The 144,179-nt window shown below is 35.5% G+C and overlaps 1 protein-coding gene across 1 annotated transcript; it reads left to right on the plus strand.

The window, feature by feature from the left end:
- The first annotated feature begins 46,910 nt into the window (after positions 1–46,910).
- GABRA1 (gamma-aminobutyric acid type A receptor subunit alpha1) lies at positions 46,911–100,083 on the plus strand. The gene is made up of 10 exons (XM_019740787.3): positions 46,911–47,658; positions 49,955–50,043; positions 53,431–53,543; positions 65,539–65,606; positions 71,878–72,098; positions 74,352–74,434; positions 80,816–80,959; positions 90,279–90,431; positions 95,044–95,246; positions 97,740–100,083. The coding sequence occupies exons 2-10, from the start codon at positions 49,970–49,972 to the stop codon at positions 98,049–98,051; spliced, it is 1,371 nt and encodes a 456-aa protein (XP_019596346.1). The 5' UTR covers positions 46,911–47,658; positions 49,955–49,969; the 3' UTR covers positions 98,052–100,083.
- The last annotated feature ends 44,096 nt before the right edge of the window (positions 100,084–144,179 follow it).

Below are 144,179 nucleotides of genomic sequence, written 5' to 3' on the forward strand. Positions count from 1 at the left end.
ATCCAAACTTAACACTGTACTTCTGTCCATAAAATAAGAAATGGTCTGCTGAAATTGATAATCCATTTCCAAACATCATGAATTATGTAAGATGTGCCTGAAATTTCTACTTCAGGGTTTCCGAAAGACACCAGTATAGCACACAGATCTTCTAAGATGCTTTAAAAATATATATATATATATATGCTTACACAAATTTGGGTAAGGTGGTGTACTATATCCTGTCCCACCCCTTTGGACACGGGGATAGTAAAAGCTCTGTGAATTCTTACAAGGAAGAAACCTGTTTAATGTTGCTTTTGCTAGTTATTCTGACATTTATTTGACCCTTGATGGCAGTACTGAAGTCACACTATGAACGTTGCTGGGCAATATTTTAGGAAATGACATTTTCTTAGATGCAGAAACATTAGGACCAGAAGCGTAGCTAGTCAGTTAAAGAAATAAAGCCTAATGCTCATCTTATGTCATTTCATACCTTGTTCTTGTGCTTGCATTTTCAGACAAAGGCAAAGAAATCTGTAGACACTTTATCGAGAGCTCTCACAACTGGTTCTAAGGCGCTAATATTTTCAAGAAAATCTGATTAGGGAAGACATTTTTAACTTTCCATTATTCGTGCTGCTTGACCTACTTCATAGCTAAATGGATAGAGTCGATCAATTAAATGATCAATCAGCACACATTTTCCTTGTTTACAATGCATTCTGTAGGATTATCATTCAATCTGCCTTGAGGAGCTTGCAATTTAATTGAGGTGGCTGGGCACAGATACACTGATAAATTACGTAACTGTGTGATGTTAAATATACATCATCAAGATGTCACAAGGCAGGCAGAATTAACTGCTGAGTGAAGCCACAGGTAGTCCCTGCATGCTGTGCATTCAGAAGCAGTGAGGTCACAGCTGGTGATGGGGACTTAAGGTGGTGGCGGTGGTCCTGGGATTCACATATGCTGAAGCGTATACTTACAGCTGAGTCCAAGCACAGTTCGAAAAATGGCAAAACGCTTAAAAGCAAGCAAGCACAATAACACAATTTGCATTTTTGAATTAGGAAATAAAATCCTAGCTGGCAAGAAAGGGATAAAGAAAAAGTTAGAAAATTGGCCACTCTGAAGAGCTTTAAAAGGAAGACTTTGGAGGAAAACAGTCAAACCAATGAAATGAGGGACTAACACATATGTATTAATGAATTGAGCACATCACTTAAACACTGTTCATTATCTTTGCTCACTTCTAAGGAAAGAGACACACAAACAGGTTTTCATGTAGATGGGGCTGAAGGTTGGAGTAAGGACTAGAAAGTACCCAGTGAGACAATTCTAAGTTTTTGGCTTAGGGATTCCAAGTGAAATTAGACATTGGAGGGCAAAGGGAGTCAGATATATAGTGATAGAAGGAGATGATTCCAGGTGGTGAGCACACAACGTGATATATAGATGATGTATTATAGAATTGTACACTTGAAACCTATGTAATTTTACTCACCACTGTCACCCCAAGAAATTTAATTAAAAAAAGAAATTAATAAAGAAATATTTCTCTGATTCTATAAATCAGAAATTAATTTAGTTAACAAAATAGGTGTAAGAGAAATAAACTATATAGCTAGCAGAATAAATCGAATTTCTGAGATTTTTGAAGTCATTTTCTAAGCAGTGCAGGATCTGCTGTGTTGTTTATATCTGGAAATTGGTATACATTTAAAATCTTGTATATGTAGATGTTGTTTCATATACTTTTATGTAGATGTGTACTTTTCACAAATATGAGGATAGGTTACACAGATTATTTTCCAAATTTTAAAGCTTAATGAAAAAAAAAAAAAAAAATATATATATATATATATATATATATATATATATATCACACTAAGTTAAATATCTTCATTCTCAGTTAACATATAAGGGCATTAGGCAGCAATAAATTCACAAGGTCCCCTAATTCTGCCTCATGCATTATTTTGGCAATACCACACTCCCAAAATGATAGGCGTGAAGCCCCAGAATGGTACATTTGAACATATAACCTTATATAAGACACAGGAAATATCTATTTTTTTATCTGTATCTATATCTGTTCTTATATACACACATATAAGTTTGCTCTAAGAAGCATGCTGAAATGTAGGTTATTACTAGGAAACTTAATCTGAATTAACTAAAAACTGAACTTAACCATCCTCAACCCATGACCATATCACAGTTCAAAACGTTTCTATAGAGCAGTACAAATAGCTAATCCAATATTCATTTGCCAAGCCTAAACACTGTGTGAACAGTTTCAAAATTGATTCTGAGCCCAAACTATCCACTGTGAGCCAGCAGCTCGAATTCTCTTGCGGAGCTCGGATCACTCTGAACCATGTTATTTCCAGTCATGAGAATGAGCCACACTCAGCAAAGAACCATCGCAGCACTGGAATGAGAGGATTTAAATTAGACCAGTAGATGATCTGCTTTTTGTTTCTCTTAAGAAGTTTAATGAGATACCCAATGTATTCACTTGTTCGTTTAAAAAAAATAATTGAATGAATACCTACTATGTGCTCAGCACTGAACAGGACCCTGGGAGGTACAGGGGGAGACTGACAATGGTTTTTGCCCTTGTGAAATTTACTAGAGTAGTAGAAAATAGGCACTAAGAAAATAATTTCCCCAAAATGTGTGCAATGGATTGTGACATGTGCACAGAAGCAAAAGCACTTATAAGAGTAGATGATACAGGGCTCTCTCCTAAGCAACTGTTGCAGTCAGAAATTGGAGGCTGAATCAAAATGCTCTCTTCTGTTAAACTAAATTTGGCTGGTGAGTGAAAATTTTCTGGATGTGTAAGTGATGCAAATTTATGCAGATACTTTATATCCTGACTCTTCACACCGCTTTTTGTATAATTTCCTTATTGGGCTTATTGCAGTTAAAATAACGTTTGTACTATAAAGTCTTAAGATTGCATGAACTTTGAAACGATGAGAAAGTTCAGAGCCAGGTTTTTGTCTTTGCAACTTTATAAATCTGTCATTTTTTTCACATTATTTTAGAAAGGTGGATATGCTTATTTTAGTAAATCTATTATTTTACAGAATCTTTGGTTATACTTAAGTTGTCTGATTTAAATAATTTCTCAGTCTTTAGTTGATGTCTAGTTTATTTTATTTCTTAATTTGACTGATAGAGATGGAAGTATGTATTACAAAAAACAGATATATTATCATGTCTGGAGAAAAAAACACAAGGGAAACAATAAGAAAAACATAAACCTGAGTGTCAATCTATTTTGGAAAATACAGTAAATTTCAAATCATCTGCTACTCCCGAGATACTAATTTGAAGATTTAAAATAATGTAAAATTTAATATCTTTAAAATATGCGATTATAAGAGTGCATTTTACTGATTTATTCTGCATTTGTTTATGTTTCCATTTTTCAAAGCACTTTTTCCTTTGTATTAGTTCTTGAATTGCAGGCTGTTTTTCATTACACCTTGCTTTGTAAGATTTATAAAAAAAACTCCCATACAACACAAATATAAAGAGGAATGTAATTTGTGAGGTTATAAATGGCATCTTTTTACTGTAATAAAGTAAGCAAAGAATAAATAAAACTGAATTAAACTGAAGCCCATTAGTGAGATATGAAACAATACGAAGGATTTAATAGCAAATCTTCAAAGAGTGTTCCTTTGTGTAATAAATGTCTGACTAAGGTGGGGCGCCTCCTCAGCGTGCCGGCACCTACAGCTTGCCAGGTTTTCTACTGTCTCTGTAGCAAATGGAGGAGAGTGATGTTTTCCATATATCTCTATGTGAACTTAGAAAAGAGATAAAAATTGGGAGGTATTGAAATAAAGCCTAAATAATGTATTTTTAATCCTGTCAATGGCTTCCATGATTTAGACACTGGCTTCTCTTTGTTCTGCAAATCCCAAAACCTGGGTTCTGCTGTCTGATGAGGAAGGGGGAGGCAGAAAAATGAGGGAAGGAGGAAGGATAGTAAGAACAGGGAAGCTGAAGTCAGGTGGTCAGGACCTAAATCATCTCTCCATCACTTACATACTGCATCACGTTAGACAAGTCACTCAACTTCCCAAATCTGTTTCCATATCCATGAATAGGTATAACAATAGTCCCTACTGCATAAGGTTGTTATGAAGATTTATTGAAATATAGCATGGAATGTGCTCCATACAGTGCAACATACAAGCTCTCTATTATGAGGGCACTTAAAACAGAAGAAAGTGTAGGCTAAACATCAAATAAGTAATAGACACAGATCCAAGAATTAAAAGAGGCCTAGAGAAGGAAGAACTGCAAATATAGTAGCATTCGTTGTATGACAGGGGTTTCTACACATAAATGAAGGAGACATAACAGTTCTATGAAATCACAGCCAGATTTTTCAGAAGCCATGTAATCCAGAATCTGCCTCCCCAACCTTCCTGAATTTGACATTATGGTCACAATTGAAGAACTTGCTTTGCACTCAGCTAAAGAGTTTTTTATTGGTTAAAAAACTCACAGGATGTCACTAGGTGCTGGATTCCACCAGGTGCTGGAAATACTCAAGAAGGCTTGAGAGCATCCAACTGGAGATTGAGACTGTAAGAGTTTCTTAGTAACTGTTGTCATGCATAATAGCTTCCGATGCAACTTAATATTTTGATACTAGAGGAAGATACAGACACTCTGTTGCTTAAATTTCTCTGTTTATGGAATTCTTCTGTTAAATGTAATGTAATGCATTTGAACAATTCCCATGAGCTAACTCAGTGCTCTCAGTGAGTTAGGTAAACCGGTAGTGAGCAACTGCAAGAGAAGGTACAAGTAAATTGTTCTGCTCACCCTGAGCATAAATGCAGCTGACTCTCCTTGGTGACAGAGTATAAATAGATCATGTTATATAAGGCACATTGTTTTTCTGTGTGTTTTTTTTAACCTTTCAAAAGAATTAGCATTGCACATAGGATTACTATTTAAGAATTTCCTCCCAACAGAACATGGTAGTATCTAAAACTCTACCCCCACTGACACTCATCAAAATCAAGAGAGCCAACAAGGACTGAGAATTTGTATTTTGAGGAGTGTTGATAGATGAACACAGATCCATACAGGCATCAACAGGAGTGCTTAAACCATGCTAACAATGGGCATCTGGTTAAATGAAATTTCCATTTAACAGAGAGTCTAGCACAAAGCTAAGTGCACTGTCACAAAAGCCAGATGGCTATTTATACAAGCTTAGACAAAGCAGTAGGACACAGAGTGGTCCTTAAATTCCATAACTACTTCGTGAGTCCTGACTGCACTGCCATTTGCTTCTAGTAGAGAAGTGGTGACAGCCAAGATACATCAATCTGGGTAATCTACATCGGGAAGACCTCAGCTATACTGTCTCAGTTTGCTGAGGATGAAATGCTTTAGATATTGATTCACACTGATACCAGTGGTTCTGTTATTGGCTCCAATGAGTAGTCATATAAGTATCTCAAAAATCAACTGGGCATACCGAGAAGAAAGTCATCTTTCTTCAACCCAGGCCAGTCAACTTGATAATGACACGTCCATGCTTACTGACAGGATATTTGCACTTACCTTGCAGTATCGTTGGCAGCTGTGCAGCATACTGGACACTGGAGGACCTGGGCAATTTCATGTGGGGGTCATCTCTCCCCTGTGTTCTATGTGAACCAGGTTACAATAGCACCTGCATGAACGGACATCAGATTATTGCCCTATGTCTATAGCATCATCTCATCAATCACTCTCACTACTGCATATGACAGTTGTCTATTATCTGGGGATTTTGTTGGAGTCCAGATATTATATTATACCCCTATCATCTCACTGGCCTGGCAACTTCGCGACTGTCTGGTTGGTGCAAAAGTAATTGCGGTTTAAAAGGTCAAAAACAATTGCAAAAACCGCAATTACTTTTGCACCAACCTAACAGACAAGACAAGCGTTAACTGTGAACAAAGAAACACTGTAAACTGAAATAGTTATATTTTCTCATGGGAAGTGCACTTTAATACTACTTGCAAAGATCTAGACATATTTTAACTCCATAATTTTTCTGCCAGAAAATAAACTGAGTGAAGCTTTAGAAAACATAAGGCCAAAAGGAGGTAGGAAGAACCAGAGTACAGAGTGAGTCTCATTATCAAATCTGGGCTGACTGGCCATATAATTAGCTAACTAATTAGGAAAAAATAATTAGCATCTTAAGACTTTCACTTCATCATCTGTTCATAGGAGACTTTATTTCCCTAGAACTATTAAGAATTTCTGTTGCCTAAGAAAATGTATATTAAACCACATTCAATGATTATAAAATATCTTATAAAAATTATTAGCACTATTTTTTAAAGTCAAAATAAACAGCCAACAAAGAAGTTAATTGTGCTATAGTAAGAAATTATTTGGATGATTAATAAAATACAAATTTATTTGCATAAGAATAAACTACATTTGTCCTAAGCCAAGAGCATGATAAGAAAGTCACTGAATAACTTTTAATGCTAAAAAGTTAATTTTGAATTTTGTTATTCCCAAGACCTACTTTCTTTTAGTCAACACCTGAACTAAAAGAGGAAAAAAACACACAAAAGAAAAACAAAAAGAAAAATTGGGTTAATGTTTAATAATAAAGTGAACATATGTTGATTTGATGAAAGAAAATATTATTATTGAGATGAAATTACAAAACTACAGAACAACAGAATAATTAACTAATAGATAAAACCTCCCAGTTCCTTTTGTAGTCTTTATTTTAATGGCCACTGTAAAACATTAACCTGAGAACAAATGAATTAATGCAATAAATGGTGTTTCTATGGGCTTTTCCTCATCATCCCTCAGCTACCACAAAATATAGCAATTCTGGAATCACTGAAAATAAACACTGCCAATTCACCTGATCCTTTTCTTTGCCTTTAGCTACTGTTCAATCTAAACTATTTCATTTGTTGATATAAGAAACAAAACAATCAGAGAAGGGTGGAAAATCTTTAAAATAGATGTCTGGGTTTCTTCTCACTATACAGATGGGGGAAACCAGGCCCAGAATGATTCTATGCTGTACCTGAGGCCAGATAACTAAATGAGTGTCAGAAACAGGACAGAAACCCATCTCCTGACACTGGCTCTTATCTTCTGAACCATAAACCATGCTGCCAACATTTAAAACTTGAAATATTTGTCAATGATCTCTCTGGTGGATTCATCAGTGATTTTACTGGAAATCAGAAGATGGTCCTGTGGTTTCTTTAGGGACCAATGAATGAGTATAGTACAGAAAATATTTTTTTACTTCATATTTCTATTTTATTTTATATTTTAAGCACAATATCATTAAATATCTATTATGTATCCATAAAGAAGTATATAGAAGAAAAGGTGGAGGGCTCCTTTCTTTTCTCCCAAATCTGCTCTTTTTATTTTACACTGATGTGTTCTTCCAACCTTTTTTCAATGTATTGATGTGCTCACACACATACACTAACATGCAAAATCTTAGATTTTGGATGCAACAAGCTAAATATAGTAGTCCTCCCTTAGCTGTGTGGGATACATTCCATGACCCCCACTGGATAGTACCAAACCCTATAAAAATAATTTTTTGTCCTGTAAAGACATAGGTTTTCACTTAATGGAACCACTTCATAGCTTCTCTATGGCGTATTTGAATTGCCAGCATCACACCTGTGCTTTGGGCCATGATCAAGTAAAACAAGGGTGACTTGAACACAAGCAGTGTCAGACCATGACAGCCAATCTGATATCCAAGATGGCTACCAAGTGACTCACAGATGGGAAGAGTAAACAGCATGAATACACTGAACAAAGGGATGGATGATTCACGTTCCAGGCAGGAGAGACATGGACTGCACAAGATTTCATCACTCTACTCAGAACAACACACAATTTAAAGCTTATAAATTGTTTATTTCTGGAATTTTCTATTCAATATTTTAAACCCAAGGTTGACTACAGGTAACTGAAACCACAGAAAGGTAACTGCAGATAAGAAAGGACTATTGTATTCAAAAGAAGGTAACTTAAGCACTAAGGGCATTGATCAACTTACCTCACTGAAAGTTCAGATAAATGGAGGCTTTGAGGCTGATCTAATTCAGACCCTCTGGCTACGTTTCCTGTGATTCCTTGTTGAATTCTGCCTCCTCTGTGCATTAAGCTTTAAATAAGATGGCTTCAGCAGTTCTGGGTCTTACATCCACATATAGAAACATCTGAAGAAAGACTGAGCTGCTTCTAGAAACTATACCAGAAGAGAAAGAACAACTTTCTGAGAACGTCCCCAGCAAACTTCTTCTCACAGCAAATAGGGCCATACTGGGTCACATTCCTGAACCAATCACTGACAAGAAAGGAGGGTTTGGAGAGTCTTACATGGGCACCATCCATGTAGACACATGGGATTCATGGAAGAAGTGTGAATTCCTTAAGATTCCTGTGGATTCTGGTAAGAAGGAGAAAGGAAGGTACTGATGCTACGTAGACAATTTACAGACGTACAAAATAAATAGTTCTGTAGATCTCGATCAATATAAATCTAGACATAGACACAGATAAATATACCTAGAATATCTTTCAAGCCGCCATACAGCTTTCCTGTTCTTTTTCAGTTGCTTCATAATAGGTCATAGTATAAATGTACCATAGTATGTAACCAGTGCCTTAGTGGTATGAATCACTTTTTAAATTTACTGTGCCTCCTACATTTGGATGAGACCTGAATGAAAACTTTTTAAATAAAGCTAAAAACAACGAAACCAAAAACACAATCCTAGACTATCTACATTTTAAAACATTCACGTGAAGCTACCGTAGGGAACAGCACTATACGCCTGGCCCTGTGAGCTTCGCATGTAGCATCAAAACAGTGGTGAATGAAGTTTCACGCACCATGTGTCTCTCACTCTCATGAATAGCAAACTGGAAACTCTTCAGCAGCGACAAAGACGAAAACAAGAGTGGCAAAATACTTTATTCAAAAGTCATAAAGATGCAATTGAGACCAAAATCTATTCCCAGTAATTCATTTTAGATTTAAAAAAAAAAATGAATTGGTTTTGAGACATTGAAAGAACATCTAATTTTCCAATTAACTAAATGAGTGATATTAAGTCTTTATGCACTGTGACCGTAGAATGTACTTCCCTGCCATGGACTGCAAATGCCACAGACCAGAAACAATGTTTGTTTTATTGATCACTGTACCCCCCAGAGCCCAGCACAGTGCTGAAAAAGTGGGCGCTGGGCAAGTATATGATGACTGAATAAACAAATGAAGAAAATAAAAAGCAGTAAAGAATGGCATGGACCTTGCCCCCTGCTGGGGATGACAATAAGGAAACTGCTGTATTCTAGAGTCAAACACCCTAATTGTAAGAAGGAAGAGCTTAAGTTCTATGTGACAAATGAAGTTAACAGCAATGGCTCAAGTCCACACAAGCAAGGAATCATTCTATCTTTTAACAACCAGTAGTCCTTTATCTTGCCTATATGAACTGGCAAAGCCTCGTTTTATTTAGGATTACTTTGCTTACAAGGAACAGTGAATACAAGTTACCTCAAGGAAGAAGGGAGAAGGAATGCATTACAATGAGACATGTATTTCATGAGGATTGAGGGACCAGAGATCACAATACAGCAGGGAATCAGAGAAACAGAAAAAACATCAGAAAGACCCAGCTCTCTCTGTCTTTCTCAGGAGATGAATGATGGGTCGTTCAGTCGTGTTAGTCTTGCAATCAAGTTCCCTCTCAATGTCAAATCATTGCTTCTTCCTCTTTGTGCTCTTAATTCGAGTATATCAGAGCTCTAGTTTCCTTCCACCGCCTTGGGTTCCACTGCCTCTTTCTTTATTACCGTGTTTTCCCCAAAATAAGACCTAGCTGGACAATTAGCTCTAATGTATCTTTTGGAACAAAAATTAATATAAGACCCAGTATTATATTAATTATATATTATATTATACTATACTATACTATACTATACTATACTATACTATATTATATATTATAAGACCCCACCTTATATTATAGTAAAATAAGACCGGGTCTTATATTAATTTTTGCTCCAAAAGACGCATTAGAGCTGATGGTCCAGCTAGGTCTTATTTTCGGGGAAACACGGTATAACACTTGTACTTTGGTTCCAAATGCTGATTAATACCTTTGTTCACCTATTTTTAAAATGCCGAGTGAAATGTCTCATCTGCCAAGCTCCTGTTTTCTGGTCAGGCAATAAGTAACTAGCCACCCAATGCATACGCTAAATCTAGGACAAATTGTGGCTCAGGGTCATGTAACATGCTTACCTTTCAGAAGGGGGTTATAGATTTCTGAGAAGAAATTATGGGGAAGTAGGCAGGCACAGAACAGATCTGGTGCCAACACTTATCTATTGGCTAGTTTTTCATATTATACAATCAATATGTGGTTGAAGATAACTCATGATTATCTTTATAACATGGAATCATTATATAAATATATGTATATATATATATACACACATATATATGTATATATATACATATATACATCTGTGTGTGCATATATATATTCTGGTATATCTTCCTCCAATCTATTTTCCATGCATATATTTCAAATACTCTATACTATATACATTTCTTAAAAAACAGACATGGGATCTCACTCTGTATTTTTTAAAGATCTTACAATTCTGGTTGCTTATTTATATTACTTACCCCACTCCCCTTAAAAACGTTAATTTAAATGACTGTACAATATTCTCTCTTAGCAATTCACTGTCTTTATTTACTTGCCCCCCAAGTCTCGGCCATCAGACTTGCAGACACAATACCATTGTGGCAAATACCTTTTTACCTAAACATCTCTCTATGTACTCTGATTGAGTCCTTAGGAAAGATTACTAGATATTACTGGATTGATTGGCATGAACATTTTAAAGGCTGTTGAAATATACTGCCAAATTGCGTTTACAAGAGTCTGTGTTTACTTGTACTCTCAGCAACTGGGGAAAAAAACCAATAAAACAATGAGAACTATCATTTCCTTCTCATCAATTATCCCTAGCTTAGGGCTAATGACCTTATCTAGTAGACTGTTCCTATAAAGTTCTAAGACAGGATTTGTAAATAACAGAGGAGTGGTTTATTAATGCTTGAAGTATTGAAATCTAGAATTAATTCAGAATATATTCCTTATTTTGGAGTTGCTTTCAAATTTGTAATAGTCTAGGCCAATTACAGAATCAGAATTCTCTTGAAATTTTAATAGCACAGAATATTAGATCACAGACCATCAATATAAATCCCGACATTTTTAATTAGGTTATGTATTTGTTTATCTATATTTTTCATTCTCAATCAATATTAGACATCTATTGTAAACCTAGGCTGTGTTAGGTCCTAAGGACACAAACATGAATAAAATGTTTTTTGCGCACCCCCAAATCACAAGGTGATAGACAGACATGGAAACAACCTATGATAACGCAATGTTATAAGTGCTCTGAAAGAAGAATGCACAAAGAGCTACGGGTGCCAAGAGGAAGAACAGCTAACTCTGCCACAAAAGTCAAGCAATGAGGCCTTCACAGGGAAAAGTACATTATCTGATATTGATACTAATACGCTTATTACAAAGCAAACACAAACTGGTTCAGCTTGTAGCTAGAGAAGAGAAAGAAGAGATACATTTCACCAGATGGTGAAGTGTCTCTGCTATTTCAAATAGTTTGGGTTTTATCTTGAAAGCAAGAACAAGCCACTGAAAGCTAGGGCAAATTAGAGGTTGTTGGAATGATCCAGGAAAGATGAAGAGATGCTGATAATGCTGAGAATCTGGAGAGCACTGAAGAGATTTGGTGATATTTAGGAGATAAAATCAGTGATGTTTACTGGCCCATTAGATGTGGATTTTGAGAAACAGAAACTGAGTTATTTTTTTTCTTTGTTTGTTTTTTTGTGTGTGTTTTATTTTTAGTGGGTTTATTAGTAGATGGTGGATCTGAAGAATCAGTGAGGGTCAATTTGGGCTTGAGTAAGTTTGAGGTGATTGAAGAATATGAATCCATGTGTATGAACACAGAATTCTGTAGAGAAGTGGAAACCGATGATAAAATGTTGAGAGTCAGAAGCATATAAATAGATCATAAATCATACTTGAAAATATAAGCTGGAGCGAGTACAAAGGGTAAGAAGAACACAGGGTATAAAATGGAACCCCCCAGAACAGTGACTGTTTTAAGAATTGTACAGGAGAAAGGCGTTACCAAAGGAGACTGAAAATCAGTGTTTCTGAGGACTCAGTGCCACTGAAAAAGAGAATAAATGTTTCAGAAGCTCAAAAGAGAGGCAGTAGCCAACTCTGGCAAGTGCAACAGGGATATCAAGTAAAGTAAGGGTTAAAATTGCCCAGTATACCTTCTAATTGGGGGTCACTGTTGACCTGAGCCATTTCAAGTGCTTTTGTAAATGTATATGGCAGATCGTGGTGCACTAGCTAAAGAATGGTAGGTGAGAATTACACATTGGAAATATAGACTACTGTCTCAAGAATGTGACAGTGACATCAACACTATATAGTAGGTAGTTAAGAGAGATTTCATAGTGAAATGAAGTTACAGGTTAGCAAAGTCTCTGAGGAGGGAGAGTTTACAGATAAAGGCAGTAAGTGGTTATTTAGTGATGAGAAATAGACTAGAGTCTGGAGACTGAATGCTTGGATCTGAAAATGACAAAAGTGAAAGTACATTTTGATTCAGTAACGTAGCTACATATTTTTAAAATTTCATATTGTTGAAATCAAGTACTCTTTTATAGTATATTTAGTTTATATGATGAGTTTTCCTAATTCAAGCACACACGTCCTGGATTTCAACTTGCACCACAGTCAATACGCCCAATCTAAAGCATCTGATGGATCCCAACATGTGCCCTTTTAAAAAGATCAAATGCCATGGTTGTGACCCAGAAAACCATGTAGAAGGGCATTTCGATAAAAAAAAAAAAATGTAGAAAGACATAATAGTCAGATGAAACTGTCTGAAACCCACTGGACGACAGAATTTGAGTGGGGAAACCCGGTCTGTCTTCCATCACTGTCACCAGGACCTAGAGCCATGTCTGGTAGATGCTGGATACAATAAAGTGCATCTGAGTGGGTGGATTTGGGGATCACCAGACTGGGGAGGTTATTAGAACCATGGAAACTGGTTTATTTTGTCCTCCATTTGTGTCATTTAGCAGAGAACAGGGAAATAAATTTAAAGGTCTTGACCACATGGTTGGTTTGTAAAAGCAGATTGATGCGGGAGAAAGCTAACAATGCCTTTGTATTTGTCCTCATTCACCTGTTTCCTCTGTTTTTCCATATGTGCTTCCTACATTTTCTATAATTACAAACCTATTACCCCCTCATATTCTCTCCCTACTTTTTTTTTAAACTTGTTTCCTTGCTAATGAACTTTCAGCATTTATTATTTTGGTTATTTTTACCGGAAGAAAAGTGACAGCCTCCTAGCTGGTACCCTTCTCTTGTATTATCTAAAGAACAACCAGAGTCTTCTTTCCAAATTATAACTGATGTTCTGTTCCAAAATTTTAATGGTTCCTCACTGCTCTCAGGAGAAAGCCCAAAATGCTCACAGTTTTGAAACTGTGCTTAATCTGGCCTTACCTAACCCTTGCCGTTATTATGTCATGTGCCTTGCCTTCTCCCTCATGGTGTTTTCCTATTGTTGTTACACTTCTTCCCAACTAGCATTTTTCTACCAATGGTACCTGAAATGCTTCACTTTCTGTCTCCTTGCAACTAGCTGTTGTTGGCTACCAAGGCTACACGTTCATGACAGGCTGTGTTCTTTGTAATAAATATTGTGTAGTTGTTAATAAACTATTTTCCCTTGTGTAATATTCTTCTTCCTCTATAGAATACAAAGTCCACAAGGTCAGGGATTTATCTGTTTGTTGATTTCTGTGCTCTCACTGTCTAATACAGTGCCTAAATGTAATAGGCACTCAATAAATATTTGCTGGAAAAGTAAATAAATGAAATGATGGATACTGAGAAAAAAAACATACAAGAGCCACTAATAATTAGTATAACTTTAAGTTGTTTTCAAGGAAAAGTCTCTGGTATCACAGTGCAGAAAAGAAAATCCAATTATTTCTCACCTTCCCGCACATGTAAGTTTGGTGGTCAATACTGAGTTACGAAAGGTAAGAAAGTGAGATGTCCATGAACTGAATCCTAACTACCTAAAGTTTTCCATGTTCCCAAGTTAGTGATCTTTTAATGTTCAATGTTAATAGAGAACTAATTTTAACTTAAAAAAATTACTGGCAACTATCTTTACTAAATGCAACACAATTACAAGTTCTGTTCATGTAGCAGTATATAATCTAGTATAAATCCCAGAATTAAGCATTTTACAACTTCCCCATTTTAATATTGGATAATGATTACTTCCTGATTAAAAGTTTTAATCAGCCTCTGGACCCTCAATTTGGACGCAAGAAGTTGCAAACAACGCTATGCTAAATAAGACAGGAAAATTAACTAACTGAATGTCACTTTCAACAATCAGAGCGGGAACATCAAAGGGTGTTTCGTAGTAAACTTCAATAAATCAGAAATTCACTTTTTCTGAAGATCCTATTTCACAATATTTTGCTGTGGTAGTGGTGAAATATTCATAACATAAAATTTACCATTTTATCCCCAAATTTTAAGATTAAGTAAGGAAGTAATGTACATGGTAGTGACTACTTAGCTGTTTTCCAAATCTGTTTCTTGTATTTCCTGTACTTACAGTTATACTTTATTTCCCAAGTGTTCCATTAGCTCTGTGTGGCCATACGGCTGGGTTGTAGCTCATCGAATGTAGGGTGTGAGTAGAAACTAATATGCTCCCCTCCCGCACTGCTCCATAGAATACTTCCATCAAGAGGTCCTCCATGCTTTTTTTTCATCTAGTGGTTGAATGAGAGGACTTAACAGCCACAGAGGGCAGTCGATTCACAAGATGGAAGGATGCTGGAGTTCTGAATGACCTCTTGGAAGGTGACACAGCGGAGCACTTAAGATCACTTAATGTGGAGTGGACTGGGAATGTTGATGCTTCACAGTGATAGAACCTGGCGTTATCACCAGTATAATGTGCTCTCCAAAGCAGATAAAAACATTGACTGATAGCTTTTCCCAGGTATCGAACTCATGAAACATATATGATGGGTGCTTTTTCTTTTGTTTGTCTTCCTCTTAATCGACCATCATTTGGAAGTTGATAGTACCAGTTGAAGAGACAAATAAAATGTCCCTAAATTACCAGTAGCAGGAAGACCGGCTAGGATGAGCTGCACACCTTTTTGGGGATGGCACAAATCTCCTTGGAACGCCTGAGACAGACCTGAATTCATACCAGAATGTCATGATGGTTGCCATGACAATGGGGCGGTGGCATTTATTTCTGCTGCAAATGTCTGAAGCACGTGCTGCACCTTTTCCAAATTGAATGCTCTACTTAGAAGTAATTTGCAGATTTCCTATCTGACACTGCTACAATTCCCTGCTGTGTTCCACTCCTTATGATAAAGGGCAAAGTGCCTCAACATGGCCTTGCTATGTCACTGCCGGCTCCCTTTTCAGCTCATCAGGAGGAGGAGAGGGGGATACAGACGGATTTCTGTGACTGGGAAGAACTTGAGCCATGAAGGTGATAGAGAAAGGGAGAGAAAGGGAGGAGGCAACTGACTCAGTTCTTTATCCATTCATCTATAGTTGGTCACTTAGGCTGTTTACATATTTGGGTTGTTGCAAATAATTCTGCAATGAACATGGGAGGGCAGATATCTCCTTGAGGCACTGATTTCATTTCCTTTGGATATATATCCAGAAGTAAGATTGCTGGATCATATAGCAATTTCATTTTTAATTTATAAGAAACTCCCATACTGTTTTCCATAGTGGATGGACTGATTTACATTCCTACCAGAAGTCTATGCCCTTTCTCCACACCCTCACCAACACTTAGTATTTTTTAAAATTTTTTGATAATAGTCATTCTACTGGGTATGAGGTGATATCTCATTATGGCTTGGATTTCTATTTCCCTAATGATTAGTGATGTTGAGCATCTTTTTATATACCTATTGGCCATCGATATGTCTTCTTTGAAAAATGTCTACTTGGGTCCTCTGCCCATTTTTAGTATGATTATTTGTTTTTACTATGGAGTTGTGTGAGTTCCTTATATATTTTGATTATTAACCAGTTGTCAGATAGACAGTTTTCAAATATCTTCTCTTGTGCTGTAAGTTGCTTTTTCATTGTGTTGATTTGTTTCGTTTGCTGTGCTGTAGTCCCATTCCTGATTTTTACTGTTGTTGCTTGTGCTTTTTGTGTCATATCCAGAAAGTCATTGCCAAGACCAATGTCAAGGAGCTTTTTTTTGTTTTGTTTTCTTCTAGGTGTTTTACAATTTCAGGTCTTATTTTTAAGTCTTTAATGCATTTCAAGTTAATTATTTCTGAGTGATGTAGCACAGGAGTCTAAAGTTCATTCTTTTGCATGTGGTCATCCAGTTTTCCCACCAGCACTTATAAAAGAGACTGTCTTTTCACCATTAAGTAGTTTTGGCTCTCTTGTCAAATGTTAGTTGACTCTACTGCAAGGATTCATTTCTGGCCTATTTTGCTTCATTGGTCTATGTGTGCATTTTCATGCCAGTACCATGTTGTTTTGATTACTATAGGTTTGTAATAAAGTTTGAAATGAAAAAGTGTAATGCCTCCAGCTTTGTTCTTTTTTCACAGGATTGCTTAGGCTATTAGGGGATTTCAGTTGTTCTATATGAATTTTAAAATTATGTTTTTCTATTTCTATGAAAAATGCCACTGGAATTTTGAAAGGGTTGTATTGAATCTATAGATGGCTTTGGATATTCTGGACATTTTTACAATATTAATATTTCTAATTCATAATCATGAGATATGTTTCCATTTATTTGTGTCTTCAATTTCCTTCATCAAAGTCCGATAGTTTTCAGTGAACAACCGTGTTTCCCCGAAAATAAGATCTAGCCAGACCATCATCTGTAACACATCTTTTGGAGCAATAATTAATATAAGACCCGGTCTTATATTATATTATGTAAGACATGGTCTTATATTATATTAAAATAAGACCGGGTCTTATATTAATTTTTGCTCCAAAAGATGCATTAGAGCTGACGGTCTGGCTAGGTGTTATTTTTGGGGACACACGGAAATCTTTCCTCTCTTTAGTTAAATTTATTCCTAAGTATTTTATTTTATTTTTGATGCTACTGTAAATGGGATTATTCTTATTATTTCTTTTTCAGATATTTCATTGTCATTACTCAACAGTGTTTAAATTAAATCATTCGTGTGCCCAAATGGTTTTATTTCTGAGAGCCTCTATTTGTAAACCTTGGACCTGGTACAGAGGCAAGTCCTTGAGATTGTGTAGCTTGGAAGAATATCAGTGGTAGTCAGATAAAAGTATATGCGTGTTCCACTATGGGATAAGCAAACATTAAAACAAAAAACAAAAAGAACCCAACAAATCATGTCTGTGCTGCTCTTGTTTCTGTCCACTACCTTTGCCAATGAGTGCTTTTTAACTTCCCAGCGATGACAACTGGAGATGACGGTGAGGAATGAGAAATCAACACTTTGATTTTCAATTGATGGCATTTTGGGTAAGTCTTCTGTAGGCTGTTCTTTCCCTGATTGGGGAAAAAAATATTACTGTGTGAAGGTGTGAGGATGCAAAGAGACAGGTAAGGTAAAAAAGCATAGGGAGTAGAAAAGCGCTAATAATTTATCAATCAATTAATCAATAATGTATGATAATTAGTTGAGCATCAACTGTGCACTTTTCAGAATTACCCAGAAGTAGATATTAGTTTCTGTTTTAAGATGTTTATAATTTATATTTTGCAGTCAAGATATCCAAGTTAAATAACTTGTTAAAAATTATTCAAATTAATAAAGCTACATTAATAAAATAATAGATGAGATTCACGTGACCATAAATGTTTCCCCTCCTATAAACTCCCAATATTTGAAAGAGACTTGATTTTTCATATACCAGCCTTCATATTACTTTTAAGGTCATTTTTACTTTCGCATCTCCCCTTTAAGCTCTTTTGTCATTGAGGTAGATAGTCTTAATCATGGTAAAACTACTTAAGTCAAGAGGTACCTGTATTTATAATTAAACAATTTTTCAAAGATATGTGGAAAGGGTAGATGAAGCATTTTACTTAAAGCATTAGTGATCAAACCTAATTCTGAGGTAAAATATATTGGTGGTGATAGCTTTGGTACAGAGCAGATATAATTTATGACACTAAATAAGAATAAATAATTTAAATAAAGGATGTTTAGAGGTGTGATAGCTTTGGAGTCTAAATGTCATGCTATGTCATCCCTATTAATACAGATCTGACTCCTGGGAAAAAACAAGGTGCTTTGTCCCAATATTTTTATCTTCCCTCCAAAAAATTTTCTGAATCACATTTTACCTTCCTCAAGAAAACTCTGATATCTCTGATATATAGTGCAAGACTCTGGTACCCCTGTGTTTTTGAGACGCTGTCTCTGATGTACTTGGATTTCATTAGTCCTGTGTTGATTGCAGGCATACTAAATCTGGGCAGGATACCAAAGGGACAAAAGCACATTCCTGGGCCTTCAACAGAAAGCACTCCATTTGTGCAGACCTGGCAGCAGAGGATGAAATATCAATTATTACAAACATATGCTGGGCATTTAGAAGCATTACTCATTCTTCGATGTGGAATGGGAATCTGTGTTTTCAGGAGATGAGAGGGAGTTGGCAGGTGCAACAAGAAGCGCTATAGTAAAAATGTCCCTTACATAGAGAGATGTTGTGTGTAGGCAGTGTGTGCAAAACTCCCTGCATTGCTTAATCCATTTTCCTTGCAGTGGAGAAGCCGGTTTACAGTTTCCAGTGAACCATATCCATTGATGATTGCTGTGATTCCATTGTACAGGAGGTTTAACAAAAAGCCAATGGATTTATGTTTTAGTGGAAAGCACAGCATACCCTTCAGCAGAAAACTTCCTTCAGAAAGAAACTGTGTGTGCTTCGACTGCCAAGTGCATTTAAATGTTGCCTAAGACAACAGGACATCTGTGTGCCATGTTCACCAGGCTTAGTGTCCTCTAAATTACCCACTTGGGGACAAGTTCACAGACAGTAGCGCACACATTTTTCTTGACCTTAGCAACTGTGCACCTCTCTAGATAGTGCCACAGAAGAAGGAGAGAAACTATTTGATAGTAAGATTATGTTTCCCCTTCGAGAGATTTATGCCTTTAAAAAAATGTTCCTATTTAACACACACATTTTGTTCTCTGTTGAGGGCAAAAGCAAATCAATAACATGGATGACATATCATTTAAAAGGATCATGTTCCAAAATTGTGAAATTTAAATTGTAAACAATATAATTTTAACTGCTTCACTGAGGTGCGATTAACATACAAAGAGCTGTAAATATTTAATTTATACAACCTGATCAGTTTGGAGATCAGTATACATCCAAGAAACCACCATCACTATCAATGCCATAAACTTATCCATGACTTCCAAAAGTTTCCTCTTGCCCCCTTCGGTTTTTCTTTGTTTCCTTTGGTGGTAAGAAGACACCATAAGGTTTACCCTCTTAGGAAAATTTTAGTATACAATATTGTTAATCAGAGGTCCTTTGTTGTACAATAGATCTCTGGAACTTAATCATTTTGCATAACTTAAACTTTGTACCCTTTGACCAATATCACCTCTTTCTCTCTTCCCCCAGTCCCTGGCACCCACAATTCTATTCTCTGCTTCTATATGTTTGATTATTTCAGATTCCATGTGTAAGTGATATCATGCAGTATTTCTCTTTCTTTGTCTGGCTTATTTTATTTAGTATAATGTCTTCCAGGTCCATCCATGTTGTGTCAGATGACAGGACTGCCTTCATTTTTTAAGGTAGAATAATGTCCATACAAATGGTAAGGATACACCACATTTTCCTTATCCATTCATCCACTGATGGACATTTAGGTTGTTTCCATCTCTCATTATTGTGAATAATGCTGCAATGGACATGGGGGTACAGGTATCTCTTCAAGATCCTGATTTCGATTTCTTTGGATAAATATCAGAAGTGGGACTGCAGGATTAAAAAGTCCTCAATTAATTTTTGAGAAACCTCCATATTGCCTTTCATAATGCACCAATTTACATTCCTACCGAAAGTGTATGGCAGTTCTCTTTCCTCCGTATCATCACCAACACTTGTCTTTTTTTTTTTCTTTGATAACTGCCATCCTAACCTGTATGAAGATTTGCATGTCCCTGATGGTTAGTGATGTTGAGCATCTTTTCGTATGTCTTTGGGTATCTGGATGTCTTCTTTGGAGAAATGGCTCTCGAGGCCCTCTGCCTACTTTTTAATTAGATTGTTATTTTCATGTTTAGTTCTATGAGTTCTTTATATATTTTGGATATTAACCCCTTATCAGATACATCATTTGGAAATATCTAATTTTAAATGTTTTAATGCTATCATATCACATGGTGGATTCAAATATATATCTAATATATATTACATATAATACAAATGTAATACATATATAATACATATGTATCATGTATAACACTTATAATATATATATACACACACACACACACACACACACACACACACACACACACACACACACATATATAGTGTCTATGTCTTTCATAGGAGATGCTGGCATCCTCTGCTCCCTTGTTTAAGTGTCTGTGATATAAGACATATGAAAGAGCATGGGATTGGGTTTAATAACTGTTGTTTCTTTTATCCAGGGACCTGGCTTGTTTTAGACAGAAAATAACAAACAGGTGGGGAAATCAGCCTGCTTCACAGCTGACTAGAAACTAGCTTCTACCCTGCAAACTTCTTCCCAAACTGTTCTCTAGTAACCAAGGAATTTTGGATCTAACCATGAGCCTTTGACCTTTTGTTAAATTGTATATTCTTAGGAAAGAAGCTATTTGAAGCTCTTCTTCATCATTTCATTCTGAATAAACTTTCAGACAACAGGCTTGGATGTCCTTCCTGAGAGATCACAACTGGAAGGAAATAAAGAACAAGTGAGAGGGGTGTGCATTCCAGAGTTAGCAAGAAAGGACGTTCCACTGAGGGGTCCCCCGAGAGGCTTGAACTCTAGTCTTAATAGAACAGGTGATCTGGTGATCTCTCCAGGTATTTTTGATAACTTGAATTACACATAAGTAGTTCATTGTTATAGTGTTATTATAAGGAGAAGAGGAAGACAGACGACATGGAGATCTAGCTTTGTTCAATTTTATAGTGAGCAAAACAAAAACACAAAAAAACGCTGAGACAATGAACTGGCTAAGTTATCTGGGCAACTCAGACTAATGGGTTTTCTGCTTGCTTGTGTTGTATGGATAGCATCATAATGGTCTGCTTTATTTTTCATGTGGGGATACTATCTTTGGAGCAGTGTCAAGAAAAAATATAGAATCAAATAGGATTTCTGTGGCTAGTGTCTATGTAGGTTTGTACAGAGACACATTATTATATGCAGTATGAGGGGAGGGAGAGAAAAGCTGGAGGAAGAAAACAAACAAACAAAAAAACCTCGTTGGTCCTTGATCTCATTTAAAGTCTTTGTCTTTGTCTTGAATATAGGTTCCGCAGGCTTAATCCGAGCTCTGCTTCTTAATTAGTGGTTATAATTAGAAAGCAACTGATCTCTGTTCCTGTGGTATTCTGATTTAAAAGTTGGGGATAGACAGATGCTTTATTCATTTTAGATTTATGCAATGTGTGAGAATTTTCCGAGAAAGACTTTTTTCTTATTTGTAAATACTCTTTAAAATGATTTTTCCAGCCACTTATTCCTCACCAGCCCGCCTGGCATCTTTCACACACGAGGCGTGGTGTGTCCGAACTCCGCCTCGTGTTCCTTCCGTGGAGCACATCCTCCACCACCACAGGACTTTTTCCCTCACTTTCTCACGATGGTGCTCAGGCAGCACCTGCTCAGTGAGGTCTTCTACGGTCCCTCTATTTAAAATGGCACCTCCATGTGTACACTTCCTAGCCCCCTTCCTCGCTTTATTTTTATCTCTAGCACTTAACACCTTCTAACAAATTATGTAATTTTTCATATTGTTTATTTGCTCTCCTACTGGGATGAAGTCTCCATGTTGGCAGAGATTTTCAGCTGCTTTTTTACTGATAATAACCAGCACTTAAAACACTGACTTACACATATTAGGAATCTATACAAATATGAAGAGTGAATGCTTTTAATGCAAGACATTTTAAACAACAGATAAATATAACTATACACAACTTAGATTTATATTAGTAAACTACAAATACTAAGGCCTCAATAGCAACAATAACCAAAGATACGTGTCTAAATTCATACAATATTATAATTCCACATTTAGACAATTATTTAAAAATTAAGTAGGCTGCAGTAACTTTAAACTGAACAATTTATCATTGATTTGGCAGCAGTTTCTGAAATTTTTCAAAATTTCATGTTTTCAAGGTATATTTTAACTTAGAATATTTTCCCATTAACAAAACATTTTCCCATTAACAAAAGAGGAAATTTTCCTCATGTTTCAAAAGGATACAAAAGAAATTATAATAGAGTTTACTCAATTTCAGTCATTAACTGAAAACATCTAAAACAGGAAAGAGGACAAAAACTAGGAATTTCTTTAAATCCTTTAAGTCTACTGTGACAAAATAGTTAGAAATATTTTTCTCAGGTGAGCATATATTAGAAAGTATATGGCCTCAATGGAAGTTCCACTTCTGATATCACCCGTACTTTCTTCCCCGCAGGGGTGGCTCTATTGGGGGAAAAATCACTTTATATAAATACTATTTACTTAAAATAGAAAAAAAACAACCTCATAAAATTAAATCATTTTCTAAATTTTAAATTCAGTCATTTACACCATCTTTTCAAAGAAAATGAAGAAAAAAGGTCCAAATTCTGAAGCATTCAAATAAACAGCCACTGATTCTTGAATTTATATCTGCCCACGTTGGAGGAGCTTAATGCTCATGCTCCACAGGCACAAGGATTCTAGGGTAAAATTTCACCAGCTCAATTTTACCCAATTTTCACCAGCTCAAATAATACCCATTCCTACTGTCAGTTTTTCTTTCTAGTCATTATGTCAATTACAAACCTGCCTCATTAATTCATCCAACGAGTGTTTCTGAGCACCTGCACTGCAGACTAGGCACAGAATGTGCAACAGGGCACATGCGGGGTTCTCTTTACCGCATGCACCTGCCATCTTCCTTCACTGTCCTCCGCTGCTCTCTAAATGCCGCTTCAGCTTGTTTCTTAATAGTCACCCCTATCCATATTGCAAAGATATTTTTGTTGTCTCTCATTTTTTTATCCACACAGTGATACAGTGTGGAGAACAGAGCCACAAGAATGGAAATCACGTGAATAACGTTTCTCCCTTAGAGATTATCACTGACTCCAAGCAAATATATTCTCCTTTCTGATCTCTGAAACAGAGAGTATGTACTACTGCAGATGAAGGGGGCAACCGGGCTTGTATTTTTCAGGAACAAGAGTTGAGAACAGTGTTTATATTATGAAAAAAAACATAAAGTAGCACCATTCAAAATTTTAGTCATCCATACATTTTGAACTCACAAAGCCTAATAAACTGAATAGATGGGAAGACATAGTAAAGATCCCGGTTGAAGAAAAAGAGAAATACTACATAACATTCTCTTTACTCAAGGAAAGAATTAACGGAGACCCGAAAGGTCTCCCCGAAAATAAGACCTAGCCGGACAATCAGCTCTAATGTGTCTTTTGGAGCAAAAATTAATATAAGACCTTATATTATATTATATTATATTATATTATATTATATTATATTATATTATATTATACCTGGTCTTATAGTAAAATAAAACGGGGTCTTATATTAATTTTTGCTCCAAAAGATGCATTAGAGCTGCTTGTCCAGCTAGGTCTTATTTTCAGGGAAACAAGGGACATAGCTCATGGTGGTCCTCTGGAGAGATAGTCAGTCTGGCTGAGATTCAGCTCTGCAGAAGATCAGTACCACGTGTCCAACATTCAGCAATTAGCCACATGAATTCTGCGAGGAATTAGTCTGAGATTCATGGAGCATAGCATCAAATACATGAGCAGCTTCACAGCACAGGAGCACATACTCAAGTTCCCTAGTTTACAAGCTTGGTTCGGCCACATGATAGCTATGTGACCTTGGGCAACCTGATTTTCCTATCTGTGCCTCAGTCTTCTTAGCTGTTAAATGGAAACATTACCTCATAGTATCTTAGTCCATAGTACCACAGTAAATGGTACTTATCTCATGGTGCTGACATGAAAATTAAACGAGTTAATAGTTATGAAGTTCTCAGAACATTGCCTATATATAGTAATTGCTACACCAAATATGTTAAATAAAATACATGTGAGAAATGCTTATACGATAGCTCCCTCATTAGTGCCATAATTCCTGAGTACAGTAATAGCTCCAACAACACAATAGCTGTGTGTGTGGTGATGAACACCACCAAAACATCGATAGCTTATAAGAACAAACGTTATTTTTTCACTCATATTAAATGTAGACAAATTGTAGATATCATTTCTTACACTCACCAGTGATGTGACTTTCGTCAGGTGACTTGTCTGTACATCAGATCCCTCATCTGTAAAAGGGGAATAATAATATCACACATGTACCAGGAGGTGAAGAATATGTATTGGCACGTGGAACATGCTTAACGCAGTGATATGACATTGTCAGCACATTAAATGCAACTTCATGATTAAAATTCTATTGTCATCTTATAGGTGAGAAATGGAAATCTCAAAAAGATGAGGCAATTTAAACAAAGGTCACATAGCTAGCAAATGATGGATCACAGACTCACACTACAATTGGTTTGAATTAAGTCCCCTTCCCCTTTTTACATGACATTTACTGGGGAATTCTAACTGTAGAACTACCAACCAAGATGCTATTAGAATGTGGTCAAACATTTGAAAAGAAACACCTTTTTTCCTTAGTATATTTCAGCAAGACTTGCAACTTGCCATGTGTAGATGCACACAGAGTGTGCGAGAGTATGAGTTTGCAAGAAATAACAGTGCTGGCCAACATCAGTACTATTTTATCTCTTTCCCAGGCCTCCTTCCTCTCAGGGAGTATGACGGGAGATGGGAGCAGCAGGAAAGGAATATTCATTTACTGAATAATGATTAGGTTTCACGGACTATGCTGCATACCTTTCCCTTCACTTAATTCCCAGAACAGCACCTCTGTAAAATGGTCGCAGTGTCTATCTTCTGTCATTAATTTCACTTTACACAAAAACGTAAAAAACAAAACAAAACAAAACAAAAAACACACGCCATTTCCTACAAAAGATTTCTTAATCAAACTGGAAAAGAGGCTCCACCCAAGCCATATCACTTATCACTCCCTGACACTCTAACATATATTTATAATTTGTATCTCCCATTATCAGTCAAAGTTTCACAGATGCAGAGGTGTTGTCCTGGTCACTGCTTAATCCTCAGTGTCCAGAACAGTGCCTGGATGAGTGAATGAATCTGTGAATGCACAATCGAGTGGATGAGGCTAAGAGATTTTTAAGGAACTTATCCAAACACACACAGCTTGTAAGTTTTACAATTGAAATTTTAACTACAGATTTGAGTCCAAACCCTGTGGGCATCCCATTGTGCCAACTGTTTCTATCTTGCTTCCCACAGTTAATGTCACCATGGTCATGGAAAGCAGCATGATATAATATCACTTTGTACCGTATGGAATTGCCTTTCTGAGCCTAGTGGCATTTAATCTATAATATGAAGTATATAAAGGAGTCACTCTGCTAATAGAAAGGACATTTTGTACAAAAGAATCAGTGAGTTTAAAGGCCCATATGTCAGGAAAGAGCACGGATTATTCTAGAAACTGAACAAAACCAACCTGGTTGGAAATTAGAGAGTGACAATGAGTGTTTGAAATGAGACTGGAAAAGTTAGCAAGCTCTAGATTCTACAGGGTCCTGTTGGTTATGGAAAGGAATTCAGATTTTATTCTAAGTGTAGTAGGAAGCCACTGAAGGTGTTAAGTTAGAGGAGAGACACGATCTGATCTGAATTTCTGAACAGACTGGACAATGAACCAGGAATGGGCAAAGTGCACACACACCTGCATACTCCCCACATGTTGCAGCCTTGGGAGGGATGTGCAGGATGGGGGAAGAAAGTATTTTGTGTGATGCTAGGAACATGGTGACAGTGAAGCTGATGATAGAATCCCGAGTCTCTGAATGCCAGATGATATGTCTCCCTCTCTCTCTGTCCAGTCACCTGCCCTCTCCAGCAGCATGAGCGACCACTGTCACAAAATGGGGTGTACCCCACAGAGGGCAACCTGGTATGAATGGAACACGTGACTAGACATAATTTCATAAGCAAAATATTCAGTGTACACAATACTTTATATATTTTAATTGTTAAGATGCATTTTATTTTGGAACACTATTCAATTGCTAACTATGGTTTTATTTAATATTTTTCCATGACCATATGATTCGCCATCTAACTTTTTTTACCAGCTCCCCATTTTCCTTTACTTTGTAGGAAAAAATTCAAGCATTTAAAGTTCCTTGTGATCTGTACCCCACATCCCTTCCCATTTTCACCTTTATAAGCAACCCCCACACATCCATAACACACATACAAATGTGCGCGCATGTACACAACACACACACACACTTTGTGCTGAGGCAGTAATAAATATATTCATCGCATTCTGTGATTTTTTTTCTCTGTTTTTACACCGTTCGGAACTTTCACTTTTTGGTCTGATAAACTCCTATTCAATCTTAAAAACCTCAGTGGTTGTCATCTTCTCTTGAAAGCCATCCCTTGTACTTCCTTAATTGGAGGCAGTCATATTTTTCTCTAAACTTTCTCTACCACTTATTTATGAATACATTAATGAATTTTTAATTGAATTTCTATTTATTTGTTACCAAAATGGGTCTCCTGTTGAGGGTTTACTTTTCATTTGTTTTATGTTTCATGCATGTAGTAGCACTGGGTTTGAGACAGTTTAGTCATTCAATGATTACATTCTAAGTTGAATTTTACTTTCCAAATATGCAGATATTCTGAATAACTACTATACATGTGGAAATAAAATAAATTCCGATTATGCAGTAAGAGTGAAATCAGGACAATTATTATTATTATTTTGTCAAATACCAGTTGCAAAAAGTATCACAACCTGAAAAACAAAAGGAAGCAAACCATTGATCCTTAGTGAGATTGCAAACATTGTTAAGAACATTAATATTTTTTCTTTGTGGTTTTGGAAATCTATTATTTATGGCAGATATAGTATAGAATAAAGGACAAATTAGAGCCAATAAAAAGCATTATTGTTTAAAAAATTGAACTTGAGAGAAATGTCTCAATATACCATGGTTACCACCTTCTTTATTGTTTCAATTTAAGCACTTTAAAAATAACGTTCCAACTGAGGGCCTCCACAACAATTTATAAGGGTTTTTTGGTCTTTATTCTTTTATTAAGAATGGTACTGACCTTTGAAATTCAAAGAACTGGGTGCTGGAAGGAAAATAATACAGTATTTATAACGTGTGGAGGCCGTGCATTACCAGACTACTGTCAGCTCTGACACACTAGATCGTATTTGTCAGCGTACTTGGAAAAGCTTACAAAAAAACAACTCTATTTATCAACTTGGTAATAATCATGGAATACAACATACCTTCTAGACTCAAGATCCTAGAAATTAGGAAACAGTACGTTTGCCATAGAGAAGCTTCAGTGGGTATATTTATTATTCTGTTGAATGTTATCATTTCCTCTGCAGATTCCCTCCTCTCTTTCACAAGGCCACTGGAATATCTAAAAATAACATACATCAAAAAAGTTGAAATAAATTCATTACTTCAGAAAAACAATCACAGATCTGATGTGATTATGTGATTCCACTAGTATCTAGATATTTGTGGGCAGGATCTTTGTTTTTTTGGTCCCACCTATAAATCCTGCACCTAAAACAGTGGGATAAATGTAGTAGGACCTCAGTATTTGATGGACTAATGAATGATATATTGAATACGAACTGAAATTTAAACGGACATAATGTTTGCAGCAGTTTCTTGGTATCCTATGGTCATAGCTAGTGAAAAAGAGGGATGTTTCTCCTCTTGAAGCCACACTGATAGGTCTACCTGCCCGCTCCGTTGCTCAGGACTGGGTCACACACTCATGCCCGATCAGTGACTGCCAAGGGGTATGACACTCATCATAGTTTGCCCCCTCTATATGCTTTTGAGTCATGTGAAGGGAAACACCCAAACAAATGGAGATTCTGCAGCAAAGAATTAGGCAGATGGGGCAACCAACTGAGACGGCCAGGTTCCTAGCTTCTAGGACCATTTCTACTCTGCTCTAAAAATTTTAAACATTTCTTGTGAAGCACGGAGGTGGAAAATTTTTCTCTCCTGCATGGAATAATGGAATGTGAGCAACTGTGCAGTCTTTACATTTGGAGAAAACCAGATTGTGGAGCTAAGTGGGACACAGAGCTTCATCCTATTGTCAGAGACAACTGTGATTTTTACTCAATTTACAAAGTTGCGATTTGGAGGTTTCCCTCCCTTTACCTTGAAGATTAGAGACGGTGAATATCAGCATTACTATCCCTTTAAGAAATCCTTCTCATGCTTCCATTCTTCTTATTTATAACTCGAAAAAAATTTGAGTAAAACTGCTCTTAAAAATTGAATTTCCTTATATACTCTTGAAAGCTTATCATTACCTTCATCAAGAAGTTATCTCTTGAATTACCAGAGAACCAATTAGCATGATTCTGAGAGCAATTTATATCTGAATGGTCTCTAAATACATAGCTTATGGAAAGAGAGTGAAAAATATCTATTTGATTAATTTAATTACTAAAGGTGAAACTCCAAAAAGGAGACTACTTCCCCTTCACTACATTGACTCTTCTTTTTCCCTAAAGCTCAACGTTCACATCTAAGAGCTCTCCAACATGAACCCTGCTGTAACATAATGGGATCCGATGAAACTGGGTTACTAAGCACTTCTAGAAACCTAAGGAAGAGTCTTTAATCTTTTAAGTGGTGGGGCCTCAACTAAATATAATAAAGGCCTTTTTGTATTATTTGAAAATAGTGTGTTCTCATGTCGGCCTTCCTTAAAAGAATTACATGAAGTGTTCTGTCTAGTTTTTAAAATCTGATTTAAATTATGTCATATTTAATTTCTGAACAGATGAACTTTCAGTCTTTGATCTCTGACACTGGTTCAAATGTCATTTCTTTGGCTGTTTCCTTTTTTTTAAGATTTTTTTTTTTTTTTTTTTTTTTTTTTTACAATCAGTAATGTACCTTCTATCAAAACTTCAGAAAGTAAATGTGCCCTAGTTCACAAACATACCTGTCCACTTTGTGGAAGGGAGAGTACTACCCAGGGTTTTCCCCTAGAATTATCTGCCTGACAGCACGTCAATCATTTTGAAGTAGGGTTCAGAAGGCCTGTTAGCCTCTGTTACTCTGTGACATTGGAAAAGTTGCTTAACTATTCTGAGATTTTTGTTTCCTAACTGTGAACTCCAGGCAATGGATTAAATGCTCTCTAAGAATCATCATTCCATAAACTCATCCATCTCCATATTTTGTGATTTTCCTGATTCTTACCAATTTTATAGGGTTGTAACCAGGATGTTTTCTAGACATGAGGAAATGCCTATAATCTTTGGAAAGTTTTGTTTCATAAATGTTTTAAAGGTTAAGTTCCATGATTTTTATCTCAATGGTTTCATTTCCATTTGTGAAAAACAAAGACTAAGCTTCATGGCTCTTTCTCTTCCTAACTCCCAAACTATTACTGTCTTTTTGTCTCATTGAACCTATTGCTCTTATGGAAATTTTTTTTAAAGGGATTTAATTGGAGTAAAAGAAAAAGTTCTATCCTATGCAATAATGTCCTATTCTTTTGATTTTGTGCCCTAGGACGTAAGTAAAACTTTTAGCAGGACAACGATACTAAAGCAGAGGTAGTAGACAGCGCCAGCCACTCAAAATTCTCTTTGGGAACTAGGTGGAATCCAAATATAAATAAACAAAATATACTTTTCTATAAGTAGGCTACTTTCATGTAATATATTTCTAAGCTACTTAATTATATTCGAATTAAAATATTTATTAAGCCCATGTGTATGCAACACCATCAATTTTTCCCTCAACTTGTACACTCAGCCTCAGCCATAAAGCATAAAGTGGTGCTTTCTGCCAAAAATTCTCCTGAGTAGTGGTTTTTGGATACATTCTCTTGTATGAGGTGATGCGTTTCATACATTTGAAATAAAAAAGATTCCTAAAGGAATAAAGTCAAGAGAAGCGTCCTCGTAAAGTAATATAGATGGTGGGCAAATACATCATGGAGAACGTGAGTTCTAATTCTTCACGCACAGATGCATTTCTCCCAGAAATATAGTTGGGAGGGTGGAGTTAATGAGAGTTGTGGACTGAATACAAATGACAGCAAAACCCACCATTATAATAAAGTAGATAATTCACTGTCCCAAGAGGAAGACCCTGATAAAAATGTAGCTCCTCAGCTAGAAATCTCATTCAGAAACGTTTACAGCTCTTCCAAAAAGGCTGCAAAGTAAACACTATACTTCAGAGGTGGGATTGTTCAAAAGCTCAGAATATCCTCAGGATTTGGTGGATAGGAGGCTGGTACAAGAACTTATGAAGATGGATATGTACCTTTGTTTGAATTTTAGAGATAAGCAATCCTAACGGAGTCATTATTTTTATGCTCCCATGGAAATGATGGTTTCTTCTGAAACAGAGACTACACAGGCTTTCATTGATGCTGTGGTCATTGGTTCTTTAGCGTAAACAGTACTACTTCAGAGAAAATGGCCCTGGATTCAGTTACAGTGCTCTCCGTGTGCAGAGTGCTAAATGCCACAGCATCTCCTCAATCCCAGGAATGGTGAGCCCTAGGAGAATGGAAGCCTCCTTGACTATAGACATGAAGAAATGAGTAGGCTCTGTGCTCTCGTCCTGGGACAGTGACAGGTCTGCAAAGTGGCAGAGAAATCATAACCATCTTTAGCATGGAGCAAGCTGAAGACGGTTGTGATTTTTTTTTTAAAAAAAGGAGAATGGGAAGTTTGGGGTTTTGTTTGTTTTTTAAATTTTAATTCATGGAATCAGTTGCCTCAAACATGGGCTTTCTCTTGTGTAAGAGTCAGCATTCCTTTATCTCCTATGACTGTTGGTCACTGGCATTGTTCCATGAATAAGTACTCGTGGTCTTTTACTAGTCAGTCAAAAAAGTTACCACTGCAACTAGTTACTAGTGGTTTGTGCCTCTTGCTATCTGTTCTGGACCATTCTAGAAGACTCCAATTTGGCTTTCTTGTATCTGGTTTCACGTCCCACATCCATACTCAGCCTCCTTTATACATTCTCCACGTTGATGCCAGACAAGTCATTCAATAACACATTGGCTCTTGTTTCTCCGCACCTGAAATCACTTAATAGTGCCATACTGCCTAGAGTATAATGCCTCAGTTCCTTAGACTGGCATAAAACACCTTTCATAATTTGGCCTTTGTCTGCCTGTTCAAATGTGTAATTCCACCAAGGCCCATTTATTTACCAAAAAGAGCGACTCATTTTTATTCTCCAGTTGTATCAAAGATACTGAAGCTCTTGGGAGACATCACATTGCTATTTCTTTTCATTTATTACATTTCTACCTGTCTTGTGTTTCCATCTCTTCTCTATTTAGAAAACTCCTATTCATCCTTTAAAACTTAACTGAGCACCTTTTGGAAAGACTTCCATGCGAGTCGATTGTTCTTTTATTTTCCCACATCCTCAGCATTTTGTACAGTGTCTGGCACATGGTAATTCCTTAACAGTTGTTTTACTTAGGTATCTATTATTTATAACAGTTTCAGGATCTTTAATTTCAGGAAATGCTCCTGCAAACCTTTAAGAGAAATGTGGGACATAAAGGTATATTGGGAATTGCATCTAATTGCTAGTAAGTAACACAGATCTGGTTACAGTGGATTAAACACAGTAGATTTTTATATGCTCACCAAAATCAAGGTAAGATGTGGGTACACCAGGGCTGAGGTGGTAATGCCACAAAGAAAACTGAAGTTTCATCGACAGGTGTTTGCAGTGTAAGTGTTGACACTTGACTTTTCCTGTCATGATGTATGTGCCTGACTTAAGCAGTCACTTCAGAGAGCCACCCACTTTAAAGATGGCTGTCGGGAATGCATATGAGGCCAGTCACTTGACTAGAGAAAGAGCCAGACTGTGGAAGCCTCCACACAACCCTTCTTTTGTTTTAAAGATGTTGGTTGACTTCAATAACTGACCATTTGGACCACTTATTTTTGTTTTCCTTTAAATTCCTACTCCTAGGTTTTAAATTCACCTATAAAGGGTGAGTGTTTGAAACCATCAGTCCCCACCCCGCACCCCAATAAAAGCAGAACCTCAGGCCCATGTGCACACTCGCTTTCTCCCCTCAGCCTTCCTGTGTGGCCCCGGGGTGGCATGTGGTTTCCAGGACTTGTAAGGAATAAACCTTTTTTTCTTTTTTAGTTTCCTGACCATTATTGCTGAGGGCATCTTGAAATCATAATAAAAACGGTAAGGGCAGGTCCAGCCACAACACCGGTTACTGACAGGCTGAGACTGAAACAAAACAGCTTGGTTATGCTAACTTTGTGAGTTTTACCCTAAAAAAAAAAAAAAAAAAAAATCCAATGTCTCAACATTGTGAAATACTAGAACTCCAGCCATCCACATTTAACTACCAAACAGAAAAGTCCAACAGGGAAGTGACAAAATGGGTCCCCTCCAAACTTACTTAGAATCCTCTCTAAAGAACTCTTCTCATAGCACAATCCAAAATTTGCCTTGCATGTCGTTGACTTCTTCAATGAAATGCAGGCTGGGAAATATATACATTTATTTATATATTCCTGGTTTTAATACACATATTAACATGGTTATACTCTTTCCCAAAATAAAACTATACAGGGTTCTGTTACTAAGAAATACATGATATGGGTAAATAAATTCTGCTAGAGTTTTTCAAACTATGAAATATTAACTTCAAAAAACATTAGTATTTCTAGAAACATGCATTATTTGTAACACAGTTGGGGGAACACCAATCTAGACAATCTCTTTTAGATGTTTTTTTCCCCAGTGTAACATGTCATTAGTTACTAACTACCCAAGGGCTGAATTTCAGATTCCCTCGGTTTTGATACTCTATTATTATATTAGATTAAAACCTATTTTTTTAGTTCAGATAATTTTTTTATGTTCCCTTTGACTTGGTGCATTTATGAAGTATTTTCTTCAGGATGATAACAAGCATTTCTCTTTACAGATATTTCCCAGAAACTCGTAATTTTTCTTCCAAAGGACCAACTCCTAGAAGCACCTGGAATAAAGCATGGGTCAGCTATATTCTCATGCTAGATGATTGAGTTAGGCACTTCTGCCCATCTTATTGTATAGACGTTGTACATCTGTTGTCTGCTATGGCAACCACTGGACGAAAAAAGAATGTTACATGTTGTATTTCAGTGGCTGTATAGAGCCAGGCTTTGCAAACAATTGCAAATAAAAACCACTGATCATTCTGTCCCATGACTGAACCTAACAATCTCTGTTAGGATACTTCAATTCTCTATCAACTGAAGACAAAGCTGCCTGCTTTAAAAGGAAAGAAACATCTGCAGGGTAAAGATGATGCACTACAAGACAGCCTGCACACTCTGCAAAGATCCTGACTCTGGAGCCAGACAGTTGCAGGGATCAAATCCAAGGTCAGGCACAAGCTAGATGGAGAATCTCAGGTAGAGAACTTGACCTCTCTGCGCCTGGCTTTCCATCTCTGAAAGGAGCATCAAAGCATTTTGCGGAGTAATGTTGAAGCTTAAAAAAGGTATGTACAGCAATGAACATAGTTCTTGGCACATGAGTCTCTCCAAAATGTGTTGTTTTTCTTCTTGTCTTCTTTTTCCTCCTCCCTGTCTTCATCCATATATTATTTTCAGTAGTAGTATTAGTGTTTTAGTAGTAAAAGTAGTACTTAATTGCACATATACTTATTAATAGTTCTGTTCTCCAAAAGTTTCTAGGTAAAGGCAGGTTTTTCTCATTCTTTTCTAGAAAGCCATTCCACAGTGCAAATGTATTCCTTATTTTCAGAATATGCATGGCACCAATAAACTTTGTGTCTTTTTTAAAATGAAGAAAGTGAGCCAATTTCACTTCTATCCCATGTGATTGCCTACTGTAGCCTATAATTTCCAGCATGATCTGGCTCCTGCACATATTGCTAAATTTATCCAGTATCACTTTTCCTCTCACTCATTATGTTCCAGCAACACTGCTTTTATTTCTTGTTCAAGCCTCAGTGTCTCTTCTCATTCTCTCTCTCAATCTCTCTCTCTCTCTCTCTTCCTTTCCTTTTTCCTTCCCTTCCTCCCTTCCTTTCCCTTTCTCTCTCCTTTTCCCTCCTTCCCTTTCACTCTCTTCCTCTCCTTCTCCTTTTCTCTGTTCTCCTGAAATGTTCTTTCCCCAAACTTCTACATGGCAGACCTCGCACCATATGTTATCATTTTAGGAATGTCTTCCCTGACCACTTTAATTAAAGAAGCTGTTTCTATTTACATTACCCTTTTCATTTAATTGTATAATATTCATAACCATCTAAGACTTAAAACCGTATTTGTTCACCTATTTATATTTGTCTCTGCTCATGAGCAGCTGTGAGGCAAGAAGGAGGGGGATTGTCGGTCATCGTACTGTATTCCTGATACTTGGAACACCTACCACCTGGAAGTTGCTCAATCCATGAATTCCTGCTAAGTAAACCTTTCTTAAACAGGAAGGAAGGGACTCACAGGCTATTGTTTACCGTTTGACCCCTCTAGAGTTCTTTTACATGCTGTATCTTTATTCCTCTATGTTCTGTCAAAAACTACGAAGCGTCTAATACTTTCCCCTGCTTACAAGCTAATGCTTTACTCTGCGGCAGCTTCATGGGTGCTGGCAGACATGACTCCTGGATCAAAGACAGAGGACTTGATTACCCAAGTCCTAACAATGAGTATCGTGTTTGCATCAGAGCCTCATACCCGGATTTCCATAGGGCAACATCCAGAGTGCCAGATGACATCTACAGACGGAGTGTGGTGCATCACAGGCCGGGAAGTCTGAACTTGGGGAACCCATGTCTCTTACTAGGAGAAGCATGCACACCCTTTGCCCCAGAGAGAAATGCTATTTCTGTATCCCAAGGCAGTAAGAAGTCCTGTTCTTTCTCTGAAGATCTCTATCTGCTAAGATTGTTTCCTACAGAAACATCCTTGACAAAAAAATCGGGAATAAAGCAACCATTGTCTCTGCTCATAAAATGGGCAGAGATGCTAGATTATAACAGCAAATTATCTCCCAATAAGTCCTTCTTTTACTCACATTTCACCCCAATGTCTATTTTGCTCTTCTAAATTCTACCTTATAGAAGACTTGTTCAATTCATTTCCTTGCTCCGAGTACTGCTGGCTCTCAGGGAGCTTACAGTCTAACAAGATACGGAAACCTGGGTTTCCCAGCTCCACAACCAGTATTCTCTACTCCACCCACTCCCCTGAGGGCAGCCTCCTACAGAGCCGCATTGCTGCTGTTACTGCTCGGGGCTATCTTCCTAAGGACAGCAGAGAGGAGGTTGTCAAGTGCTCTCCAGTGAGACTGGAGGGCTGGCTATCCTTGGAAGCACTTAGAAATATTAAGCCCAGCAGGGTAAGTTAAAGCATAATTGCACTGAGGAGAATTCCCTCTGTGAATCATTATTATTGGTATTGGTAATAATCAGAATATCCCTAATCAGCATGACTCCAGTACTTGGGAGTTGGAAGTGTGCCTGTTATCCTATGGAATGCGATGTCTACATCTGTAGGGGCAGGATTAGGGGAGGGCTGTTTTCAGTCCAGTAGAAGCCTAGGCACTAATACCTGAGCTGTCAAGTTTTTCAAACTTCAGTAAGGTCTTCAGCCTTATGCATATGCACATATGGGATGATACATGAAGAAATAATTTTCTTGCTTAATTACTGTAATAAGAGACATAGCCTTTAGTATTCGAAAAGACATAGAGAAGGGGACGGGGACACAACTAATTTGCAAAATGCAACAATAACATATTTTTACCTATGCATGAGTCATGGCGCCAAGGGGAGAAGTAATTGTGCATTCTGACTGACCTAACATTTGTGTTCCCATGACTTGGGGGACTATAGAGTGGCCTCTTTGAGATAGGGTTATCTAAAGCCTATGACTGCTCATGCGTGGACATCTCTTCTCCTAGGAATCTGGAACCCATCCATTAAATGCTAAATTGTATAGAGAGACACGTGTTCCTTGATGTGTGGCTTTTTTGGAACAAGTTATAGTAACATAGTGCTATTCGTTAAATAAAAATGGTTTAATATCAGTGTCTTCTTCAGTAATGGTATCTACAGTGAAATTTCTTGTGGATTACTGATTTCTAACCTCACTGGGAGGAAGAAATATTATTTATTATAATAATGATAATATTAATAAGAATAGAAATAATATCACTACCATTTTTAAAATGTGAATTATGCATTTATCATGTACTAGGTACTGTGTGAAGCACTTTATTTATCTAATTTAGGCTCCATAAGAAAAAAAAATGAAGTGGCTCTTATTCCTAATTTTCAGGTGAATAATTAGAGATCTAGAAAGGTCAAATAACTTGTCTCAGCTCAGTAATTAGCCAAGCTAGGACATGACCCATGTTTCCCTGAAATTGCTCTGCTATACCCCAATTTGGACATTTATTTTGTTGAGTTTGTTTTGAATAAAACCTCTCTGTCGTCTTCATGCCCATCCTGGATGGGACATTTGGCCCTACCTCCAAACTCTACTCTCATTTGATCTCAAGAGCAGAAGGGAAGTACTCCTCTTTAAAACCAGAGTCTGGAGCCTGACACATGCCATATTTTACTGTACCACATTTAACCTTCACTTCCCTACTTTTCTGAAATGCAAACCTATTTACATTAGGTGAGAAATAAAATGCTAACCTCATCTACCAGGACTCAACACTATAATGCAATAATCACAGTTTTAAACTTAGAAGTGTTTCCATAAATTTCTGCACATATATTTATCAGAGATTGAGCTTAATCTTTTTATCCTTTGGACAGAAACCTGTGCTTTCAACCCATAGAAAATAGATGCCCCAAATGCAATGTATATTCATATATTATGAAAGAAGTGCTGTCTTTATTCTTACAAAGACGCAAATTATACTTTTCTCTTGACCTGGAGGTTCACTCCCCCCCACCCCCATTAGGGGTGAAAACAAATAAACTTGAAACATTTAAATTTACTCGCTATTTTAAAACTTATTCTCCAATCTGAGGCTATGTAGGGGGTAAAATATACCAAAAAAACACAAGCTTCCAAATGAGAGAAAAGATCACACCTGATAGGGATTTGTGGCGGTTTATTTATATAACTCTCATGGCAAACCACAGAGCAAAACTTAAACATCCTTCAACACAAGGGATAAGAGGGGATTCACTTAGCAATAGGGCTCTAAGAATTATGTTCAAGTTCCCACATCTATAGACAGAGAACCAGGCAAACAACTCTGGATTCCATCAATGTGACACTAACATACTTAAACAGATGCTCCGTAGGGTATTACAATGAATTCTGCCTGAAACAAACAAACAAAAGTGGATGTAAGTCTCTACACTGATAATACTAAAAACATGCTCTGGCGTTTATAACAGGCACCAGAGAGTCTTTCATACTCAACCATGTCTTTTCAGTTGACTGACAGCCTGTACTGTTCAATCACTTGCTATTGAGTTTACAGTAAACCTATAAGCACATTAGTTGGAGCAATGCCTAAGATTCTAAACTAGGTGTCTTATTTCTGAAAATAAGTATTACTCCTGGAGGACTACGTAATTAGGACGACGGAGAAAGTGAGTATGAGCTTCTAGCACTCTGCTGCCACTTCCGCCTCAACTTCTAAGAGAAGTGAATGAGATCTCAGTAATTTTGAGAATTCAACTCTTCCTGGGTGATAATTATAATAACAAATCTGTCTCTGTAAACCTAGAGCCAGACTTCTGGGTTTTATGTGAACTCTAGTGTCACTCATTCATTTCTTTTGTATCTCGGGGTCTCACATATTCATGGATCTGTTTGGGGGCTCTTCATTGTTTTTATATCTATACAAGTCTTTCTGGGCCAGAATTATTGAGTTTATTTATTATAGTCTCTTCATGTATATTTTCACATCTGGTAGAACAATCACTATGCCTAGATTTTTTCTCAAAAGTTTTTATTTTTTTGTTCACAATTACTCTTTCAGAGGAATATTTGAATTGAGCTAACTGGGTCTAAAAGTAATTTGAGTAAATTATTTATTACATTTGTAAAGATTTTTTATGACATTAATTTTGGAAATTCCAAGGCAGGAATACATAGAGATATGAATTATGCAAATGACCATTATAAAGTGCAAATAGAGGCGTGAGCAGGTGTGTCCTCTAACAGAGGATGCTGTCAAATGAGGAAATCTCAGATTTGGATTTGGAAACTAGACAGAAATAATGATCTGAACAAAGGATGGGTACTGAGGCCTCTTTAAATAAAAATGGCACGACCAAAGATCTACTTGAAATTGTTCTAAAGCCATTTTTTAAAATTTTATACAAATATTTATTTTTCCATGATATTTGATGTGCAGAGCTCTGAAGACTATACTTTTATGTCTTACTCAATGTGCTTCAAAACATAAGGAACGTTAGCAACTTTAGAATAAGAATGGTATTTCAAAAAGAAGAATAAGAAAATCTGGGACTAAAATTTCAAACCTTACACTTTCTCCTACCTGCACTCATGCATTATAGTAGAGAAGCTACTGTAAGGTTTAAACAAATTTAGTTCTAAAGTGTTTCTCTTTTTTCTTCTCAACATTTTCCCAGTGCCTCGCAAGATCTTATCAAGGAAGGTATTAGCCCATTGAACTTTCGATTTTATTATTTTATTTTTTGTTCTCATACATTGTTCAAAGCCAAATTACACATTGATTTTAGGAACTGTAATGAGAGGAAGCCACATTTTGTAATGGACTTTTTTTTCCATAATTTATGGGGCCTTCCATGAGCATATAAGGGGAGCCAGAAGCTGCTCTGGCTGAGAACAGGACTTGTGTTTGTGCCTCCCTAAGCCTTTGACGAAGCTTTCTGAACCTTGACTGACCTTCCCCAACCATGTTCTTCCAAAGCCACAGGGCAGTTCTCCTGAGTTCACTGACTTGCTTGGGAGCCTGACAAAAATTTCTCCAGGCACTAAAATCATGATTTAAACATATGGCTGTCAGAGTAACTTAGGACAGTTCAATTCCTGAAATAGCTAGTTTTCCTAGAGGTATGGAGTCTCTCAAGGTCACCCAAAGAGTAACTATAATATTTTAACATGGTTCGCAGAGCTAACAATGAAGGATGAAAACAGAACATCAGACTACTTAACCTGCTTTTCAGACTCTGCTTCTAAATTCTGGTTTTATTCTAAGTTGATAGTTTAAAAGATGTACAAACACCCTCTTTAACTCAAATCGGTTTATTAAGGGATTGTAAAACAAAAGTTTTGTATGGCTTTCAATTTAATAATGACATTTGTGTTTAATTTGAATTTCAGAACATCGGTATGATTCACTTGGTTCATCATGGGATGAGCTTCCCTGCTAAAATATTTCCACACAAATAGATAAAAGATAAAGAAAGCATGGTAAAAAAGTGGATATCCACAAGAGTTATTCCTGACCCTTTCTTTGTTGAGTAAAGGTGATTTCAATTTCAGAATTTTCTGAAACCGTAAGAAATGCCTTGTCTTTCAATGCACCCTTCTTGTGTTTCTGAACTGTTTCCTTCTTCTGCACTCTCTACTCCAATTGTCAGAAAAAAGGGAGATAAAGCAAAAGTAGGTAACTCTCCTTAAACTCTTATGTATTCCTTCATTTTCATCCCATTTATTTTGTATTCCTTTTTATCTGATTTCAATATTAAGCCATCCTATATTTTTACTAAGGATATATTTTCTTAATAGCAAAATAGTTGAGAAGACGTTGCATGGAGACAGAATTTTTCACCTCCTGTTTGGGGTTATGGTTGAGTCTTGACATTGCTTCTGCTGTAAGCATTTTATGTCTCATGCCCTACCACCTACTGAGTTGAATTTCTCTGAAATAATGGATTCACTTTCCTTGCAAAGGCCACTACTTTCTTGCTTCAGGCTATAACTATATGAAAAAAAAACAAAAAAAAAAACACCAAAGGGTCAATCAGATATTTGATAAATTTTGGCTGAGTGAGTTGCTTCAACTGCAAATCCTCACCTTAATTAGATGCCACGTACAAAAACTTTATTTCAAAATTTGAAGGGCTAAGAAATGTTCTAGGAAAAGTTATATATTTTCACAGACTGTTACTTTGAAAAGATTGTATTAATAATAACCACCATTGTCAGTTGATAAAAATGTTTTAGTGTATTCACTACTTTGCAAGCATTCTCATGAATAGTCTACATAAGATGAAATTATTAATTCTCTACTACAAATAATGAAACTGACGTTTAGAGAAGTTAGGTGGCCAGACAGTAAATACTTGCCAGAAAAAGACAATGTCTGACTCCAGATATGTTACTCTGCTTCCTTATACTAAGCATTTAAAAATTTTTCATTCATAAGAACCACATTTTAGTGTGCAAGTTTTATGATGAGAAATATTTTCATCCTGCTCTCATGACAGTTCTTTTCCCAGGCTACGTGGAAGGGATTTACCTTCACTCCCTTACAACCATAAGTTTTCTGAAGCCTCAAAATTTATGCCGGGGTTGAAATCCAGACTCTGATTTATAAACCCTATCTCTTTGAGAAAACGTCTTCTTCTTTTTGAACCTAGGTTCTCTATCTGCAAACAGCATTACTGTGACAATGCAACTGCAAAGGTTATGTGAGGAAAATATCAGTGTCTGGTAGATTACAGCTACTCAATAGGAGATAATCTCTTTTTTGTGGGGGGAGGAAGTGGTATTTTGGAGTTCATTCTCTCATCTCCTTAAAAGAAATTTAAAAAATGGTCTACTTTATGTTGAAATTCTAACACTGAATGTGAGTAGTGGCAAACAGTAAGCCTATTCAATTGTTTTCAAAATCACACCTTACATCTTTCAAAGGCAATTATGAGCTGTCATCTTTATAAGCAGTTGAAGTGTAGGACAAGTAAATATACCGTTGCTTGTCATCCTGAGTCTTTATGTTAAGTTGGACTATACGGCTGCTGATGTTGTTATCTTTTTACTCAACTAGAGCAAAGCTTTCTGGGCCAAATCTCGAGTTCTAATGGGGGGAAAGTCCACATTTCAAAGATTCACATTGGCTTATATTTCCATAAATACAATTACTCAAAAGTGATCAACACTCATCTTGAAAACTTTTCAGTTCCTCCCTACCCGTGCCCAAGCTCGTATATGTAATTAAAATGGAGGTTGTGATATTTTCTCTAATATGAATCTAAGTGAATGTTATTATAATCAAAATTGGAAATGGGATAGGTTGAGAGAGATTCTTTAGTTGTAAATTACAGCAAAAAAATCTAATTAGTCCTATTTTCTGCATTTAACATAAGGACGTTAGTTACATTTGAATATATTTATCAACAACTATAATAAAAAACACATTCACATCCACAAACTTGTTTTCCTTTCATTCCACAGAACACAATTATTGTGAACATCAAGAATTGGGAGCTAGTGAACAGATGGGGCATTAGTGTCTTAATTCTTGATCTTTGTTCTAGTAAATCCTTCCGTTTCATATCTATTCCACAAATACTACAGCCATTCAGGACAGGATGAATGGTTTTTTAAATGCTGCTTTAATGTTTCTGTTACTTTTTGTGTTTTACAATTTCAAACAAATATGTAAAATGCAGCTGGTCAACAGGATAACGAGGCCACTTCAAAATCCTCAAATATTCCAAAAGAGGCATATCCTAACCATTCCAGAAAGTTCTACATAAACTAAATGCAGTTTCTTGGTACCAATATGCTTATTATTTTATTATTATTATTATTATTTCTGATAAGTAATCTCTCTAAATAGATTCTCTAACTCAGATCTTTATTTTTTCATTCTGCGTGCTGAGCACTTAACAAATGATATTGAGTGAATGTATATTCATTATGTCCACCTTAACAAACAACAAAAAAAAACAGAGACAAATAAGGATTCTAATGTTTTAAAGAAGTTTACACAGAGACTATGTGTATACACACACACACACTCTTAAAGTTTGCTGAAGGAAACACATATACATGAATGCCTTAACATAGCCATAAAAAGGAGAATGCTTCTTCAGTCAATTCATATAGGATATAACATTTTAAAATATCTAATCTATAGTTGTGACATTTTAATAAACAATGTTTGTTTTCTTACTTCCCTCCTGCCTTACATTACAATCTTCAAGTTGCCAGCGGTATCTACAGAGTCCAAAACCCATCTTCAAAGTTTTGGAGATTACTGATATTTTATTTGATATTGGAAAATAAATAATTTCTTTTGACTACCAACATATTATCTCCCCTATTAAGTCTGAATAAGTCTGCATTTTCCTGCTTGGATTGATGGGTTTAACAAATGTGAAACGAAAACACTTGGAAAGAAAATGGGTGAACTTACACATGAATTGCTGATAACTGAAAATTGACACAGAAGAAACTTGGATATTGTCCTACTTACATGACTATTAAATAGAATCTGTCTCACTAATATATATCATTATTATTGCCGATGGTTACTGGTTGGGGTCTTCTTAAACCGTATAGAAAAAGTGATGTAAAATGTACCTTTGGGGAATTCTATTGCTGACTCTAGTAGCTATGGTTTGAACATGTGCTGTGGTTGGGTTCATCTTGGAGCTTACTTTCTCAAATCATTCTGGTTTGAAGTATATGTAAAATATTCTATGTTTAAGGCAGATGTAGTGAAAAGCATTACTGTTCTCAGAACCCCTTAGAAATAAAAACATGGGCCTAGGATTTAAGGCAGAGTGGGAGCTAGCTTGTCATGGTATGTTGTCTGATAACTAAGAATTTTATGTTTCCGTTAAATCTTATGTAAAATGTGGATAATATAATCAGCATATGAGTTACATGAACACACTCTAGCGAATAATAAAATGCTCAAAAAATAATGAATTTGTGTTGAGATAAAAGAGAAAGGAAACTGGCATTCACTGGATCCCTATTGGATGTTATACAAGAGGACCATGTGATTCACACGTTTTCCCATATTAGGCCACAACCAACTAATGGGGTAACATTACTTCATTTTAAAACTTCAGAAAATAGGCTCATAAAATTTTAGTAATCACACAGCTATTAGGTGTCAGTGACTTCAGACACATATATCCACATATGAGCATTCACTGTGCCATGCTAACCCTGGTTCCACTTCTGTAAAGATCACAAAAAAATTACATAATTTTTGTGATCTGTCAAAATGGTTGGGGCAAACAACTTCTAAGTTTCTTTGAAGTGACAACCATTTATGACTCAAATATTTTTTGAAAAAATTTGATTTTTGTTTTACTATACTTGCCATGTCTCTCACTACACTGAGATGTCAAACTAGCCTTCTAGCCTGGGAAAAATCATTTCTCTGGGTAGCCCAGATGACAAAATTGATGAGGTTAAGGTACGAAAATTACACCATTACATACATTGCAGTTCTTTTACTGTCCCAACTAAGCTATTATTTCAATACCAGTTATAAAAGAAGGGCTAGCCCTCTGGATGTGCTCATATAGGTCACTGACAAAATGGTCTATATTTTATATGAGAAAATTAGGAAAGGGGGCTAGTTTAGTGAGTGCAAATACTCCACATGGATATCCAAATATATATACACAAATGTAGGTGAAATCATGCTTAACTGCAACTTGGACATTTATTGTTGCAAACTGATAGCCATGTTTCACAGTACGTTCACATTAAAATATACTTTCAGTGTATATATCTGAGCCATGCAAACACATTTAGAAAGACCACTTTATTCTAGATTGCAGCTGAAGCGTATTTGATATTTTATCATTTTTCCTAGTCTCTTCTTCTCCCTCACCCAAATTTATTTCGTACATGATAGAACGCCACACTGAATTAATGAGAACACTCACTATTTTTTCTCATTTGGCTCACATGTAGTTGGAGAAAGTAAAAACATTTCTGTTGAAAAGAATCAGTACCACTTCTTCAATTAGGTCAGGGCTTCCTGCCATTTAAAATTGACAGAAAAAGCAAAATGTACCAGACTGCAACACTAGAAATAGAGCTATTAGGCCTCCCCAGGAAACATGGTCCTAGGTTTGACCTCAAATCCCTTCTGCCCAGAAATGGTGACCGGAGGGCCTCCGAGAATGGCCTCATAAGACAGAAGGAAAACAGCAGAAATCTCTGAAGTACTCAGCCCAACACTACGTTGCAGCTAAATGTACTAGATCATTAAAATAAAGAATCCCGTCCTGAATAAATACATATTTTTTAAATAGTCAGAGGAAGGTTTTGTGTGACTGCCATGCAGATAGTAAGGAAATAAAATAATGTAGAAATGTGGATAAGAGAATAAACCTTGAAGTCAGAAGATCTGGGTTTGTATTCCATCATGACAACCGACTTAGCTGTATGACCTTGGGTAAGTCTCTTGCTCTCTATAAACCGTTAATTGATTGAATGATTTGTGAAACAGGAATATTAAGGCTATCTCTCACAGACATGTGTTGAGAATTAAATTGCATGATTTATACAAATTGGTGTGCACATTACTTGGCACCAAGTAAATTTTAAGAATATTAAACATCATGGTTATTATTATTTCAAAACTTACTTCAATCAGATGCATACACACTTTGAAGAGATTTAGTCCTCTGGGGGGTGGGGGGGGAAAGAACATCAATAATGTAACACAATAATATAAATTATTTCCTTGCAATTAATTTCTTGTATTTTATTCCCTGGTGCTACGTTATGTTATTTTCAATTTGCAGAACTGAGTAAAAAGAGCTGTGGCAATTTAATTTCGGGAAAAAACAATTAAAATATCACATGTTTTTAGGACTATCAGTCTTTGTTGAATCAAAACAAAATAATGGAACTGCATTATATGTTGTCAGGTAAGAAAATGTGTTTTCTAATTGTCAACTGAGGGTTTCAGAACCATACTAAAGTGAGTTTTATTCTTATAACTGAAAAATAAATCAGTGAGTTAATGGATACACAAATACATAAAAATCGGGTCGTGTCACATAAGGAAGCTATGATGTTCCTTCAATGAATATCTTTAAAAATACATTAACATTTGTTGAGTTTGAACAGAGTACGCAACTACCACCCAGAAACAGGGGTATTACAAGATGGTCTTCAAATCTCCCTTCCTTGTAAGATTTATTTCTAAAATAGTTTCCCAATGGCACCACTTCCCTTTCCAAACTCAACAGAAAACCAAGCCCAATTCTGAGCGTGGCCTTTCATTTTATACTGCTGCCATTTCACTCACCTGTCTTAAGTTTCAATCCTGTAAGCTGGCTGCACTGCACACAAGGTGAAGGGACACTTGTAGAATCAAAGACCCATGAGGGGTATGGACGGGCCATTTAAGTTTTTCCTTCCCTTAGCCAAGCTCCGCCCCATTAGAAATGTCTCCTCTGCTACAGGTCCTCTTGGGGAAAATGGTGAGGGAGCTCACCGAAGTTCAGACCTTACTCACCAGAAGCCTGACTTGGAGGCACCTCAGCTTTTCAGCTCCTCCTACCTAGTCAGAGCGAAAGTGCTGAAGGGACAGCTCCCAATGCTTTAGGGCATTTGAGTGCGCTATCCCAGGAAGAAAGCACCTAAGGTATCTCCTCTCTCTTACAAACACCCATTCACAAAATCCGAGAAAACAACTACAGTCATCCCTGATTCCTTGCAAATTTAGTTAGACTGATATTAAAACACACCCTCCTTCCTTAAGTGTATAATTATTCGTGGGTGGAGAGCCACCAGGGAGGGTAACAGAAGAGGGAAGAGGAAAAAAAAAAAAAAGTAGAAGACAATTTGATCCTGACTTCTAAAAATCTTTGTTCATTTTTTTCTCCTCCCTCTCTCCCATTTTCCAAATCTTGAGAATGATGGAGTTCGAGGGAAGGGAATGATTTCGGAAATGGAGATATGACTCTCAAACCTAGAAATGATCTGGATGATTTATTTCAAGTTAAATACTCCTGGTCCTAGGAACCCAGCAGAATTCCTATTTAAAAAGCCTGTGTTTTCTCCATCGTGACATAAACAGACAAATACTTGCCTCTAAAGGTTAAAAACTCGATTCCATTCGGAGTCCATTCTCACTGTCCTCTAAGCTACAGGCTAAGGCTGGGTGGAAAGCGCTCACAACCTGTGTGTGAAAAGTGCTAACGACTCTCTAAAACCCGGTGGCCACTTCCTTACTGGCCAGAACTCTCCCGTCATTCCTGATCATTCGTGACTCTGCAAGACGCAGGGACTCAGACATGTGTGTGGGAGTGCATGTGAGAGAGGCAGGAGGGAGGAGAGAGAGCACGCTCTCCACATGTGCAGCCCTGCATCTCCTCCTTTCAGAGCTTTCATTTATTCATATGCATGCAGTGGCTAAATATTTGATCAAAGGTGGAGCCATTATTCTGGTCAGTCTTGTTTTTAATGGGCACACCTTAAAACAGCGTGCTCATAAATTGAAAGTGTGAAAAAATTCTGAGCGTAGGTTCTAGGTCTCTAACCTTTTCTACCGTTCCCTCCCCCACTAGTACTACCCTCCAAAAAGGAAAGCTTGCAGCAGATTGTACAAGGATTTGAGTCTGCAGCTAGAGAGAAGGGGATTAGGGCCAGAGCGGTGCAAGTTAAATTGTGCTGCATATAAAAAATGGGCGGATTGGTCTCCAGATCCAGAGGCTGGTACCACCTTCCTTTCTAAAATAAAATCTCTCTGGCATGAAGTCACCGCCTATTTCACATCCGGTTTGCCCTGGGACGTATTACTACTGTCTTGGTAAAGAGAAATCTTTTGTTGTATAGCTGCAGATTGGATATTGGGAAGCAAATTTGGGTGTGAAATCTTCAGCAAAGGAGCACGCAGAGTCCATGATGGCTCAGACCCAGTGAGTGAGAGGCAGAGCGAGGACGCCCCTCCGCTCCTGGCGCGCCTGGACTCGCGGACTCGCGCTGGCTCCAGTCTCGCTACGATTTTCTCTCGCAGACTTTTCCCGGGTCTTGAGCGATCCTGTGCCCAGAGGGGGCCCAAGGTAAGCGCGGCTTCTGACCGCAACACAAAGCCTTGAACGTGGCTTTTCATAGCTGGAGAGACAGGAATGCTATAGAAATGGGAAAGAGGGAACAGGACAAGAGCCTGATCCCACAGCAGGTAGAAACAACGAATGCTTTTCTTTCAGGCTGAAAACCGCAGCGATTTAGGAGCATTTTCCCCCTGCCTCTCTTTTCTTTCCCCCTTTCTTAGGCAGCTTTGAATTTATTCCGCGGGGTGGGTGGTGACCTGTTGTTTTGATCTCCCCCCCCCCCCCAAGAAGGAGCTGGGATGAGGTTGGGAGGGGCGATGGTGGGCATCGTCTAAAGTTAAGAACGCTGGGACAGAAAACCTGTCTCAATGTTCCATTCTAAGGAAGGCACTCTCATGCTGGCTGCAAAAATGCCTTTTTTCTTCTTTCCAGTGGACAATGCTGAAATGCCCTCTGGTGTAGGGGTCTCTCCTATGCTAAACATGAAAAACTCCACTTACAATTTGATATGGGTTACATGGGACATGGGTATTTACAGTGTGTGCATTTGGTGGGGGGAGGTTGAAGGTGGAAAGGGCTAAGTAGGCACCTTAGCGTTTCTTTTAAACTATTATGTTTGTATTTGCAAGAAACTTTCTTACTCAACAACTCAAGTGTCATGAGAGGTTTGTTTTTCTCTTTTTTAAATGTCAGAAGACAGAAAGCTGTGGTACCTTGCCTTGGGGTTTTGTTTTGCTTTTTTTTACCCCTTCAGGAATTACCTTTTTCAAATACATTTCAAAATAGATATATAACCAGGGTAAGAGAAGTTGTTTTTCCTTCATAGCAGACATCAAAGATTAATAATAAAAGGTTGAATTATAATTGTGCAGTTTAGAGGCAGTATTTTAATATAACATTTATCTAATATTTCTTGTCATATGCAACTTATCTGTCAGAACCAGACATTAAATTAAGTAAAAACTATGAAGCTCACAGTTCTTATCTCTAGATCTAGACCATTTCATTCTAAACACATTAATTATGTTTCATTGCCTACATGCCCATTTGTAATGGTTTTTTACTGATATAAATGATCCCAGAGAGTGTGGAAAGCATTTGTGTAAATGTATTTAAAGGCATAGCACATTAAACTATAGAGTGCTTAATGAAAATATGCTATAAAAGACTTGCTATCCATGAATCACTGAGCCTCCTGAGAAGTACAGATTCAGGAAAGTGCTAAGAAATACCTTGAACATTTCTCATATTATGACTGGAATGAATTTTAGCACATTAAAAAAGTGTTACCATGTCTGTTGTTTAACCAAGTGGTGCACTGGATTTTGAAAACTGACTTCACAAATAAGATTATAATTTTTAAAATTTCCCTAAGCTTTCCACACTCCTCCATTTCCCTAGCATCCCGGTACCAAGTCTAAATTCAGCAATCAGATGGTGATTGATTATACTTTACCAAAGAGGGGGGGGAAAAGAGTCCCTTATGCATGCAAAGCAAGGCACTCTAGCTTCTATCTGTTTGGAATGAAACATTTTGTAGCAGCAACCTGGCAGAATTCAAGAGAGCTTAAAAGATATGTGTGGGCATGTCTGTGCGTGTTGATGTGAGTGTTGGTATGTGTGTGTGAGAGAGATGAGCACATGGCTTGACTATAAAGTGTGTCCTTTAGCCTCACAGAAACATTAGTGAGCATATTTAACAAGGCAATCACAGGCAGCAAATACAAGCACGACTTCGACATTCAACAGTGTGTTTCCTTTTTTAAAAAAAAAAAATAAGTACACTTGCTTCTGAAATCAAGGTACATCCAGAATGCAAAGATGAATTCAGTCATCAAGGCTATTAACCTACCCAACTCCAGCCCCTAAACAGGCTGGCTCTGTTACAGACACCGGCTTAGAAATTTTAATGCACAGTTCAGTTGAGGAAACTCAAATCAGAAAGGTCAAATTTTTCAGACAATAAAAAAAACAAGAGAGGAATGCAAACTATATTGGAAGTATAAAGCCTAGAGAAAAAAACAACTCGGTTTTCATGTTGAGCAATACTGTCACTTGAAAGCATTGCAACTTGTATTCTTTTACAGGAGAAATTAAGACACTGGTATATTTCTGAATGGAAAAATGGAAGGGAAAGTGGAGAATCGATGGTCCAGGTTTCCATTGCTTCCAATGAGGTGTCATATCCCAGTGAGGTCATTTCCTGACTTCAAAGCATTCATCTGAACTGCCTCAGTCAGCCCTAGTGGTTAGAACCTGATGTTTCCTACACGAGGCATTGATCTCCACTTGTTCTACTTTTCAGCTGCACAAGCCCGCGATGAAGAGAAGCCTGGGTCTCTCTGACTATCTTTGGGCCTGGACCCTCCTTCTGAGCACACTGACTGGAAGAAGGTGGGAAACTTTCTTTTAAATCTGCATGAGAATTTCTGTAACTTTTCATTTATTCTTTTAGGGGGAAGAAAATTGCCGTTGGATGAATTCATGACTAAGGGAATTCAAAAAACTTAACTGCAATAAAATTCCAGCTAAGAGTAACGAAGAGCAGTATGAAAAAATCATCATTTTATTTGTGTTAGTTAGAATACACTTAGCACGCTTTTGTTGAGGGATATATTAATGTTTAATGTATCAACATTTAAGTCTTAAACTGAACTTTTCACTGTTCAGTTGTAACTGAACAAAACCTGCGGTTTCCTAATTCATAGAAAAGTTACCCAATTTGTGTCTGCATACTATGTGAGTCGCTTTTTCAACAAGAACAATTTTAGCCAATTGTAAAAATCACAGAGTAACTTGTGACTATAAGGAAGTTAAAAGTTTAAAATAATATTTGTAATTGGAAAGTTATTAAGTCTCTAAAATGCCTGTACATATTATGTTTTGAAAACATTATTTATATAACCAGTAGAGGAAAAAATAGGCCAGAGAAATATTTAAGAATATTATGTAAAATTGAACTTCTATATTTAAGTATAACAACTATGGAAACAAGTTATAAGAGGAATTTAATAGTATACTTAACTGTATTCAAAATATTTGCTAATGATCCAATCAAGCATATAAACATATTAGAGTAGCAACAATATAAATGACCAAATATTTCAGATTCTTCTTTATCTGTCTGTATATTTCTTGTGTAGCCTGCTCCTGTGGCCCATAAGAAAGTCTTACACATAATGTAAAAACCTAAGATTCATCAAAATATAATGGAAAGCGAACCCTTATGAGTTAAGGCAGAGAGATGGAATAGTCTGGGAAGATACAAATTTAAGAGGATTTTTTTTAATTGAAAAGTTGTCTGTTTTTATTTTTTGCTATTGTGTGTGGTAAATAATGACTGTCAGATGAACAGGAAATGCTTTATTGCCAGATACTTTTAATCTGAGGAGTTAAATGTTTTTTACTGTTTTAGAAAAATTATATGAAGTGTTACTATTGTAATGACCTGTAGATGGAGTTAGTGCACAGTGTTTTATTATATACTGGTTCATATGGAATCAAAATCAGGTACTGTAACTGACATTTCTCTTCAAATTATATATTTAATTTAGGAAACATTACATTGGCATGGGTGTTTAACAGCAAATAAAAAAATTTTATCCTAGGGCTATTCTCTGACAATTATAATTGGGCATAGTAAATTAGAAGTAAAGATGAAGAATAACCTAATTAGAAAATCACATTAAAAAAATTACCATTACAATTGGGATAGCAGAGTGGTTTTCTGGGAGAGGGGAAATATCTCTTGGAACTTGTATTCTAATGCAAACAATTGGTGAAAACAAAATTTATAAGATAAAACCAGGGGGAAAAAAAGCATTTCCTGAATTTGACATAAGCTGTAAAAACAAAGGGAATGCAGGCAAGTATAACAGGTAACTGTATATTCTAAGAATCATATTAACAATCTAATTGTGCTCTGTCATGTCACCCCATCTCATCCTCTCCCCCTTTTTATTATATTGCTTTCTTCCTTAAACTACTCCATCAGGCCTTCCTCATAACTTAAGGTGTGCTAACATTTCTTTTTCCGTCTTTATCAAGATGACCTTCCGATATCCTTGAAAGATGCATGTATGGCAGTTGGTTTTGTGACAGACTTTTTATAAATAACTGCATTCATAAAACTGTTTTTTCTTTACTGCTGTCAACTACTAACGAGACATCCTAGAAGACACAAAGCTCATTGAAAATTTGATTTCAAAAACTACTAAGATGTTTCATTTTGCCGAAGGAAAGTAAACCCTCAATCTGCATGATATTGATGTTTAATTTAGGAGAACGAAAAATTGTTTCATATAGTTACAGTTCATATATTTAATATCATGAATAGTTTTTAGTTATAATAATTTTATTAACTAAAAATTTATCAGGAAAAAAATGACCATTACATGTTGCTGATATAAAATAAGTTACCTAAACAGAAGTATTTGTTTTTTAAATGATATTTGGGTTATATTTCTTGCTCCTGTCAAATTAGTGAAGCTTGGTTTCAAATGTTACTCTTTTTCTAGATTGATCAGTAATATAAACATGCAAGAGTGAAGCCAAAGCATATAAAATAGAAAGTATAAAGTGGTATTTGGTGCAGTTTCTTAGTTTACACTCTACATTCATTATTTTTACTCAAGGTCAGAGCTATCATTGAAATAAATCAGTGAGTGTGATCCATCCTAAAATAGAAAACTCTTCTCTCACGGGATTTTGGAGGTGTCATCCTAATCATTATATAAAATATGATTCAAGGAGCATAGATAATAATGCGATTGATGTAAGAAATACACACTATTTGAAGTGTAGTCACTGTGTGGTTGAAACTCAAAGACTAGTAATGGTAAGGAGTGAAAACTGTACCTTTAACTAGAAAGATAAGTAGAAATAAACTAGATAACTAGAAATAAAGTTTTAGACTAAAATGTGAAGAAAACTGGGTTCTAATTCAAGCTCTGCTCACAAATAGATGCATTTTCATAAAGAAAACACTAATCCTGTACTACAGTTTAATAAACCATAAGTTAAGGACATTGAATCATATCTTTTTCAAGGTATGTTTTACTTCGAAGACCAGAAATGACAAAAATTGCATTAATTAGAGGTTTGAATAGACAAATTATAAAAATAGATTCATAAACCTTAAGGTGAATGGAAATTGCACACTGATGTAAAAATATAACTATCCTAAAAATCAAGTTTTATCTACTTTTTTCATCTTAATATCTTGAAAGAACATCAAAAAAGCAAAACACAGATTTATATGCATATGAAATGGTAAAGGAAGGGATGTTGGTAGATGAAATCTTAGGCTTCTGCTACATGTTAAATTAAATGAAAATAAAACTATTAATTACTTTGGTAGCACCAAAGTATATATATATTTTTTTTTTTGTAGAAGTTTCCCGGATTCTTTTTTTTTTTTTTACAGTATGCATTACTGTTCTTGCTTTCCCCCCAAATAAAAAGCAAAACAGAAAACATGCATTATAGCATTGTGTACATGCTGAGAATTACAAATGTAAAGAGACAAACCTCATTTCCTGTAATTTTCCTTCCATAGTTAGAAATATTAGAATAAAGAGCTTATCACGTGTGAGAACAAATATGAGAAAATGTTCAGAATTAAAATACGACTTTTTTTGTTTTTTACTTAACCAGAAGGAATTTTCAAATTAAGATTTAAAGAAAGGAAGGAGGGGGAATCTGGGGAAGGCTTTATTTGGGAAAAAAAGGTTTTAGTAGAAATGTGTAATACAGTTTTCGCCTCCCTTTATGCTTTTTCAGCGATGGACAACCCTCATTACAAGACGAACTTAAAGACAATACAACTGTCTTCACCAGGATTTTGGACCGACTCCTGGACGGTTATGACAATCGCCTAAGACCGGGATTGGGAGGTCAGTCACATTATTATTTTTATTTTAGAGAACAATATTAAACCCTTATTATGAAAGCCTGGCTTTCCTTCTGAATAAATGGTAAAGTAATAAGAAGAGCAGCATTTATTTTAATGACTAATCCTATTTTTAATAGATTCCTCAATGCTAATTCTATTTACCATGGTAGTTACGTGAACATACCCATATGTAGTAAAAGATGGATACCAACTTCTCATAATGACATGAAAGATATGTTACTTTAACTTGACAGAGAAAACATGGGGTGATATCCTTCTTTCCAGAGCAAAGACTGCATCTACTTCATTCTGCAATACTATGTCAGCCTTAAATTCAAGTAGACTATCCCTGAATCTATTGCTCTAAACATTTATTTCAAAATACTACTTACTGATCCACTATGATGCATTAGATTACCACCACCTCTAAGATAAATGGTAAATGAGTTAGATTTTTTTAAACCATGCATTTGTACTTAAACCCTTATTTTCTGCAGTAAAAATGTATTTTTTCTTTGTATTGGTATAGTTAATTGGTTATACTAATAAATTTTAATGATAGCCAATTAAAATAAAGGGCTTATACTAATAAATTTTTACTTAAGAAGAAGATAGCACTTAATACAATATTTATAACGATAAGAGTAAATAGTGTTAGACATTACATACTTACTTGAATAACTCTTGAATAAGATAATCAACCTAACTTATTTAGTTAAACAAAGACTAATGAGGCCAAAACAAAATACTGTCCTCAGAGTAAATCAAGTGAATGAAGGAAATAAATTATCGTTCAAAGTCACACAGGAAACCAAGGTCAGAATCTAGGATTCCCAACTGTAGCTTACGCTGCACCTTCTCCAAAGCATTTGTAGAAACTATTTAATAATAATATTTAAACTACAATTAAATGGCAGTATTAAGTTATCTCTTCTTCATTTAGACAGCAAAGATACGCAAATAATAAGAAGTTTAAGAATTCAAATTTTGCTTTGAAAACTGAATGGTAGCATAGGTTTAGAGTTAATTTATTATCATTATTTTTTAAATACATAGGGTAGCGTAATCACGTGATGGGGACCATAGATCTCTTTTGAGGCTGCTAAACGCCATTAGTGTCTCAGAGGTTTAAGGGGAACTGCTTTGTCCAAGACACGACACAAATACCTGTCAAAGATCTTGCCAGGTGCCCTTTCTTATCAATTATAAATATTCATTCTAGGACATGCTATATAAATTCCTTCAGGTTTTTATTCCACCTAGTTTTTCCTTTACTACCTTCTTAGGAAAAGACTTTAGGAACAAAACGTATTGGTCACAAAATGGAATGCATAATTGAGTATGTGATGTATTAATTTTATGTCAGTGTGTATCTAAAAATCTGAATTGGCTTCAGAAAAACTGTTCTTGAGTCATAAAATCTGAAATAAATGCGAAAGACTGCAAGTATGGGAGGAGTGCAGGAAAAGAAGACCCAGTCAGGACACTGATATCACTTCTAAAAAGCAAGACTTTCTAAAGTACTAAGGGGCATGCATCTGATTTCTTATTCTCCTTCCTACTCTACATCAATCCTTACAAAATCAGCAGAATTTTACAACACACCTAGAAAAACTTGTCCTTATTCTAGTTTAAGAATTCCCATGTAATGGTTAACATGTGAATATGAGTGTCTGCGGTAAGCTCTGTGCATAGTTATCAGTTTTTTAAAGAATTTTACACACACACACACACACACCTTTAATGATCAGTGGTGTGGCTGTTCTTTGGAGTACTGGTAAACAAGGTCATGGCTGCTCACTTACACCTAATTATATATAATAACTCTTTAATAAATATATATAAATCAAATTTAGTGTAAGCAGGAAGCATTTTACCTACCTCTCATCTATACACCTAGGTCTTGGGAGAGCCACAGATATTAAGGATGTATATATATATAGACTAAGAATGGATTGAAAAGCTGATTTTCAAGACTTGAGGTAATGGTAGATTTATTAACAGAAATAACTATATTAATTCATAATGTAACATTGCTATTTTAGTAGAATTTACTTTTATTATCTATTGAATCCCCCCAAATAATAACAGGCATGTATTTGAAGAACAGAGATAGTCGGCTAAATACAGTCAAGGTATATTCTTTTTAATTGAAATGGATAAAATATGCTATAGTAATGGAAATTCAAGGATCGGGGAAAATTGAAAATAATGAATGTGCTTTAATCTTTGCTAAAGATGATTTTTCTGATATTTATGATTCCTGGAAACAGTGATTTTGAGGATATAATAGACATTAAAACAACTTAAAAAGTAGCTCAAACATTTTCCTCTCTTTCTATTGTATGTATCCTGTGAATTACTGTAATTCAATCTGATGAATATGACATTTACAAAAAGCTTCAATACTAACTAACTTAATTTTTACTATTTTTTTGGAATGCATTTTTTAGCCTTAAGGGATATAATGGTATTCACTTATTACATATATCTCCAGTCATTAACATTTTAAGTACATTTTGAGAATATCTATCTTTTGACAACTACATCTTAAAATATTAAACATAGTTTTTAGATTTCTAAAAAACATAACTAGCTACAGAATTAGAGAAAAACGTTAACACCATTATTTCTGGGTTCTATAAATTGAAATGAACTAATATGTATTTCTCTGTAGAATTATTTAATTTCATTTCTTTACCACAGATTTCTCATAAGTATGACATGCATTCCAGTAGATCCCCATTGCAAAAATGTACCCTTTATTTATTTTTTTAACATGATTCACTTGCTTTCAGATGAAAAGAGCATGTAGAAGAAATACTTGAAAGATTATCATTAGTTTATCAGGAGTAAAAGTTTCCTCTTAGTAGGCTTATGATCACAGCTGGGATAACCTACTCTTGCAAGAGACAGGGACCCACTCTCTTCTTTATTATGACAAAAGTCTGCTTTTTTAAAAATAACAACATTGTGCAGAAGGCAGGGATATTTTGTTCCAAATGTCCTCAGAAAATACAAAAATGTGATAAGCTGAGACTTGAGACTAATGTAAGAAATTCTTGTATGTGCAAATTCATCATGACCTCTTTTTCAGAAACACATACTGCATCAGAAGGTTTAGCATTAATCTCTGGAGACATACACCTTGGGTCCAATAACTAGGAAACAAAATATATAACTTGGTTCATACAGATGATAGAAATCAGTTTGCAGATTATAACACTATTTAAAAGGCTACCTTTTCACAGCCAAGAGCAATCCTGAGAAAATGAAAATAAAAGGATAATATTTTTAAAAAAAAGATATCCTGGATTTTTTCTTTCTTTTCTTTTTTCATTTTATTTATTTATTCATTGAGATACAGAAGATCAAAAGGAATAGAACGTGTGGAATTCTAATGATTTAATATACTCTATTCAGGAATGCAAAGAGAAAAATAAGTTGACTGTATTCATATTTTAAAGTACAAAGTTAATGAAGAAATCTTTAAATAGAATTGAATTGATATAATCAGTAGCCAGAAAATCAAAATCAAAATTCTCAGTAGTTGTAGAATTCATTCTCATTTAAAATCTCTTTCTTTGAGGGCTAGGTGGAGAGGGCTACTTCTTTCTTGTAGCCAGGGGCTGAAGAATGTTTTTGAAAGGCTCTTCTTGTAAAGCACATATAGAAGTATAGAAGAAGAAAATGATTGGGGAAAGGAAGAAGGTAAAAGCCAGAAAGAATGACAAGAAAGAAAACGTCAGAGCAACTGGTAAAGGAGAGGGATCCGTGTTACGAGGATGGTAGGCTCAGGTGCTCAATGAATCAAGATTCCTCTTTTCATTTACAATCAGGAACAAACCAAAAACTTTCTGAGAAAATTCATTTCCCAAGGTTTCTCCTTATTGACTTTGAATATAATAAAATAAAGAAACATGAATTTTCTCCATCTTCCTGAAAAATGAAATGATACTCCCTTGCAAAGGCACCCATCTGGTTGTAGTTCAGCCACCATCACAGGGGCTTGCCCTGCACTCTGGGAGAGGGAGAAAAACAACTCAAACAGATCCAACATTTTATTCTGAAGGAAGATGTCGGGTTTTTAATGACAAGTAATGCCCTTCCAGTGACATTGTTCCCTTCCTGTTTGCCCCATCACACATGCAGCCTACTCTTTATTGATGATATGACAAAATCCCAGGGTGAGCCAGGGTGATGTCAGACAGTTCATCGTCTGAGACATGCCACCTAGCTGAGAGTTTACCATCTTCACAGGTTCATTCTCACGCGTCTAGCTGATAAAAGACCTTTTCTTCTAGAAACAATTTTATTTCACTCCTTGAAAAACACATTAGGGTGAAACCATTTTGAAATGGAGCTCAACCAGGATAGTGCCAAAGGTGTGAGATTTTGGTTAAGCCACATTAAACAAAATACAGAACTTGGCACCCTCTCTCTCCCTGCTAATGGTATTTCCTGAAATTGTTAAAATTTCTAAATAATGTCTTAAGTTTAATGTCAATAAATAATATGTAGGATGATGAATACCTCTCAAAGATTTTATCATCAAACCATATAGATAAAGAAAGCAAAGGAAAATAGATTAATGTGTATTTATCATGTGACAAACCCAGATGGGTGGGAGGAAAAGTAGATAAGCAAATAGGTAGGTAGGAATGAATACAGGTAAAAGAATGGCCTTGATTCATCCCTACTAGACCCTTAACAGATATTTAGTTAATATTTTCTTCTTTTTCCTGTAAGTATTATAGATTTGGGGGCTTTTGTTTGTTTTTAGATTTTACTTAATTGACGGTATCAGTTAGATAAGTATCTGTAACTGGAATGTAACCAGGGTTTCTCTCCAAGTATTTTACCAGTAGTATATTTAACACACAATCTATGCTTCAAAGCCGATTTTGCCCTTATTTTCATAATTTTCCAAATTTTGGATTTTTTATGCCTTTTAGATTTTCTTTAGCCCAATTATTGCAAAAGATATCAGCTTTAAGATATACACATCTCTAACTAAGTAAGGTAACGGGGTTGCATATGTACGCATCTGGCAAGGTGGTGTGGGCTCCCTGGGAATTAGCTTAGGATCTTGGTTTTTGTTTCTTTACATCAACATAATAAATGAAGGTGGAAAACTAAGTGCTGGGGGGGATGGAGGGGGGAATGGGGGGAGTGAACTAAATGTTGTGAAATTCTGTGCAACTTTTAAAGTTTAAGTAACTAGGGGATAGGCAAAGCAGTACAGTTTAATCTTTTTTAAAAATTCAGTTTGGTCTAGCTCAAGATTCTAAGAAATATGGTACTCATGTGAACTTTTATTATTATTCTTTGTATGTTGTGTGACACTGAGATTAGAGGCAACTGTTTTATTCATGTTCAACTAAAGTTAAAACACACATTTTACACTAAAAAGCTAGAATTTCAAAAATTTAGAGGATAAGCTATTTCTGTCACAATGCAATAGCTTTCAACAAAATAAAAGTGTCTAACTTACTGACAATATCCAGAATGTTAAAAAGGTTAGATTTATCCAATATTTGTTGTTGTTGTTAACATATTTACTTTTCCAGATAATGGCTTTTATTATTATCTTTTGAAATCCTACTGTGGAAACCTTCGTTTTGAATTGGCTGTAGTTTTTATCTGGCATTTTTAATGCAAGGTGTGTAGCAGATGCTCAGACTTAGGCATAATGCAATCCATTTCCACAGAAATACTATATCTAGACATTCTATAATTCAGTTGAATTTCAGTGAAAAAGCAGTTACCAAAAACCCAAGAGGAATTGTTAAAATGAACAGACAGTACCTTTTAACCTTTACTGGCTGAGATCGCCAGTCAGCTCATGAAGCCAGCTCATCTAATGAATCCAACCAAACGCCCAAAGGAATGTTCCAGCATGTTTAGAAACTTTCTACTCTTATCTATTCCTGGTGTATATAAATCATCTATCTATTCAATGACAAGAATTTCCTAAGATAAAATATAGCCACTGAGATGATGCTCATGTTATAAAGGACAAATGTGTAGTAAACAGCTCCAGATGACTTTTTAGTGCAGCTACTTTTAACCTTTCATTAGTTCCCACTTCTCATCTTGATTCTGGAACCAATGTTGAATTATTTTTTAAGTGTTTTCTATACATGATTCCTTTGTTCATGTAAAATCTGAAGTCTTTATTTGAAAAATAATGTAGTGCTTTTGAGATGAAAATCTCATTGTTAATAATCATGGACTCTGCCATTTTGGAAAATTTAAGAGGACACAAAGTGGATGCCACATCCCTCTAAGACTGTCCTATTATTATTCTCACATAACTAAAATGTTATAATGGGAACAAGAAGTATCTTGCCTCGAAGCTACGGCAGGTTATAGAATTTTGATCCAGACTTGACCTAGATCAAAAGAAACCCATTCCTCCAACACAGCAATCACACCATTCTCTAAAGGTTAGCCCTCTGTCAATAGAAACTACCCATAAGTAAGGAGGGAAGGAGGGAAATTCTCAGTGGAGATGAGATAAATGTCTGCCACAATAAAATTTACCTGTTTTTCCTGGGAGATGTTTTTATCATCTGAGTTCTTGGAATCCGAAAAAACAAAGGCTCAGGGACTACTTAGGCACCTTGACATATGAGTCTCTATCCTCCATCCATCTTTAGTAGCTGAGCACATACAGAATTAAGTAGCTCAACATACCAACTAGGGAAAGTTGCCGACTTTTCTAAAGTATTAAGGGATGGAAATGAAGGACGGAACAAAAACAGTGTTCCAGGCAGACTGGCATGGAGCTGAGCCATCCTTCAATCCAGGAGCCTACGTTGATATTGATGTACAGAGCCCAGGATATTTTCAATTTCCAAAGACAATCATTTCAAAGTGGAATTTAAAGACATAGGTTATTATGATGACTAATGTGCCTCCATTTAGTCTCCATACAGTGACTGTCTCTGTGCACTAATAGACACAAAGTAGCTTAAAGTAGGTAGTGAGTGAGTAACCTCCTTCATAAGTTACAAGTCCATGGAACCGGGCGTAGTGAATATTACCCTGAGTTCCTCAGTAGAGAGCATTTCCAGTGAAAATATGGCCAATGCCACATTAAATAAATTGTCATGATAGGCATTCCTAATAAAAGACCACTTATAATTCTTCACTGTTGATTCCCTCTTCACTTTTTCTTGTACACTTTTACAATTTATTGTTCACACAGTACCAACTATCTTCTTAAACTACAAGTGACATAATTTCACTTCATTACCCAAAGGATTCTTTTTGCATTAGAATAAAGGTCAACTGCTTAGTGAAATGCACGAAGCTCTTTAGGGGGTGGCCCTACTTGCCTCTAGAGTGATCATGAGCAACACCAGGCTGCAGACATATTAAACTTTCTGTTTCTTAAACATAACACACTTACCTTTGATCTTGTTCTTTCTGCTCCTTGATATGTCCTCCCCGGGATCGCCTCATCCCTGAAGTTTTCTCATCTTTTAGGTCTCATTCAAAGTCCTCTCTTCAAAAGACATTCTTTCAGGGCATTCATAGTGATCTGAAATTCATTAGTATAATTTGTATGTATGTGTTTGGACATAACTATATACCCGATATCTATCTATCTATCTATCTATCTATCTATCTATCTATCTATCTATCTATCTATCATCCATCTATCTATCTATCTATCTATCTATCATCCATCTATCTATCTATCTATCTATCTATCTATCTATCTATCTATCTATCTATCTATCTATCTATCTATCTATCTATCCTATCTAATCTATCTATCTATCTATCATCTATCTATCTATCTATCTATCTATCTATCTATCTATCTATCTATCTAATCTATCTCCCCTCTCTCTCTCTCTCTCTACCTACCTACCTACCTACCTAATCTGTTTCTAATCTATCTATAACATATTTTTCTGAAGACTATGAGATATGCTATAGAAGAGCAGGAATATTTGCACTTTTGTTCACCAATGTATTACCTAGAACAGTACCTGTCCTGCACATAGAAAATGCTCAATAAACATCTGTTGACTAAATCAATGCATCCAACAAATACATCTCAAAGTGTTTTTGACATCACAATCTTATTTGACCCTCACTTCAATGCAGTGTAATTGACTGTGCAGGTATTATTTCTTTGTTGAAAAAGTGAGAAAAAAGACTTAGAGAGATAAAAGGATAGTATCTAAATCACACAGCATGTTCTCCAGGAAAATCACAGTTAAAATTTGAGTGTTGGACTCTTAATCCAATGTGCTTACTACTTACTATACAACACTGCTTTCTTATTTCTACTTCAAGCACTAATCATATTTTTCAAATTATCACTTCAAAACATCTGTTATTTCAATACTTATCAGCAGGTTATCAACATTGTAAGAAATCCCCAGTAAGAACAGATATACTACTGCCTAGTAGTTATGAAATACGTAATACAGTGTGCAATTCATATATGTAATGTATTTTTGAAGGATGTGCTTGTTTAAAGACTGATTTTAATTGATTTATTTGTCATAAAAAACTTCATTTACATTGATGTACTATTTTAAGATATTCCCAAATCATCATCATCATGATCCCATTTTACATAACTCTATTCCATGTTTATCCCTTGAAACTTGAACATGTATATACATTTACACTAATTTTAAAGAATATGTTGATTTTTTTTCTTTTTACATTGGACAGGAAAAAGATTATAAAGGATATATTTGATTGAAAAAATGTGCTGATTAATTTGTTCTTTGCACATGTCTTCCATCAAATTATTTTAAATGATTTTCATTTTCAGACAATTTCCTATCTATATTACAGGTTCATTCATGTTTAACTTTGGCTAGGTGTAAAATCATTCTAGTTGAATTTTATTAGAAGTTCCTGACTCATGTTGTATGCTCTTAAACAGAATATTTTGAAGCATAAAATTATCTTGACATTTCCTCATGTGATCCATAGAAAGTCACTGAGTCCTTTCTAGGCATTCCTAATAATACTTTAGAGTTCAGTGCTAAATTGGTAAAATCTGGTATTAGAGCACAGGATTATATTCCAATGTTCTAGTGTTCCTTAAAGAATAAATAATTTACATACATATATTACCTCCTCCCACCCCATGGGGATTTCAAATTGAAGGGGAGAGTAAAGGTATGACTAAATTTTCCCAGAATTGGGAAAGAGAATGTTCTTTAACAATTCCCTTGGATCACAGCACAAAACACATGCATATAAGCACATCTTCCATTTAAGCCTGATCCTAGACCTGAAGAGGTCTTGATTTCAAACTACCATTTCTTTACCAAAAAAGCAAGTTAACCACTATTTACAATTTTCCTAAGTTCATTTACAATAATCCTCTGCCTATTTTGAACTTTGCACTCCAGATTATAAACCATCTATCTTAAAGAATAAGTTCACGTGCCACTCAATTCCTGGTGAGCTGTAGTGAAAGACATACTTTAAAAGGTCAAAGGAGTCTATTCCTTGTCACTGACATTGTACTTAACTGAGTGAGGATGTAGTTTGAGAATAATCATTAAGTGTATATTTGAATAGAAAAAAAGATGTTAATAGAATATATCAATATAATAATAGTGGATTTATGTGAATGGTGGTATTCATGGAGTGTTGAATGTTTTTTTCATATTTTTCTGAAATTTCAAAATTTATACTATGAAGACACATTTTTTTGATTTTTTTTTTTTTTTTTTTAAGAAACAACATAACGTGTTCTATTGGCCTCATTCTTACCCTAAGCATTTGCAATTTTTTTACAGTAGCATTACCAAATAAGCTTGGAAAACACTGAGGCAAATAAGGTATTTAAAACATAATGTAATTACATAACATGTGTTTAAAACATAATTTCTTAGAGACTAATGTTCATGAGGAATCTTCCAGAGGCATATAAAATAAGCAGAGTTTTCCAGCAATGGAAACTGTTTTGTTCCACTGGGCACTCATTAACAGCTAATGACAAATCGAAGAAAATTAGGTCTGTAGCAAGGGAAATATATTAGAAGGGAAGGTATAGAAAATGATTGTTATCTAATTATCTTATCCCTCGTTCTAAGTGTTATCCCTGATTTCATTGCACTTTCTTCTGATGCCATCACTCACCTCCTCCATTTAGTAGTTGAGAGGTCACTACAATCACCCACAGACAAACTTCAGTTTGGGGACTTGGAAATTTTGGTAACTTCAACTCAGGGTTTGTGACTATGTTTGGAGGAGAAAGAGGATAAACAAAGCAAAAATGAGAATCTCTTCAAGGATATCTGCATGAGTATAGTGCCTGGAGAGACGGTCATTTGAGAGGCTCATGAAGTGAGCGCTCTTGGTCTGGGTACATGCCTTGGTATATTGTCATGGTGAGTTTTAGAAAATCTCAGAGGGAGGTGGCTAGTAGAAAATAATGAAGCACAGAAAGATGATGAACTGGTATAGTAAATGTCAGTCCTGACATTCTAATAAAATGTGAGCTTTTGATGGAGTCTTAAGAAATAACAGATGATTAAACTAAGAAAAAGACTCAGTCTAAAATATATATATTTTAGAAAGAAAGTGTGCAATGTATAAATGAAATGATGGCTGGAAGGGGTGAGCACAGGGACCCAAATAAGAAGTGGATGGTTAGTTAATACAGCTGAGACTTATTGCTGACAACTCTTTATCTCAAGATACACAGTTGCTACAGAATGTTAAAACTGAGGTTGGAAGTTAATTCCAAAAATACAATTCTATTTTCTTTGTCTCCAAAATTATATCCTCCATTTTGAAGTTTTTAAAGGTAAACACCAGATAATTCTTCTCTCAAGGGGCTCATTGAAGCATTTTGGAACCAAGAAAATTGTTTGCAAAAGCAAACAAACAAAAACAAGCCAAAAAATTTTGGATTGGTTGTTAGAGGGATCATCCCTATCTCCAAATTATTTTATATTTTGAGGTACGCATTATGTATACTGTATACCATGACCTCCCTGAGATAAATTTTTTCTGAGAGTATTAACTGTTTACAAATGAATGGCTGAGGGATAAAATGGATTTTCAAAAGAATTCATTATTGCATATATTGGATCACCTTTTTAATGTCCTATGCCAGAGATACAATGTCCCAACAAAGAAAATGAATTGCTTAATACACTGGACTGTTATTTGTCAGAGCTAAAATTGAAAATTACAGTCATCTTTTCTCATCTCACCTCTCAACAAATTGTTTCCTTTTAAGAAGAAACATTTTTTTCTATATATTTTTTTGGTGAGTGAATGTATTTTCTTGAAAATGTCTGTGTTTCATTGTCACCAAACTACAATAAATATGTTTTAGTGGTTGATATATATGTCTCAGAGACCAATAAAATAAAATCACATTGAACTTGAAATGGAATCTATTAAATGAACTTTTCTGTGCCATAATATGTTGTTCTTATCCTAAAATTGAAGATACTTGTATGGGTTGCCAGATTTTTCCAGGGAGTAATTTGGATGATTCGGTTATGATTTAGTGCCAGAAAGCAATCATTTATAAATATACCCTTGAGTCCTTAAACAGTTAATAAAGCTTGTTTTAGCACAGTGTAGACTTCCCAAGAGTGGCCTAAATACCTGGAAGATCTGGCGAGCAGTGTAAGAAGACCGAAGCTTAAACCACACCCATTTGTAACGTTTTTACTACAATGTGAAATGGCTTGCTATCACTTAGGAAAGTGTGTCCATTCTTGGAGAATCCATTAAGCAGTAGCTAACTTCTCCATAAAATCTCTGCCTCCCAAAGCAGCATATTTAGGCTCCGTTCTCCATTGAAAAAAATATTAACTGTGAAATTTCACGTGTAAGCAGTAAATTATCAGGACTACACAGTAGACCAATTTTAGAAATAGCTAATCAAAGCCAATAAATTTCTCATTTGGGTGTAAGTATGTGGTGGTGAGATCTAATAAGGGCGGGTGATAGACATTCACTGTCCCAATTTCCTGCTTCATCAGAGCGTGTCACTGAAGTGAAGACTGACATCTTCGTCACCAGTTTCGGACCCGTTTCAGACCATGATATGGTAAGTGACACTGCATTTTCCATTTTCTTAGGGTATTTTCTAAATTTACTTTTTAAAGAAAAATATAAGCTTACATTTAGGGAGCAACTGGAAATTGCCTGGCTATATCTTTATGTCTCTCTGTGTGCATAGTATATAATATGTAATATTTAAATACTATATATAGGATAGAAAATACCCATTTACTTCCCACACCATCAACCTTTATGGCCATCAACCTCTGCGGTCTTTTTTTCTATCCCTGAAATGATTGCTTTGCCTTGGCTTATGGTCTGCCAGCCAAACAGTGTGAGTTACCTACCACTTTAGGTAGCAGGAGATGTGGCCTCAAGGATGCTAGGTTTCTGGGTAGTGAACACTGTTACAGAATCGCCATAAACATCATGTTTTCTGAATTATTTTTGGCTTAAAAGGGGAAATGAGTATAAAATCCAAGGGAATACTTAACCAGAATTAGACAAATAGTTAAAATACCCCAATGGGAAACGTTAAGCTTCATTTCAAAAGGCACTCATTAAATTATTACAAAGAGTGTGAATAAAATGAGTATATGCCTGTTCTTTCTTTTCCCAACCCAAATAAATTAACATGAATTTATCTATCTTCTATCTGATGGGAATTGGTACATCAGTAGAGCTCTGCAGATATTACATAATATTTTCGAAGTCATAGCAGCCACGATCCTATACAAACTCCTATAAAAAAGCATAAAGAGGCCAGGAAGATACATCATTATGAATGTTTCAAAGATATATTAATTGAATACTATTTTTGAAATGGCATTTTGTTGATAATATCTTAACATGAAAGTTTTCTGATTTCATAGTAGCTCAGATGATTCAGAATAAAAGTTATAGAAAGTGTCAACTTAGACCAGCATTTCCCAAAGTACGGAAATTCACAGTGCATCAAGGGTAAAAGCTCTGGTAAGTCCTGAGATAAGGAAATCAGTTTAACTACACGGGATCTAGTGGTTTCCAATCATATTTGTCCAAACCCTTTTTCTTCATGCAATACCTGTTGACATTATGTAGAACTAGTAACCTGTGAGTCAAACATTGGGAAATGCTGTCTTGGGATAATTAGATATTTTAGATCTTAAGACAGGTTATAAAATATACCAACTATGCAAATTAGGGTCAGCAAAGAATAGGAGAGACAGCACAGTGTTGGGTAAACAATACAGATTTTTGAATCAGAATGTTTGGGTTTATAATCCCAGCTCCTCCACTTATTAGGGTGTATATATATATATATATATCCTTGGGGAAGTTACTTAATATTTTTCTGCCTCAGTTTCTTTATGTCTTAGATGGAAGTAATAATAATATCTCATGGAGTTATCACAAGTATTAAGTAAATTAATACATGAAGAGCCCTTAAAAATTCTTGGCACATAGTAAGCATGGCAACAAATGTAAGCCATGATCACACTGCAAGAAATAAAAATTTAAAAGTTAGCCATAATCGTGGATTTATTCCTCTTTGGCAACTCATTTTGTCACTGTGGTCAGTCTGTAGACCATTTTACTGAAATACTGTGTGATATAATATCTGGTGCTATCTCGATTGTTCTTTGAGAACCTATCGTGATTCTCCCACGTTGGAACTCAGCCTTCTCACAACACCGTTCTCTCATGCTACTTTTCTAATTAAGAACATTTCCTAGACACCAGTCGTGTTCAAAGTCAAATGTAAACTCCTCTGCCTGTATTCCATATAATCCATAAATGATTTTATCACTTGTGCTCACTTATTCCCAATATTGACTCTTTACTTCAGTCATTTGTGTAAGTACTATTTTCTGTGAGGCTCTAGGATTCAGGCCAGCTGAAAGCAAATCTCCCCACTAGCAGCGGCATGACCTTGGGCATATCACTTAAGTTTGTAATGGCTATATTATTATAATTACAGGTAAATATGTAAATGAAGACTATCAATCATGCTCCAGAAATAAGTTATTATTTTTGCCTCTGAACCCCACATCATACCATGCACCCTTCATGAAAATTTCTTCTATTTTCTAGCCACCTAAATCCTGTATTTCCACAAAGGCCCAAACCAAGACCCAAAGGCCTGATGAAAACATTTTTTTAATTAATCCAATAACAAATCAACTTACCCTTTCAGCATTCTAATCACTTTTATTGATTCTAAAATACAATTTAGTTTTTGGCCTCACATATAACACTATTTTGTAATGTTATTTCTCTTATATAAATGTCTTGTTCTTCCAAATTGATGCCAAAAAACATTAAAGACACACTCGTTTCACATCCCTCAGAGTATCAATACAGTGCTGGCTTACAGTAAGTATTGAACTGCTACTTAATTGAAGATAGGTTTTAAAGTCTCTGCTATCTTTAAAAATGATGGTCTTACAGGACTCAATAAATAACACCCTTTTTTCCTGAGTTCTGAATCTTTTGATAAATAAGACAATAGAGAAAGGGATATGGACTGTGACAGTATCATCTTTAGGACTAATAAGGATGATATTGCATGTAGCTTATATCTGCAGACAAGTAGGTCTTCAGAGAGGAATATCAAGGTCAGCTAGCTAACCCATCCAGTCATAGGTGGCCACCCGTGGCTAGGGTGCACACTGCCCATGTAGAACTTCTAGCACAGAGAAACACTGCAAACTTTGTGAGTCTTATGGACAGCAGGCATCCAAAATTGAAAAGACAGAGGAAGAGGCTGAAATAGGCAAGGTCGTTTATTCCTTCCAAATTCAACCATCAAATTAAACAGCTCCTTCCTCCTCCCCTCCCCAAAGAGAAGAGTATAAGGGGATAGACAACATTCACAAGTTTTATACCATGAAGCGCTCTTCTAATCAATGGGAACATCGAGAGAGGGGAGGAAGCACTACAGACATCACACATTGATAATTATATTATTATTACTACTACTACTAATAATAATAATAATAAATGGCTACTCTCTCTCTGGCACCTAGCATGATGCCTCACAAAGAATAGGTGCTCGATATGAGTTGTAAAGGGACAGTGCCCAAATACAGCGATAGGCAATCAAAAACTTTTCTCTTGAAAACTATTTGGCATGCCTTTGAGTTATTGCTTCAGACTGTGATTTAAGGCACCAATGATGTCCTCTTTTATCTTAGACTACAGATGCACACTAGGATTTCTGATATACCGCTAATCCTATGATTATCATGAATTACTTTCCATACATGGCCTTAAGTCAAATATCAGATAGAAAGAAGAGGCAGACTGTCTAAGTGTCCCTATTCCTTAAAACTTCTGAACCAGACAATATTTGAATTATTCTGTCAAATTAGCCATAGGTCTACAACTGATTTGCTAAGTGGCTAGTGGAAACTGTACCTGAGGGGTGCCCGGTTAGCTCAGTTGGTTAGAACGTGGTGCTGATAACACCAAGCTTGCGGGTTCAATCCCCACATGGGCCACTGTGAGCTGCGCCCTCCTTAAAACAAACAAACAAACAAACAAACAAACAAACAAACAGCTGTACCTGACCACTTTGAGAAGAATAATCATTTAAATCACATTACAGTAGAATTATGCGTAAGAAAGCAGTATGATTTAGAGGCTATCAAAATTAGAAGGCAGAATGACAAAGCTATTTTTCAAGACAGGAAAGGCTTTGTAGTTTTTTAAGTGAGAACACAATATCTAATTTATAATAATAACCATAACAATATTCAACATTATTGAATGCTTACAATATGTTAGGTACAATACTAAGGGTTTTATAGATGTTATTCCATCTAATCTTCATGTCAAATGTTTCAGCTAAGTATTCTTATTATCCACATTTTCCAGAGGAGGGAAGTGAGCCAGCTAGATTAGCAACTTGAACTCAGGCATTCTGTCCCTACAGACTCCACAGCTCCCTAAGTATCTGACTTCATCTGGGACAGAAAACAAAATTAGGACAACTCCTTCACTTTATTTTAAAAACCATTAATTAGCAATCAAATAGCACATTTCCAGGGCACTAGGTTCTGACAGAAATATCCAGGCGGCACAATCATAGAGCCCTGTTTTCCATAGTGCTGAGAATGTAGTAAGTCAAAGCACACACAGATGGCAATAAATGGTGTGAGTGGGAACATTTCAATACAATATTTATTTAGGAACATTGCACATGTTTGGTCCCATTCTTCAAAATAAGCCTCACATTCTCCAGGGACCTACTCTACTGAAGGTAGGGTGACTTGGAGAGACTTTTCACTTGAACGGTGGGGGCTGGACCTCTGAACCTTGCACAAATACTTCACCACAGCTTCCTATTTGTTCTGACAATCTTCTGTGGAGCCCTCTCTTTTGCCTTCTGTTTTTATTTTACTCGGGTAGGATCAACTTCTCACATTCCTCAGGTTTTCTGTCCTACAAGCCTTCTTTTCATTCCCGACTACATAGAAACCCATTATAAATGCACTGATATCTATCTATCTATCTATCTATCTATCTATCTATCTATCTATCTATATTATATAGATATATATATAGATATATATGTATATCTATATATATATATGTTCTCTGATGTGTATGTATATGTGTGTGTGTGTGTGTGTGTGTGTGTGTATATATATATATATATATATATATATATATATATATATATATATATATATCAGAGAAAATCCATCCACTCAGCTTCCCTGACAAGCAGTGCTCAACTCTCTATCACTTCCTGATGGAATCCACAGGCTCCATCCCCATTTCTCTCCTCATGGAAAATACCAGTCTATGCCCATCCTACTTCTCCAGAAGTTTTCTTACAACATCCAAACTGAACAGTTTCTCCCTCTGCTGAATTTAACAGACGCTTGACAAATGTTTCTTGGTGAGTAAATACCTTTATCACGTATCCCAGAGCCTTTCATCTGACACTTCCAGACACAGAAAAACCTAGCCAACAGACAAGGTAACTTCTCTTGCCTACAATGATAGACTGGCATCATGTTACACTTTTTTGTTTCAATCAGAATTTAGTACTATGCCTGGTGTATTATAAAATATTCAAAAATAACTTAGTTACTTGATCAGTAAGGGCTCGGCAATGCCAAACTTGTGCCAGAAGGATGAACCTTCATTCAATCTTTACTTAATCTTGCTTAAACCCTGGGGAAGAGACAGGAGTTAAATTCATGCACAAAATGCCTACACACAGGCATTATTTGTTTTGCATATCCTAAAGTTGATACGTATAAGATTTAAAAAAAAACACAGCTTTCTGATGTATTAGGGTTTAGGGGATTAAGAAAACGTAGCATGATGTTTTCAAGTTAGTCTTCCTTCTAGTGTGGAGCATGCTAAGATTAATGGAGAATGTGGTAATCTTTAATTTAAACCATTGAGTTCCAAATTTAGTGTCAGTGTAGCAAATCCTGCAAGGAAGATGGATATTACCCTTTTCAATTTTAGGAGCTGGTAAATCACATTGCTTGTTTTCAGATTAGCAGATGTTTGTCTCTGGGTATTGCCATAAGGGATGCTGTGTTTATTCAAATAAATAGAGTCCCTGGCTGTGAATGATGATGAGCTTCATACATTTCTTATGTGTCTTATACACACACATACACTCACAGACACACACTCACACATACCTGCATATACTACACATTTTTTTTTTTTTTTTTTTTAGAAAACTTCCAAATTACTAGTGTACAGATTCCTTATTTTATCATCGTCTTCATTGGGTAGAATTGAAAGTCTGTATACATTATTTGTGATAAAACATGTTTACTTGGCTGAAAAGGAGATGAAATTGTCACACCCGCATTAGAACCTTGGATGATTTGGCCTTGGGTGTGAGGTTTTCAGAGACCATGAGAAGGCCCCCCCAAAAGACTATGCTTTATCTCCAAAAATACAATGGAATTGTCTAATAAAAATTTTTCTTATATGTCATAACCTCTAACATGAGTTCTATTTTTACTTGTAATATATTCCATCTCAAGTGCTGGTGTGGTGGAGGTGGGGTGGGGGTAGGGTGTCATTTTCCTTTCAGATATCTGAGGAGATAATCAGCAGAATTTTTTTTGACCAAGAAATATTTCAAGCATTTAAGATATTTTTAAAAAATGATTATGCCAACCAATGATTCACCTGACACCAACTGTACAAGGCCACCACGAGTTTACTTCTAGCAATATCACCTAGCTCGTTATTTTTCTTCTCAAGTTGCAAAAATTATGCATTGTCTGTGTGTATTATTTGCATTGCAAAATACAGCACGATGAACTCTTTGCTATTCTCCAAAAATTACCTAGGAATATACAATAGATGTATTTTTCCGTCAAAGCTGGAAGGACGAAAGGTTAAAATTTAAAGGACCCATGACAGTTCTCCGGTTAAATAACCTAATGGCAAGTAAGATCTGGACTCCGGATACCTTTTTTCATAATGGGAAAAAGTCAGTGGCACACAACATGACCATGCCCAACAAACTCCTGAGGATCACAGAGGATGGGACCTTGTTGTACACCATGAGGTAAGGGTGAGTTGTTCCCCTATGTGAATTGTTCTGCGCTTCTTTCTCTTCCATATGTAGCTGTTCATCAAGCTGATAAGCTATGGTAGGGCACCTGGTTTCCTGGTTTCCGTTTTTCAACTTTAATAATTACTATAAAAAACAAACTGGCTGGAATATTCTGCAAGTATTAAGTGTTATATAAGATAAAATGAAAACAGTGCTTACAATATATGTTAAGTAATATAATATATCTTTCCCACGTGCTCTAATGCAATCTGAGGAACTTCCTCTCCCTACCATTAACCTCAGATATTCCTTCATTCCAGTAAGGTCTAGATCTTCATTCTAGAAGCTGTCTCAGGATGTATGTTTGAAAATGTTTCTAATTAAAAGGAAGGGGGAAAAAACAGAATGTGAGAAAAGTTCAAAATTCTTAAAAATGATAGAGTCATGTAGAAGTATACATTTTGAAGAGGGACACAAATTCGCAATGATATTGTTAGTTAGATTAAGACTACAGATATTTTTAATTTTGCTTAAATTGAAGACAAATACATACTTATGCTTTATAAACATTTTCTCCATTTTGAGATTACTGGAAAGCCTAGTACCTAGGTACCAATCATTGTATATAGTTGAATGTAGGAAACATGGCGCAAATAAAATTTTGAATATTATTAAAGAACGAAAAAGAGATGTTTAAACATATTCATAATTTATGATTAATTAAGAATTATCCAGGACTCATTCTTAAGGGGAGCAGTTATTTCATACCCAGGTGACTTGTTAAAAAGCTGTTTTTACAGATCTGGCCAGACTTGGTAATTCAGACCATCCAATTATTCCTTTGGCATGAAAAGGTAATGAAGGCAAAATCTTAGACTTGGTGGATTTTGTTTAGCATGGGAATAGAGTGATACTTTGCCTTTGGAGAAAGCTGCCGGAACTCCTAGCTTTTTATACACAAATATTCAAATGAAAAGGCAAGAAAAGATGCTTCAAGAACTACTTCAGATGTTGGACTCAACTAGTACAAGTGTAATAGGACATAAGAATGAAAAATCCAAAACAGAGAGAGAAAATAGAGGATCAGTAGACAGATGTGTTGAGATCTTTCTAGGTCATCCCAGCAGGATCTATTGCTATTTGAAATTTGAAATGTTCTCCCCTTGTAAAATACCATATACTTACTTTTTAGCCTAAATTCAGTATTCGTTCCTCCCAGCTGCCAATTTCTGGGAGTGGTTCACATATACTGAAAAGTTTACAAATTAATGATTTTTCAATATACAGTGTTCTTCATCCAAAACTAACCTATATCTCCAATCTCCTAAATTTCTCACCACTTTTGCCAATGTATTAACACTTTCCTTTATAGTTTGACTTAAGAACGTGAGTTTAATCATTAATTTACAAATTTCATATTTGCTTTAATCAGTATTATAATCACTTAATAATTTTACTGGCTATAAAGCCATCCTACTGCATTTCTTGAGCTACTTAATAATAGGGGTAAATATGTTTTGTCTAACAATCATGTGAGGAATTTGGGTATAAGTTCCCTCATTCCAACAAAGGAGATCAAATATATTTTAGTGAATTATTTTCTTAAATACATACCCTTTTAAAAACATAAATGGAATTGACATTCCCAGAAGCTAGGGACTAAAGAGAAGGCTAACTTGCTTCACTCAGGCCATGGATTTGTAAATAGCACTAAATGGTTGGGATCTAGTGAGACCACATACACACTCTCCAGGAGACTTTACGTTCATCTCAATTACACGAAGCCTGACGACAGTCCCTTCTTCACCTATTTCTTCCATGTTTATATATTTGCACTTAGGAAAGGAGAAATTCTCTTCTTTTCCTTGCTATCCATGTCCTCTTCTAAACCAAGGATCAATTGATGTTTTTGCAAGTATTTATTTGCTTATGTCCAGTTTCATCCTCAAAGGATTTGCTGTAGCTAGGTGGATTAGCTGATGACACAGGTTTTGGAAAACATTAGCTATGCTTGCCCATCATACAGAATCAGGTGTTACCTATTTTTCTCAAAACAAACAAACATGGATAGAATCTAGTCATTATAAATAGTTCTTTTTAGATCATTTCATTACTAACAGCTCAATATAGTGCTATCTTCTGTACCTGTCTCTCCTGCTTTGTAAATATATTTGTTACAGTTAATAATATCCCAATTGTATTTATCAGTAAGTATCTAATCTATAGGGCTCTTGTTTGTATCCTATATGTTCCTTAAATGATAAGGCTGACAGTGAGAGCTGAATGTCCAATGCACTTAGAGGACTTCCCCATGGATGCCCATGCCTGTCCACTCAAGTTTGGAAGCTGTGAGTATATTCATTCATTCATTCATTCATTCATTCATTCATTCATTTATGTAATTTTTATGAGAGGCCTTAGTCTTTAACAAGAGATCTCCAAATAGTCTGTATCTAGAGACAGATAAAGAGCATCAAGAAACTTTAAATAGTGATTCGCTGCAAGTGCTGTCTATATAATAATCTTTTATTTTTTTTTTTAATGTTATTTCAGGAAGGAGTTATTCCCTATCTCCTGGACTAGAAAAAATGGATTTAACTATTTAGAGAAAAAAATTCTATTTTTGTTGAAGGTTTATTCATAGAAAACAAATGGAGTATGGATGTGTACCTTGTACATAACATCTTCTTTCCAATAAATGGTGATGATTGTGTTTATTTTATATCATTACTGACATTTGTTTGACCTTAGGAGTGATTCGACATTTTTATCAGATGAAAATATTGGTAGTTGGCAAAGGACAACAATTAGGTGTTTCTTAACAATGAAACTTACACCTAAAAGATGTAGGCAGGAAAAAATTTACCGTAATCATAGTCTCAGAAATGTTATAGATCCCTTTAGATACCCCATGAAATTCATGTATACATTAACACTTTTGAAGGTATCTTAAATAAATCTCCTTTAAAATAACTTTCTGCGTTCCTGCTACTTGAAAAATATGTGGACACACATTAGAAGGGCCAAGAGAAGAGTGGCCAGCAAAGCCCAATTCTCTGGGCTTCCTCTGCCTTTCTGCTTTTGGCTAGTACGCATGCATAAAGTGAGTGGGGATAATGTATTCCTGGTGTCCTGTAGCAGAGTTACATACAATTTCTGAGTCAGCTCCTGGACTACCTAACCAGCTTTCTGTTCTCTTTAGATAGGCTGTCTGAGCAACTATTTCGGTGACGATATGATTCATAGAAGAAAAAGAGTGGTAGTGTAGGAAGACAGCAAGCAAAGAAAATAGCAAAGGACCTTCAGGCTCCCAGCAGCACTAGTCATGGAGAGACAAATTTATTTATAAATCTCATTCTATACCGAGACCCAAGGATAAACTACTTCAAAAACTGTCAGCTAAACAGATCTTTGATGATAATTCCCTCCTCCCCATTCTTTTCCCAATTTAACGGATGTTCTGTGTCATGGACAATTATGTTTTCTCCTGATTAGCAGTTCCATTTTTAACAATTCTATGTGCTATGTATCACTTGTATGCCAGGCAGTATCGTGAGCATCTGCGTATGGATCAGTTCATCTAAGCCACTAAATAACCGTATAGGAAGGGAGATCATGCATCATACTTTGCCTGGGACAATACTGATTTATGCCTAATATCCTGGTATAACCGCTAATAGTGCCACCTTTTGCCTTCAAAAATATCTTGTTTTGGACAATGAATTATATGTTTAGTGTACATGCTGTCAAGCAGTAAGAATAGCTGACAAAAAGACTTGTTTATATTTTCATATAAGTGATTGTTGGTTGACTGCTGAGTAATTTAACATCTTAACAAGGATGATATCTTAAAATGTCCTTGGATGTTCTTTCTGATCACAAAATGGGTGCTACAACCCCAGCCATTGCATCTGCTTTCAAGATGAAGGATAGTAAGCAAAGAAGCAAGCAGTACTGCCTGTATCAAAAAGATAAAAACTTTTCCTAAAATCCTAACAGACATCTCACATCGCATTAATCAAAGCTGTGTTACATCACCAATGCTACCCGCAAAGGAGGTTGGGGAGAAATATTTTTAACTAGGCACATCGTCATCCTGAAGAAAACTGGAGGTATTTTAGGAAGGAGGAAATGAATAGTGAGTAGGAAATAGTATCTCATATATGAAAACGGTAGCTAAAGAAACATTAAAATAAGAGGTTTTCCACCTCAGAGCTTTTGCACATGCTCTTTTCTTGGCCTGGGTTCTTTGCATGACTGGCTTTTCTTTTTCCCTCTCACCATATCTCATGTAAATATCACCTCCCTCCTAGGCCTTCCCTGATGACCTTATCAAAATTTGTATCAGTCTCCTAGATCACAATATACATTTATCTTATGCTCTTTCTCACAGAAATAATTATTAGTTTTAGTTATTGGTTAACATTTCTGTTGTGGGAAACCTGTAAACTCTATGAGAGCATGATCTATTTTGTCCAGCATTTCCTAGCTTGAATGGATAAAGATGACAATAATCACATTTTAAACGCCCCTTCAGTGTTCTAAGTCTCAGGACAGAGGGTTTAAGACAAGTGGGGAATTAAATAGATAAGACTTGATATTGAAAACTAGGCTCGGATGGCACATGCTCAGTGGGACAGCACCGTGACCAATTAGCACTGCCCGCCATCGGCATGAGAGGGAGCAGCAGCAGTCCATTCTCTGTGGTCGTTTCTCTGACCTGGCCTGACTAGCATTTTTCAGAGATGAAGAAACTGAGGCAAAAGTGGCTAAAACATGCTGTGGCCCAATGTTTGAAGCAAATGTCTTGCCAACATATCACAGACATGTTTAAGCAGGAGGATTTTGCAATAAGTTAGTAGAACACTATGTAATAAATGTTTATGAAGCATCTGAAGTAACTTTGTCAGTATGTAGATAAGAACCAAACATGGAAAAGCAGATGTTTTCTTTGCCACTCTCCATTAGATTCTGATTGTCAGGCTAAATTAAACTTTCTGCTTGTTAGGGACAAAGTCCTCTTCACAAGGCCAGACAACCGAAGTCAAAGTACATGATGCTGTTGACAATTTTTAACGGCTTTTCTTGAGAAAAATACAAAATAAGGCCTTGATCCTACAAGACGAGATTCAGATTATATTCTGACAATAAGATCTATGCAAGTGCTAGATCTAGTAAGCGTTTGATAAATGATTGTTTCCTGACTGATTGTCAAGCACAGTGCCTTGTAAACAAGGAGAAAGGAACAGTAGAAATTTAAATGAATTCTGAATAAATAACTTGACAAATTATTTAGTGCACCTGCCTTAAACAAATGGAAAAACAGAGGTTCATAGAAGAGAAGTGTCTATTAGCTCACGCTCTTCTAATACTAACTATGCTCGCGGTATTGTTTTTTCAAAATCCCATCTAAAACATTTTTAATTTTTTTTTCTGTTGATTTATTTGCGATCTGAGCTTCACATTTTTTTTTTTTTTTAAGTGGAGGTGGTTTATTTGGAATTTGGGGGGAAAAAACAAAACACCAAAATACCAATAGAGGAGAAGCAGAGAAGGGAACCAACAAAGAATGTGCTATCCAACCAGCTACCACTGTGGGAGACGGGACTATACCCCACAGGGGTTCTGGGGGACAGTACAGAATACAAGAGAGGGAAGGCAAGAAAGCTGGGGTAATATTACCATCTCCCATCAGTCCTCTGCCGTCTGCTAGCAGAGGGACCTTTCAAAGACTTTAGAGAAAAGAGCTTAACAACATTTTTGACTAAGTAGTTAAAGACTCTTTTTAACCTTCTTCTCTTTATGCTGAATAATCTCAAATCAAAGAAGTCATCATTGGACCTACTTTGCAGATACTGAAATGAAGAAACAATAAGACGTATTATGAGGCCTATAGTATACCTGTCTTCTACATCTTAAAACCCCAACATTCATCATGTGAATTATACATTTTGGGAGATTTCTATTGAGTGTCCTGAGCAACAAGTAATCTCCACTTTCAAAACTATGTCATGTTTATAGTACATTTCATATACAACAGCGTATCTAAGAAATTACAAGAAATGATTGAATGGAATGAGAAGTTGATAATAAAACATTCTTTCCATTTACACCTAGATTAGCATCCCATTGGCAACACTTAACAAGGTGTAAAAAGACAGAGTCATGAACTGTTGCTAATGACAGTTCTACACAATAGCAAGAGCTTTAACTTGTTATGAAATATCACCAGGTCTAGAATTGGCTTCATCACTAATTACATTACCACTAAGTATCCTTTCGTGACTTTTTGAGCATTAATTAATAGAAATTCCTTACTAACAGCAGTGGAGTAGAATAAATGACATTTGGTTTTCCCACTAAGTAGCTATTCCCCCTTAAACAAGTCATTTAATGCTTCTGGGCCTCAGTTTACCATCTATAAAATAAAATAAATGACCTGTAAATTCCTTCCATATTAACATTCAATGATTCTATGTTTCCATAAACTTCATATGTCTTCTTAGGTAAGACCCTTCTATTTAAAAAACAAGTATTTATCATGATTAGAAAAACATTCTACTGAATATAGGTACCTACATTCAGTAGAACGTAGGTAAACAATATAGTTCTTTCCAAACTAGTGTGCTGTTTTCTTCAAAGGGATTTTCTTTTAAATAAATAAAGTTTTAGAGCCTCCTAATAAATGCAATCCTACTACATACAATGATGAATGCTTCAGAAAAAATTTTAAGTCAGTGAGATGTATTAACTCAATGGGAGAAATCCTTTCACAATGTATACATATATCAAATCCTCATGTTGCACACTTTAAATACTGTACAATTTTATTTGTCAATTATATCTCAATAAAGCTGATAATAGATAAATTAATTAAAGACTAGTGGAGTGAAAATATCAATGAGGACAACCACAATTTAAAAAGAAAAGACAATGATAAATTCCAGAATTATCCATTTGTCCCTTTTACATGTTCCATGAAAGAAGCAATAACTACTAAATTCTCTTAAACTTCTGGAAAAATTTCTTGTAAAAGATAACTGACTGTAAGTTGGTGTAGAAATGATACTGGGGCAGACAGGATACCCACAGAAAATCTAGGGAATACTGACTGCATTTTCTGCATCACTCAAACCAGACACAAGTGGTCACTTCAAGGAGCTTTGTTTGATTCAGAGAATGGTGCACATGACTCACATCTTTTTTTTTTTTTTTAGACATCCTCATGTTTGTGTAAAAAGGCAACCATTATTTTACATCTCATAGCTTACTTTAGACAAATATAAATTTGGACCAAACACCCAAGCCTGGTTACCCTGGGGTGGAGGTTGGGCCAAGCAGGGATACACTGACCTTTACGGGCCCTGGACACTGTGGCCTTTGTGGGCCATTCTGCCAAAAAACATGTATTAAAATTGTATTTTTAAATGGTATTTACATTTTAAACATTTATATTTAAATACTGATAGCCATGTTTCTTCTGAGTTTAAAAGAAATTAAAGGATTTCTGTAGCCACCTAAAAGTACTGTGGGCCTGGACACCATGACTACTGAGTCCAAGGCAGAGCTTGGCCAAGGGGTAAAGCTTTCACTGTAATGCCTACTTTTGCTGGCATATCTTCCTCTCAAATCCCTGGAAACACTTTGCTTTCGCTAATGTGATATCCTTTTACATTTTAATATCACTCTACAGCTAAACGGAGGAGAATACGTGCTGTCACTTCAAACTATGTGAAGTGGGTGTTTGTGACAAGAAATCAGAAAAGCTATCGAATTCCTTTTCCTTCTCCTTCCCTCTCATTCTACACGCCTCCTCCCTCAACCTGCCTGTATTCAAGATCGGGATTATGACCTGACCTCTCCATAGGAGGATGGCTAGGTTAACAATCGGCATAAAAATGAGAAGTCTAAAGTAACTCATTATCATTGGCATGATAGTAAATATCTATAAAAAGGATGATTAATTTTTAAAAAATCAGACTTCCTTTAAAATTGGATGCTCAGTAAACTGTCCATTGTTGCTTTTCACATTTATCATGACCTTCACCTAGCGTGACATAGTCTGGACCCAGGCAACCACCTCTCACCTCATGTCACCTCTCATATAGTTCACTCCAGACACACTGGCCTTCCTGTTCTTCCTCAAATTTGTCAAGCTATTTCCTGCTCTGGAGGAAGAAACTCGTTAGTTGACCTATCCAGAGAACTCTTCTCCAAGACTTAGATGGCTCATTTTCTCATTTCTGTCATGCATTTATATAAATGTCACTTCTTCGGTGACCCTCTCTGAGTCCCTTATCTAAAACAGGCCTCGGGCATCCCCTTCATTCTCGATCCCCTTACCTACTGTGTATGGCTTCACTGCATATAACAGTACTTGAATCAGACAAGCTAATAAATTATCCCTACTACTATAATGCATGTTCTGTAAGTTCAGGGAACCTTGCTTATGTTCACTACTATATGCAGGGTACTCAGGTACCCTGCAAAGGTCAAGGTACCTTGTCCTTTATAGATGCTTAATAACCATTTTTTCTAAGAATGAACAGATAACTGAATGAATGAGAAAATTGTTTCAGTTTTCCTGAACTAAGGGATATGGGCTCTCTTTTCCCAGCCTGCCCCCTGGAACCATGAGACAAAAAATATGAAGCTGAAAGCACACACCGACTAATTAGGAGAAGCAAAATGGCATAACACATGGACCGTTTTCCATTCTTTCTTTTTAGATGCTTACACAAGAGCAGAAGTTGTTTATGAGTGGACCAGGGAGCCAGCACGCTCAGTGGTGGTAGCAGAAGATGGGTCACGCCTCAACCAGTATGATCTTCTTGGACAAACAGTAGACTCTGGAATTGTTCAGTCTAGTACAGGTAAATGCTTTTTGGTTACTCCGTATATGGAGCAGGGAACATAAAGAGTTTTTCTGAGAATAATTCAGTAAGTCCTTCAATAGCACAAGTAGAAAGATAAAAAAATGCATTATACAGGGGAACAACTGAGTTGGGAATGAGTATGATCTTTATGCACGTGGGACTTTAGGCTTGTTGTTTAATGCCCTTTGCCCTTGGATCCTTTGTTTACAAAATAAATAACTGGTTCTATACGATCAGGGTAGCACAGTATTTAGGTATGTGAATGCTTGAGGAAGGATGTCTGGATTAAATTTTTACTCCTTTACCTTGCTACCATGTTTCCCCGAAAATAAGACCTAGCCGGACAATCAGCTCTAATGCATCTTTTGAAGCAAAAATTAATATAAAACTGGGTCTTATTTTACTATAATATAAGACTGGGTCTTATATAGTATTATATGATATATGATATGATATGATATGATATGATATGATATATGATATGATATGATATGATGTAATATAATGTAATACCAGGTCTTATATTAATTTTTGCTCCAACAGACGCATTAGAGCTGATTGGCTAGACCTTATTTTCAGGGAAACACAGTAGTTGTTTTTGGTACCTCACAGGGTTGTTGGAAAGGAATACATTAAATCTATGAAAAGTACTTCTCACAGTTCTGGGCACATAAAAAGCTCTTAGTAAATGTTAGCTATTAATACCCTCTAGGCCCCATTTATTGCCATGATTCAAAGTTTGTTGGTGAATTTGTAGCAGTGGTCATTACACATGCGCCACCAAGAAGCCAATTCCTTCTACAAATCCATTCGCATTTCTAGCCAAGGGTTTTTCAAGTCTAAAATCTACAGAAACATAAATATTACTGATCATTCCATTTGGGAATTATAAGTAGATGGAGTGCCATCCTTCTTAGAGTGTAATATTTTGCCAATGAAAAACTGGGAATTAGATCAAATACTAATAAGCAGCTGGATCCAACATTTTAAACTTTTGAAGTGTTTCAAGAAATAAGATTTTAGTTATACAAGTATGCATTTTGTGACTGAAATGTGATCATAGGGCCAAAAAATTATAAATAAAATTTGGGTTCTAACTATTAGGAATACTCACCCCACTAATCCCAATATTTTTAACCATGTTCAATTACTGAAAGTTTAGCAAGAGTCAACAATAACTTTTATGGCTTTAAAAAAAAATAAATTAGCTCATTCACTTTGATTTGTAATTTCTAAAGAAAGACAATTTAGTAATAAATAAGTGCAGGAGTGCTTTTATTCACAGAAAAAAAAAATCTTAGATTTCAGACTTTATATTGGGACAATGATCATTTTAACATGTTTAAGGAATAGGTCAATATATCTTACTGTAATTATTGGATAATCCCTGCTTAACGGGATCTATCTTTTGCTTGCTTTAAAGTATCCATGGCTACCATAGAAGCTCAAATATTTATGTTTCTTGTTTTTAAAAATGGAGAAGATTTTTCCTCAGCTTTGCAAATATTAGAAATGCACATGGCAGCGTGAAAAGGTCTTAGGTTTTGCAGTGAAAAAGATACACACTCGAGTCCTGGTCCTTCCCTTAGCAGCCTTGTAACTTTGTGAAAGCCATTTATCCAACCAGAAACTCTGGTCTCTTCTAAGAAGGGGGGTTCTATAATTTTGCCTTAAAGGTGAGAAAATATCAAACACTGAGCAAAGTGTTATATAATAGATGCTCAAAATGGTATTCAGTAGTTGTTGCCATAGTCCTGATAGTCCTGGAAATATCACAGAATGTGGAAAATACTGAAAAGTTTTCTTCCTCACAGGTTACATTGGAAAAGGTATTAAAATGAGTAGTGTTTACTTTTTTTAAAATCGAATGCTGCTATAAGCTGGATATTGTGTCAGGCACTAGAAAGTCAGTGGTAGACAAGGCAGAAATCGTACTCTCATGAAGTCTAAGGGAAGGCAAACACATAAGTGGTATGATCAACATTTTTGTGAGGGGAGGGGCTACATCTGTTGTGTTTTTGTTTTTTTTATCCCTATTGTTTATTATAGTAGCTGAAACAGAGGCGGCACTAAATACATATTTTAAATGAATAAATAAAAAAAGAAATAAATCCATCCTAGGATTGCTGCAGAGTTTGACTTTCACTTTGTTAATCTGTATTTGTTGGGAGCCAAATAATCACTGTGCTAGGCCCAGGACATTCAGCATAATAGACATAGAATGGTTCCTCAAAAATTCTCCACCTATTATCTCTAGAATGGAGGTTGGCAGCTGTCAGGGAAAGAGTAATTCAAGCACAGTAGAATGCATACAACAGAAGTATATACAAGCCATGGAGTTATCAGAGGAGGGAGTACCTTCATTCTAGTTCTAGCACTAGTGACCTTGACATGTCATTGACATGAGTTGAGAGAGTGGCCCAACTCATCACCACCAAGCTGGCTAGACCTCATAAATCGGGTCCATTAAAAGTCACCATTATGTGCTAAAGCAGCAAGTTTATCTGTATATAATTAAAGCTGTTTGTTGTCATTCCCATAATGAACATTGAGGGGGATGAGGAGAATAAGGAACAAATTCTCAAATGTGGAAGTTCAGTGTGACATATGTTTTTGACTCCAGAATAAGACACTGAAATACACTTCCTGTGGGTCTACTTTGGCTTATCAGAAATCTACTTTGATAGATTTCTGTGGGAGCAAACAAAGATCTTTTGTAAGGTCTTTAGTCCCATATTTCACATCTCCTTGTGGAGCCCTGAAAACATCAAAATAAATGACATTCTGGGCTATTACCTTCCTTTTTCTGCCAGAAGACTAGGAATGATGGCAGGAAAGAGCACACACATTGAGAATGATTAAATAAAGACAATCTTCTTCCATCTTAAAGTTCTCTGTAGAGAGAGAATCAATTCAGATCAACTCTTAGAAGGTTATAAGGTGTTGCCCCACTTGCTTGGAGTCTGCCATCAGATTTTGGGGAAGACAGTAAGACTTAGTTTGAAATGTAGTTATTGTCCTGGCAGAGCAAAACCTTTAGAGGCACAAAGAAGGACGAGTCCAGTCTGCTTTCAACTCCAACACAATTCTCTGTTATTAATTAATTTATTCAGTACTTCTTCTACTATTTGTCATTTACTGTGTTTGACACTGTGACTGGACCTGGAGAAGGACACATAGTCCCTGTTCTCAAGAAGCTCAGAGTTGAGTGAGATAAGTTCATAGCTAACATGTATTGGCACTGCTCTAACCTTCACTTCTAATTCTTACAACAATCCTAGGATGTAGGCATCGGTGTCCCCATTTTACAGATGGGACATAATTGAGTCCCAGAGAGGTTTAACTATTCTTCCAAGATCACATAGCAAGTGGCAGAGGTGAGATTTGAACCTGGGTAGTCTAGCTACAGAGTATATGCTGTCAACCCCATGTCATACTAGTAACAGGCAGGATAGACGAGTGTGAAAATACAACATGATGCAGCAGCATTTAAGAGTGTGGTCTCTGAAGTGATACTAGGAGGTGTGAATGCTGGCTTTACCACTTATTAACTATGACCTTTGGCAAAACATTTCTCTGTTTACATTTTCTCTTGTACTATTTGGAGATAAGAAGATCTACTTCATGAGTTACTGTGAGAATGAAATGAGAAAAATGCACATACTGCTTAGAGTATTTCACATGTAAAAATGATGTAATAGATATTAGATATTACTACTAATGATGGAGTTAGTACATGATAGCTACATGATGACATAAAGAAGAAGTCACTTCTGCTCAAAGTTATCAGGGAAGGCAGTTTGGAGCAGACCCTAGACATGGCCCCATCTCATTCTATGACACTACATTACGTTTCCTAGTGATTCCTTAGGCGAGCTCATGTAAAAACTGAGACAGGGATTAAAGGACATGAAAATACGACTTGTACTGAGAAGTAAAATGATTAAACTGTCATTAGGCATAATAATACCATAGCCAGAAAACAATAAAAATGTAATCATATGTAATTTTTTTAAAACACACAATGATGACTGCAGAGTCTTCATATTTACCTAAGTCAATAGACAGATGTGATCAAAGGAAATGTAGGTTCATCGTGCTGAATGACAAGGTCCTCTCTTCATGAATAACTATTGTTTATCCTTAGGACAGATGACCAAGAGATGGCCTCCTAGAGATGGTCTCCTCTGGATGAGTTGATTTAAGGATGACCCTGCAGGGTCAAGTAAGTGAGGAACTCAGCTGTCGTCTCTCACAGGGAGCAACAGTGGTGATGCTGTTCAACAAAGGAACCTCAGGGCTCCCACTCGGGATCTCCAGAGAAATAATTATTACCAGAAAATGGGAAAACTGGGAGGAGAAGGGGAAGACTTATATAGTTATCTGGTCAACCTATTCATATTTCGGATGAGGAGACAGGTCCAGAGAGGCTAAGTGACCTCAAACTACAACCACTGTTTCCTTATTTCTATTTCAGTACTCTTAGAAGCAGATATTAAAATACCAACACCTCCCTCAATGATATTTTTAATATCCTATTCCTCTTTAAAAGGTAGCATCTATAGAAAACACTAAGTTTAGAATACACGAAAAGAAAATAACAGCTTTACATGGAATCAATGCTCACAACAATTGTTTTCTGAACATGTGAATTGTTGTTATCTTGAGCTGAAGAGAATACATTTCTAACCTTTCTGTCTTTATACTGTAAATCTGCATGCGACTCACAATGTTTGAAAAGTATTTCCACATCCATCATTTCATTTTATCCTCACAACATCCCAGAAATCATTAAGGAAACCACTAACTCTCATTTTAATTGAACAAATGAGAAAACTAAAGTCAAAAAGTCTAAGCAAGGTATTTACCCCTGAAGTAACAAACATTTGAGACAGCAAAGAATGGAAGCCAAGTCTAAACAAACCCTCGATTCTGCTTTACGAAATTAAATTCCTGCTTATTTTCCTCCTCTCTCCTTAATGTTGTAATGTAATGTATCAGAAATATTGTCACATCTAATTTACAAGCTTCCCTCCGGGTTACATGATATACAAGAATATTTGAATTATGGTTCTTTGAAACTGTTGAATTAGAGGAAAAGAATTTGACATGCTTAGTGCATAAACACTTGATGTCTAGACATATTCTTTCAATCCAATTTAGGAGACTAATTTTTTTGTTGCGTTTTTCTTCCATTTTTAAATTATTGCAATATGATTTTGATTTTGCTGCCCTTTTCTTATTTAAACATCTTGTGCCAAAACTTGTTAGGTTTTGTTTAATTTAGGAAGATGGTTTTAAAAGATTTGAAATTGTATTCTTCCTCTAATTTGTTAGCGAGAAAATGGTCTATAAAACAAATATAATGTCAAATAATTGCTCTTCAGATCTCCAACAGCATATTCTTTGAAGAATCTTTCCAAAATGTCACGTTGTGAACAACAAAAGATGATAATGGAATATATGTAGACACTCATGTTTCTGACATTATATGAAAGATGTAATTTTTTTCTTAGAGCTGATGACATTTTGCAGGCCCCAACTGAATGAATGGTCAGGAATAATAATGCATACTCCTGGGAGGGTGAAATGTAACATGACTATGTCCACACAAGGCTGCATTTTAACAGAGTCCTGAGAAAATTGGTTTTCTGCGTTTTTCTCAAATTTGAATCAGTTATTTCTTTCAAATGACCTTGGAGACATCTCCCAAGGTATCTACAGAAATTTAAAAGAAATTACAGTTGACCCTTGAACAATGCAGGGGTGAGGGGTATTGTCCGCCCACCACCCCGCTCAGTTGAAAATCCACTTGTAACTTTTGCCCCCCAAAAAACTTCTAACAGCCTACTATTAACCAGAAGCCTTACCAGTAACATAACCAGTTGATCAACATATTTTGTACGTTTTATGTATTATATACTATAGTCTTACAATAAAGTAAGCTAGAGGAAAAAATGTTATTAAAAAATCATGAGAAAATACATTTATACTACTGTACGTATTCCATGAAAAAAATCCATGAATAAGTGAACCACTCAGTTCAAATCTGTTTTGGTTAGAGGTCAACTGTAGTTATCATTATTTTTACCCTCTGTAGTTATCATTGTATTTATTCTCCCAAAGAGAGATGCTTATGGATGGTAAGCCTCAGTGCATCCCTTCTCACCATAGGCAGGTATTAAATACTTAGGATAGAGAAGGCCATACTATATCCAAAGAATAGTGCCTCTCTTTATTTGTTTTCAGTTTGGTGGGAAGGATATAAGCATATAAACATATAAAATTTAAAATATGAGATATTATTATAAATATAAGCTATAAATAAATTTAAAGTTACTTAGTATTGATCAGTTACTGAGAGATTTAACAATAACAATTAATAATGAAGGCATACATGAATGTGTGGATGATTTCCTACTATAGAGTATATGCATTTCTTCTACCAATACTTCTAGAAATTCTAATTGGAGAAAAGAAAGAAGAAAATGGTGAAAAGAACTAAAATTTATTTTAAAACTCTTCTGTAGCATGATCTGAAGTAGAGCTTTTATTCTTTATTATCCCTATGATGTAATTCTCAGTGTTTTATAGATGAGGAAACTGAGCATCAGCTAATTTAAGTAAGAAAATAGCATATCTTAGTTTTCAACCAAAATTTATTTGCTTCCAAAGCTAATAAACTTTCCTCGATATCGTGTTTCCCCCAAAACAAGATTTAGCCAGACCATCAGCTCTAATGCATCTTTTGGAGCAAAAATTAATATAAGATCCGGAGTTATATTATACTATATTATATTATATTATATTATATTATATTATATTATATTAGACCTGGTCTTACATTACAGTAAAATAACACCGGGTCTTATATTAATTTTTGCTCCAAAAGATGCATTAGAGCTGATCGTCCGGTTAGGTGTTATTTTCCAGGAATGATGGTAGTACATTTCTTCCTATTCCACTATGGACTGAGAACCCATAAATGAACAACATATTCAGCATCAGGAGATGTCAAGTAGAGAATTTTGTAGGTCGAGCTACTGCGATGTGAAAATGTGTGGCGAGACATGAGACATGATACTGAAATGCATATTAGAGTTATGATGTAGGGAGTCTTGAATAGAGGTTAGGGAGTTTGCCTGTTAGTATATTACACTGGAGACATTGTTGTATGTCACATTAGGGAGAGTGTTTGCTGGTGGCGTCTAGTGGACAGAGGCGAGCCAGGTATGTGGCTAAATATCCTACAATACACAGGCCATTCCCCACAACAAATAATTATGAGATACGGTATAAAATATCAATAGTGTGGAGGTTGAGAAGCTCTGATGTAGATAATGGGAATGCATTAAGGTAGTGTAAGGTATTTACATATGCTTTGAAAAGATCACTCTGGCATCAAAATTGAGAAAAAATCAGAGTTAGGACATGACTGGAGACAAACAAGACACTTAATAGTTTGCTGTAAGAACTCTACAAAGGAGATAAGAGCAGTGACCACAAGATAACAGATAGACTGAGAGATACCACCCAGGTAACATTAAAATTGTGATGATCAACTGATTCCTTGCTCTTTCTTTCCAAAGCCGTACTTAACATTTAAAGATTAATTCCAGGGTTTTAGCCTGACTGAACAGGCACGTGACTGTACCATTAATTAAGAGAAGGACACAAAGTGGAAAAGCAGCACTGTTATATATATTGGTCATTATTTTTTATGGGAAAGGTGAATTAATGACAGTTAACATATTTAGTTGGTGAAAAAATAGTGAAAAATTAGTATTTAAATGTATTAGTGAAAAATCAATATCTACGAGATGTCTTGTAAATATTTTAAAAAACTGAGCTGTGACTTAGAGAGTAATGTCACTGAGAGATGTAGATTAGGCAGCCATCTGGATAAAAGTGCCACTAGGAGCAGAGGTGAGAAGGAAAATTTCTTATTAGAGTCAAGAAAAAAATGGGAAAGAAAGCTGACGACAGAACTACACCAGGAACTTCTACATTTACTTTGCAGAAAGATGAAGATTAGTGCCTAGCAGAAAAAAACTCAATATGTGAGTTATCAAAAGAAACTAAAAGTGAAAGATAAAGGGAAACGAGGAATCAAGACTGTGCTATCAAGACGGTAGGGGCAGTCGGCATTATTTAATTCTCAACGCCGCAAAGAAGGTGAGCAGCCAACTTGAAGACAGATCTCCTTGAAGGCTGACATCTTCAGTTATGGGTATTAAGAAGTCATGAGCAGTTTTAGCCACACTATAGGACCTAAAGATGGATGGCCATGGTCGGAGACATAAATCCCAGGTTGAGTAGGAAAAAGTTTGGAGTTGAATGATAATGGTAGAGAAATGTAAATACCAAGGAGAGTAATGTTTCCTTAGCGAAACTACACGTATTTCTCTCTTACTCACAGGTAGCTAAGCTTACATTCAGAGTAAATAAAGCTAAAAACTTATAAGATTTGTGATTGAAAAAAATGAAACATCAATTTGAAAACAAACAAACAAACAAACAATCAAACAAAAACTGTCCTGCAATTTGGGTTGTGTGTCTACTGCCTTTGACCGTCACATGAAACCAGACTTGGGCGTGTATATAAGGTCCATGGAGAGTACCTAGCTAGTCCACGGTTTCCCAGACCAGGCTATGAATTGGGACAATCTCAAAAGCTGGCCCCACCTCAAAGAATACTTTGTGTATCGAGGTGGGATCTGAAGAGCTGCATGTCTTAAAATCTTCCCAGGTGAATTCAAAAGGTATTTTGAGAAACGCTGGACTCTCTCCCACTCTCTTCATTTTGAAGATCAGACTAAAACTAAATGACTTACCCGAAGTCAGAGAGCTCCTGAAAGGGAGTTCTGGAGCAAAAATTCAGCTCTCCTGACCTGGACACCAGAGCTCCTTCTCTGAAGAGCCTGACTCTTCCTTGCAGTGGCCACACTGGGGATGTGCTCTGCCTAACCTAGTGGTGTACTCGTATGTCATCAGGAACTAGCACACAGCCTCCGTGGCCATTAAAGACAATCCGTGAATATATGTCTGAAATGTATGGTTTGCATTAGATTGTAACACTATTCATGAACCCACTGTTACCTCAATCTCACCCTCAGAGACGTTTTGGTGTGTTTTTAAAATGTTTTTTTTTTTTTTTTCCTTCCCTGGTAAAACGTGTTTCTCTTCAAGAACCAGAAATTACATGGAGAAATGATGTGTCAAACCTCCAGGTCTTTGCTGCTCATAGAAAACCTCAGAGATTAACTTTTTTTCAAGGTCAAAATTGTTCAACCTTACTGTCTGTTTCACCCTCTAGGAGAATATGTTGTTATGACTACTCATTTCCACTTGAAAAGAAAGATTGGCTACTTTGTTATTCAAACATACCTGCCATGCATAATGACAGTTATTCTGTCCCAAGTCTCCTTCTGGCTCAACAGAGAGTCTGTGCCAGCGAGGACAGTCTTTGGTAAGTGCCAATCAAGACTTGCATGGAAGGGTCTGGAGGGCAAGTTATACCATACTGGTGACACTGCAAATGGAATGAAAAAATAATTATACATTAAAATCTGAAGTTAGTACAACAGAAAGATTCAAGGATTTACCATTGTCATCATGGTTATGATTTTATTTTTAATTTTTCCTTAAACTGCAAGCTGCTTTCATGCATGTAAAACAGTGGGATTAATGAACATTAGACTTGATATTTTGGGAGAGAAATGGAATGAAGCGGGTATAAGATGCATCATACTATTTTAAAAATATACACATATAAAGACATTAATATTTAAATCAGACTTTTAGAATCTGTAATCATTCATCGGTGCATTTTTGGAGAATCTGAGAAAATGTCAACAGAACTACTTACTTACATATATGAAAGCATAGGTATCCTATGCAGGGAGAGCTCAGCAATGACCAGTACAGGAAGACTTCACTTACCTAATGTGTACACTTCTAAAGAGTTACCAATATATATATTTTCCTATTAAAATGGTTTAAATACCCCAGATACTTCCAGTTAAGGCAATCTAATGTAAAATTGCTTAAAGAGTAATAACCTTTACTAATAGGAAAAGTCACCCCTAATTTATTATTTTAGACATTTGTATTTCATATAAAGAGGTACTCCCTACTTATATCATAGCAGACTATCGTAACTGTACTTTTCAAGACTGATATAAACAAAAGATTCCATTACCTTAAACTGATTGATTCATTCATTCACTCAGTGAATTTTTATTTGAAACCCTTCTATGTGCTAGGCACGAAATGCAGCAGTGACCTTAACATAAACCACTCCCCTCATGAACGTTACTATTCTGGAGCTTAACATTTGAATAACAATCAAATCATATATACTATTGATTCAGTGCTCTTACAGCAGGCTCTGTTCTGTGAACAAATCTACACTATCGTACTTAACACTCTGCACTATTATTACCCCTGTGTTATGGATGAGAAAGCTAAGGAACGAGAGATTTAGTAACCTGCCCAAGGTCCAAAGCTAGTAGGTGAAGGAGTCTAGAGTAACATCCAGACTCCAAGCTCTAGAGTCTGTCCCCTTAATGACCATGCTGCACCACCTCCAACATGCCCTCCAGCTGCAAGGTCAAGACACGGAATGGGGCTGTTCTGGGCAACATCATTCCCTTAGACATAACAACCACATATTCATTGGTGAAACATGCAATTATCAAGGTTCATTCCAAAAATATCAACTAGTCACAGACTACATTTAAGAGCTTTTACTACAGAATCAAAGCCTAAAGAAGTTTATAATCTAAACTGAAGATTATTCATGTACAAAGATCCCTATGACATCATCCTTCAATAATATGCAAGGTATGAAAAATCAGTTATCACAGGAGAAAAAAGCAAGGCTCTGCTAAAAGTACCCAGAAAGATTATTTTTTCCTGAACATAGCAAGTTGCTTCCAGGTTGAACATCATCAAATCTTTGCTCTGACAATAAGATCCAGATTGAGGCCAACTGCAGAGCAAAAGAGTAGTTCACTTCAAACTCTTTTATTTTCCTTATTACTGTGTGTCAATATTAACTAGCATTGACGCCACTTATTAGAACTGAAGATTGAACTCTTATCAAGATACTCACTTCTGTGTGTATATGTCGTCTGGAACCTTTATTCACTAGAAATTTAAAAATATTAAAACACAGAAGATGTTTGTTTTATGTAGAATGAGCCTACCGCTCTAGTGAAAAAGGTTTATTGCTGTTGTCATTATTGTTTTAATGCTCACTTTCTGCACTCTCACCCCAATGAATCTGACCCTTTATTTTTGGAAATTCTCTAAAGCATTTTGGAATGTTTTAGAAAAAAAAAAATCGCTTTTAACATTTTCAGCAACATAATATATCAGGCAACTCCTGCCCTTTTGGTGAACATAACTGCAAATCTGTAAACTCAGCTGTGGCAAGTCTGTCTATCAAGTTATATATTTCTAATGTTTTAAGTTCAATAAAATCACAAATACAATTTTACAAGAACTTTTAGCCTTTTAACATTTATTTAGTACATATGTTTCTATTCTTTTTAGTCTGAACTCAGCATATTCTTCTGAGCTGCCTGAGACGCCTGAGAGGGTCATGGGTATTTAAAGAAATACAAAAATAAAAAATGTTGTACTTTATAACAGTTTACTAAAAGGCATTCAGAATGAAACAAAGCTGAAGCCTGTTTTGTGTCCTAAAACATCACGTTCCGGACCTTCAGTGCTCTCATTTGGAGACAATGTGGTTGTGAAATTTTGCTGCCAGACAGATCCAAGTTTTAGGTTCAATTTTCATTTTTTAAGCTTCAGTTGCATACAAGAGAAGAGTACAATTAAAGTAAAATTATGTTGTTTAAAAGACCTTCATCTTTTAAAATAAAAGAGAAAAATAAAGTATGTAAATTGTCAGGATCAGTACCTGGAACTTAATAGATGCTCAATTCACTTTTGTTCCTTTTCCCTATAGCAAGGATAAGAACACACACGCGTGTACACGCACGCACACACACACCCCTCTTGATGCTATTCTTAACTGCTTTTAATGTATGCATACATTTGGTTTAAGAACACATATTCCCACATGACTTCTGACAGCTGCTGACATAAACTAAAATTCAAAAAAAAAATGGAATTCACTGTAACAGCAATTTATCCAAAAGGACTGAAGTTGTCAATAATATAATAGTAATCATTAACTTTGCCCTTAGTAAACATCAGACTAAGTACTAAACATTTCATTACCTTATTTTGCTTAATACTCACAATAGCCCTATGAGTTAGACTTACTGAAATTAATTTACAAGAAAATAATTATAAAAAAACAAAACTGAAGCTCGGGAATGTGAAGCAATTTTCCCAAGGTCACTCAGCAATTATAGAGCTGGGATGTGAAACTGGGTTGCTCTGTTCCCCAAATACTGACATTTAATTACCTTGATCTTTGCTCAAGTTAATATTGATATGAAAATTGGGGGGTTGTTTTCCAGGCAATACTCTTTACACCATTTGTTGGTTATGTAATATGAATAATGCCCCAGAACTTTCTGTACCACCACCAAAGTTCAAAGCAAATCTATTCTCTACACATTTGATCATCTATCAAAACTATGATCAAATAAAAATCTCAAGGTTTCTTCTTAATCCTATCACTTTTTAATATAGTTACAAAGATCTACCTTGAAATTCATAGAAAACTAGGGAATGTTGGATGGTTTAAAGCAACTTAGAAAAATTAGCCACCTACAAGCTCTGTAACCCTACTGTCTAAACATTAATCAAAAGAGGGAATCATAGATATGAATTTTAGACAGATGGGATGACAGTATGTTCTATTCTAATAATTTATGTCTTTAAAATGTTTTTACATATTATTACATTTAATCCTCAAATAATCTTATGAATGGCTGTGCAGAAATTTCTTCTTTTCAAGTGTCAACAATGATAGAGACAGTCAAGAGAATGAAGCCGGTATCATCCCATTTACAAACAGGAAGACTGAGGTCCCCAGAAGTTAACTGACTTACTCAGGCCATAGAGCTAATGAGTGGCGAGGTTAGGACTAGTCACTGGAAGAGGTCAGGACTGTTTCCACACTGTGCATCCGGTGCTACCCTCACTCGGTTACTGTGAATTGCTTTTTCTACATTTTCAAATGGCTTAAAAAGAACCTTAAAATAGTCTAACTGGTACAGTGCATTTTCATATAGTAGGTTGATAGTATTAATTTGTTAAATGAACATTAATGGATATAATCACTTATATACCAACTCATATAATTATCTAAATAAACTAAAAACAACTGACTTGAAAACTGTTTTGAATATATGTAATTCTAATCACTAGCATGGATTCACAGAACCGGGAAGATGAGGCAACATTAACAAAAAGGGAGAGACTGTAGACATTTAAATCAGACAGACTTGCGCTCAAATTTTGGTTTTGCCACTTCTGAGATGCGTAACCTCATGCAAGTTACATTCAACTTATTTCAGGAATTTATTCAAAAGAGTAGTTATTTTGGAATCAGGGGGGAAATAGTATAAAAGCAGAAGTGTTCATAATGTAACACAATACTATCCTCAGATAATTCAATTATCTATCCATTTTCAATTATCAAGAAGCTACTGGTTTCCCGGTTTATACATTTAGGGCACATAGTTAGAATATTAAACAGAGCTGAGGATACAATGATTTCTTATGGATAGAGAAACAAAGATCTACGCTTTCTATTTCAAAGAGTCGGGGGCAGTGAGGGAATAGTATTTTCTGTTCTACCCAGGGCACTATGTTCAAGATGCCCATTTAAAGTTACTATTTTTTCAACAGCTCCTCCTTAATAGCAAAGCAGTTTGTCCCTCCAAGAGATCCCTCAGCACTGCCACACCAGGAACTGCAAACTACACTGGGGTTAAATTACAACTCATCCATGCCAAACCAACATGGGGTGAACACGGAAACACACTCTGTCCATTTGTACTGTTGGTTTCCCTTTGTGCAAGAGAGCTGACCTTCAGTGATGAAATGGTACAGTATGTATCTAAAAATTCACTTAATTTCTTTCTTTCCAGGAGTGACAACTGTGCTTACCATGACCACGTTGAGTATCAGTGCAAGAAATTCCCTCCCTAAAGTGGCTTATGCGACGGCTATGGATTGGTTCATCGCTGTGTGCTATGCATTTGTGTTCTCAGCTCTCATCGAGTTTGCCACCGTAAACTATTTCACCAAGAGAGGGTATGCATGGGACGGCAAAAGTGTGGTTCCAGAAAAGGTAAATGCTTTAATAGTCCGTGTGATATAGCACTGATAGCTCTTTTTAAACATATTAGATGCAATATTTGTTCTTAGGGAAATGGAAGAAGACTGCAGAAAGAGGGTAACGGCTTCTTTTTTCTTACTGCATAAATGATTAAGTGCTATGATAATTTTGTTACTGCTAAGGAGAGGTTGGTTGAGTGGGCAGATGTGCTGAGTACAGTGAAGGAGATAAAGGAGAGACACAAAGGTAAACATTTCTACTCACATATGCTTTCCTACATTCTCTTGATCTGAGAAGATTTTTAACAAAACTGACATACGAGCAAATACACTTACACCACTATAATTTTTATAACTTGAAAATCATAGACTTTTGGTTACTTTTTGAGCCTAATAATTTTGGTCATATATTTTATTACTATAATGCCTCAATTTACTTGATTTTGCAAAAGGCATTACCTCCTATTTTCAGTGAATCCAAGGGCAGGAAACATTTTCTCTTTCCAAAATACAAGTTTGCTCTAAGGATCATAACACAGAGAAATCACAGAAAAATTCTTCATTGTAGAAAATTACCAAGTCAGTATTCCACTGTTCTCCTCAATTAGAACCTATTTTAGAGTGTATTTTAAAGCACAGTTGGGGAGGGTGTTTCTACTTCTGAGATTTGAAGGAAAAACATGTCAGAATGCAAGTGTGCCATGGGATGGTGGGAAGAAGGGCAAAGTCAGAGTCACAGCGATTGTAAAGACATAGAGAAGAGGAACAATCCAGGAGGAGTCAGTCTACAGTATCTGTCCCCAAATCCTGGGCTACAGAATGCTATCCTCCTGTGACAGTCCCTGAAAATACAATTAATGTGGTCCAACGCACTTGAATGATGCTGAAAACTATCAGAGAGCAACAGAACGTTAAACACCCTGAGCGGCTCTATAGTACAGAAATCAGATGAACGGTGTTTCTCCCACAACTCCGCAAATGTACTAGGGGAGAGAATCCTTTGTGTTGGAAATACTGACCATCTTTAATAGCATCTAAAGTGTTACATCAGTGGTAAGATGTACCACTTATGTATCTGAAAGAAAATATGCCGCCAAGTAAAGGCTCTTTTAGGTTTACTCCTCAGCCACAGATGAATCCGTTGAACACCCCCATGATCTACAGGAGTAAAGGCAAAGAGGGTTCTGTATGGGATGCACTACCACAGCCCACATGTAGCAGAACCTGGCCCTCCATGTTTTAGAAATGTTTCCATGACAGAAACCCTACGTAACGCCTGTCATCAATTATCGCATAGATAACATTGATGAGCAGCTAACACTGAGCAAGAACTGGATTCAGGATACCCTGAATAACCCTGCTTTATCATTTGCCCACCTGAAACAGGGGGAGAAGAGGAAAATAATAATTGGCTCAGCAATTTATTGCTGCAAAACTAACCATCCCAAAGTTAGTGACCTGAAAGAACAACCACGCATTTGGGCTGGGAAGAGCCTGGTGGTACTTCCAGGAGCCGACCCTGGGCTCACTCATGTGGCTGCAGTGAAACAGAGGCTCCCCCAGGGTGGGAAAATCCACAAGGGCCTCTCACGTGTGGGGCCTGATGCTGGCTGGGCCTCTCACTGCACATGGTCTCTGTCACTCCACAGTCTAGGTCAGGCTTCTTCCCTGGGCAGTGGCTGGTTTCCAGAGGGTAAAGGCTGAGGTTGCCAAGCTGCTGGAGGACAGGCTCCTAAGCTGGAACCGCATCACTGCCAAAGTCACACGTCCATTTGTAGATCCAATGGGTGGGGAAATAGACTCCACCTTTGGATAGGAAAGCCTTGGAAGTATTTTGTACCTATAGTCCCAGCTTTATCCAGATGTAACTGACACATATCATCAGGTAAGCTTAAAGTATACAATGTGGGTGATTCGATACATTTACGTATTGTGAATTGATTATCCTCACAGCATTATCTACCATCTCCACCCCATCATAGTTACCATGTCTTTTTGTGGTGAGAGCATTTAAGATCTATTCTCAGTCACAGGGATGTAAAGTACAACACAGGGGAAAGAGTAAACAATATAGTAATTAACTATGTATGGTGCCAGGTGGGTACTAGACCTATCGGGGGTATCACTTTGTAAATTATATAAATGTCTAACCACTATGCTGTACACCTGTAACTAATGTAAAATAATACTGAATGCCAACTGTAAGTGAAAAATAACAAAAAGTTTTAAAAATCTATTCTCTTAGTAACATTCCAATATATGATACAGTATTATCAGCTGTTAGCATCATGCTGCACATTAGATCCCCCGAATTGTTAATCTTATAACTGGATATTGGTGTCTGCATTTTTAATGCATCCCAATAATACAGGAATAGGTGACATTTCTTAGATTTTAAATAAAGCACAGATGTGGCTTCCAAAGTAAAGGTCACGTTGCCCAGCAACTTATAAACTTGCTTCTCACCGTTTACTAAACAAAATGCTTTTATTCTTTCCTCCTACAGCCGAAGAAAGTGAAGGATCCTCTTATTAAGAAAAACAACACTTATGCTCCGACAGCAACCAGCTACACCCCTAATTTGGCCAGGGGTGACCCTGGCTTGGCCACCATTGCTAAAAGTGCAACCATAGAACCCAAAGAAGTCAAGCCAGAAACAAAACCACCAGAACCCAAGAAAACCTTTAACAGTGTCAGCAAAATTGACCGGCTATCAAGAATAGCCTTCCCGCTGCTATTTGGAATCTTTAACTTGGTGTACTGGGCTACATATTTAAACAGAGAGCCTCAACTAAAAGCCCCCACCCCACATCAATAGATCCTTTTATTCGCATTCTGTTGTTCCGTCCTCTGCACTGGGAATTGCTTTCTGTTCTCAACGCAGTAATTCCCATCTGCTTTATTGCCTCTGTCTTAAAGAATTTGAAGGTTTCCTTATTTCCATAATTCATACAAGAACAACAGACCCCTGACTGGCAGTCCAGAGCAGAGCAGAGTATGCAGCTGAGAGACAGGATTCTGGGAGAGAGAGAGAAAGAGAGAGAGCGCAAAATCCCAACAGAAGGAGACAGAAAGAGAAAGAGAGGGAAGGAGGATGAAGTAGGTCCAAAGATATGAGGAAAAGTAGAAGAAAAAAACAACAACAATTACTCCAGGTCATCTGTAGATATATATTTCCAAATATTCTAAAAAAAGAAAAAGAAAGAAGATACTGTATATGTCAAAAATATTTTTATGTGAAGGTGTTTAAAATAAATTATAAATGTTTAATGCAGAAAAATTTTAAAGAATTGATGTCTTTATTACACAAACAATGGTGTGCATACATTTTGTTTTGTTTTTTAAACTGAGGTATAACTTTAACATTTTGTTTCCAAAGCTAATGTTCCCTATCCTTTCTCCTTTTACAAATGCCTAATATGTTATTTTGTTGCTAAATACTATTTTAAATTTCATGGACATTGCATAGGCAAAGGGGCAGTTCCTCACTGTACAGCACATTTAATCCAATGGAGAGAAATGCTTTAAATAGGCTATTTTGCAATCATCTGAGTTTTTAATCACCAGTCTTGATGAGGAATCGTTTTAACAGAAATATACACTCAATAAAAACTAAAAAAGAAAAAAATAATAATTTTAAAAAGATTCCCTTTCCCACCCTGTCTATTTCCAGACAGCACATAGGTCCAATAATCACTTGATTCTCATTATGAAGATGTTTTTAGAAGGGCAAAAATATTTTGCAAGCTCTAGAATTGTTGAATGTATTATTTTATATAACAGTACATTAAAAGCTTTAGATTGAAATTTATGACTAGTAAAAATAGAATATATAAATTATACATGTAAATATACAGCATGAGATTGTACATTTTTTACTTTTTTTTAAAGTTGTGTTCTTAAAATATTGTGTAAGACTCACCGCTCTTAGCTGTTAGAATGTTGTTAAGCGCTATGGAAATACCATTAGAGCCTGCATTTAAGACCAGAACAGCTTGCAGGGATCAGATGGAACTTAAGATATACACGTATGAAGTCCACTAACACAGGGAAAGCTTACAGTTTTAAACTGTTGTCCGATGGACAGCAGCAAGTCAGTTTCTATGTACTCAAGTTATGCCACATTTCCCTATCTGAGGCTCTTGTAATATAGAAAAAACATGGAAAGCATTAGTGGGAGCTAGAAAATCAACTGTATATTATTGCTATCTTTGCTGATACCAACTATTTCAACAAGTGTTGTACCATATGTAGCATTAAATTTAAAAAAAATATATATGAAGGAATGTACAGAATAGCTTTTATTGAGTAACATTATTAGATTTCATTTATACTGTAGCAATATATTTGTAGGTATACTATGTAAGGGCTTTAACTGCAAGAGGTCCATTAATGCTCCCTATGAAAATTTTAGTCTGTTCCACTATTTCCCAGATGTTTTAGAGATAAATATTTATGCAGAAGGTATTTTTGAAGTCTCCTTTTGTCTGATAGAGTTGCAGAGATATTTAAAATTAGCATCCAGAATTCCTAGGTCATGGTCTAGACATATTTAAAATACTACAACATAAACCTATCAGCATAATTGCCAAATATGACACTTGGGATCCATACCCAAGCTTAGAGCAATGTATTTTCTCAAAAAGCTGCTATCCAATGATGTAGGAAAATACACTGTGTTTTCCTAAACAAACTCCGGTTTTCTTTTTAAATGCGCTTTATTGTTTGATTTGGTCCTGCCTAAATTCGATGAGCTAGGCCAACAAAGGCTGAACCGAGGATGTTGCATCCTCTGGTATCTTGTGTAGATATCATGTATAGAAAATAAAATAAAATATGGCTCTAACTTCCGTGTTGCTGTTTATCTTGTTATTTTTCGGCGTTAACCTAACGTGTTTATTGAGAGCATTTTATCTTCCAGAGTCCTCATGGCTAACATTTGGTCTGTATTTTGCTCATTAGATGTGAATATTTATTAGTCTGCTTTCTGCTATGCAATGACTGCATTTCTATCATTTCTTAGTTTGTTAGTATATGTGGATAGTATTCTATTATATAAATTGATTGCACAATTTATCAAAGACAAATTATTCCATGTACCTTTTCTACAGTGCTTTGCTAAACCATGTAATACTAGTTAAGTCTTCCTTGAAACACACTCTTATAGAGGACAGTTCCTGTTTACTCCCAGGAATATTTTTTAAAAGATGACACTGAATGTTTATTGCACCTTAGTGCAGTGAAGTGGCAATAAAACCTAACATGAATTGAGGTTGTTTATGGCAGGTGCATGTATTGCTTTACAAAGTTTAGCAAAAGCTCTTAATTTTATGTCATACTGTATTCTATTACAATAATAAAGCTATTATTCAATAACAAGATGAAATGTTTGACTCTCTTTTTCATATTATCAATAAGATCTGCCATTGCCCTGTTTTAAAACATTTTCCAGCAGGAGCAACCTGAAAGTGCCAAGTGCTAGCAGGAATCTAGGCTACGCAGAAGATTCTTGAAGATTTAGCAATAGTATGATCCTAGACTATCATTTTAAAGTATCCTAAACTATAACTTTAAAAGAAGAAGAATTAGTCAACACCTGGTATCTGGTGTTACCAAGTAGCACTTCAACTTAGAATATATAAAACATTAAAAGAACAAAATCAAAATGCTGAAATGACAGATTTTGTTCATATTTATAGTTAATGCGGCAAATTTGTTTTCTAATCTACTCTACAGAGACTCTGGTCTAATTGTTTTGGGGGAGGAGTCTGAGCATCATAGTTTTATTTAAAAGCTCCCCTGGAGCTCTTACATTCCTTGATGTTTCTACAACCACAAAGTCAAATGAAAGTACAGAATACTTATAGTTACTTGAAAGACAACAGAAAAATGATTTCAATGATAGGCATAAAACTGTACCTATTTTCTACAGACAAGACCCGTGAGACAAAATCTTTTTTGTGTCAATGGTGGCCAGGTGAAAATAAATTGCAGTTCTACAAATAAAACATGCATTTTCCTAATTAGTTATTCAGGACTTGGCATAATCATTAATTTTAAAATTCTGCAACTAACTTGACTTATTCAATCCAAATACAACCATCCACATAAACTAGCTAAACCATCACATTCATTGATTTCTTGGCTCTTATAAAAATGAATGTAGTGAATGATGATTATTTTGACTGTCAAACTACGTCCATGTCAAGACTCAATAATTATCTAAGGAAGAAAAATAAGGGTGGACTTGGCTTTACTGTTGACCATCTGTTGGAATTTCATTATACCTGTTTATTAAGACCTTCTGTTGGAGTTTTCTAAAATCTATCCAGCTCTGTGACCAACAAGAAAAAATATCTGACTTGATTACATTATAGCCAAAAAGCAGTCAAATAAATTAACTCCAAATGTTAATTTAGTTTATTAAGCTAAATTCTACTAACATTTGCTGAGTGTCTACCCTGCATTAAGTATGTGCTAGATGATAGGGATGTAAATATAAATATTTTGGGGTCCTTTTCCTTAAGGAATTCACAGTTCTGATCAGGACAGAAGACAGAGAATCAGGCAAACATAATATACATATTGTGATAAAAGTATAATATGCTAAGAGACACATAACGGGAACCTTGCCACTCTTCATGTTAGATAATTGAATCTGTCGGAACTAATAACATCAAAGATGAAACTTGAAATATAAGAGGAAATAAAGTGGCCCTGGACTTGGGATATAATTCTAGCCCTATGAGTTGTTAGCCATTTCAACACTAACATTTGAAACTCAGAATCCTTCAGCTTCTGTGGTAGCTACTGAGATTACAGAGATAAAGATGACAGTATGCTCCTGGAAAGTTCATAATTTTATAGAGAACTCAAGTGAGTCTAAAGTCACAACACTTTATACAAGATGTACAACAACCAATAAATGTCCAAGGTATAGGCGATTTATACTTGGGAAGTGGTATGGGGACGTGTTCCCATGAAAGTGTTGGCTGTGCTAGGTTTTGAAGGATGATTCAACATTTATCAGGCACTTTAGTATCGAGGATGGCTGCTGGTGATAAGGGACAGACCTTTCATTCAAAGATAATATCACATTAAAAGTTAACTCAGAGTCACAAGGTCTATTACCAGAAAATAACGTATCTGTGTCAACTAGATCCAATATGACACTAAAGGAAGCAGTGAGGACTGCTGAAAACAGTATATGCACAGTCTCCTTAGGCTCAGCTACAATTATTTGATGTCATGTGTAGAAAGATGCTGTGCATTGCTGTATATTCCAATGTTAGCCAAAAAAAACAAAAAACAAAAAAACAAACCACACAAATAAACAAAAAAACACTTGATATTGAAATTCTTTTTAATTCCAATTTTGAAACTACACTGTTTGTCAAACATAATATATCAGCCAGCTTAATTTGGCTAATTCAATTGATTAGTGATTTGTTTTCAGAATACAGATTCATACATTCATTTGATAAATCATTAATTGAGCAACTATATTATGTTTGGTGTCAGCATTATTTCACAAAGAAAGGGAAGGTGGTCCTCCTCATTGTTAGCGAACTTCAAAACTTTATTTGAAAGAATGCTGATTATACACATTTTCAAAGTCCCACTATTTTTCAATAGAACATTTAAGGTCTAAAGGGAGGTCAAAGTTTCAATGGGGTTGTAAAATATTAAGGTTCTTTTTGTTTTTGGTTGATAATTTACTGTCTTTCTCTAACTATCATGTTTCCCCGAAAGGAAGACCTCGCCGGACAATCAGCTCTAATGCATCTTTTGGAGCAAAAATTAATATAAGACCAGGTCTTATATTATGTCATATAAGACCTGGTCTTATGCTAAAACAAGACCAGGTCGTATATTAATTTTTGCTCCAAAAGATGCATTAGAGCTGATTGTCTGGCTAGGTCTTATTTCCGGGGGAAAAAATATACAGTATAATATGTGGCACATATTATAGAAAGGATGATCTCCTCACTCATAATCGATCAAAGTATAATTATGCACACGAGTATTACTTTCTTTGATTCTTACCATAGCAGTGTAGTTATAAAAGAAGACATTCACATAGGTCTGTTGATTTGCCTAAAACACTGAAAGTAAGTGATGTTGCCAGATTTTTAAAAAATTGTATTGATTTCAAAACTGGTATTTTTTAAATTTATCTTTAAAATATATATAATGGATCTCCCTGATTAACCATCTATGCTTTGTTTGAAAATTTGCTAATCTTACAAAATATTACATACAATATGAAAAGCATAGTCATTTCGTGTCATCCTAAATAAGCTAGAGATGATGAGGATGGCTCACCATGGGCACTTTGGTATCCTTGATATGCTTTAGTATATTTGTTATTCTGCCATTGTAGCATAAAGAACATGGCCACGGGAGTCAGACATCACTTCACATATTGACTTGGCCCATTGAGCAGTTCCTTCTGAACCTCATTATTTCAAGAAAGAGGAATAATAATAATTAATGTGGACTTTGTAAAATGACATAGTAAGGACCCGAGCAAATCCACTCCCCAAAAGCAATAAAACTTGACAGGTTTTCTAAAGCAATAGTTTCAGGATAATAGAAATCAACCAAAGCCATACGATAAAGTTAGGAATATTTGTTCAAAAAACACAATGGAAACTTTTATACGAATGCTTATACATAATGTTTTAAACTAGAAATGCACTCATGATCTCTTCAGCTCCATTTCTGCAATAATACCACCAGTGAAGGACAAGTTGTGTCAACAGACACCTTCGCCACTAGGGGATTCTTACTTCATTTGGGGCAAAGCATGCACAAGTTCCACACATAACCTACAGTACCGGGAAGATGAGCAAAATATGGCATCCACAGTAGGCTGACTTCAAAGCAGTACTCTAGCCTCCTCTAATTCACGGTTTCTCTTTCCACACTTTCAGTTACCTGTAGTCAACTGCAGTCTAAAAACAGTAAATGGAAAATTCCAGAAATAAACAACTCATAAGTTTTAAATTCTGTGCCGTTCTGAAATCGCATGCTGTTCTGAAATCGCATGCTGTCCTACTCCGACCTGACTGGGATGTGTCATCCCTTTGTCCAAGGTGTTCACGCTGCATTCCCCACCTGTTAGTCACTTAGCAGTCCTCTCAGTTATCAGAGTGGTTGTCAAACATCCCAGTGCTTGCATTCAAGTCACCTTTATTTTACTTCAAAATGGCCCCAAAGCACAAGAAGAGTAATGCTGGAAGTCTGGATATGCTAAGGGGAAGCTGGAAAGTGCTTCCTTTAAGTGAAAAGGTGAAAGTTCTCAACTCAATAAGGAAAAAAATATATATATGTGTATTGAATATGTGTATTATATATATATATGTATATATGTATATATATGTATATATATATGTATATATATGTATATATATGTATGTGTATATATATATATATATATATATATATATATATATATATGCTAAGACCTATGGTAAGAAATGACTCTTTTATCTGTAAAATACTGAAAAAGGAAAAATAAATTTATGCTAGATTGCTGAAAGAGACCACATTCCCATAACTTTTATTATAGTAAATTGCTATAATTGTTCTATTGTATTCTTATTGTTAATCTCTTACTGTGCCTAATTTATAAATTAAATTTTATCATAGGTATGTTTGCACAGGAAAAAACATAGTACATACAGGGTTCAATACTACTTGCGGATTTAGGCACCTACTGGGGGTCTTGGAATATCCCACGTGGATAAGGAAGAATTGCTATATAATAATTGCAAGAATGAAATAAGCTACGTATATTCAAATAATAAAGAAAATACTATGACAACAATGCATTAAACAGAGAATCTCCATAAAGAGATAAAAATCATTTAAAAAGTAATTCTAAAGGGAACATCTGGACTTGGAAATAAGAATAACTGAAGTGATAAAATTTCTAGAGGAGCTCAAAAGCAAATTTGAGATGTTATTTTATCATTTGCATGTTGTATCAACACTACCCACAGCTTATGTTTATTGATTCATTGGTTTTCTTTCAGAAACTAAAATAACAATACATAGAGGTGAGAAAGGAGGGAAGACTGAGGATTTAGACAATAAAGTATAGCTTGGCTAGGGAGAGTATATATATTTTACTCACAATGACAAAAGATTCAAAGTTTTATATAACACATCTTGAAGATTTTATCTCATTCAGTATAAAAACAGTCACTACAATAAATTCCATCCACAAATGGAAAAGTGCAAGTAAAATAAATAAAATTCAATGAACCTGTTAAAACAGAGGGTTTGTTTTTTCTTACATAATAAAACTCAAATATTTTTTAAAAATTCAATTGCTCTTTCCTTTAAAGAGGAAACTCAATTTTTGACATTATAAATGAGACTATCCGCTCCTCTCTGCATTACCGAAGTTATCCGTAGGTCAAGCAGTAATATTTGCTCCTGCTGTATGTAGCTAGCTCTACTTTGCCCATTAGCTTTAGTTTTCAACTGATGTAAGAGCAGGGAAATGTCTCTGGATGTTATAATGTACGAAATTTTTATAATCCTGAGAGATGAAGTGTAATTTATGCTCAACGGATCTAGTTGTAGAGAGTGGCCAATGTGTAAATAAAAATGAAACAGTGGCTGGATGTTAATAACAATGTGAAACCACATTACATTGTTGAATAGAATTTGGATTTCTGGCATCACAATGATCTCATGGGGAGGGGTACAATAAGTTCTCTTCAAAATACTTTTGAGCACTTCTCTTTAAGAAAGCTATTCAAGTACTAAAAGGTAAAGATTTAAAATTGTTTTCATTAATATTGGTGATCCTCAACACTCCTTTTTCTGCACAGACTACCACCGGGGAGTTGGGGAATTGACCTTGAGCTCTGAACCCACATATCTGGATGTCAGTTGTCCACATGCATTCAGCTCTTTCCCTTCAATGGGCACTCCAACAATCGAAAGAAAGAAACATAAGTAATACACCAAAGCTGTTTTCAAATTCAAGCCTTAGGTAGTACTCATTAAAGCAGTATTCTCAGGAACATTTTTGATTCAACAAATATTTTCTTGAGTTAGGGATTATTCAAAAGTTAAGAGTAAAATGGTAAGTGGCCAAAAGAAAAGGGACTTTGTCTCCTTAACAAATTTTGGCCAGTGCCCCAGGGAAAAGTTAAATCTTGATATTTAATCCTATCGGTATAGTCCATGAATCCCAAATACAGTTTTTCATAGGAAATAAACCATTGTACAATATAACAGGGATAAAAATCACTGATTAATAAGTCTAAATAATGTACTGCTTTCTTAGTGCCAGGGATTACACTGTATCATTTTCATGTATTATCTCATATACTTACATGAGACTTAACTATCTGCAAAGTGTGTTTCAAATGCTTCCCCAAAACCATCCCTTTTTCTAAAAGAAAAGAATAAATTATTTTTTCTGTCCATCCTGCCTTGTTCCAGTAAATTGATCTTTCACAAGGAAAATGGGCTAGCAGTTTCACTGATGAGGATATTTATATTCTAACAAGTGTAGTTTAAGTAATTATTTTTCATGTTAAGAATATTGCTAGCATAGCAACTCTTAATTTTGACAGAATGCATGAGCTAATCACAAACCTCAGTATGACTTGACAAGGATATACTGTTCAAATAAATGATCCTAAATAAATGAGATAAAACCTGGGTTTTGACTGGAAATCCTTCTTTGTGCTTTCAGTGGATAGAGGTGAGGATTTAGTAATACCCTAATGTTATTTATTAGAAAATATTGCTTATTGATAACATCACACTATTCTTAAAGTCAACAAAATAACTTCCAAAAATCCATGATTGGTAAATATAATTCAGGCCACTATTTGCATGGGAAGTGCAATTATATGAAATTTGTTGACTCAATAAAAGATCTTCTCTAGCTTCTCCCTAATCCAATATCAGCAATAAACTTTCAGTTGTTTTAGTAACATTGATATCGATGCATTGTTTCGATAGAAACTTGTGACTAAGGCATCTTGGAAATAGCATTGCCTGCAAAGTTGAAATCACACTTCAGATACAATCTGTGCCATAAACTGTGCAAACCGGGTAATTCACATCTCTGTGCTTTAGTGACCTCGTCTAAGAAATGAGGCCATCGCCCAGGGTGTAACCTGAATATATAAAGAAAGACTAGCAACCAGCAATGAGAAAGGGACAACTGAATAATGAATAATAGACGAAGCTGAAGCTGAGGCTGGGATGGGAGAATTAGACCTCCACATTTTTGTTTTTAATTTGAAGGCTTGTTTGCTCATATATTTTTTCCAGTTTTATGGAGATACGAAAATCTGGCAACAATGGACCTGCATCCTGCAAGGTCACAGGGAACTGAAGGCAAGGCTGCTGATCCTTCCAGTTTGGGCATGAACCTTCCAATTCTTCATAATCCTACCACCCTCTATTGTGCTGTCCCCAGTACCCAGAACACAGGCCCGGCCGCAATAACTGATAATCAAGTGCCAATTCTGTAGGCATTTGGAGGTTCCTAGTCTAAAGTACTGCACGCCATCTCAATGGAAGCTGAGATGTTACACTTTTGGTGCAGTGCCTTCTTCTGTATCTGATTAGTTAACTCTTTCTCTTATATTTGGGGAAATAACATTTATGTATGTATGTATGCATTATATAGGAGTCTGTTTGTATCTCTCTCTCTTTTGCTACACAGAGTAACACACACACACAGTTATTACCTCCCCAAATATTTCCTCCTGTCTGCAGAATATGGTCGAGAGAGTAAAAAAGCATAGCAAAGATGGTGACCCCATATTTGGGGGCCTAAAATTATAACATGCCCATAGGTGACCTTGGTTCTAAATGAACCGGCTCAGGAGCTAAAGACTTCTTGTGGTGCTAATGACACCTGTGTTTTTTATTTTAAATAAAGGGCAAATTCTCTATATTGGCATCCCTGGCTTTCAGGTACCTGTTTGCTTTTGTTATTGGCAAAGGGTATTGGGACAAAGCAGAAATGACAGATTGCCTGGAGACCACAGGGCTGCCAGCAGCCCACGGCAGTCCAGGCGGCACCAGGGAGCAGCTTTCTACACTGCCAGGCCCTGTGCTCCTGAATCAGGACTGCTAAATGATGCAGGTGGCATGGAGATCGGGCATCCTAGAATAACACAGGAGAAGCAAGTAAATATTCCTCATCCACCTGTTCCCTTTGGCTCATCTTCTTTCGATACAAATGTCCTCAGGAGCAAAGAGGACCTGCTTTTAAGGACAGGTCTTTTTTGGCCATGAGACTAAAATACAAACCCAAGGGGGAAAAAATAATAAAGCAAACAACAACAACAAAAAGAGCCTGTTTGTCAGAAGCAGAGAAGGGCAGAGACAGCCACAAGGACAAAGACTTCCACAGTTATTACAAACAGAATGTGTGGTGCTCAACTCTCCCTGCCCCGGGGAGGACTGTCTCCTGCATGGGTTTCATCAAATCCATGGACCAAAACTTCACTTCTTTGTGAATATTTGCTTTGGGGCCCGAAGTCTCCCCCAACCTCTATGGCTGAGCTTTGCTGTTTTAGATCCATTTCTAATTCTTACTTCCTCCCACTTAATGGCAGGGTTGTCTTTTTCATTCTCCTCATTCTCTTCCCAGCAACCCAGCTTCCCCAGGCCTTGCCTAGACTCCACAGCCTCAGGCCCTGTCTGCCCACTCCCACACCCATCCGTGGATCCTGAGATTCTTCCTGGCCAAGCAACTCACCATGGATGCCTCCAACATGTAAAATCAACACTGACCTAACAGCAAGGCTAGTGTGTTTTTGAGTCACCTACAAACTCAGCTCTGACTGACTCTATAGACCGCTCTTAACCTCAACAGAATTTCACTAAAAACACAAGAAAAAGGGTGAACAGCAGGGACAAAATGCACTGAGTTCAGAGGTGTCGGTCTGAGCTCAGGAAATCAGGGACGGGCATTATTTCAGCTACCCCGAATGGACAGGTAAGGTGTGAATAAGCAGCCTGGAAAGAAAGGAGCATCATGAGAGGGAGAACACAGGACAAAGGGACCAATTTAGAAACAACAACAGGGGCATATTGTGAGAATGATGAGCAAATGGGCTCTTTAAACCATTTTATTTTTAAATGGGAGAGCAATAGAGAAAGAGTACATTGTAAGATCATGTTCTTACATCATGTGTCTTGATGTTTGCGTTATTTCCATTCATTAAGGGATCTAATAAAGTGCAGTGTTTGTGAACACGGATTCTGCTTTAGAGAGACCAAAATTCAAATTTCCCCTGGTACTAACTATCCGTGTAAACAGGATAAATCCCATATCCTCCCTAGGTCTTATTTTCCTGGAAGATGTAGAGTGTAAAGAATATTATTTAGCATCTAGATCGGCTGGAAAAACTGAAAGAGGTAATGCATGGGAGAACTAAGCACAATGTGTAGCACAGAGAATTATTCAGGAATTATATTATCATTACTATTATTATTATTATTATTATTATTATTATTATTCAATCATGCAATGCTTTTTTGGAGTATTTATCAGGTTCTATTTGCTGCACTGGGCATTAGGGACAGACACAGAATAAAGCTGAGTCCCTATTTTCATTTCATTATCTGTTGAAGAAAGTGGCAAGTTAACCAACAGTTTGAATACTATGTCACACGTAATGTGATTAAGGTAAGTCCACAGTGGAATGAGCAGCCTTGGGGACTGTGGGGTTGAGGAGCTTATTTGATTCGTGACTGGGAGTTCAGGTAATGTTCCCAAGACACAGAAGTAATGAGCTGACAAGACGGAGGAAGGAGCTCCTGGGCAGAAGGAACAGCAGGAGCGAAGGATCACGGCTAGTCCAGAGTGGCCCAGCCAAACGGTGTCCCGGGAGCACACCTCTGTCCGGCCAGGACAGGAAGTGGGAATAGAGGGTGCTCCAAGGATCTGCTTTTGTTCAACACTGATTGGAGTGGGGTGGTGGGGGACGTCACCTCACGTGTGAAAATCATGAGGAGAAAGCAGAGGAGGGAGGTGAGCAGTCTGTTGAAATGGTTAGAGGCCTGGACTTTGGAGACTGAGGTTTTATATTTTTATACTTGGTTGTTACCGATGTGACTCTGGACAAGTTAACTGTTGCAATCCTCCTTTTCCTTATCCATAAAATGGGGACCATTTTTCTTCTAGAATTACTATGATGATTAAGATAACGTAAGCAAGCAATTAAGTCAGTGTCTCGTCTATGACAAGGACTGTATTTGGTAGCTTCACTTACCACTAATTATTTTATTGATAACAGTACCTTTGACTTCGGAGTGTGGGCAAAGTTCCAAAGTCATGCCTATGGCTGTTACCACCTGTGCTCGTGTAAATAAAATGTAATAACCCATAAAATTTATGTTGAGAAAAATAAACCTTAACCTTGGAAATGGAACATGATTACAAAAGAGATGAATTAGAAAAAACCTTGTTTAAAATATCACGCATAGCCTGCCCACTGCACTGTACACCGGAGGCTGAAGCTGAATAACAATGAACGGCACCTATAATATCTATATGGTCACAGAATGTGGAGTACAGCATAAGGAATAGAGTCAGTGGGACTGTAACAGCGATATACGATGTCAGAGGGGTAGCAGTTTGGGGGAGGTGGGTGATCACTTTGTGAGGGGTGTAAATGTCTAACTAGTACATTGTTTTGTACACCTGAAAACAGATAAAAAATAAAAATATATATATCATGCATGATCATTTGGTATCTGTTCCATGGTTCCCCCTCTTTAGACTTCTTTCTGCCCCCCAGTTCTCCTCTCCACTTTTTTCCATGATCCAAGTGTTACTCACAATTTTCTGGACTGTCTTTATCCCTGTAGTGTTTGAAGTGGAGGGAAAGGTTTGGTGAGGAAGTCACAATGGCACAGGTAACCCTTTATAACATGTGGTCCTATTCCCTTAAACAGAACTGATTTTAACAAGACGTGAAAACTGACACAAAGTTTTTTCAAGGAATTTGGAAGTCACTTAATTTTATGCTTAAACTAAAATACCACAACAGAAATATCAGCAAGCACTTAGTAATTTATAACTATGTGCCCAGATTGGCTAATAACTATATATATGGAATAACTATATATAATAACTATATATATATATATATATACACACACACACACACACACACTATGGTGTGATCTAATTATAAAGTAAGCTTTACTTATTTAAAAATGGAGGGGCTACAATAAATTAGGCAAGTATTCACAACTAAAAAGTGACGTGTATTAATTCAGAGTCTTTGATTTCAAAAGAAAATTTAAATTTGATTATGTAACCTAAAAACTCCAGACGAGGAAATAGAAAAAAATAATATTCTTGCTGACGAATTGGTGGGCATTCTGGGTAAGCCCTCTTATCCTCTCCAGCCCTTGACTTACAAATCTGTAAAGTAAATAGATGTGTCTGACACATCTTAATGATTTTAGATGTCTATAATTTTATATGTGCCCTCAACAGATTTCTCAGTCCAATGGGCATTTTCTACATCTCCCTGGGAAATTCCTGGAATCATTTAATTCAGAAAGTCAACTACAGGGTGACAGATTACATCAGCCTATGAATGGAAAATACCTATCACTTCAGTTCGCACTCCCTCATTCCTTTTCCAAAGTACACGTTGCTAATTAATCACCGTACTTAGTTATGTCAAGCCTACATCAGGCATCATTATCCCACCAAAAATCAAAGTTGACATGAGAGAAAACTTACTTGTCAACACTTCTATACAGTGATGAAATGCTGCCCCAGGAAAAAAGCTGCAGATGACACGACAAAGTTTGCGACACTGGACCCAAAATGTCATCCTCGTTTTCAGCAACTCCTTGGATCCCATCTGTCTTCATGGACTCAATAAGGCCCCATGTCCTCCTGCATCCTTCCCTACCTTTTTTTTTTAAGCAGCCAGAAGACTCACTGCCTGGACCATGATTATATTCAATTTGGAGCATGATTATACAATATCTTGCAGAAAGTGAGTTTTTCTTCTGCTCACTAATTCACTCATTGTTGAACAAATATCTGCTAAATTTGTTTATATGTACTAGGGACTGAGCTGTGCACTATGAATAAAATATTAATATTATAGACAGGGACTCTACACTTACAGAGCTTCTTTCACAGCAGATAAGCAACAACTGAAAAGCGTGACAAAGGGAGCACACAGTAGAAGCATCTGGGATATAAAGAAGTCCTTCTAGAGAAAATGTAGGTTGAGTTTTAGAGAATACGCAGGAATTAGAGAAGTACAGATAAGAGGAATGGGGTTTTCATGGAAAGGGGACATGAGGAGCAAGTATCAGGAGCCAGATAAGAAACAACGGGGACATACTGTGAGAACAATGAGGAACAATGGACTGGTGAATTAATGAAGGGCAGAGAATTAAGTCTAAGAGGAAAAGTGGAGATGAGTTTGAAGATCTATGAAGGGGTCTATTAATAAATGTCCATAAAAGCAATCAAAAGCCAGTATGGGTGACTTTTTAGAAAATAAAGAAACGTACTGAACTGATTGAACCACTTAATTGATAGAGAAGCTATATAACCAGATCACAAGAAATCTATCGGTAGGAGCTAAAAGAAACTCAGTAGCAGGAATGTCTGGCATTTTCTCTAGAGTATAGTCATTGCACTGACGCAGCTCCAACCACCTTAGACCTCTTTTGTCACTCTGCTCTGGATTCAACTCTTGGAAGAGTTTGATTGGTCTAGCTTGGGTCATGTAATCATTCCTTGAAGAGACTCTACAATTGATGGTGCAAATAGAACACTATGAAATGAGAGGGGTAGTTTCCCCCAAAACAAATATGCACAGGGGGTGCTATATTGGTATAAGGAGCTACAAGGGATAAAGAGCAATAGGCTCAAGCGATGCCCACTACATCAAGATGGAAATTTGAATGCCAAAATGAGGGCAATGGACTCACACTGATAATAGGTAACACAGGAGAATGACAAGAGCAGGTCTGTATTCAAGGAGAAGCAGGGGAAGAACGGATTAAGGGTGGACTATCCCGGAGGCCTGCAGGCATACAGGTGTGAGGTGATGGATAGAGATTTGTACACAGGAAGTGGTAGGAGGGACAGAGAGAAGAAAATTGGTTCAAAAGATATCAATCCTATAGAACGAAAGCAAGCAAGGTGATACTCTATCTTTATTTATAGGGGAGATTTATGCTGTATCATAGCAGGCAGTGTATTTCCAGAAACAAAGCAGGAGCTCACCAAATATCTATATGATTTACATACAGAACGCTCTGGCTTCTAAGGTACTTAGTACATTTTGACATTTGTGTACATTGTATATATCACAGGATCTCAAAATTTCAACTTGTTCTTCATTTTTCACATCATTTATAATAACTTTTAATCCCCCAATTTTACAGTTTTGGTGCCTAATTAAAAGTAAGTAAATACTTGTTCATAGGGAGAATGCATCATTTTATTTGAAAGAGAATCTTCATCCGAGAAGAAAAAAGAAGATGTAGAAAAAGTGTTGCAAACTTGCAGGCATTGGTTAAAATGCAGAATGGCAGAAAACCTTAGTAGGTGGATATGTAAGAGTGATAAATGACCTAAAAATTGAGGTTTGTTAACGATGGAGGCTTTTGCAAAGCTCAGAATTCCGCTTCCTTCTTTTCTACAACTATAACAAACAACAATGTTCTTTACTCTTCACCCATTTCTGAGAAAATAAAAATAATTTCCCCTGCACATCAAATTTGATAGCGATCAACTGGAAGAGATGGATGTTAATAAGTTTTGATATATTCTGATTTAAAATAATTAAATAATTTTATTTGTTAAATTAGTATCATGGCAGCCCAAATTTCAGACAATTTTATACTTCTGGAACAGAGACAGATGAGTGAGGGAAATAGAAAATCTCCAAATTTCTAAAGCAAAACAAAAAGAAAATGTTCTACAGAGAAGGTTGTTGTGCATATTGATGCAAGTAGGGATTTGGGAGTTACTGATGAAAATCCATAGTCATCATCCTATGCACCACTGTCACAGAAAAGGAAAATGAGAAAGCAGAGCCAGGGCTCAAGAGGGTTAGAACTGAAATATAAATTAAATGTAATCATACCATGTTATTACCACCTCTGCTCCTGCGCAGCTCAAAAATCCATTTCAGTATAAACACAGTACCAGGCTGTGCTGTCTGTAACAAGTTGACCTCAAAGGGGGAAAAAGAATGATCTATTTTCACAACTGAAGCTTACTCTTGACTAAGGAAATACGACTGAAAGGGCAGTTTTGGCATCGTGTTGCAATTCAAATGAACACTTCAAATCTGAAAGAATATAATCGATCAATCTTCCAGGAAACATGTCCTTTTCCTCTCTTTGCCTCTCCTCCTCTCCTCTCTTGCTCTATCTTTTTACAGTTATTGAGACATAATTGACATAATGTTGTGCAAGTTTAATAAGGTATACAATGGTTGATTTGCTATATTTACATATTGTAAGATGATTCCCATCATAGTTAGCACCTCTATAATGTCACATAATTATCATTTTTTTTGTGGTGAGAACATTGAAGATCTAGACTCCCAGCAACTTTGCAGGATATAATTCAGTATTGTTGACTATAATCACTATTCTGTGTACTAGATCTCTAGAACTTATTCATCTTTTTGTTGCCAGATCTTACCCTTCCACCCACATCTCCCCAGTTTCTCCACCCTCCGGTCTCTGGTAACCACCATTTTACACTCTTCTCTCAGTCAGTCTACTGAATATTGAAGTTAATAAAATCATCTTAAAACCTAAGAAAAAGATAGACAAGAAGATGTCAGCATAAATAAATACAAAAAGACATGAAACTATTATCTACAAAATGCTGAAAAGATTCTCTATGTCACAAGTCATTGGGGAAACACAAATCAAAACCACGATGAGATACCACCTCACACCTGTCAGAATGGCTACTATCAAAAAGAAAAAAAAACAAAACAAGTGTTGGCAAGGATGTGGAGAAAAGGGAACCTTCATACCCTGTAGTTGGGAATATAAAATGGTGCACACACTACAGAAAAGAGTACAGAGATTCCTCAAAAAATTAAGAACAGAACTAACATACAATCCAGCAATTCCACTTCTGGGTGGGTATTCACTTTACTAAGATTTACGGAAATGAAAATAAAATTATCAAATTTGCAAAAATTAAAATGTCTGAGGATATCAACTGTGGACAAGGATGTGGAGAATCATGAACTCTCATACCACACTTGTTAAGTGATACAACAGCTGTGAGAAACATGTGGTAGATTTTGGATGCACTCATCCCAGTGAGCAATGTACACAAATTCACATGCAGTCAAATAGCCTGAGTTTAAATCCTTCTCATTTAATTTTCATAAAATCTTGATTTGATTTTCTCATTTGTCAAATGAGGATAACGATTAAGGCTATATCATGAAAATGTTATGAGCATTAATTAGATCAGACTTTATATGTAATACATGTAAAGTCTTAGAAAGATGCCTGGTTGATCTGGGAAGGTGACACAGGGAATTTCACTTCTTCCAATAACTATTTTTACTTTTTTTCTCTGAAAAATATTTGAAGCAAATTGGAAAATGTTAAATTTTGTAAACAATATGTTGAGTCACAGGCATTCATATTATTCGTTTCAATGGTTTAATATGTTAAAGTTTTATCTTAGAAATTGTCATTCTTTATATCATGTCGCTACAAAAAGAAAACAAAGGGTAGGCATATAAACTTTACTGCTTTTCTCACACTGGAACAAATTCGCTAACTCCTCTTATCTACTGGCCCCAGTCAAGTCCTATCGCTAAAATAATGGGACTTATTTTCAGCATAGGTTTCAAGTATACTTCACATTTGCAGACTCACTTTACATACATGTATACATATCCTTGTAGTTTTGTCAGATTTGAATACTAACATCGAATTTACATTACTAAATACTAACAAAAAATGTTCAGTTCTTTAATCATATTTAACATCAATTTATTTTACTGGGATTACACCTTTATTATTTTCTGCAGACTTCCTTGTTTTGCTTAATTCCTCTATACTATAGCCAGATTTAAAAATGGAGAGCCTCGACTCAAGCATCTGGAGATAAATTGCTTATTTTATGTGACTTTAAATGTTAATTTTGCTCATTATTCATAGTATCTATCAAGTTGCCATATATTTTCATTCTTATTCTAGAGCCCCAGATTCCACTATTGGTTATAATGTTTTTTAAAAATGTTTTATCATTATATCATAAATCATTTCTGACGCATTTTCCAGAAATCAATGACCAAAATGATGTAATTTCAACATTTTCCTTAAAGGTAAATTGAATTGTCAGACTGAATGATCTGGGAATTAATAGAACAAAATTGAAAATTGTTCTTTGAGAAAGAGTGAGCGAGTGAGAGAGGGAAGAATAGAATAAAACTAATAAAGCATTTGTTCAAGAATAAAAGGTTTTCGTTGTGTAGCCTCCTCTGGTGCAGACTCTTGCATGAAGCTGAGGTGTACAGCATTTAAATCCATCACTAAAATGGGCAACGGAGACAGCAATGCATAGGAACAAATATTTGTTGAATAGATTTAAAATAAAAATGTTTGTTGCTAGTTCTTAAAATATGAACTCAGATGAAATGTTTTTTAACTATTAGAAAGTTATTTTCTTTAAAGTATTTTTTTCATTCACAATTACAGTGATCTTTTTTCTGAGAGGTGACATTAGAGGGGATTTTTACGTTCTAACATAACATATATTACTTTTGGAAATTTTTATTAAAATTTCTCTGAACAGCTCAGAAAAGCACAAAGCTTAAAATACAAATGAGGTTTTACTGTCATGGCATATTCAACATCTAGGGTCATCCCAGTTCCTAAAACTAGCCAATTGTTAAAGTAAACAAAAGAATATATCATAAATAATCCTATTGTGAAGGATACAGATTTAACTTATTTTACTGAGTAGCTACAACACATAATCAATCACAATTGCACAGTATAGCAGTTAAGAATGTGGGTTTTTGTAATTTGTATTTCTGGGTAACAAGCTTTCCTGACTGTATGATCTGTGGTGAATTACTCTCCTCTCTGTTTCAATTTCCTCCTATTCTAAAGGAAGATATTAAAAATTCTTAGCCCCACAGGTTTGGAATGAGAATTGACATATTACTACATGTAAAGTACGTAGTGTTATGGACCGAATGTTTCCCTCCTCACAAAATTTATATTTTGAAGCCCTAACTCCCAATGTGATGGCAATTTGGACGTGGGGCTTCTGGGAGGTAATTAGGTTTGGATGATGTCATGAGAGCAGGGCCCCCTGTATGAGTGTTTTTATAAAGGAGATAAAGAGACCAGAGCTTTCTACCTACCGTGTGAGGACACAAGGAGAATGCTTCCATCCGAAAGCCAGGAAGGAGGCCTTCATGCAGAACGCTCCCACGCCCACACCTTGATCTTACACTTGCCAGCCTCCAGAACTTTGAAAAATAAAGGTCTGCTATTTAAACCATCCTGTCTATGGCATTTCGGTATAGTAGCTCAAGCAGACAGAGACAAACAGAAAGCTAGTAGACAATAAGTAGTCGCTAAATAAATGCGAGTTTATATTATTCTTTTACTGATGAGCATGTAGTTTGCATTCAAATTTTTAATATAAGCACATTTACTAAAATGGTAAAGGAGAAGGAAACACAGAAATTTAAAACTAAAAGTCAGCCTCAAACCAATAACCACTGCCAACCTCTAGTTTACAGTTTATTGCACAACTATGGTCCAGCATTTCACAGCTACACAAGTAATCAATGAATAGGACCAGGGTGGTATCTGGGGTTTCTTACCCCAGGTTCAGCACTCTCTCTACAAAACTTCTCTTATTTATATTTAGATATATTTTAATGGATCATGGATCATAACACACTTCTAAGTATACAGTTGAGAGTGATAAATTATAATTCATATGGGCATCATTTCTACAGCTATAAAATACTTCAAATAACTGCTAAGACTTATCATTAATTATTTCTAATTTGTAGAAGAATTTTAGTTTCTGTAAGTCTGGTTAGCTAATCATTTGGTGATGAATGACACTTAGGGACTGCCGGGAAAATATGGCAGATTCAACACTACGCGTATATCCTACACATGAGTGAAGTCATATGGTTCTCAACTTTTTCTGTATGATTTATTTCACTTAGAATAATAATCTCAAGATCCATCTATGTTGTCACAAATGGCAGCATTTCATCTTTTCTTATGGTCATTTACTACTTTTTATGGGTTTTTCTTTTTTTTTTTTTGGTGTTTTCTTTTATTTTTTGACATCGGAGAGCCAACTAAGAGCCTTAGACTGGAACTCACTCCCTTTAGACATTTATTGTTTCTTATTTCTGCTGTGTTAAGTCTTTCTCCTGCCATAGATGTTTGCGAGGCTGCTAACTTTCCACCATCGCCATGCCCTCGTCAGTCCAGGGAGTCATTATTCCTCACCCCCAGTGTCATGACAGCCTCCTTGACTATCACCCAGCCTCCAGAATGGTCCCTCTCTGGGGACATTACACACACGCTATTCTTTCAAAGTCTGAATCTGCCTCCACAACGGTGATATATTGACTGCCATTTACAAAACACCAGAAGGCTTTTCTAAGTCCATATGTCATTTGTCTCTGTTTGCTTGCTTTCTTGCATCATTTCTTTTCTTTATTTTTCAAAAGTAACACATGTTTATGGCAAAAAATATGGAACACCAGGTTATCAAAAGGAAGAAAATAAAATTATCTATATTGGCACCACTCCGATGGAGGTGAATCACTTAGACCACTTCAGAGTGAATGTTCCCAGGGAGGCCATTTTGGCTTTGCCTTTCTGCCTACACTGACTTGGTCATAAGCACATGTTTACTATGAAGGCATTTTGACCTTGTCACTCATTTGCTTTTTGTTTAGAAAACAGCATGAATGTTTCAAGTACAGAATTCACCGTGGTCAAAAATCTAGAGGAAAAATTATTACAGTGCTATCTATCCATCTTGAATCATAGTTCAATACTGAAATACATGAGATGATTTGCTCAAATTTTTAAAATAAATTAGTTAGGAAATAAAATACAAATCATGTATCTTTTATTCAGCTCATAGATCATATAACTAGATGAGACCATCAACCTAAAAAAAAAAAGGGAGTATCTAGCATTGCAGACACTAAAATGTGATATAAATGAGAAAATGTCAATACCATTTTAAAATTATACTAATTGACACAGTAAAAATTAACTTTGCATAAATAATCAACAGAGACTAATAAACCTTAGTTTCTGTGGTTTGTTTCCTCATGAGGTCATTCTCCTAACAATTTTATTTTGGAATATATAACACAAAAGACTGAAGAGAACCAAAACCACAGAAGTATAGTAAGCAAGATTTAAAGTAAAGAAAAATCAGTAAATTAAGCAAGTCTTCATTATAAAATATATCAGAAAATAAATGTTCCTGTTGACAAGCATGCTTACACTGTCTTATTCAAAATACTGATTAAAGAATTACATTTACTGAATTGGATTATCATAAAATACGATTTTTTTGATAAAAATTTATCAGCGTTGGTATAATTTGGTTAAAGCATTCCCAGATAAATTGAGAGTTAACATATTCTGGGTCAAAAAAGCAGGACAAAATGGTGAGATCAAAATTTCATATACTAGTTCCCCACTCACACCAAATTGAAAGTATCATGCTGTATATTCATTTGGTCTCTGATTTTCTTTAATTAGAATTATAGACAGTTAAAAATCATTAAATAGAATTACACAGCTAATATTTGTGACCCCTAATCTTCCTTTAGACTGAGAGAATTATGGATAAAGATGATGTGATTCACACACACACATGCGCCTGCACATACTGGAATATTACGCAGCAATAAAGAAGAATGAATTTTTGTGAGAATGCGGATAGATCTAGAGGGTACTATGCTAAAGTGAAATAAGTCAGGCAGAGAAAGACAAAGACCATATGGTTTCACTTATATGTGGAATCTAAAACCAAACCAAACCAAACCAAAACAAAAACGAGACTCACAGAAACAGAGACCAAAGAGATGGTAACCAGAAGGGAAGGGGTGGGAGGGCGGTGAAAAGGAGAAAGGGAATATAGTCAATAATATCATGATAAGTTTGCATGGTGACAGATGATTACTAGAACTAGTGGGGTGATCACATTGTGAGATATACAAAGGTCGAATCACTATGCTGTATACCTAAAAGTAATATAACCAATATCAGATTATATACCTAAATAATAAAATAAATGTAGAAAAATAAAACACTGACATATTTAACACCTTAAAAAATAAGAACCCTTCTTTTTAACTTAAGAAACCACGACTAATGCTGTTGAACATGTACGCATATGTGCTTTTTTTTTCTGCTCACATTCTCATAACTTCTTATAAACAGAAGCTCCATCATACTCCTGACACATTTCTTCCATTTGTAACTATTCAAGTCTCAAAACAGACCGGACATCAAGCCTAGCTCTACCATTTATTAGTGCCAGGATATTTTTGTAATCACTTAATCCCTATTTATAGCTCAAAGTTTGCTCACTGTAAAATTTGGGGGACAACTGTACCATATACTTTATGTTGTTGTATGACCAAGAAGATCATGCAGAAAGCTACTTAGTGCTGTGCTTAGTACATGGGTAATAAATGTGTAATAACTATCAAATTATTATTATAGTCATTATCATTAATAAAATTAAGATTGATTTCTAAATCATACCAAGATCTCCCTTTGGAGTGGCTTTCTACTAGGAACTTAAGGGTAAAGCAGCTAAGGTTTAGGAATAAATATAAAACTTAAAAGTTGCATTTTACAAAAGACACACAATTGCCATGCAAATATTGAATTATTTGTATAAAGATACAATAATATCTGTAATACATTTTGCAACTTTTTGGAATTGTGTAATAGCTAATAATTCCATTTAAGGTAGTACAGAAAAATATCTCCTAAACACAATAGTGATAATGGAATACAATACAACTTTTGACATCAGCATGGTCTCTATAACAGTGTAAGACAATTGATGAGAAATTATTTATGTATGTTAGTACTATAACCTGTACACATGAACAATAGATGACATACTACCACGCTGTGTGTGCAGGATACACAGCCTATATTTGAAGTGCTAAACGCATTTGTTTGTTTGTTTTTACACACTCTCCATGGTAACTAAATCTGACAAAATTTAACCATGCCTATGTTTACTCAAATTTACACTAAAGAATAACCTTAATCAAAAAAGGATCACTTATATTTTTAAGCCTGGGAACTTTGGGAACATTGGAAAATAACATTTTAAAGATTTCCAAATGCAGAATATGTATACCACTTGGAAATTATTATTACATAATCTAAAATAAACTATGTTTAAAATCAAATGAAAGAAGAATAGCAGAATAAAGTGTTAAATACATATGGCAAGAAAAATGTTATGTGCCGTATTTGGACTTCGCACACAAAGACATAATGTTAAAACATTTTATCAGCAATTTTGTTAAATCACATGTAGTTTTCATGAAAATTTGATGGAGTAGAAATTTCTGTTTAACTTCCAATTGGTTTGTCTTTAGAATTGTTCAGAAAAAAAGTAGCAGAGTATACTTAAAAATCATGTTCAGTTTTCAGGGTTATCTTCAAATACAACCTCTAAAATTGCATAGTTACAGAAGATATCAATGACATGCACAAATCTCATCAAATATGCACAGATCTCATCAAATACATCCTTAACATAAAGGCACAGCTACAATCAGTGCTACTGATCAATGCTTATCTCTTAGTGGAAGGTCAAAGAAATGCAAAAATAAAAGTAACAGGAAAAAGAATACTTTTTTCCAGCTAATGTCTTCACAATAGCTAGTACATACAGTATATTTAAAGTTGAGTGTATTTAATATTGCAATGTGTTTATTCTTAATTTTTATGGAATGACAACACATATACTGGCTGACAAAAATGTTTAGATAGCACTCTCAACATCTTCATTTTTCAGGTTCATTGATTCCAAGAGTCTCTGTCTAAAAATCACTTAGTGTTTCAAATTATAAAATACAGTTATAAAAGTAATGCAGTTGTTTTTGTATTTACAATTGCAGCATTAGTCCAAGGAAGGTTTCAGCCCCAAAGTTTTCTCTCTGCCCCCAAACACATTTCAAAGAATATTTCCTAATTATCTTTGGTGCCTGTACATATGCATTTGCCTGGGGTCTGGTCGGTGTCTCTCTCTCTCTCTCTCTCTCTCTCACACACACACACACACACACACGGCTTAATATTTAATGACAGGCTCTCATTTGTTCAAGTCAAGTTAGTCTTAATATCAAAACATATTCCCTTTTATAAAACCATGTAGACATATGAATATATCAAAGTTCACAATGGAATCCAACTCGTTTCAGCAAATTTCTGTATTTTGAAGAAATTTTGAAAAATACATGTAAACCAACTAGTATTTTCTAAGCATTCTGTCAGGAAAAAGTAACATGTGTTAGCCCTGTGGGGGGATAAAATGTATATAAGAACATTCCATGTACTGGTTGAGTTTTTAATCAAGCGTGTGCATGTGTGTGCATGCACGCGCCCATCTGTGTGTGTGATGGGGAGTGTTGGGGATAATGGTGAGAAATAAGCACAAGAAAAGTGCATTTGCAGTATCCAAGGTAGACTAGAAGGAAGTGCCAAAAATTCATGTTATCTGAGCCAGAAGTGCTCTAGGAATTCACAGAGGAATTGGGTGAACAGTGTTGTTAAAATCTAAATTAAACCCTGAAAAATAAAAAGAAAAGATTTAGGAACGCAGAGAGGAAGATCAGCTTAAGCAAATCTCTCTTTTCACATACTGGATTCAAATGCTCAGGCAAAATGGCTCTGTCCTCAGCCTCCCCATGAATGTGAGATTGCTGCCTGCAGGATTGTGTCTACACTTCTAGGTTTAAGCCTATAGGAAAGAGAGTGTCTCTCTCTTGAATGAGCCTTGGAAATACAGACAAGAATAGTTTTGATTGAGCCATGTGTTTCTCTTCAGACCAACAACTATGGACAGAGAATGATATGCTCTGATGGCCCTGGACTGAATCCTATGGTACCTTGAAGATAAAGGTGATATCCTACCCACCCACCTAAACAATCCCGCAAAATGAAGGCAGAATGAATGCTCATAAAAAAATAAATTAAAAAAAACCCTAATAATCACACGCTTGTATGTAATCGCGTAACACACTTATTTTCAGAAACGTACACAATATATTGGCATAATTAAATTATTAGCCTTCTACAGATTGTACCACTGAGCTTGTAATTATACAAATTCCTACCATTAGTGTTATATGTAGGATTAACGATTACTACCATTGATCAAGGGTCATCATGTATTGTGTTTGATACCTTTCGTACTTCATCCCTAATCTGTAGTAAACCCATTTTATTGAAAGCATTTTTCTAATCTAACTTTGAAAATCAGAAGGCTTTTTTTCTTCTTTCATTTTTTCCAGGCTTAACTGAGATATGATTAACATATAAGACTGTATTGGTTTTAAGGCATGCAATGTGTTGGTCTGCTACCTTGATATATCGCAATATGATTAACCACCAGTGTTAGCTAACACCTCCACCCTGCCACATAATTACCTTTTGTGTGTGTGTGTGTGTGTGTGTGTGTGTGGTGAGAACGTTTAAGATCTACTTTTTAGCAACTTTCAAGTGTATCATACAATAATGTAAATTAGAATCATAATACTGTACATTACATCCCTAGAACTTACTCATCTAGCTGGAAGTTTGTATTCTTTGACAAACATCTCCCCATTTCTCCTACTTCCCAGACCCTGGTAACCAATTTCCTACTGTTTCTACAAATTTGGCTTTTTCAGATTGCACGTATAAGTAATATCACACAGTATTATTCATCAATACCTTGCGACTAAATACAATTCTAAGTTTTAGGCTTTCTATTGGTTTCTAAAATCTCACATTCTGTTTCATTCTTTGGAAATTACCATTTTTTTCCTTTTACAACTTATTTTAGTTAGAATTACTGAAGAAGAATAGCAATTGTATTATCAAATATTTCCTCTTTCTACTTTTCCAAAATTTTAAGTACATTTTCCTGATTATATGCTAGAAAGTATAATGACCAAGCACATGGGATCAGGAGAGATCTGAATTTAAATTTATTTCACCCAAGTAAATGAATACGATAAAATACAAATCAACCGATAGGATTCTTTTGAGACTAAACTTAATTTTAAAAATATTTTTGTTTAGTATCAAGTATTATTTCTACTCTTTAACAAATAATTATAACTGGATTTCCATGTCAACTTTAATTAGACTTGACTTCTTCTCAATGAATTTGACTTTGTATTTCTCAGCCTTCAGATCACCAACTGTAAAATGGGTCAGTGATGGTAAGCACTTAATAGGAGCTGTGCTAATTGCTTTATGTGTTATCTCATTTAATCCTCCACACACCAAATTTACAAATGAGAAGGCAGAGACTCTGAGTGTTAAATGAAATGGCCTAAGTTACATATGAGGTCCAGAGGCTAAGATAATATTTGAATTATGATTGTCAAACTACTGACTATCAATATTCTTTATCAATATTATTTATCAATATTCTTTAATTGACAAAGATTTTCAGTTATCTTTATCAATATTCTGTGCATATGGCACAATGAAGGAAGCCATCAACAAAAAGGAAAGACAACCTACTGAATGGGAGAAAATATTCACCAATGATACATCTGATAACGGGTTAATAAAATTTATAAGAACTCATGCAACTTAACACCAAAAGAACTAACAATCCAATAAAAAATGGACAGAGGACCTGAATAAACATTTTTCCAAAGAGGACATACAAATGGCGAACACACATATGTAAAGATGCTCAACATCTCTAATCAAGAAAATGCAAATTAAAATCACAACGAGATAGCATCTCACAACTGTCAGAATGGCTATCATCAATAAATCAACAAACAAGTGTTGGTGAGGATGTGGAGAAAAGGGAATCCTCGTGTACTGTTGGTGAGATCACAAATTTTTATAGCCACTATGGAAAACAGTATGAAAGTTCCTCGAAAAATTAAAAAATAGAATGACCTTATGACCCAGCAATCCTCTCCCAGATATTTAGCCAAAGAAATTCAAAACACTAATTTGAAAAGATATGTTCATTGCAGCATTATTTACAATGGCCAAGATGTGGAAACAACTTAAGTGCCCATCACAACTGAATAAAGAAGATCTAGTACATATACACAAAGGACTATTACTTAGCCATAAAAAACAGTATCTTATCATTTGGGACAACATGCACGTTGTTGGAAGGTATTATGCTAAGTGAAGTAAGTCAGACAGCAAAAGACAAATACCGTATGATCTCACTTATATGTGGAATCTAAAGAACAAAATAAATAAACAAATAAAACAGAAATAAATTCATAGATGCAGGGAACAAGCTGATGGTTGACAAATGGGAGGGGGGTTGGAGGGCATTGTGAAAAAGAGATTAAGAAATACAAATTGGTAGTTGCAAAATAGTTGTGGGGATGTAAAGCATAGGGAATATAGTCAATAGTACAGTAATAACTTGTATAGTGCCAGGTGAGTACTAGATTAGTCAGGGGGATCACTTTGTGAATTTATAAATGTCTAATCACTATGCTGTACACCTGAAACTAACATAAAATAATACTGAGGGTCAACTGTAATTGAAAAGTTTTAAAAAGGGTGGAAAAGGTGAATGGGAGTAAGAGGTTCTAATTTCCAATTACAAAACAAGTAAGTTATGGAGGAGTAATGTACAGCATAGGGAACATAGTCAATATTGTGATAGCATTGTACGGTGTCAGATGGTTGCAGGACTCATGGTGATCACTTTTTTGGTAGATAAATGTTTAATAACTATGGTGCACACCTGAAACTAATATAATATTGTATGTTAGCTATATTTTAATAAAACCTTTTTCAAAAAGAGTAAAATATAACAATATTCTGTGTACGTGGAACCGTAATTATTTAATTCAACATCTCTAAAACCTATTAAGAGGAGATTTCAGAATTCTAGTTGGTAACTTTAGGCCTGGCTATCGAAACAAGACTGAAACCAACTGAGTAAAAGACACTGATGAAGAAAATGAACTAGGCAATATCTTTCCTCTGTTTTGATCCTCATCAGGCCGTAACAGTTCTACCACTTGTTCAAAAGCCAGAGAGTCTCACATGAATTTATAAAAAGTCTAAGAAGTTTATTTAAACGACATACTGCAGGATGGTAGATTCAGGTAGTATTCCTTCTTCCTGAAACTTGTTCTTACATGCAATGAGGGTGTCAATAATCTAAAATAAATTATTTGAGTTAACAAATAATTGCAACTCTACATGTGACAACTTGTTAGTCACATGTAGAGTTGCTATATCAGAAGCCTGGTTACTTTGCTTTTCAAAATACTGAAATGATGACTACTGTCTTTAAAATTTCAATTAATAGAATATGGTCAGATTAAAAACCCAAAGACCTCAATGTCATATTTTCTTTTTATTTTTCTTATAACTACTTTAATATTATAACATGAAAATGGAAAATATACATAATTGAAACAAATTTTCTTTGTTTATCTTTTTTACCTATGTTTATATTTTTTGATGTATGCATTATTTATTTTTCATATAAATTTATTTTTACATGAAATTTATATTTTATATTAAAATTAAGGGATGAAAAATTAATAAAAAATTAAAAATCATGTCATTAATTGTTATCTTATCTACTGATGAGCAAAAGAGGAATAGATATTTATAAACACTACTGATGAATGATAAATTTACCTAAATCTCAGGAGAACAATTTGTAATATCATTCACAATTTAGCATGCACATACTGACCTATCAATCCCACCTCTAACAATTTTTTTCTAAAATTAGATAGATATGTAATTCTCTAAAATTACTAAATATACTCGTATGTACATCTATAGTGTTTACAACACAGTTTCAAATCATAAAATATTCTAAACATTTGAAAAGTCCACCAATAGGGAATTGAGTAAATAAATTATGATAAATTATTACAATTAAAGAATATGCAATTGTTAAAAGAATAAAGCATATATCTACATGATCTTGTTGTCAGACAATCTCAGAGTCATACTATTATGTGATAACAAGCAAGTTGTATAAGAGCAAGTAGAGTTGAATATCACTGAAATTAAGCAAAAATAAACACACATACTTGTAGAGATATTGGATATTCATAGATGGTAAAAACATTTCTTTAGAAAGAATTAGTGGCTGTGGGTGGGAGACATTTTTTACTGTATACACTTTTGTACCTTTACATTTTTTATCTTCACAAAAAATAAATAAGCTATTATTTTAAGAGAAAGGATATATGGATAAAAACATATTTCTGCGTTAGCCCTTCGGGAAGTTATGATATTTAAACAACAAAAGTTATTGCTATGATCATGTTCAGAACTACTTTTGAAGCTAAACTTCCAAAATAATGTCTGCCAAAATCAATAAAGCATACATAGCATACATTGTACAACTGAAATTCACTAAGAGAGAACTGAATGTTCTCACATACACACACAAAAGTAAATACGTTATATGATGGATGTGTTAACTCAATAGGAGGGATCCTTTCACAACGTATACATATATCAAATCATCACATTGTATACTTTAAATATCGTACAATTTTGTCAATTATACCTCAATAAAGAAAACTAAATTTAAAAAATATAAAGAAATAAATAACATAGAGAAAAAAAAACATTCCTATAATCTTGATGAAGAAACTAGCTGTTGAGATGAAGTTAGGAAATTAGGAATGTTAGTTATAAACTAGTACAATATTGGTACTGTCTTATTGTAACTGATTATTCATAGTGAAAGGTTACCATATGCAATACATTTATTATATACAAGGCAGGCAAGGATGCAGCCAAAAAGCTCCAATATGCTGACATGACCCAATTTACTCAAGGTCACTCAACCAATCTGTGTTAAAATCAGAAATGAACTATAGCTCGTAATGGAGTCCTCATTTCACTAGACTGCATTGTCTGATAGAAGTGGGTAGCATTCATCACGGTGACACATTACCTATAGACTAGACCAATGAGGTATGACTTTCATATTAAAAGAGAGGAGTAAGAAAGTCCATTTACTCAAGTTAAAGAGTATTCCTCTTTTACAGTAACTTCAAATTTACCAATATAACTATTTCATCCCATGGGCCTATTACAATTACTGGGAACAAGATGGAAGAACAATATTTGGGGTAAAGAAAGTATCCGGGGTGACATATACATTTTTAGATTCCATCCCTTTCCCTTCTGTCCCCAGACAAAATTTGCAGTCAATATTAACCAAATGCAAACATAACATTTTATAAAGTCATTTTCTCAGCTCCCTATTATTTGCTCCCTTTAGTTATCATGAATAAAATACGTTTTCAGAGGCAGGAAGGTTTAAAAGGCATTCAAATCTAACTTAATGTCCTCTAAATATGGCTCACACCTTCCCTTATAACATTATTTGCAAAAATCAAATGCAAATTTATTACAATGGATGTATATTTCACATCTCACAATATTTGAATAAGTTTGAACAGTAATCACATTTCTTAACAGTCTCTTGGGAGGAAATAAAACACGATTTTTTTCTGACCTTCAATTGCAGGAAAATTACTTCATTATTATTTTCCTCTGTTTGTAATAGACTGTCTCTACAATCATTTACTTTGACATTAAATAAGCTGAAATATTTTTATAAATAAATAAAACAAATTTTCTTTCATGGATACCTTTCTGAAATATCTATGTTTGGACAAAATACACACACACACACACACACACACACACACACACACTCCCAGAATGAAAAACTGAAATGAAATTAAAATTTGAAGATACAGACAAAATTTTTCTGAATCTTCTCTTGTTCAGGTTAATTCTCTTCAACATTTGGTAATTCAACTATAGATGTGATGTCTTTATCAAACTATCTTAGTATATGGTATCTATCCACCACTACTCAGCAAAGAATTGTTTTCTCTCTTGTGCTGACCGTAATCTTTCATTTATTAATACAAAAGGAGATCACAACTATCTTTTAGTACTTTCTACTATTAGCTCATTTTGAAGTGAAATTCCTACATCTTTTACCTTTATTTTAATGGATAACTAACTTATTGTTCTTGTGAATATCCTTTTGGCATAATTTGTATTTGTATTGTCACATAATTTTCTTCTTCTTACGTGGACAATTATTTCAAACTTTCAAGGACTTTTTTTTGTATCTGATACTGTAATCGATCATTTCAGTTTCTTTACAATACCTATAACCTCAAAATTAGACAAGGTAACAATGTCCTGATGCAATTCATTAATACAACTTTGAATGCTCCAGAGCCAAAGAAAATGCTGTAACATTCCAAGTTGATGTTGCCATATATCCATCACATGAAGGCTATGATTTTATCCCCCTCCATTATTAGCTATGAAGTACTTCTGTACCTGGTCCAATAACATTTCTTGAAACACTGTCAAATGCCTTACTGAAATGCAGAAGCACTATAGATTCCAGTCTGTGAAAGCTAGGTTTTCAAGAAAGGTACAGCAAATGGAATATTCACTGAGATTACAATGAATAGCTTAACACGCATGGTTATCAACAGTAAAATTTTCACTAATTCTAAGCAACATTATGAAAAAAAAAAAAAAAGATTACCACCTATCTTTATCTGTCTTCGAGCTTCTTCTCCATAGAACATGTCTGCATCATCCACTTAGGTTCTTATTCCTATGCCTCATTTCCTTTACACCAGAAATTTTGGAACTCACAGATTACTTAAAATTTAAAAAATAAAGATCTCAGTAATAATAAGGTGCCAGCTTTATAATTTTCCAAGTAAAGAGAATACAAATAAACAATTTCTTTATCATTGCTTTCATTCAGTGAAAACAAAATTTATCATTAAAAATAGGACGTCATAATCTCAGAACATTAAAAAAGTTAATTAAATGTACCTTTATGAAAAGTGATCACATTCTCTGACTTATTTTCTCACTGGATGAGAAAATATTCCCACACACCGTCTTTTGGAAACCACTGATCTAGATCTTGTTATCAGTCAACTGAAAAAAGGGGGTTCAAATTGACTCGATACACATACAGAAAAAATGCTGTGTGAGGAACTGGGATAGGTGCTACAGGGATGGATATTTCATAAGATATGTTTAGTTGAAAAGAAACAGGCAAAGAGGAAATCAATTGTAATAACAGACTGGTGGTGAGTATTATGACAGGGTCTGCATAGGGTATTATGGGAACATACAGTGAGGTCTGCTGTAGTGATCTTGAACAAGCCAGAGCAGGCTTCCCAGAGAAAAGTGAGGGCAAAGTTAAAAGCCCAGTAATGATGGTAATGGTAATGACTATAATTATGATGATAATACAGAGCTGTGAGGAAGTAAGAGAAAGGACACAGAGAGGAAACGTTGTCCAGATAGCAGGAACAAGTAATGAAAAGAAAATTGGAATTTTACAGTAACTAAAAGTAGTTTCATATAAAGCACATAATCCAAGGATAAGCTTGATGAGAAGTGGGAATAGAGACAGTATTAGATTACTAGAGAAAACAATGCCTACTTTCTAGTTTCTACTTGGTGCCTTACAGCCATTATTTATTTACATTAATGTTATCCGTATATTTAACATTTACCAGACTCTCTTCCAGAGCAAAGGAGAAAATGGGACACAGGAGGACAGAGGAACTAATTTAATCCGCAAAATGTCTATGAGGTATGTGCAATACTATTGCCATAGTACTGATGGGGAAATCAAGGCACAAAGATGCTACATATCTCACTCAAGTGACATAGTTAATAAGTGGCAGAACTTGACTTCAAGTCTAGTCTAGTCAAGCTCCAGCATCTAAGCTCTCAAACACTACATTACATCACAAGAACTACATCATATCTGCAGTTTGAAATCAAAGAACTCAGTCAAAAGGCTGACCCAGGATTACCAGAACTAGAACTTGTTTCTACCATACCTCAAGCTCTCTGTTCTATAACTACAGGAGAGTAGCTCTTAACATTCTAAAGCCAGGCTGCCAGTGTCTGTATCTCAACTCTACTACTTATTAACCGTGTCACTCTGGAAAAGTTTCTCAGGTTTTCTATGCATTAATTTCTGCAGCTATTAAAAAAAAAATCAATTGTAAAATACCTGCCATAGAGGGTTGTTGCTAGGAAAAAGAGTTGCTACATCAAAAATATCTTAGAAGAGAGCATAATTGATAAAACCCAATAAGAATCATCTATTACTATATTGTTTTGCACTGCTTCCTGGTAACCGCAGGCTCTGAAATCATTCATCATGATCAGACAGAATTTCATCCATGTATGTTCATAGGAAAACACTTTGTTTTATAAAATCACAACTGACCAGGTGAAATGAGCAAACTGACCACGTGACTTTCTAGAGCACAACTGGAATATTAGTAGCGTTAATACTAAGTTAATCATTAATTTTAAATATGTTTTGTGTTTCTTGTTATTCAAAGTTTATAGAGTTAGGATGTTCAGACATTAGTTTTAGCTAAAGGGAAAATTAAAATTTCTTCTCTCTGTTGCTGAGCCTTTTAGTGAATTGGCTTTCCTTTCAGAAAGAAGCCAGTATATCCAATCAGAATAGCATGCTCTGTAAGATGAAGAAACCATTTGCCAATTTCAACAATAAGATGTCCGACATTGATTTTTTTCTTTATTTTAAGGCTCCTTAAAAAATTAAATACAACAGAAAAGTTGGCTGAAATTTAATGAGAAAAAAAAAAGATGAATTACTTACAATAAAAATGAAACATTAAACTTGGCTGAATTTTACATCACCATTATAGAATTATAACATTATAATCTTATAATAGTGTAATTTATTCTCTAAGCCAACCTGTAACCTCATAGACTTGTTTTTGGCATATTTGTAATTCATTCAAAAATATTTCCCGAGTGTCTACTGTATGTTAGGCCCTTATAAAAATCTGCTAAACAAAGTTAAGTATACCTCATTGTATCACATTATATGTCACATTATATATCAGGTACATGTTAGACACCAACTGTATACTGTATAGAATAATAAGAAATGGGCGCTGCCCTGAATAAAGTTATATTTCTGTTATTTTATAATTCTAAAATTCAAATGATCACTTAACCTCATATTTACCTTTGATATTTATTCAATCAATAATAGTCAAAATATTTACTGGTTGCTATCATTCAGTTCCTAATTAATATTCATCCTCCCCTAAAAGGAAAGAGGAACATATTAAGATACATCTACTGACATTTTGTTCATGGAGAGTATCTCTCTTTTAAGTTAGCAAGTAGACATTTAAAAACTTGGTATCAGTAGTTTGACCTTTCTTAGATCCAGAATCAAAACTATTTATTATCCACTATTGATATAATTATTGGTTAAAGAGGAAATGGTTCGAGTGTCTCCATTTTTGTATGGGTAGGTGGATGTTTCATCCTTAAGGAGAAAATCTTATTCTCAATTAGAATCAGTCAGGTAAGTCCTTTTCAAGGTGAAGTATAGCTAAATGCATGCATAAGCACTGCATTACTGCTTGATACACTTTCTCATATAAAGTCCTTGTTCCTTAAAGTAGTGTTCCTTTTGATTTCTGCACTTAGCCCAACATTTTTTCCTTGTACATGAAAATAAAAGTTATTAGTACGATATTTTGTGTAAAATGCTTTTTTCCCCCCATAATATGTAATGTAAATGATTGTCAAATTCTTTTTGGATGTCCTTTTGCAATCGGCTGAATGGGAATAGCCATTTAAGAATATTTCATAGGATTGTAATTAACCCTTCTTTGTATTTCCCCAAAGCAATTTTTTGGCAAGTATTTCAAGCTTACTCTCTTTCCTCTTCAAAAGAAGAAACACAAATGCATCTGAATAAACTAGGGGGATAAATAAATAATCAGTATCTACAAAAATGGAAGTCTAGATATGTCATTTTACTAATTGTAAATAACATCCCTGATATTTGTCTGGAAAAGAAATAGTTCGTCAACTTAAATCAAGATTATGTTTGCCCTTCTACTAGGGCAATATGCATGCTGTGTTTGACCTGAAGTAGAACAGGAAATTCTGAAGTTTTATTATGAGCCTTACATCAAATTTAACAAAATGTTCTTTTATGGTTGAAATTGAATGTGTTTGCTTTCTGGATGCAGTTTTTTTGTTTTGTTTTGTTTTTTGTTGTTGTTTTGTTTTTACCTTGCAAAAGAATATTTTAGCATGAATTGCTATACGATGACTTAGTTGAGAAAAATATTTATGATTACCTTAAGATGGCATATAATTACTTCAGCTCTCTTGCTATCAAAAGCAATTGTTTCTAAATCCAGAGAAACAACTAAACAGTTTTCCTCATCATTAGAGCTGGAATTGTTACCACTAAAATCAGAAAAGAAATGTTTATCTTACTCTGAACCATTCTAACTGCAAGTAGGAAGGGTGGTAAGTTTTTACTATCAATCAATAGTTACTCATCTAGACCTTAGGAGAAATACTAACCAATGTGTCCCGCCCTCATCAGTTGTCTCCATCCGGAGGAGCTCTGGCAATATTTGTCCCAGTTGGGTTTATCTTGGCAAGCATCAGCAGCTTTTCACTGTGCACAGTCATTTTCACTGTGCTACATCCCGTATTAAATGTTAAAAAACCAGAACACCCACATTTTCTGTCCTTTCCCTTTCAGGGTAACAGCAAAGTGAATTTCTTTTTATATACATCCCTATGTTTATACACTACTTCTGTTCTGTTGATACATGCAAAAGAGGGCCTCTTCAAGTATATTGGCTGGATAAACAGCTAAGTGTTTTTCTGGAGCACACAGAGATGGTGCTGAAAGAATCACAGCTAGACAAAAGAAATGGTAGAAACCTGCAAAGACAATTAAGCAGGGAACAATTTACTCAAATACATTTTCATAATTTATTTCTGATTTTCATATTACAGGATAATAACTACTATAGTTTGAACACCTTCTAAGTACTGGGATTGGTCTAAAAACTTACTATAACTTATCTATTTTATTTCTAAATAATTTGTGATGTAATTAAAACTTACAAGGTTGAGTAACTTGCCCACGTCACACAGCTAGTAGTAAATGGAGAAATCTGGTTTCCATCAAATAGCATATATTTATTAGTCAATGTGTTCACAGATATTTTTTCCCCAGATCTCTCATACCATGTCATTTTTCCCTCTCTAATAATCAAATGAAGAAACATAAAGGTAAATTCGAACAATTAGCTTGTTACCACTACCTGCATTTTTTATATAAGGAGGTGTCTGATTCTATTTTTTCCAGCAAAGTTGTTTCATTCTTTGATATCCCACGTTGACTATGAGAAGAAAAAAAAAATAGATTCCTTAAGCTAAGTTTGAAATTCATAAAAGTGGGTTTTCAGGTTTATAGGACAATGGCAGCTAATTAAATGAAAATCTGTTTTTCGATAACCATACAGATAAGATTCATAGGAAGACATTCCAAACAAAAATGAAAAACATAAATCCATGCCTACAATGTAAAGCACACAGCGTCCTACTACAGTATTCTCAATTTACATGTTAGGAAGATAAACGCCCAGGCTTTCCTCCGCCTGCTCTAGCACGAACACCGTGATAGCTGAAAACAGGTGAAAGCACTCCCCTAAAAGAAAGAAAGTCTCGCCTGAGCGAGGACATAATAAGAACAGATCCGAGACCCTGGGGCATCAGAACACTGGCTACAGGGAAATAAACAGAAAAGGACTTGAAATTTGTCAGAACAAGAAGTAATTGACTGGAAATAGTACTTCTGAAGAAGGACCAGACATATCTTAGAAGCTTAGCAATAAAGGGAGTTGAACAAAACAGTAGTAGAAACTAAAGTTCCTACAGAACAAATGTGAATCATAAAATCAAACGACATACTAAATATTCTCTACCAAAAGAAATAATGCCTGTTAAAGATACTGTACTTCACTATACAGATCAGAAACCTAGTCAATTACCCTAAATAAGAAGTCTGGTCAATTATCCTTGGCTCTCCTTCCTACCTACACATACTCGATCGTTTTTTTCCTAAGTCAAGAAAATCTGTTGTTTTACAATTAACAGAAAATATTAGACAACATATGTAGAAAGTTACACTAACAAGGAAACAGCACCTAATGCAAGGAATTAGTTACAAGCAATTTATTGGGGATATGATCCAAGGACGCATGACAAAAAGCGCAATAATGAGGCAAAGACGAGAGAAAACTCAATAAAGAATTTAACGTTAATGAATGGGTTTCCAGCATGAGCAATGGGGTTCAGTTCTCCCGGGCACCCTCTGGAAGATTCTGCCTATCATACTTTAGAATTATCCCACTGAGGAATGTGGGCAGCTGGTTTATTTTTCCAGCAACTCTGTCCTTCACTGATGGAGGGTAATTCCTGGGGCACTGACTTCCTAGCAATTCTGACTTACTTTATGTGTTGTAGACTCTGCACATTCATATAGTCAGTGATGAGGGCACTGATCAGAAAGAAAACTCTGCCTTAATGCCTGTTTTGATTGAGGACACAAGTGCATTTAAAAAGAGTACAACAGTAAGAACAAAGCTGTTCTTCCACAGACCTTCCCACAGCTCTCATTAGCACTGCGTATTTTCCAACTCTTCACTATCAGCTTAGTAACAAAATTCTCTCTCTCTTTCTCCTTTCCCTTCCCATATGTATACACGTATGTATACACACACACACAATTGTTTTTTTCCACAATCATTACTTCTTTTTCCATGAATAATCTTAGTTTGACCAGAGCCAGGGGGCTTAACAGATGGCGTAACAAAAACCTGGATATCATCCTTAAAACCTTTTAAGCCTCTTCAAACATATCTAACCAGGCATAATGCCCTGTTGATTCTCTCTTAACCAACTCACAAAACCAAGTTAATTCTTTCCATTCTCATTGCTACCATTTCTAGCTTGGGTGCCTGTGACCGCCTTCTAACTTTACTCCATAATGCTGACCTTGTCTTCTCTAGTTAAAACTCCATAAACATGTTCTCTTAAAACTCAAAACCAGTCAGATCTCACCCATTTCTTTAGAATACTCCAGTAAGTGCCCATTGATGGTCTGGCTTTTGGCTGTGGGCCAACACACACACTCTTGTCTCAGCCTGAGACACTGTCTCCAACTGTCTACATATAGAAAACTACTTGTCTTTCAATATCAGCCCACTTACCACTTTCTCTTCTTCCCTACGGTTAACTTCTTTTAAGTGACCTCTGTGTGTTCCTGTGGTACCCTGTATTTCCTCATCACAGTTCTTAGGGATCACAATGCATTGTACTTGCCTTTTCATCTGTCTTTTCCCAATAGATTACCAGCTCCTTGCGGGCAGGGGCCAAGTGTTTCTTATTTACTATTTTGTTCCTAATGCTCAGTAGGAAGATCAAATTTCGTTTGAAATACCTACTGATTTCCTGAATGAATATACATTTAAAGATTGAGTGATTGTTAAATACCAAGTATAGGGAAACCCACATTTCAAATGCCCAGGGAATGTTGGTCAAACGCATATAACATTACACCTGGTATTATATTATATTATACCTGATATTATATTATATTATACTCGGTGTTATAGTAAAATAAGACCGGGTCTTATATTAATTTTTGCTCCAAAAGACGCATTAGAGCTGATGGTCCCACTAGGTCTTATTTTTGGGGAAACACGGTATGTGACTAAACCCTGTTAAGGCTGCTAAATAAAACTTTTAAGATTCTGGCAGGTGGATGCCCAGATCTCCTCATCTCTGGGCCGGCAAGACAAGCCTCACATGTTGGTCCCCTTGCGTATTAAAATTGCCACCTACCAATCCAGAGCGCTCCCTTTCCGTCTGTGGCCTCCCCTTACCCTCCGCGTATGCAGCCAGTTTCAGATTTCACCCTGGAAGCTCCTGAGGTCACCAGCCAACAATTAGAGAACCAGGCCCGGGACCGGAGCAAAGCATCTTGGGAAAGACGCGATCTCGGGGGAAATCTCGCGTTGCCTGGGGTCTCTGGAGTGTGGGTATGGCCGGCGGCCGAGGTCGGGGTAACCCGTATGTTAGTTGCTTGTGGACCACCCCCTAAGTACGTGAGTATTGGGTCACACCAGAAACACCTACTGGTTTAATGAGCTTGTTTGAGGAACTGAGTGTAGCGCTGTAATAGGAAAAACAATAAAGGCCTCTTTGCAGAGACGGTATCTCCGTTTAGATCTGAAAGATTAAAAAAAAAATAGTCATCTGTCTGTTTGAATATGATTGTGAGTTGAAAGAGTAGGTCAGGTAGAACTAAGTTGTTTTAGGCAGAAAGAACAGCAGTAAGTTGGAGGATGGGAGGCGGGGATCTTGGAATCTTGGAGGAAAAGAAAAGCCAGTATTCCAGCACAATTTTGAATGAGGGGTAATGTGACATCGGGTGATGTTGGAAAAGGAAACTGAGTCAGACCTTACACAGGTGCAGTGGACAGCCACTGATAACTTTAAACTTGGGATGACATAATATGATTTACATGTTAAAAGACTCCACCATGTGGATCTTAGATTATCGGAAAACATGACTGAAAGCAAAGATATCAGATGTTAAAGGGATATTGCAAGAGGTTTTCCAGGTGAGATACGGTGACGTATTGGACATAAAGGATTAGAGATTTAGAGAATCAGAGGGTAAATACTATTTAGAGAATTTGGAGATAGTTTGGATGGATGGGTGTGTGTGATAGCAGGAAGAATGGGGACATATATGTATATATATATATTTATCACAATATAGACTTTTTCATGTTTTATTTTCTATGTAATATAATTGCTGTAAGTATTTCTGTTCTCTTTTTTCTAACATAGAGATAAGCATATGGTGCATGCATTGTAGACAGGAGCGTCCATTCTGGACGCAGTCCCTCTGGCTTGAAATCTCATCTGTGGTACTTATTGCTCATTGGAATTTAGGAAATGTGTTTCATTACCTCCTTGGGAAATTTAGAGTGCTAATACTACAGTCTATCTATCATGTGGGTTGTTGGGAGGATTAAATGAGAATACAACCAAAGTGTCTGTAACAGAGCCTGGTATTTTGTATCTAGTGAAATAGAGTGTGATAGAGTGGAAAGCATTTATTGGACATATGGGAAATAGCTATCAATTCTACCTGTGCAAAGACAGGAAAGGCTTGTAAAAAAGGTGGTATTTTACTGAGCCTTGAAATATCAAAAAAAAAAAAAACCTGGCCAGGTGAACAAAGCAGATAAAGGAGAGTAAAATCCATTGATTTAGTTGAAGGGGGGAAATAAGTAATCCTGCAAATAAATACACATTAACCTCAATGAGAAATGTCTTTAGCCTATAAAGCACTCTTGTTATTTTCAAGTAATATAAATAAAAGTAAAAGGTATCTTTTCCAAAAATGTTTTGAACCTACTTACTGGATTTAGTATCGATACATTTTGTGAAGATTTTATGTTGATGGTAAGTAAGTACATTTATTATAGATCACAATCTGATAGACCACTTATGTGTATTGCTTACCCTACACAGTATAGGTCTAAAGAGTACAGCTGGAAATTTCTATCAAAGATTCCTGCAAGGCAAACCTCCCTTGGCTTGTATTTGATGAGTCATGACCCCTTTCTCCAAGGATATATAGCTATCATCCAGATAAGAATTGCTATAATGACTGACTGCTAATACAATTTTAAGAGAAAAATATTTCGCCTGAATGTCATACTGTCTACAATTTCAGAACTTTCCTGAAAATAAATCAAGTCATAGTGATTTCTTAAACACTGCTAAGTTGAAAGCTGTCAAATTCCTTACTTTGCCTTCAGTTGACCATGACACCACTGTGGCATAATCAAGGCTTATGTAATATTTATCAAAAACAGGATCCTAAACAGAAAAATTTAAGGAAACTCTGAGCAAAGTTTTAATGTTAGTTAATACCAGTGCACATTATAGAATACAGACCTCCTCATTCTATTCCAGGAATGCATTTATGACTTCCTAAGGATTTTTGACTTTATTGAAACAAAAAAAACATGACAAAAGAAAATATTATTACAACTTTGTTAAGAAAACAGAAGGACCAATGTTCTCAGTAAAAATGATGCCTTGATCTAGTTAAATCAAGGCTTATATTCCCTAAACACATTAAATGTTTTTTCTGATGTGCAGTTTAATTTCTGACTTTTGATGATTTTTGTTAATAAAATGAGCATTTAACTTATTAACATCCAAGTATACATTTTTCTTACATGGGTTGAGTAGTTTTTTTCTACTATTATGTATTAATTGGGTGACCTTGAAGAATAAAAGATGTCCTAAATCTTCAAAGGTCAAACTTGATAATAAAGAGTGAAAGTGAAACATTTATTGAAATAGGTGAATTTTATCATAATAAAATTGCTAAAAATCAGAGATAGACAATCTTAAAGTACCCAGAGATAAAAAGACACATTACATATAGAACCAAGAGAATAAGAGTTATAGGAAACTTCTCATAAACAAAAAAGAAAGAAAAGGAAAGAAAAGAAAAGGAAAAATATAGAAAAACATTAGTATTAAATTAAAATATTAAGCTATAATCCCAAATTATTTCTTTAATTTCCTGAATAAGAGGTTAGTGGAGTTGAAATTTGGATTTTTAATTTTTTTTAAATTGCCTTTATTGTGATAAAATTTTTATTAAGTGAATTTTTCAAAGTACATGTGTTATATTTAGCAATAAAAATTTAAAAAATCTATGTTAAAATAAGATAAATTTATATTTAAAATAAAAAACATAATTTAAAATATGATGAACTTGGAGGAATTATTACGGTTAGTTTCAATAGGTGAAACCACAATTTCACTGATTATTAAATGTTCAAACAGTTTCAGTAAAGTGACCTATTAGAGCAGAATTAGAAGATTTATATATCTATACTTACATACTTTACAAATATAAAGCTATAAATTTCCATTAAATATATCATTCCATTCCTTGGATTTTAAAATGTTGCTTTTACATTATAATTTAATTCAAAACATTTTCTAATTTCCCATGTAAATTCTTTTTTTTTTTTGCACTTTCTTTTTTATTTTTTTACTTTTTTAAATTTATTGGGGTGACAATTGTTAGTAAAATTACATAGATTTCAGGTGTACAATTCTGTATTACATCATCTATAAATCCCATTGAAATTCTTAACACTTGGATTACATAGAATGGTATTACTTATTTCCCAAGCATTTGGGAAGGGGGAAAGTTACTTACTGTTCTGTTATTTATTTAAAAAAAAAAAAATTCTTTATGAGTAGAGAATGCACTCTGTATAATTACTAATCTTTAAATTATTTTGATAATTCTTTATTGCCCATTATATGGTATATTTCAGTAAGTGTTCTACATTACTTATTTGGCATTGGGTTAGTACAGCACTCTATATTTCTCATACAGATCAGGTTTCTTCATTTATTCTTACTGATTTTTTTTATGTTTGCTCTTTTTTTTCTAGTTATTAAGAAATGAGTTATCTTCAATTATGAGTATATATTGATCTATGTATTTATAACTTATTTATTGTGATAAAAACACTTAACACAACATGTACCCTCTAAAGAAAATTTTCAGTGTACAATAAAATATTGTTAATAGACAAAATGCTGTATCGCAAGTCTCTCAACTTTTCATTTTGCATAATTAAAATTTTATGTCCATTGATTATCACCTCCCCATTTCCTACTCTCCCCAGCCCTCACATTTTCTTTATTCATCTGTGTATGTATATGTCATACATGTGTACAGATAAATAGATGGATAGATAGGTGGGTAGATATTAATAGATAGTCTGTCATAATAATCATTGACATACACAAGAAAATCTCAGAAGTTTTCCTCCTGCCCATTACCTCAGTCAATCCTCTCCCCTTACCTCAGGCCTCTGGTGATCACTGATCTATGTCTGTTACTACAGCCTAGACTTTCCTATTGTTTCATATAAATAGAGTCACACAATGTGCAGTCTTTTCTGTCTTCCTTCTTTTACTTAGTATTGTGCTTTTGAAACTCATCCATGCTATTAAATTTATCAGTAGTTCATTCCTTTTTATTTGAGTAATCTATAATTTGGACAGAATACAATTTCTGCATCCATTCACCAGTTCATAAAACAACTTTTCAAATGAAATTTTCAAAACATGTTTTATTTCTAGATGTCAGACATAGCATTTTTAAATAGACTCAAACCTGTCATCTTCCCAAATCCCCATCATCTTCCAAAATCTACATATATTGTAGTTACAATATATGCAATACTCACTGAGACAGCACAATGTGCCAGACACTCTTGTAAGTAATTCACATTATATTGCTTCTAAATAAAGACTTTACAATAAAATAAAATAGATGAAATCTACCATAGCTTCTCTGAAAAGTTTGGGTACATGTCTGCATCCTATCTGGAATTTCCTAACTTAGTTTTGGTTTTAGTAATAAATCTTTTAAAGCCAGAGACTTTCACAGTCATCTTGAGAAGATGATACATTTCTTTGTATTCTACAAGGGTCATTATGACACATTTTTGTTCCTAGCAAACACCAACTAGGGAGCAGCAACTCTCCTATTAATAAATGTTAATAGGAGAGTTAATAAGAGTGTCTCTGTTTTTGAGAGAGGCAGTGCAGTATCATGGTTAAGAAGATACAGATGATGTATTATAGAATTGTACACTTGAAACTTGTATAATTCTACTAACCAATGTCACCCTGATAAATTTAATAAAAATTAAAAAAAAAAAAACAGGGTGTGGAACATATCTGGGTTCAAGGCTCATTTCTGACACTTACCAGCTGAATGTTTGGTCAGGTTGCTCAATTTCACTGTGCCTACATTGATAGGCTGGAGAAATACTAGCATCTACTTCATAGGGTAATGATTATATAACTTAATGCATGTAACCTTACGTGCTTAAAACAGAGCCTTTTGCATATGCATTTCTCACTATTAGCAGTTATTAATTAGGTAATAGACTTGGGTTCTATAATTTGTGTATACTTTTTTGTGTGAATTGAGTCTATGAGTCCAATAGAAAATAAAATAATAAATTACTCTATAAAACAAATACTTTTTATCTATTTTTTTAAATTTATTTTTGTTTCAATTCTTTAGGTTTCATTTTAACTGAAAGAAAATGTGTACTGAGAGATTAAAGAATTTAATCCCTGCAGGATTCAATTAGAAACACTTTCTACTGGATGGATTTGTCTGCTTTGGTTCTAGACAATTCACAGGTCTGCTCTTACATATGTATTCTTAGCCTGGATATCTGACCTGCACCCCTGCCCATTAGTTCTATGAATTATGTTTTCTTACATTCACTGTGGAGATATTGAATCTAGAGCCTAGTCATCTCACGAAGATATTCACAGGGTTTTTGGAAAAGGATTGCAGATCTCTTTGTAATGCATATTCCTTATAAAGAAATGTTTTTCTTCATATTCATAAATACATACCAAATCAGAAATACAGATGACCCATATCCTTTTATCCAAGGCTTACACTCACAAAATTCATTTTCTTGTGGCATTTGCTTTATGCCCCATAAAGTTTCAAAATGGATGTTTTAAAAACATCCTTTAATCAGATTTTCTATGGCCTTTATCCTTACTAAAATGTTGATTGTCTTACATCATACCAGAGTCTAGCTTTGTCCCTCAGATCTTAGACTATGAAATAGCTTTAATTACATAGTTAAGAATCCATAATCTGTCTGAGTTTTGTTAAGAAATTCTTTGCTTTGGTATTACAATAGTAAAGTCAATTTATGATAACAAGCTAAACAGATTATAGATCATTTTCTTAAAATATTTTTTCATTTTTGCTCTTTTATTTGGGCTCTGGAAATCATTTTAATTATGAGTATGTGCTAAAGAAGTCACTCTATAAATACATATTGCACAGAAATTAATAATAATTTAATACCAGGTTTTGGTCTTTGCATCATCAGAGATAAAAGTAGAAGCATAAAAATCCTATCTTCTTGATTGCTAAAGATATTGCAGTGCACAGCTAAAAATAATTTCATACAATCAAGTTTGACCTTTTAAGATTCAAAAAGGTTTTAGGCCATCTTTTTACATTTCTGTTTTAAGAACTGACTGTTCTTTTAAAAAGTTGAAGGAAAATAAGATTTAACTCTTAAAATATCTCAGAATAAACTTTCCTGGATTTAGAAGTCTGTTTTTTCTGTTTTTTTCTTTTTCCAGTTGAGTTATTATTTCAAAATAATTTAGATTTCTGTATAATCATTGTATCAAGTCATTCTTCGAGGTCAAGTAACTGTTACATATTGTAGTAAAAACATGAACTACATTCCCTTTAAAAAGATTGTACACTTTGGTTGTTTCCATGTCTTGGTCACCGTACATAAAGCTGCAATGAACATCGGAGCACATATGTCTTAACAGATAAATGTTTTCAGATTTTTTGGGTAGATATCAAGGAGAAGAATGGCTGGGTCATATGGTAATTCTATTTTTAATTTTTTGAGGAATCCCCACACTGCCTTCCACAGCGGCTGCACCAGTCTGCATTCCCACCAACAGTGTATGAGGCTTCCTTTTTCTCCACAGCCTCTCCAACACTTGTTACTATTTGTCTTGTTGATGATAGCCATTCCAACTGGGGAGAGGTGATATCTCATTGTGGTTTTTACTTGCATTTCTCTGATGATTAGTGATGTTGAGCGTTTTT

This window comes from Rhinolophus sinicus, chromosome 5 (assembly GCF_057876585.1).
Source record: "Rhinolophus sinicus isolate RSI-liver-muscle chromosome 5, RSI-T2T, whole genome shotgun sequence".
Lineage (NCBI taxonomy): Eukaryota > Metazoa > Chordata > Mammalia > Chiroptera > Rhinolophidae > Rhinolophus > Rhinolophus sinicus.

Excerpts from the sequence above, each read along its gene's own strand:
- GABRA1 (XM_019740787.3), top strand. The coding sequence starts at position 49,970 with ATGAAGAGAAGCCTGGGTCTCTCTGACTATCTTTGGGCCTGGACCCTC. Across the intron at positions 65,607-71,877 it reads CCGTTTCAGACCATGATATG|GAATATACAATAGATGTATT; the intron begins GTAAGTGACACT and ends AAAATTACCTAG. Across the intron at positions 74,435-80,815 it reads TCCACTCAAGTTTGGAAGCT|ATGCTTACACAAGAGCAGAA; the intron begins GTGAGTATATTC and ends CTTTCTTTTTAG.